At 52.2% G+C, this 119,101-nt stretch overlaps 11 protein-coding genes across 11 annotated transcripts; 4 read left to right on the top strand and 7 right to left on the bottom strand.

Moving 5' to 3' along the window:
- Positions 1 to 7,608: 7,608 nt before the first annotated feature.
- Gmppb (GDP-mannose pyrophosphorylase B) lies at positions 7,609 to 9,219 on the bottom strand. The gene has a single exon (XM_003737698.2). The coding sequence runs from the start codon at positions 9,060 to 9,062 to the stop codon at positions 7,983 to 7,985; it is 1,080 nt and encodes a 359-aa protein (XP_003737746.1). The 5' UTR covers positions 9,063 to 9,219; the 3' UTR covers positions 7,609 to 7,982.
- A 12,707-nt stretch (positions 9,220 to 21,926) lies between these two features.
- Positions 21,927 to 25,260, top strand: LOC100904299 (uncharacterized). The gene is made up of 5 exons (XM_003737697.2): positions 21,927 to 22,595; positions 23,032 to 23,129; positions 24,048 to 24,192; positions 24,323 to 24,451; positions 24,587 to 25,260. The coding sequence occupies exons 1-5, from the start codon at positions 22,335 to 22,337 to the stop codon at positions 24,614 to 24,616; spliced, it is 663 nt and encodes a 220-aa protein (XP_003737745.1). The 5' UTR covers positions 21,927 to 22,334; the 3' UTR covers positions 24,617 to 25,260.
- Positions 25,261 to 26,460: 1,200 nt separating this feature from the next.
- LOC108864435 (putative uncharacterized protein FLJ46204) lies at positions 26,461 to 27,689 on the bottom strand. The gene is made up of 2 exons (XM_018640064.1): positions 27,643 to 27,689; positions 26,461 to 27,235 (listed from the first exon to the last, which is right to left on the bottom strand). Exons 1-2 carry the CDS (start codon positions 27,687 to 27,689, stop codon positions 26,461 to 26,463), a joined length of 822 nt encoding a protein of 273 aa, XP_018495580.1.
- A 5,438-nt stretch (positions 27,690 to 33,127) lies between these two features.
- On the top strand, positions 33,128 to 38,813 carry LOC100904158 (uncharacterized). The gene is made up of 4 exons (XM_003737696.1): positions 33,128 to 33,232; positions 34,927 to 35,091; positions 38,248 to 38,441; positions 38,582 to 38,813. Exons 2-4 carry the CDS (start codon positions 34,933 to 34,935, stop codon positions 38,640 to 38,642), a joined length of 414 nt encoding a protein of 137 aa, XP_003737744.1. The 5' UTR covers positions 33,128 to 33,232; positions 34,927 to 34,932; the 3' UTR covers positions 38,643 to 38,813.
- Positions 35,285 to 36,962, bottom strand: LOC100904013 (farnesyl pyrophosphate synthase). Its single transcript, XM_003737695.2, has one exon. It carries the CDS (start codon positions 36,892 to 36,894, stop codon positions 35,488 to 35,490), a length of 1,407 nt encoding a protein of 468 aa, XP_003737743.1. The 5' UTR covers positions 36,895 to 36,962; the 3' UTR covers positions 35,285 to 35,487.
- Positions 38,814 to 39,431: 618 nt separating the features above from the next.
- On the bottom strand, positions 39,432 to 41,641 carry LOC100903865 (uncharacterized). Its single transcript, XM_003737694.1, has 4 exons — positions 41,432 to 41,641; positions 40,482 to 40,674; positions 40,164 to 40,382; positions 39,432 to 39,787 (listed from the first exon to the last, which is right to left on the bottom strand). Exons 1-4 carry the CDS (start codon positions 41,524 to 41,526, stop codon positions 39,572 to 39,574), a joined length of 723 nt encoding a protein of 240 aa, XP_003737742.1. The 5' UTR covers positions 41,527 to 41,641; the 3' UTR covers positions 39,432 to 39,571.
- A 5,357-nt stretch (positions 41,642 to 46,998) lies between these two features.
- Ttc26 (tetratricopeptide repeat domain 26) lies at positions 46,999 to 48,768 on the top strand. Its single transcript, XM_003737793.2, has one exon. The coding sequence runs from the start codon at positions 47,083 to 47,085 to the stop codon at positions 48,766 to 48,768; it is 1,686 nt and encodes a 561-aa protein (XP_003737841.1). The 5' UTR covers positions 46,999 to 47,082.
- Positions 48,769 to 50,257: 1,489 nt separating this feature from the next.
- Positions 50,258 to 52,083, bottom strand: LOC100903726 (estradiol 17-beta-dehydrogenase 8). The gene is made up of 7 exons (XM_018640254.1): positions 52,036 to 52,083; positions 51,394 to 51,547; positions 51,115 to 51,311; positions 50,916 to 51,003; positions 50,700 to 50,802; positions 50,503 to 50,629; positions 50,258 to 50,392 (listed from the first exon to the last, which is right to left on the bottom strand). The coding sequence occupies exons 2-7, from the start codon at positions 51,545 to 51,547 to the stop codon at positions 50,312 to 50,314; spliced, it is 750 nt and encodes a 249-aa protein (XP_018495770.1). The 5' UTR covers positions 52,036 to 52,083; the 3' UTR covers positions 50,258 to 50,311.
- An 830-nt stretch (positions 52,084 to 52,913) lies between these two features.
- On the bottom strand, positions 52,914 to 53,758 carry LOC100903582 (uncharacterized). The gene has a single exon (XM_003737692.2). It carries the CDS (start codon positions 53,656 to 53,658, stop codon positions 53,047 to 53,049), a length of 612 nt encoding a protein of 203 aa, XP_003737740.1. The 5' UTR covers positions 53,659 to 53,758; the 3' UTR covers positions 52,914 to 53,046.
- An 8,144-nt stretch (positions 53,759 to 61,902) lies between these two features.
- LOC100903438 (minor histocompatibility antigen H13-like) lies at positions 61,903 to 63,632 on the top strand. The gene has a single exon (XM_003737691.2). The coding sequence runs from the start codon at positions 62,048 to 62,050 to the stop codon at positions 63,290 to 63,292; it is 1,245 nt and encodes a 414-aa protein (XP_003737739.2). The 5' UTR covers positions 61,903 to 62,047; the 3' UTR covers positions 63,293 to 63,632.
- A 10,428-nt stretch (positions 63,633 to 74,060) lies between these two features.
- Positions 74,061 to 87,521, bottom strand: LOC100906620 (RNA binding protein fox-1 homolog 3-like). The gene is made up of 7 exons (XM_018640059.1): positions 87,411 to 87,521; positions 78,061 to 78,309; positions 77,793 to 77,885; positions 75,423 to 75,480; positions 74,741 to 75,009; positions 74,391 to 74,648; positions 74,061 to 74,252 (listed from the first exon to the last, which is right to left on the bottom strand). The coding sequence occupies exons 1-7, from the start codon at positions 87,519 to 87,521 to the stop codon at positions 74,061 to 74,063; spliced, it is 1,230 nt and encodes a 409-aa protein (XP_018495575.1).
- Between the last annotated feature and the right edge of the window lie 31,580 nt (positions 87,522 to 119,101).

Below are 119,101 nucleotides of genomic sequence, written 5' to 3'. Positions count from 1 at the left end.
CGACCCGCAGAACAGCTCGACTTGCTATCAAGCTCAATTCTCCCCTTCGCTCGGAGCGTCTCGCTTGAAGTGGAACTCCGTCCGCGGTCTTCAGAGAAAAAGAGACCGGGAAGTTCTGTCGCTGATCATTTTCCAGTTTCTATCCATTCGTATGGATCGACGGACGGAAAATCCCGAACTTCCTGAGCACGTCCATGCAGGGCTCAGGACATACGATAGAGAGTCGACGTCGGTGATTATTTCATGATGCCTTAGCCTTCGAGCCTGAAGTATCGAGGTTCCGGTGAAGACTGATGGATACAATAGTTCTTACGCGGCATCGACTAAGCGGAAATCCCACAGAGTGGACTCGCTCTCAAGCTGTCAATGGTCAGGAGTCAGGACTGAGGGACAACAGGTGTGTAATGAGAATGTGGGTAGGAATCGAAAGCGCCTCCTGGTTGCCTGGGGAGCGTTTTGCCCGGAGAGACAGAGGGGAATGAGAGCGCGCTCTCGCTTCTCATACAGTATCAAAAGAGCGCTGAGACACGGTTTCTATGACCGACAGGAATGAAATAGAGATAATGAGTGACTTGGAGCATATACCATGCCGACGGTGATGACGACAAGAACAACAACACCGACGACACAGGCGGTATCTTTTTGAGCGAGCGGTTGCCACGACGACTGACGCTGTGTCGGACAGCGAAGAGTTCGTCACGCGTGCTCCAGGATTCATCAAACATTCGAAACATTTACCAGCCCCAGCCAGGGGAAACAACCTCCGTCGTGAAACGCATGGATTGCAATCGAAAAAAAAAATCGCTCACAATTGAACGGGAACCTCAGCTGCATCGATGCAGGTGACACGCTAATGGGGGAATTTCATCATTTGCCTGTGAAGTCGTCGCTTCATTTTCCTGAATGAATCGCAGTGCATTCATTTCCTGTATTGTTAGCCGGGATCGACCAACAATCAGAGCTCTGAATCGAAGACGGAGCGGAATTAAAGGCAAAGAGTAATTCGACGAGTTATCGTCGAGGGGGATATTACGTGATTGTACGTCAACTAATGCTTTCACCGTCGAACGGGTCCGGCGAATGCGCAAATAGAATCGTTTCAGTTGAGCGCCCCAACCTCCGCCTCGAGCTCGGCCTCAGCCGGTTGACCACGGACGTGTTTCGATAAATTATATTGCTCACTTCTTCCTCTACGGCTGGGCTATCGCTACCATTGTAGCGTCGCTCGTCATGCGTCCGACATGCTTCCGCCTTTATTATCGGCGAATCTTCTGTTGTTACGTTCCGTTCCTTAGCCATAACCATAATTTTTAGTGCCGGCCTGAGATGGGTCCAGGCTGAGTGAATGCTACACGGAGCCTCTGTGCCTCGTTCCGAATTTTATTCTGGTCATGTTGTCGGAAACTAAGCAATCCTATTCCAATCGAACGGGCAGAAGTCAATGAATTCGGGCAGTCGTTGCGACCGAGTCCGCGCGCTAGCGGTCCACGAAACAAACTACGCTCGCTCGTTGACTGTCCGGGAGCTCGCTTATCAACGGAACGATTCTGTTCTATCTGGAGCTCATGCCGAAGATGGTGTCTCCTCGAGCTTCCTGTAGCGCAGAATAGGCGACCGAATAACATCGGATATCTTTTCCCTAAACTGCGGACATAAAAAATCCTCATTCTTCTCTATGGAGCCGGAGTCTGGAATGATGAAACTGTAATTCCGTGAAGCCCAAGCAGCATCGAGCTGCTAGAATATGAATACGAAGTAAAGACGGAGCGGAACGGAAAATGGAACAGAAACGAACAATGGGAATTGGAGGGGGAATCTTGCGTGAGTCTCATGCAAAATGGGACGAAATTTCGGGGGAAAATCGCGTCTGACATTGTTCCAGGAAACATCCGTTTTTTGATACAATTTGTCTTTCCGTACTCCCGATCCGTGTAACGACCACTCCATGTTACGGTTCCCACATGCGGAAATACGTCTCCGGACGAGGCGTGTCGGATCGGATCTTCAATTTGATCTTGAATCGGAGCATGGCGCCACTCAACACAAAGCAGCCGTCCGTTTGGCTGGTTGACGCTAGTCATTGGAAAACCCTCAATCAAATCGGAGTTCACAGAAGCGGCAGTCTCACTTGGGTCTCTAACCCTCACGCATCGTCGATATTCCGACCGCGCATGCATATATACTCATCGGAACTTAGGAACTCGGTCCAATGAGGCGATTTCTGACTTACGATTAGCTAGGCCTTGGCCTAGGCTTCTCCACAGGCGGTTAGCTCGCAGGGTAGTGGAGAACTGGAAAATCTTGAGCGAGGTTGCGATGCCTCGGCGAAATGCAGTGGACAATAGACACCTAGGAATTTGAGCTGTCAGACCGCGTCATCGGATCAGCTGCCTCAGGAATATCTATTGCCACCTGTACGGATTCGAGTCTGATTTGTGGGCACTAATCGATCAAGCATTCTCTTGAGTACCTCCGGAGAATCGGAAAATCTAAAGAAATACGAAGTGAAAATTGAGATATTCTGGACCTCGACCTTTTTTCGAACTCGAACTCTCTGCCTCGATGTACGCGAGGCCCGAGGAAGCCATATCAAGTCAATATATTGATCCAGGAGAGAGCCCCCATACGTGGTCCTGCTTCATTTATGGCGGACGGATCGGGGCATGAATAATTCAAGGTCGCAATTATGCAATGGGCAAAACGATGTGAAAACGCAAGAGCGAGCAAAAATGGTGTATAGCATAAGGAAGAAGAGACAGACATGAATGTCTTTAGCTCGTTTTTATTAGACGTGCTTGTTGGATTTAAACATGGTGGCTCGCTGAGGTTTTTGTGTAGTGCAACTGGCCTAGTGAATTATTCAAGTTCTCACGGATTCAGGCCTAAGCCGCGAGCTAGCAAGCCGGGCGCGAGCGGTTGAGCGAGCTATATTGTAGAATTATTGTCGTTGGCGGCGGGATGAACATGACGTCGTTGGTGTGGTGCTCACTCACCACTGCCACCGGTAGCATTCGTCGAGTTGTGGAAGTTTCTTGTTCGTTTGAAACAACACTTGACTCGAATTTTATTTACCTCGAGAGGCTTTCTGCCACGTACGCCAGCGCATGACCTTGTCTTCCAGTGTGATTAGCAGTCTTCCGAATCGCCAACGTGCCTAGGCATGGCGCTTCACTAACAGGTCTCATGCAGCTGAATCGCCTGGCGAGGAATTAATTGGAAAAAAATTCTCAGCCCGAGACAAATGATAATAGCGTTTGGTGAGAAGAGCGTGATATGAGACAATGTACAGCGGATTTCGCCGCTCGTAGGCATAAAACCTTGGAGTGTTTGTGGAAGTCCTAATTGAGCATAAGACATCGATGCAGAGATCTGCTCGCAGTCGAGGAAATTCATGATTCTCACCTTGCGGACTGCAGGGTACGAGGGGGTGGGCGTCCGAATACCTGATCTGCAAGATTCGAGCGGGGGAAAAGGGGAGAAAAAGAGGTATACGATGGTGGGATCCATTAGCCAAGGTGTGTTACGCACAGCCGACGTTGTTTACCATATACAGCTTCTTTCTCCATTCTTAATGGTTTTTCCAACAAGCTCCTCCACCTTTCCGCACGCATCCCAGAGCTCACTCCAATTCAACTCAACATATGTAGATTCAAACACATGCAGGCCTCACGCCCCTCCACGGTGTCCCCCACTGAGCCCCGCTGAGATCCGCCTCTCGATGTCAGCGGCGTTTCCCCAAGAGTTCCAATCTCTGAAGTCCTCCGGAATCCTGCTGGCAGCGTTCCTACTACTGCGATCGCGAGGTCGGGAGCTCTTCAATTCCATCGGCGCGATTCATTCTGTTTGCGAGCAATCGACTCCCTGTCTGGATGGACAGCTACGTCGCGGATTGCGGAACATCTCGATATCCCCTGGTTTCCGCAAAGCGCAGCACTACTACTCTCGAGAACCATGGCTTGGAGCACTCCAAACTATCACACAGACGCTTAGATTCACTCGCTGGACCACTAGAGATGGTTTCCTGACCGGCAAGGTAAACTACGAAAGGTTTTTCTCCTCTGCAACGCTACATTAAGCATAATGGGATCGGCGTATGCAGTTTTTTTCCAACCGACTCCATCTTCCCCGCCACACTTTATTTGGCAACTTCACCCCCTGAAGTCTTCGACTGCTTTTTGTAGCTTCGAGCTCCACACCTTCCTCCTCCCCACACTTAAAAGTGATCACTTGAGGGTCGGCGAGACCTTCCATGGAAAATCTATCTTCGCTCGGAGCACATTCATCACATTTTCCCCAGGAATATTTTTCCTATTCTCCGGTATACACAGTGTTTATTAAGGCAATACAGGTGCTGGAGAATCCGATCTGGTTTCCGGACCATAGGTTCGAGAAAGACATTACGGGACTCTCATCCGGCTCGCTTCGGAGCCTACAATGGCTCACGCTTCGTGGATGGACCGTGTGTAACGCCTGAGAGACATACGGATCGCATGCGGCCTGCTGAGCTCTAAGCCACAACAAGTCGAAACGCAATCGTCGAACGTCTATTTATCTCGCCGGAGTCGATCAGGATTGGCTCCGGACGAAAAAGGAAAAAAACAATCTCCACAGTCCCTGCCGTTAGGCCCCACCTACCCCACAGCCCTGCTTCGACGGTCCGGGGGCGCGCTATCTGACAGTCGGAGCCACGGTGGGCAGGCGTCCGCTACAATGAAAGAAAGCCTCACTCTCCTCGTCGTCGCCCCCGCCGCCCTCGTCCATGGCCTAGAGGCTGTTCCGAGAGAAGTTCACGCCGACGACGAAGACCAAGGACCGACCGACCGACGAATCGGCTGGCAGGCAAGCAAGCAGGCAGTACCGACAACGAACGAACCAGGCAGGCAGGCAGCATACCAGCGAGTCGAAGACTATTAGGTGATACAAGATAGATGGCACTCCCTTTGTAGCTTGCTGGCTGGGGCTTTTTATGTTTCACTGTGTTCTGCCAAAGCCGTTCGTCGGTGCCGCTGCAAGACGGTATTGTCCTTATCAAATAAGGCACGGGGCGCTTGCTTGCCGCTCCGACTGCTGGAGATTGCTCCGTGATCAGCTGCGTCCGCCACACATCCCGATGCCACCTCTACTGTTCGTTCCAAACAATCGACCAGCCGGCTGACACGGACGAGCGGACGGACCCGCAGCCAGTGCGTCGACCAGCAATCAGAACAGAATGACCTGGATCTGGCCGTTCCAGATGCTTACCGTACCCTCGGAGAGCAGAACAGAAAGCGGCTTGAGACCGTTGCCTGCTTCGTGCGACCATCAGTCTGTGGCTCGGCAGAAGGGGTGGGTTCGCAGTCCCACCTAGGCACCTTGTTCGGGAGATCATTGAAACAAATTACGGGGATTTGCTCGAGATTTGCAAGAAACTTTTTTGGTTGCCAGTGCAACACTCCGCTTCCTCCCAGCGCAGGGAGACCACGTACAGCTGCCTCGGTCTAGCAATCGACTCTGATAGATCTCACGACCTTTCTTCGTTCTTGTCTTCGTCTCCGCTTCCGTTGCATTTGCTCCTTTCTCTCCTCGGTCGACCTGTCTAGGGACGAACTCCGGTGGGGGAAAAACACGCCCCGCCGCGAGTCTCGATACAGATCTATTTTCTCCGACGGTATTCAGAGCTCGAGAGAGAATCTTGCGTATCTCCAAATATGGGAGCGAGTCTGAACGCCGTCCGCGGCCGACGGAGGCACGTCGTGGAAAGTCTTTGACGTTCCCGGACGCCCCAGGGATTTTTATGGGGTCAGCCAATTCGGAAGTAGCACTCATTTCCAGAAGATCCGTCTTCATTCCACCAGACTGGGATCAACGCGAACAAGCGTGAAAGTCTAGCGATCTACACGGGATAGATCGGTAGAAAAGACGCCCCTGGAAATCCGCGGTACTATTGTCTTCGCAGCCATCTTCGGCCAATTATTTTCGGGAATCTTCTGCCACAGGGGGCTCCAGCGCAATTTCTTAGGAAGAGGAGGAAGGGATCAGAACAATGATGACGATGTGCCCTGCGGCTGAGGCGGAAGTCTCACCACCCCGATTCCTCACTCGGAGTCGGGGTCATTCTTCATCCGCTTCATGATGTCGAGAGCATTTCCAAAATGTGATGGCCGTGAGTCGCAGTCACTCTTCATGAGCGAAGGAGCCATCCTGCTTTCAGCTGGGAGCGGGAAACTTCACGTAGATGTCCGATCAGGCCGGAGGTCGATGCTCAAAATTCGGCGGCCACCTCCAATCTACGGGAACTTCACAGATCGAGGATCGTTCTCCCCACAAAAACTCTGAGGTTTTGATGTTCTTCGAGCAAATGCCCGAATATTGGATGACGGAGCAGAGTCTCCGCGAGTCCCTCCATGGAGAACCGAATGAAAGGGCAAACATGTAGGAAGAGTTATTAGTGGGTTCTTACGACGAGACGAGTGATCTTCCGAGGCGAGATAAACCCCGAATGACACTTGAGTCGGACCGCGATTTCGCTGTCAGCTCCAATCGTAAGCTGCTTAAACCACCCGACGTCAAAGCTTAAACCGGCGTTGTCAGAGCACTAAAACTTGCTCAGATCCCTCCCTGTGGCTCAAGGAATGTCTTCCTTCACTGTGAATGAAACCTTCCATCAGGGATTGAAGAGTACAAAAACCCATCGGCACATCAACAGGGCATCGAACGCCAATCATAATGGAAATTCATGTGTGAGCATCGGATGAAGTCCAATGAGAGATCTGGCGGCGAAGTACGTCATTTCCGTCCACATTGTGTGCACCCTTCCCCGATCCGTTTCCATGCTAGGTATATATTTTCAAAAGTAGGAAGATTCTTCAAGCTCAGGAGTAATCGTGATACTCTGAACGTCGAGCTCCTTGTAACTAATTTCCATTCTCTGGGGGTTCCGTGATTCGGGTAACGCTGATGTTTATTGATAACTATCAATTTGTGGCGAGAACATTAAATTGATTTCCCGCGGAAAGACTTTCTCAATGTCAAGAGCACCGATCGAAGAAACTTCTGACACTCTGCCAGAAACCAAGTTACCAGAGTTTCTGCTAATGGAGTTGATGTTTAGCGACAAGAACAAGAATTTTCACAGGAGTTAGACTTTTTTTTAGAAAAGCAAGAATACACGTTAGTGCTGCACCTCCTCCGCCGCCTGCCCGTGACCTCAGCAACTGACAAACAACGAGAAGGACGACCTGGCTGCTTCAATTAATTATCTGTGTCTGCAAACAAACTGACGATGCCGCAATGATCCCCGAAGATACGACTGTCGTCGACCACTCCGACTCTCTTCGATATTCCTCATTGTCCTGAACTCTGTGAGTTCACCGTCGTCAACTCACGCGATTCCATGCTGCCGGGCGGAGCAATTCTATCGACCACAGGAATCAATTTCTGCGTTTTGTTGCGGCACTTTTTGAATGCTCTCCCTCTTTCGACAATCGATCCAATTACCTTTCGCCAGACAAACGATTTCGACTCATTGTCACTTGAACTGTTGACGGATTTCGTAGCGATAACGCATTCGTGAATGACACATGAAGGTGCCACTCGAAATGAAAATACCATTCAGATCCAGTGTCTCATTTCAATGTATGGTCAGCTGTTTATTTTTTATTCATTCAAAATAAACACTTTAGTCGGGAAAGAGTCACCCCCTGACAATCGACAGTCCGATTCGATATGTTTACAAACGCTTGGCAATGCGAGCCTCACCGATGATGCCGGCGGACGGGCCGGCGGGCGTCGGACTTAAGTCACTTTGGGAGGCGATTACACGCATATATGGTGAAATTGTCTCTATTGGGTTTGAGCGTTGCCGTGAATGATTTTTATCCCTTTCGCTTCTTCGGATATGTCTATAAAAATATATATATAGATATATTTCATATAAATCTCTGTTCCGTGGGAATGCCGAAGAGTCGAACCGAAAGGGCGACCGGTTCGATCAGAGGAACTTCTCACATGATGATCTGCGGCTCCATTATGCTATCGCCGATAGCTTTATGGGGTAGCACCTTGCCTCCGTTGACGTAAATTTCGTCTTTGACGTACACGTCTTCGCCGAGCACGGTGGTATTCTCCATCCGGACCCATTGTCCTACGGTGCTCTTCCAGCCAACAATACAGGAGTCCAGCCAGCAATGCGATTTGATTACGGAGCCCTCGAGCAGAGTTGAGCGCTTGATGCAAACACCGTCTTCGATAATCACGTTCGGACCCACGACGACGTGCGGGCCGATGCGACAATTGGCTCCGATTTTCGCCGTTGGATGAACGAGTACGGTGCCCACAATGCCTTCGCTCTGATACAGCAGCTCGGGCGACTTGCTGCTCAGCCATTTAAGGTATAGACACATTCCGGTGAGGAAATCTTTCGGCTGACCCACATCCATCCAGAAGCCCTCGAGTTCGAACGCGAACAGATCGCTGTCACCGACCATGGCGGGGAAGATCTCCTTCTCGATTGACGTCGGCCTCAGCTCGATTCGGTCGAGAACAGAGGTGTTCAGAATGTACAGGCCAGCGTTGATTCGATTAGAAACAAACTCGACCGGCTTCTCGACAAACCGCTCAATTTTTCCATCCCGCTGGTAGACGACCACACCGTACTTTGAAGGCTCCTCGACACGCGTCACCACAATTGTGCCCTGACGTCCATGCTGTTTGTGAAAGGCGATCATTTGCTCGAACGGGAACTCGCACACGATGTCAGAATTTAGAACGAAAAACGGCTCATTGTCAGCGATGAGATGCTCCCTCGCCAACGCCAGCGGTCCCGCGGTTCCGAGAGGTTCGGTTTCGTGCGACAGAGTGATTTTCACTCCGGCCCGCCTGCCTTCTTCGGCGACGGCTTCTTCGAGCAGTTCCGCCCGGTAGCTCACCGCTAGAATGATGTGTTTCACGCCTGCCTTGACCAGAGCTTCGACTTGGTGCATCATCATGGGTTTGTTGCAGAATTCCACGAGGGGTTTGGGCCGCGACAGCGTGAGAGGCCGGAGCCGGGTACCGTAGCCCCCGACGAGAATCAAAGCTTTCATTATGAGGAGGAAGTATTTTTCCACCGATGGAAACGTTCGCTATCAGCTGACTAGACTTTAAGCACGCGTCTACCACAACCACTCGGAGTCAACACGAACCACATGGAGAGAAGTTATGTGCTGTCAGTATTGCCTCTCAAGCGAAAACCGCCAGCTGATTGCCAACGTGGATGGATGAATGCATTCGTGTTGTAGCGCTCCGAGCTGACCCGGAGTCGGGCGGCTCAGAGATCGGCGGACCTGAAAAACTCGGAGGATCGATTTATCCCTAAGCGGAGCTTAGTCTAGAGTAGGCAGAGCCATGGCATGGCGCCGCTGAGTCGACTGACCGGTTTGAAAACAGGGACGGATGAGGGACAAAGCTTCCGGGTCGAAAATCAGTGAAAGTTTTACGAATTAACTCCGAGCATCTCTTTAGATAATATTCTGTGGGGGCTGTGGCGAGGGAGAAAAATCTCGGCGGAGTCTCCCTTACGGCAACGGCATTGATGTCGATTCTGATCCGAAATTCGGACCTCTCCTTGTCCCGTGGAAATCTCCGACCTCTCGATGTCGCGGCTCCGGTGACCGTACTTCCGCGGGAAAACTGTACAAACGCTGGAATGGAACGCAGACTACAAAGACTGGAATTCCCCTCCATAGCTCAAAGTCGGATATGACTGTGGCCTTCTCATTCCTGAGACGACAATGTCTAAGTGGTTCGCATGCGACGAACTCGTCGCGATTGTGTGGAGGCTGCATGACTGACGAAGATGAATCAGCAGAGTTCGGCTCGTCGGGATCCTCTGGGTAGACCGCAGTGTCGTTCCGCCACGGATGATGTACAAGTACGTAATATTCCAATCACAGCCGAAAATTAACGTAGAGAAAAGAGGATTGATGAGTTGTGTTTTTTCGCCGGGTCTGCTCGACCCCTGGGAGAAATTCGGAGCGATTAATTTCGTTCTGGGGCAAATAATGTCACATGAGCGATTCCATTATCCGGAGAATAGGGTTGGGAGGTCAAGTAGGAGGAACTGCTTTTCGACAATCATTTTGCGGAGGGGTGGAAGATTAGAAAGAAAAGCATCAACTTGCAAACCGGGGGATCGTTCCGCAACCGCAGAATCACATGCGCCGAAATTGGTGGGGAGGAAGAGCCGAAAAAACGGCTCGCGAACGGAGCGCTTGCGCTTTTTGTTCTATAGGGGGGGGGGATGTTACATTATTCGGCTGTGTTCGATTATTCATATTTCACGCTCGGTTCCTGCGAAATAATTAGAGATGATTGATCGGATCTATCCTCATTCCATGAAAACCCCAGCAAGACCCGAGTCGAGATGAAATGTGGCGCTTCCAATCGAAGAATCGATGCAGACCCGAGCACGAAATGGAACGTAGAATTCTCGACGAACTGAATCGAATTCCTTGGTCTCTGGGACAAGAATCGCCGCTGCTGTCAAAACACTGCACCCCGAGGCTGAAACCTCCGAATGAATTATCGTGGGAGCGCGCGCCCCCTCCCTTCAGAAGAAATCCAAGCCCGAGCTATCGAAACCATTTCAACCTCCGCGATCTTCAAGGAGGAATGAGTAAAATGACTTGCTCCATTACAGGGAGGGTTCCTGCCGGCGTATTTGGCCTCCTGGAAACCCATCCCACCTACCTAGCATGGGGACGAGGTTGATTGTTCGCCGGCCGGCACAAAAACGCCTGGGAACGAAAACGCTGGGAAGAGTTTACTTGGAGAAACAAAGTTCAGGACAACAGTATGCAAAGCCTTCCGCCGGCACTGAGCCAGCAATTTTCCGCAAAGACCTCGCAACGCGGACTCAGGCAGTATTCAGAACAGGGGATACTACTACAGCATCGGCAGCGAGCGACGTGCGATTCATACAACTTGATATCAGGTCATATATATGCGCACACAAAATGTGAGCAGAAAATTGTACGCTCAAACTCCGTCAGAGCAGACAGAGTTCGTCGAGGCCCCCGGTGACCGAGGGAATTTACATAGATAATTGCAGAGAAGAGTCACTTGTTTGCTCCGCCTCAGTTGCGAAGTGACCCCACCTGATGGAAGAAGAGGAGGAGGAGGTTGCGGTCGACCTAATAAACGTATGTACACGTCCATGAGTACCGGGGTCATGTATATTTCGATTGGAGCCTTCTTGACGCGTCAGAGATCGGGACGACAAAAAAAAATGCCACAGCTTGAACCCTCCGGGAAGGCGAACGGATTTTTATCAGCGACAATGTCCATGGTTCTGGGGCTTCGTCCACCAGGTGGGTCACTGGGATGAATCTCCCCGGGCGGGATGCCGGGGAATAAAGATCCGCGCCTGCGGTGGTCAGGCCCCTGAAATCGCGGCCATTTGCTTCTTGAGTTTCAATGTATTCCAGTCATGGAGGAGCTTGTATGTTTCGGTTGTGGGTTCCTCCTTCTCGTTGGCCCAAGAGAACGTTGCTAAGGTCGGCGCGCGGTGTGCGGTTGCAGGACCACACCCTGAAACTCCGGACATCCCGCAGAGAAAGCCTAGAGCATTAAGTGAGAAGGTTTCGCTTACATGCTGAGCCTTGGCGTTTCGACCTATCTATCTATCCTCTGCGGGAGTGACTCCCGTCCCCGAGACATCCAGCCGTTGCCTCCCCGCTGAACGCACTCTCCCACAAGCAAAACCTCGAGACGAACAAGCGAAGCGGACGGCTCCGCCAACGCCTCCACAACAACAGCGGAAGTATCTTTCGCTTGATCGGACGGGGGAGGAAATCTATCCTCCCTCCCGGGCTCTGTACACTACAAGGAACTAGAAGCGAGCGCCGCACCTTCCCGCATCCGTGACCGTTGCAGAGGAAGAGACAAAGCAGCGGATCGAAACACTAAAGTATATTGCTCCGTATTTTCTCCGGCGACCAAAAGGAGGCCGGATCCTCGGAAACTTTTCGCCCCGGCTTCAAACGGAAACGGTGTTCGATTCTTTCCAGACGCCGGCCAGTGGGGCTGCGGCTTGCGCGACTTTGTTCGAAATATTCCCGTTCAGGGAAACACTTCTCCCATGTTGGAAGCCTAGAGGTCCGCAACCCGATCCGGAGGTTCGCAATGCCATCGAGAGTCGGAATCACATGTAGGTACTATAGACTGAGCCTAAGCTCATCTTGATTGAATTTCGAACGGAAGGCATAGAGACCTTGATCACGAGGGATCCGGACGGCTGCAGGGGAAATTGAAGTAATAGGAACAGTAATTTTGAACGGAATAATCTGCTTAGCGATCAACACGTAACCCCGTCGAGGACGCACCGTGAGCTGGCGAGAGACGTCGATTCGAATTTGCATGCGTGATTCGATCCGGATACTTTTTTGCTTTTTCGAACTTTGTCGTGGAGCGAGTCACCGAACTCAGCAAATTCCGAGGCTCGAATCGTGGCTGACAAAACGCAAGGCTGCGCTCAGGTAAAATGAGGAACAACCCCCAAAAATTCACGTTTGAATCTCAAGAACATACTGAGGATATTCCTCCCGAAAGATTCGGACCCACACGGAACCTTCAGATTTGGCCTGCGTTGCAGTATTCTTCTTGGCGTCTCAGCGCCCATGAGCTCGAAAATCCCATCGGTCGCCCTGACCCGAATGAATTCTCCGACCCAGCAATCAAATCCTTCCAAAGCCACGCGAGGATTTCTGTCGACCGACGGCTCGAAGCCCAGTTGCTGAAATCGGACGTCGTCATCAGGAAAGTTCCGCTTGGCAGGATGGGAAAACGAAATGACATGTTGTCCCTTCGTATTCGTAGTTCGACCTCATCGGTCATCGGACAATCCATTCCTCCTTCGCGCCCCCCACCCATCCCCCTCCCGCCGACATTCTGCTCGACTGGAAGAGGGGAGGAAGAAGCGAGGAAAATGTCAACTCCCAAAACACGGCCGAACTAAGTGAAAGCAGGCGGGAGAAATCGAAGGAAGCCGCAGGAGGTACGAAACATTGTTCCTCCGCCTCATTCCTGAGCCTCCGGGTGGCGGTCCGACAGGCGATCACTGCTTTCCCAACATCATCTTTGTCTTTCTTGTCCTTTCCATTGCCGACATTCTCGTTTCCCGTTGACATACGAGCTCACCTACTGCCACCGACACCACCATCACCCCGACCGCCACCGTGATCCTCTCACGATGACGTCGACGGCGGCCGCCGGGGAGCCTCTATCGAGCACCTCTCAGTCAGTCAGTCAGCCTGTCATCTTTGCAAGGGCGAGTATGTGAGAGAAATCGTGCTGTTTCCTATTCCTTCCTGTCGATCGCGGCCGGGAGCCACGTCTAGCCGAAGGCTCCTACCCGGCTCCCGCTGCTGTTCCGCTCGTGGTCCAGGTCGTTTCATCTCGTTCAAACTCTTCATTCGAATTTCGCTCGTTCCCCATTTCGGTCGTGTCTTGTCGTTTTCCCCGCGGTGGCGGCGGCGGCGCTCCTTCTAGAGCTCTTTCTGCTCGGGGCGATGGACAGTCAGAGACTAGATACAAACCCCGCAAGCGGAGCTCCCTCCGGCCGCGGTCGGGCTGCGGGGACTGGGCGCGCGCTGCGTGCGTGCATGCATGCATGCAAGCAAGGCTCAACGCAAGCCAGCAACAAAGTCAGCTTCTCTCGAGAATTCTACAAGGAAAACAGCGCTCGGGCCATGGATTGAAAATTGCCAATAGAGTATTGACTCTGCGTCCGGAAGGCGAAACGAGCGACCGCCAGCCGAGAGTGGCGCGCGGACGAAGGCTTCGGGATGAAGGCGAAATTTGAAAACATTTCACTGAGGCGATATTCTGAATCTCGCTCACCCTCCTGGGCTCGTCCATAAATCTTCCAGGCAACGAGAGACGGAATCACGACGAAAGAGATCCATAACGCGAGTACGCCTGTCTCCTTGCGAGATCAAGTGATGAGATTGATTGCTCCAGGAACTATATCAGATCCTCTATTATCAGATGCTCTACGAGCGACATGAGTTTCCGGGTCGGAGTCGAATCAGAGCATGATTATACTTCCGGAGTGAATGTCGAAGCCCCATCGGAGTCTTTTGTAATTTCTGGTGAGCCAGCTCTCGTTGCTTGAGTTTTCGCCTGAAAGTCATCTCTGCGACTTTCGTCAATCCGCAGAGACAGAAGCATTCATTCCAGAGCCTGAAAATTCATCCGAGGTAATCTCGTCCCTCCCATTCTGATGACGATTCAAGCCGGACAGAGGTCGGGTCCCCATAAGTACATCAACCCTGTCGCCCTGATGGTTTTCGAATGCTTCTCTCGGCATTCTGACCCCGGGGACAAACTAGGAGGATCGACGATCTCGACACGATCATCCTCCCTGATGAAAAAAATAAGGAAGGCTGCTCTGTAACTCTCGAGGTTCGAAGCTGCGATTCATAGGATGAGGTCGGTCAGTCTGTCTGTCTGCCTCGATCTACACGCGTATCAGAAACAGCAATATTCATCAGGGAGTGACCTCCGAGCAGCTCGAATAATCTTGACTCTCACTAGCAGCATTCCCGGGTTCTTGTTCAGGATGGTTCCAAAGCCGGAGTCGACCGGGCTGTTGGTCTATTACATGTTGGTCGTCGTCGATCCGAGCTTGGTGAGCGGCTTACGACCAGTCCAACTCGCGCGTAGATTACATCGTCGTATGCAGAGAAAACCTGGTCGTTGTTTTGGCCTTAACGATTTGATGGTGGGCACGTCGCGTCGATCGGCATGTTGCCGAATAGGTGTTGCCTCATCAACACCAGGCCCAATCGCCCGCTCGCTCGCTCCTTCGTCCGTCCGCCAACAAGTCGGCCAAATCAATGCCCAACGTGAGCAAACAAGAAAACGACTCGGAGCATTGAGCGACGGACGGACGGACCGCCACACCGGCCGGCAGGCACAGCGGAAGGCCCGGTGAGCGAGTGGCGGCAGAGGCGGCCGGACGAGCTGTGGATTCACGAGGATTACAATAAATCGGAGTTATTTGTGTTACCCGACCGTCGGTACCGAATTCCCCCGGAATTTCCACCCCTTGTTCTCTATCCATGCCTTATTCCTCGCCCATTCCTCGGATTCCTCGTTCCTGCCGCAGCAATGCAAACACGTCGAACAGACGTGACGCGCACTATCCGAGGCTGTAGATTCGAAGCAGCGTTCGGTAACAGCGACGCTTCCCCCGTACAGCGAGAATATTGCCGTACGTTCTCAATCGTGCGAGAGACCGGCGCATCAATGTTGCAACAGGTTTTCGACTCTTCGACGGAACGAGTCGAACAACGAACTGCGGCTACTGGACTGACTGAGCAACCGGCGGTGCCGGAGGTTTGAGCAACAGCCGCCGCGCCGTCCGCGTGGAAGCAGCCTAGGGGGCGGGCGGCCGCCTGGCTGGCTGGCAAGCGAGCCCTCGAACGGGCAGGCTAATCAAATAAAGCGAAAGTTTTCATACGTCATTTCGATGATTAATACTTCGCGGAAGAACTCACCGTCGTCGTAGAGGCCGTCGTTGTTGCTGTCGGTGGTGTTGCCCCCGTCGCACCTGCAGACTTCGATCCGCGGAAGGTCGATCGAGCCAAAAAAAGCCGATACCATCTTCCGATGTTGCAATCAATCTTCAATGCTTTAAAAACTCGTCTCTGAACTTCTCTCGAGCGGAGGGAGCCTGGAGACCCTCTGAGTTCGTTCCTGCACTCTTCCCGTTCGAACGTTTTCAGAGTCGATTGATGACGCGGTCATACGATTGGGGAATCGCTCCACGCGCTGAATCGACTCGGTCGGCCTCCCGAGATCGACAGCAATTGAAAAACGAGCAATCATTCTCGAGTGGCGATCACTCGCTCGTGGGGAGGAATCTTGCTGTCTATCGCGCATTCGGCACAGATATTCCGATTTGGGACCCAAGAGCGTGAATGAAAATCCGTGGATTCGGACCGGCAGTTCTTCTAAATATCTCCTTCAACACCCCGTATTCCCGTCACGAGGTCAATTTCCCGAGGTTCCAGCCGATGAATGATCGATATCAGAGACTCTCCGAAACAAGTATTCAAGCTTATTACGAACAGATAAGATACGCCTTTGGCCTTGGACAGTCGTACCCATCAAAAGCGAAGTCTAAACTCATTGATTGCCCTTCCTTCGAAACCGCTGATCTCGATCTCAATAGGGTGAGCAATGCATGGAAGGGAGACTGTATCCTACAGGCCTAATACTTCGGTTTGGTCGTCGCCAGATTTGCTGGGTGAGAACGAGAACTTTGAGGCGGGTCCGCTCATCCGATCGTGAGACTGACAGAAGGTTCGATGTGTGAATGCGAAGAGCATCGAGTTTCCATTCCACTCATTCGAAGTTTCAGCGACGAGATCTTATTCGCTGTCGGAGGCGACTGGAGCGATAATCTGAAAACGCGCAAAAGCAAAACCTCGTGGATTTCAGACGCTGCAACAAGCTCCCATCGGAGACGAGTGACTCCCCAACTATACGAGCCCAGGGGAGGAATAGACTGGGGATCAGTGGTTTTCTGATCATTTTATTCCACTTGGTTGAGGGACTCCATCAGTCGGATTCAAGGGACTGGAGCTCAAAACCCGTGGAAAGCTGCCGCTCCGGCGATCCGAACCTTTTCCTCTATTCGCCTCCCGATGAATCCATACTCTGTCTATTCGGGGAATCAAGCTCGGACTCCGTGGTGACGATAATTTCTGATGAACGTCAGAGAATCTCTCGATAGACAAGATTCCTCGACGGGCATCGGAAAGCATGAGCTAGTCCAATCCCTAGGTATACGGGGCTCAATAATCAAGATTCGGAATATTTTCAGACGTTATTCAGTCCTATGGAGCGAGCGAGGCCAGAATCTCTCTTCGGGGAAAAGTCGATCGGTGTCTCTCATGGACAAACAAAAACGATCTGTTCGCCTATCCGTCCAAACGTTTGAGCGAAGGCCCAACCGTCGAGGAGCTGATTTCTCTCCTGGCTCATTCCTCGTCCCGCTGCAGCTGGGTCCAGGTTCCCCCTTATGCAGCGGCCTCTGTTTTCTCGGTAGCTCTCGTGCAGCCGTCGAGAGGAGAATGCTGCATGCCTCCCAGGAGATTCTCCGTGCTGTTGTTGTGCAAAGTGAAGACTGACTACTCGGAACACCGACTGGGGTAATATCGTGTCCAAATGAAGCCTAATTGTTAAAGTGGCCATAAACATGACATTCACTTGCGATTCGGACCCGTCCCCACTACAAGCAGACACAAAGCTGCTCTGTAGTTGTCCCGCCGCCTGGAACCAATCGACCACGACACTCGTTCCCACACGGGAGTATTCCCAGAACTGTGGCCCTTCGCCGATCGAAGTACCGTGAATCCGTGAATAATAATAGATGCCCTCGAAATCAGCCCGATGCCGCGCTCTTCAGGAGCCAGAATGTGCATTGATTAAAGGAGCTTCGTTAGCTCCCCCAAGGGCTCATTTGGATAACTCACGGCTCGTTCTCTTCCTCGAGCATTCGGGCCATGGGGACGAATGAGACTCGGGTGGCTTCTCTCCACGACCTGCCCGGTCCTGAATTTCGGCCAAAGGTCAAAGATTTCGCGACTGCGGGAGGTTTTAGCTCACGTTCCGTTGGAGAGCTCCGAGGGGGTCGCAGGGAAAACGACTCGTGCGCATGCGCTGCCCAAGCAGACGAAGACTCGGAGGAGGGAGTGAAGGAAAGCGATGACTACGGCGCCCACCAACACCAGCTCCACCAGCACCGCGGTGAGGAGGAGGAAGCCCTGCGTGGAACACCGCCAAACAAGTTGAAAAATAAGTTCCGAGGAAGGTTTTCTGGTGCGAGCGAGAAAAAAACTGAGGAGGAGCGAGTCTCTGAGCGCCCTGAGCAGCGGTAAGAGCGGAAGGAAGAGGGAAGAGCGCGACCCGGAGCAAAATAGAAGCACGCTGCCTCCGCAATCAGTTCAACTGAACCAACGATCCGCCGCTCGCCGCCGCTGCCGCATTCGCTGGCGCTTCGGAGGAAAAGCGGCTCGTACAGTCCGTTCGTTCTATCGCCGGGCGAGCCGGTTATTGCAGCCACCGCAGTCGTCACCGACCCTCAAACGCCGAGACTGCGAGTTGCGCGGCTCTAGCCCGCCAAGAGGAAACCCGACAACGAGATCCATCGCTCGACAAGTGGCCTCGAGATACGAGTACTTCAAGCATCAAATCAACCGAAGCGGTCCCTGCCGCTTGAAGCCCCACCGAGACCAATACCAACACTCACAGAAGAAGCAGCAGCAGCAGCAGCAGCAACAACAACAACAACAGAAATAACACTATCACCACTATCGGTGGAAGCAACAACGACAACAACAGCGAGGGAAAATGTCGGGAAAACAACTCAAGATCCAGCTCATGCTGGAAAAATGCACCGAGGGCCATGGAGCTAATGGAGCCGGAGCAGAAGACGATACGTCGAAGCCTCAGAAAAAAGAGGTTTTCTTCAAGGTGGGTGAGAGTGCCTAGAGTAGTGAGTGGGGAGAGAAAGGAAAGAAGAGCGATTCCCTGCATGAGGCCGTTCTCCTCGTCCTCGACGGGGCTCTTCGCGCAGACTCCGTCGGCGTCGCAGGGGAAATGGATGGATCAGATGAAACCATTCGAGCTCTCATCCATTTGCAGCACTTCACCATTGAATAGATTAGGAGACAGTAGCGCCAATTGGGAACGAGGGAGATCTGAGGAAACTGATTGGCTTCCCCGCTGTCTCTGGAATCGGATGCTTGTCTCTTCCTCCAACGGCTCCACAGTTCCGTTCTGGATCCCCTCCGCGTGTTCCGAGTGTGGACCGCTCTCGAGCTGAGCTGTCCCTTGTCAGAATCCCGCAGCCAGAATCTTCTCATGGCGGATCCATACGATAGGGCAGTGAACAAGTCGCGGATGAGTTCCCATTGTAGCTTCTTTCCCGGTTTCTATGCCTCCCCGAGACGCTCAGGTCTGCGCCAGTACTGCGAAGCCCCGATTTCGGATTCTCGTCTAACCTGCGAGCCCTACAGAGAGCACCCATCTTCGGGACTACGCAATTCGATTCGTTGTTCCGACAGCTTCGCTGCTGCTATCTTCAAGACGAACGATCAACGAACGTCGCAAATTCTGCAGCGACGGAGAGATTGATAAATGATCGGATGTTCGTAGAGCTGTCTAGCACGAGGGACGGCGACAGGAGCTATCGTTTGTAGCTGTGTTGCTCTCGAATACGCTGTCTCCATGACGACCGTGACAGTCTCACGCGAGTGTTCCATCCGTCGAAGGTGGAGCTCATGAGAATCGCGAGGCAACAAGTTCGCCGTCTCACGGGGAGGGAAATTCCCCTTGGAGGCGGGAAAGTACTGGAATACTCCAGTACTTTCCCGAACAACTACCGCTCAGAGAGAAGAAATTCACCGACGGTGATCATCCACAATCATGTCCTCAGTGTTGAAATGAAGGAGTGCCTCTCTAAAATAATTCTGAAGGCCGGAGCGTTCGTCCAATCGGAACCTTCGAGGACACCAGGCCCTCTCGGAATTCATGTTAAGTTTTTTTGAAGATATAGATGTAGAGACGCCTTGACAAAAAGTTCAAGCGGCCCCCAGTCATAAGACGTGTCGACTCCGCTCATGACGCAATTATCTGCGGCTCCACGGAGTATGGAGCAGCTACGCCGGGTCATGCACATAATTGATGAGTCTCCTTATCCAGCAGAAGCTGAAAACGTAATAAAATCGCACCACTTTCCGAGAATCGACACTCAAAGGATGGAGAAATCCACGCCTCATTAGTCGTCGGTCGAGCGGATGCAAAATAAGACTCTCTCATGAGCAGCTAGGGCGCTAATTCCCTCAGGGACGTCTCTGACCAGACAGACCTCGTAGAGGTCAAGCAGACTATGGGGAAAGAGGGAGGGGGGACGTCTGCAAATCATCGATCGAGGTCCTTCGGGTGAGGGTAATTCTCAATCAAATTCATAACCACAGCGATACTGGTATCGTTTGACCCGACTGTGGATCGGAGTCCAGAGTTGCAAACCCTGAGTCTGATGTGAGGGGAGTTCGAACTCCGGGAGCTCGCGTGACGGCTCCGAATCCGCGGTAAAACCGATCGTATTTCACGCGTATCATATCGACAAGCTTTATCGTGATTCGTCACTCATCCTACAGAGTCCAGTTACGGCTTGGAGGGTTGTCACTCGTCATTGTGACGAGCGACTCTCATCGAGGCATTATTAACGCTCCGCAGTGCACGCTGTGGACCAGGGTTGATGATGTAGGGTCTGAACCATGTTTCCGAAATCGGCTCTGTCCGATTGTAGGCGGGCTTCCCGAATCCCGGCGATGTTGTTCCCCTCTTACGCTTGACCGGCGGTCGAGGGAAATCGGAGGATGAACGTGTGTTCGTAATATCGGAGGACTTGTCGCGGACGCGCTCATCTTCAATCAAGCAAGAATTAATTTCGACAGAACGAACAAATAAGAGGACTGCAGACGTGACGCGAAATTGCTTCCGCACGACGGAACCTCTGCGGCCTCTGGCTACGGGGGGAAACCAAAGTCGTCGCCGACGTCTTCATCGGAGTGAACATTCGCATTCTATCGCGAACGAGACGACTCGAGCGGGAGGAACAGACACGCGAGCCGAGCTACGGGGACAATGTCAAATACAGAGACAGAGAGACATTCGTTCGCATTCAAGGCATATTGCGAGGGGTACCGGATTGTAAACAGTGTCGGCAACATCTTCGCCAGCGCTTCCCGGGGGCTTGAACGACTCTGCGTTCAACTTCGCCGGGAACGGAGCGAGGATCCGCGAGATCTAATCATCTCCTCAGGGATCCCGATCTATCTAGAATCGAGCAATCGTCTATCAACACACTCCTATCGAGTGTTTCAGTTGCTCTGATCCGAGCACTTCCTGTCGCTCGCTCGCATCGAAAGGAAATGAAAGCTCGTTCCTGATCCGCCTGTGGAGTTGGTTCGCATTCGTTTCGTTCGCTGATTATGCATCGTAATCGTGATTCGTTTGAGCTTTGTGAGCAAGAAAAAATGTTGTAGTGCGTGCCTCCGAATTCGGTGCTGCTCTATGCAGAGCTTCGACGTTTCCCTTCCGTTATCCATGCTGTATGCGCTTCACGTCGGCTCCGGGAGCCGTATCCATGCGATTTGGGCGAGCTTTCCAGAGTCAGGTTCACTCAGTCTGATCACGGGTTCAGAGCTCTTCTTTTCGACGCTCCTCGGATAATCGCGTTGTAGCCGATAATCTCTGACGATCGGAACGCCATCGAAAATTTGCAATGCGGCAGCCTCGACTGTTGAATTCTGAATTTTCCGGTTCCATGAGGGATCTTCTAGCAGAAACTCTCGGGGGCTGGATTCGCCTGTTCGAAGCAGCCCCTTCCCTCAGGCCGAAGGAAGATATTTCCGGACTCCCCTCATGTTGTGATCGAGCGGGGCGAGCGATTCTCACCACAAATGACACCACGGCCTTTGGGAGCCTTCCCGAGCCGAGTACGCGATTACGAGACGATTAGCCAGTGTTTCACGTATTTTTCGGGAATCTCGCGCACATTCCCTTTGTCATTTTTGAGGATGCCTCACCGAAGTTGTCATCATATCGGTATTCCGTGTACTTACCGCAGCTGGAGTCGATTTACATCCGGCCCCTTTAACCCATCTGGGATGAAAGCCTTGCATGGCGGCATCCGCTGTGATGCGGAGGCCTTGCGGTCAGTTAGCGCCATCGGATCCCAATCGATCTAGCCGGATTAACACGCGTCGAAAACTGCCGAAATCCAGCCATGGAACCGGAGCGAGCAATAGTCGACGAGGGATTAAAATTCCTTGAGTCACCATTGAGATTCTGTTATCGTCCTTTTCCGCACCCTATAATCAGCCGGACTTTCGGTGAGCATTACTCCGTGGAAAACAGACGCTGCGGTAGTCACAGTTCATAAACTCTCTGCTTGGTAGCGGGCAGTTGTTTCCTTACGCCCCTAGCGTTGAGGCGTTTTGAATCCGCCGATCAGGAGCCGAGCATTTCTAAGAGTAGTGCCGATAGCGTCGCCTTGCTGCTCTTGGGAAGTCTCACATCGGTCGAGTCCAAGCGAGTACGTTGCCGTCGTCGTTGGAAGTCCATTGGACGGATTGAGCTGTGCGGCGAAAAGCTTGTGAGCGCGACGTCTGTCGGAGCCGGAAGACCCCCTCCGCAGCGAAGTGATCGGGGACCCTGAATCGGAGACGGCCGGTGAATCCGCAGATATAGTTGAAGAAGATAGCAACAAACGCAGGCAACGCCATCCAAGTTTCGACATGTCGACCATGTTCCAAGACTTCGGCGCAGTCGGAGAGACCAGCTTCGGAACTCAGACTCATCACCCGCCCAGCGACAGCGAGACCGAAGGGAGAGAATCTGCAGAAATTCCACGGAGAGCTTCGGAAGCGCACGATACCGTGAAACCGAAGGGCGCTCTGATGTCTTGGCGGAATGAAGAATTCAGAATGAAAGTGCGCTTACAGAAAGTAGTGAACGACTTCGAGTTCGGAACCGATTTCAGACCTGTCGCGTATAAGGTACGGTGACGCAATTCTTTGGTTTTCCCGTGTTTGTCAAGCTTAGAGGTGATTACCGACCGGGATTTGGGAGACTACGGAGGATGTGGATTTCTCTTGGCGAACGTCTAGCGGGGAGACGGAGCTGATCAAATCGAGGTCGAAGCACATCGAGAAGTGCTTCATTCTGATCCCCTTTCGAAAGGGGATATGGAGTCACCGTGGCGCGATTGCATGTGCTCAGAATAGCGCGGGCGGGCGGGAATTGTATGCAATCGATTGACGTCAGATATTCAAACCCTCGGAGGCTCATTCGGAGAGACCGGTGAAGTTCCGTGAACGAACCTATTCGATCCGAAACAATAGAAGTTGGCTTCTCGATTCTCAATTAATTATTTACTGGTAGTTCCAGGCTTAGCGATCGTAGGGCAATTTTTAATGATTTTTTTTGTTGCAGTCCGACGGATCGCGGTTCGATATAGACACGACCATAAAGCTGAACGTGAACGCCTCGTATCAGGTTTCATTCAATTTCCGTCCGATCGTCCGCATCGAGTAAGTATGAGCGATTTGGAGGGTGTTTTTTCAAGCGTTTCTGATTTAATCACAAATTGGGCCGCTTCAACCGGAAAGCGTTCGCGATGCAGTAGACAGCTAGCGAGCGGCAGCGGATGCTTGAAGGAGCTCTCATCTTTCAATTTTCTGGCAGCATTCAAAGCCTTGCCTCGCAACTCCTTCAGAGCTCCGCGCTGATTAAGTCCTCATTCGAATAATTCCAAGTGGATCATCGCGAGCATCCGGTCGATTTCTCTACTTCTGACAAGTGGATCGCGTCCGCGACGCGGTCGAATAAAACGTATACCTCATCCGCCGAAGATGCGTAAAAGAGATTCTCTCCAATCGATGGAGTATATTTTCTGATCCTGGAAAGCTTGGAAAGGAGATCTCTCAATAACCTCGTCTGGTTCTCGGGCTTGCTCATGGGAACATGCTCGCTTCGAACACCGCGATCGGTCGAGTCTCTGTGAGACGCTTCCAACTGATCCTATGTGGCACATGTCATCGGAAGATGACAAGCACCGATAATTAGGGGTTCGTGTCTGATCTAAAAGCCAAATCCTCATCGAACGAGGCCCGTCAGCCATCGCGCAACTCACTCACAGTCGATCCAACAAGCAGTCTTTCATGTACATACATACAGATGTACCGCGGAGGAACAAGGCACAAGAGTCTGCCTTGGAGTCGGTTTTCTCATATCTCCGCAAAAATTTCTGTTCCTCATTCCGGATCTCAGGGCTCCATGCCTCGAAGTCTATTTCGGACTCGCTCGGGCAGCTCTGTGAAAACTCGGATCGATCGCGTTTCCGACCTGGGGCTCGGGGCTGGAGAAAAACTGTATCGAGTGCGTGGGATTTTTTGTCGCAGGTGGAGATAATATTTCCGAGCCTCGAAACGATATTCTATCCTTTACAGACGATTAGAGATTATGGACGATGTCAAGACCCCAACGGAAACCGCCCGGGACATCGAGAGTATCACGTACATTGCGTACTTCGACACGAAGACTAGAGAAAGGTCGAAAAACAAAGAGAGGAGCAAAATCCACTTCACCCTCGACGTGAGTTCTGATTTGCCGTAGAATGGAGAATTTCCGGAGGTTTTTCGGGCTGCAGCCGGGAACTCGTTCCCGAACTCGACTCAGAACAGATACTGCTCCACAGAATATCACCATGATCCATTGATTTCAGTTGGGAGAACACGGCCACCTGAATTTCGATATCCTGGCGAAGTTCTATCCCGACAAGAGCGAGTCCCACGTGTCTTGGGGGAATGTATTGCACGAGATCGAATTAGAAGCCCTCTGCGTCGATGGAGAGGTACGTTCTCCCTCGAGAGGCCATTACGCATCCATTGACACACGTGTCTCATTCCGATGGTCCTGAAAATTGTCGGCTGTCGGAGCACACCGCTCTTCCACGATCGAATGAGTCATGTTTCGGATTCCGTTCCAGGTTAAAGTTTCGAAGACAAAATATCGATAGGATGAGTCCGAGACCGGTCAATCTGTACATCAACGATTCTTGAGCGATCCTCTCACATTGTGAGCCGATTCGGGAGCGTCGCCGAATGTCCCCCGCAGGAATCATCTCAAGGAAGGGGACACGGCATCCCCATTGGGAGAGGTTCTCAATACGTTCCTCGCCATTCACCGCAATCACTGCCAAATCAGTAGTCGACAGTGAAGTACCAGAGAATCGCTCCAGATCCACCGAAAAGAAAATATGTGGAGGCAGAATCTTTGTCAGAGCTCCGCACACTTATCAATGAATTTTCAGAGGCCTGTTGCCTCATAATCTCATTCCTGCAGACTACCGGAAGTTTTGTTAGAGGTGTCTATAGTGAACGCCGCTCAGGGGCGAGTAGAGCCGATTCCCGGATGACAGAAATATTCGGGAAATTCTGGGAAGAAATGTCATGCGTGTTCGGTACAATCCTTTTTCCCTGTATTATACGGAAGATTATAATCAGAGACATTGCCGGAAGAAGAGACGGAGAAGCTCGTTGGTTTCGTCAAAGAGGGGACGATAATAATCGACGACTCCTACAAAGTTGCTGTTAATGTGGGCGTGAAGAGCTCACGTGTCGTCGACGTCGTCAGTCTTGCGGAACGTGAATTGCGCATCTGGAAACGCGCACGATAAAGCATACGTGTAATGAGCTTCCTGGCCGTTGGTTGGGTCGCGGCCCCTGTACAGCCCGAATAGATCCTCCAGGCACCAAGTAGCTACTTAGTTAACCCTTACGCCACCAGCACTTCGGGAGCGAGCTCGTCGACGACGACTCGAGTCTCTGGGGAAGCCGTCGATCCAACACGCTCGAAAAAGAGGGACTACCTTTCTCTGTACGTTAGTTCGTTCGCTCGTCCGTGGGTCGTTCCGTCGGGTCGAACGGCCATTGATTTTGTTTCTCGATACGCTGAATTATTCGCAACCACCAGCACCGTCGGCAGCTAGAGAAGATCGTTTCTCACAAAGCGTCGGGGTTCAAAATGCAGGCTCCGTTCGTTCTCCGCGTTAACTATTGACAACCGACCCCCGGGCTTGCGGGCCTACCAGTCCCGCGTCCTCACATCCTTTGGCGACCCAGAAAATCGTAGCTCCCCTCGCAGAAGTTTCACTCGACTTCGCTCTCCCATTATTTATTTGTCAGGGTCCGTCCAAATCCCTAATTCGAATCGCGCTCGGACTCCGTCATTAGGAATCACATCCCCAGAATTCGTTCGGGGAAATCTCGACTCACAAATGAGCTCGAATATCCCCCCATTCGTAGCTCGATGCATGGAAAAAGTGTCCCTCTCGTCGCTTCTGGAGGCGATCCCAGAGAATCGAGCAACTTCATACACAGTGCATGAACAGCTGGAGATCCTCGACTCGCTTCGCGGATATTTCAAGCCGCGGAACAATGAAATCTGTCAGACAGTGGTTCTACAAGCTCGTAGTTGTTTTTTCATACGTAATTCAATACTATTCAGAAAGTTCAGGTCGATTGCATTGAATATCCGAGCTCCCCGATCGGAGACGGATAGATTGAGAAGTTGGTCGGGCCCCCAGGGATCTTTGAACTCCCCGCGCGTTCCCCTCGATTCTCCGTTCTTCCTCCTTCCTTATAGGCATCCGAATCCGACCATTCCGAATCATATGTACATCATATCAAATGAGCGTCTCGATATCGTTTATTTAGAGGCAACGCGAAGAATGAGTCCATCCAGAGGCATCCGGAAAAAAAAGTGTCAAATCTTCCGTGGGGCGTCAATCCTGAACTTATATAGAATGTGTCGTGTATGACGTTCATTGGAGAACCGATGTAATTCGTCAAGATTAAGTCACTATCCACACTGGAGCGATCGAATAAAATCTAGGAGTCTCCACTGAGGGGAGATAAAATCAATCAAGGCATGTCTTTCCTGAAGAATGAAGCCAGTGCGTGTAGATGTGTAGGTGTAGAAAAGTAGATGTGCAGGTTTAGATGTGTAGGTGTAGAAGTTTAGGTGTAGAAGTGTAGGTGTAAAAGTGTAGGTGTAGAAGAGTAGATGTGCAGGTTTAGAAGTGTAGGTGTAGAAGTGTAGGTGTAGAAGTGTAGGTGTAGAAGTGTATGTGTAGAAGTGTAGGTGTAGGAGTGTAGGTGTGGACGTGTAGGTGTAGAAGTGTAGGTGTAAAAGGGTATGTGCAGGAGTGTAGGTGTAGAAGTGTAGGTATAGAAGTGTGGGTGTAGAAGTGTAGGTGTAGAAGTGTAGGTGTAGAAGTGTAGGTGTAGATGTGTAGGTGTAGATGTGTAGGTGTAGATGTGTAGGTGTAGATGTGTATGTGTAGATGTGTAGGTGTAGATGTGTAGGTGTAGATGTGTAGGTGTAGATGTGTAGGTGTAGATGTGTAGGTGTAGATGTGTAGGTATAGATGTGTAGGTGTGGATGTGTAGGTGTAGATGTGTAGGTGTAGATGTGTAAGTGTAGATGTGTAGGTGTAGATGTGCAGGTGAAGATGTGTAGGTTTAGATGTGTAGGTGTAGATGTGAAGGTGTAGATGTGTTGGTGTAGATGTGTGGGGTAGATATGTAGGTGTAGATGTGTTTGAAATGCACCAGTGTTAGGGGGAAGAACACATCTGGATGCATATTCGGGCTCCTCGTTTCGAGGTGTATCCGAGGCAAGAACCCCGAAAATTGACCCAATCAGTGTTTTTTCTGAATTTGGGTGCCTTCCTCGGGTTTTTCGCTACCGACGCTCGATCTCATCCTTTCGAGAAGCACACCACGTTCCACGATAAGAGCGCATATTGTCCTTTGCGATGGCTCGCGGAACCTGATCGGCTGCTCGACTTGAGACTAATTCAGCCACCAGAGTTCCGAGTGAACACTCCGCACTTGGGGCAGAAAGGTTCCATGGCAATAGATCCGACCAGATTGAGTGAGCGTGAGCTGAGTGAGCCGAGTGAAGCGTCAGAATATAATACTTGAGCCACTTCGACGAAATACCTGGAAATCCGATATGAGTCGAATCAACTCCACGAACTGATCAAAATCGAGTCGATCGAACACGGCCGCGAAACCCTGCAACATGGTGTCCTCGATCTGATCTTCTAGAACCTGGCGGCGGAGCCTTCTGAGTCGTAATCGAACGAAGGCGTTCCCTGCCGTGGCGAACGCTGCTGTTCTTCTGTCTTCGAAGATTGCGCTTATCGCTGTTTCCTTCGAGCGCCTTCAAGGGACAATTCCAGAAGCCTCCCCTAGCCTGTGGTACGGTCCATAAGTTAGCCTCGTCTAGCTGAATTAACGACTTCATCTGTGCGGAAATGAGGTAGATCCAGGAATGCCTGTTTTCGAACGCTTGTATCAGCATCACTGCATAAATCGATTTCCGCTTCGAGCGAAGCCTTCTACGACGGCGGGAGATACCGTAGAACCTCGTAGGGACTCCAAGGGACCAGCCGAAAGTGTCCGTTATAAGCGGAGTCCCTTATAACCGACCCAGGATTTTGGGTAGCCTACGAGCACTCTCACTCTCAGAATTCTCAATGGGTTTGATCATCGCTCTCCGCCGATGATGGACGTAGTAAGTTTCGTGGACTCGAATACAAGAACGCGCCTCACGAAGCGTACAGAATGGTCTCACTCTTTATTGTTGAAGAAAGAGCGAATACTTGCTCGTCGGGTGTGATTGCTTCTATACTCGATCAATTTCTCAATGTCCAAAGGTTTTCGCTGTGATATCTCATTGTCTCTCAGTATATAAAGGTATCGTTGCAGCGTCTCATCAAGGACTTAAATTTTCGTATCGATGCTGAGCGCGTCCCGTTTTCTTTATCGAACACGCTGAGAACTTATCCAACAAGAATCGGCAGATTCGATAAGCGACTGCTCTCACTTTGTGAACAGATTTCGCGTTCCGCTTGTAATTATGCGCCAGCCGATCGTGCACTCGCGAATCTTGTGCCCTTGTCATGATGGGAACGATTCGAGCACTGAAAGACTGCAACGGCTCTCACACTCGAGTACCGGAGGCTCGGTCCGTCGTAACCGTACTAAATATAAGGAGCACTATAGGATGCGGACTCCGGAAAGGGTCCGCAGTAACCGGAAGTCCCTTATATCCGAGTCCGCTCTATCCGGCTCTCTCAACATGGTAAACTAAAGGGACTTGCTCGGGACCGCCAGGAATGTCCGTTATCTCCAGGTCCGTTATAACGAGTATCTACTGTATATGAAATTTCTCCGCATCAGAATGGACATCAAACGTCGTCACTGCCGAGTAATTAATCGCGTTCATGAGTATTCAGCTCGATATGAGGGGGAGACTAAGACCACAATCCATTCGGGAGCGCCGACAATTTCCTCAAGCAATCCGACTTTGCGCACCTCAGCAGTGCCGATCGCAGCTCCGTCCACGAGACTCTGGTGGAGACATGGTCCTTTCAGACCATGTTCGCTGCCTGACGGCTCTCGCGAGTACGTCGAATCGTTTCCTGAGGTCGTGGATATCTTTCGCCATCGGTACGCGCGACATTGATAGAAAACCCTACGCTCCGCGCGCGTTTCGATCCGGTGGAAAACATAAACAGAGAAGCACTCGATCTTGAGCATCTAGTTTGAAATGCCGCGACGAAAACTACGCGAAGCTCAGATCGACGCCAGTCCGATATACTTTTGCGAAAATGACGCAGACTCAAAATGACGCGAGACTCACAACGCCTCGGATCTGAAATGGCGCGGCGAGAATAGCGTAGACCCAAAATGGCCGAGATCTCACAAGAACGGGAAGCCCAGAACGACGCGAGTCCGGAAATGACGCAGACTCAGAGGACGTTGAGCAAGAATACGCCGCCCGCAGCGACGCGAATCACCGCTGAAGCCAGCTAATAACGACGCGATCCCGCAATGAAGCGAGCCAAGAATGAGCGCACTCGTATCGACTCGGACCGAAGATGATTCGCGTTCGGATCGTTCCTAGATTCCTAAGCGAGGCCTGAAAGAGAGCCAGCGCCCTCTAAAAATAAATTCCTTTAATTTTTCAGGTATACACCCCCAGTGGTCCTCTCGGGACGCGGCGCGGTCTTCGAATTCCCGCCGGCCGGATGTTTCGTGAATTTTCCCGGAGACTTTCAAGATTCAGTTGAGCGAGAGAGTGAATGTATTTCATTCAAGCTACAATTTGCTGATTGCTGATCCTATAGCACCGGTGCCAGCAGGCCAATCCGCGTCTGTGTGAATTCCACAGGAAGAAATCAACTACTGCTTTCAAGCAGCCAATCCTCATTGGAGTTGGTTCGTGTTTTTCCTACATCCACAACTCTACGACTCCAGAACGCGCTCCTCTCATGGTTCTTGGAAACTCTGAATCCGCGAGACTGATTGTAAGGCGGCGACTTAGTTGGAGGCCAGGAACATCCGAATTTCTGTGAATGGATTCAGGAGCTGCAAGGATCATAAACATGCATGGGCAGAGTATCTCCTGAAAGACGAAGCTGAGTGCCCTAGGCTCGCACATTCTCCCACATGGTATCGAGTTGTGTCCATCTCTCCACAAAATTTACATACACAACTGACCGGGTTATAGCATCCCTCTTTCATACATATCAAGTCATAAGCAAGCCACGTCAAGCTACATGTAATTTCACTGTTCGTCTGATGGCTCCGTTTCCATTTGTCCGCTCTGAATGCCGGGCCCTTCGAGAAGCTCGCGTCTCCGAACTTTCGATCCTTTTCGTCACAAACTGCGTAGCTTCTCTTTACTGGATCGTCGAACCCGATGCGATCGAGGAACGAGTCTTCCGCGAATCGCCGATCATCTCATGAGTGAACGTAGACGGCGCGTTCCTCGGCAGTCCGATGACTGATTTCACAGATCGGCGCTCCACTCTATGTAAATGGTGTAGATCTGTAGTGGCTCTAGATTTCAAGCCGTACATGACCAGCGGGGGGATCCTAATCATGGAGATGTTCATCGCTTGCTTAATGTCAACGACTGTCATTTTCGCGCAGAGAAGTGAAGTCCCTGAGATGTCTCTCGACCGAAGAGCTTCAAGCTCAGGATCTTCAACCAGAGCCTCCAGAGCCGTGCCATCCGCGCCCTTGGCGTCGATTCTGGCGGCAAACAACTTCAAAGGCTCGGGCGGAGGGCTAGCGAATTGGAAGAACCTTTGACCCAGGTCTAGAATCTCGCGAAGCTCGGAATGCCCGCCTATCCCCATGCGCACCGTTCGCGGAAAAGATTCTCGAATGCTCTGGGTTACCGTTTCCGCAGGCTAGTGAGTGAAATACAGGAATCTTCGCTGGAGGAAGATGATAGCAGTTCGGGATATTTTTCTTTCTAAGGAATGACGCCATAGTAGCAGATCGGGAGTATAATCGGTCATGAATCTCTCGAGGAGACGGAATCGTTCTGTGTTCTATCGTTCCCATCCGGATCATCCAGAGAAGAAAGCTCCGAATCCTCTGAGCTCTCGAGAGGGACGCTGGGCAGGGTGTCCCAGGGAGAGAACTATTTTCCGCGTCCATCGATGGAAATAGTACTAATAGTAACTGCGTGATTGCTCTTGGGATGCGTGGAGCATCACTTCACCACATTAGAGGTGATATTTGGCGTCGTTTGGTTCTCGCGGCGCGCCCAGGAAGGAGACGGCCACGGAAAAAAGAATTCATGAATAAACGCTCGACGGTCTTGGCCAGTGGCAGCATCTGGTCGGAAATAGCTACAAAAATGATCGGCCGACATTTACCGACACCCAAGCGATCGTAGGTAAGAAGATGAAACGCGAGCAGAGAAAAAAATCCTCCTTCTGAAACTTGATGGCCCTCTTCTATAGATAAAAAAAATGGATGGAATCGACGGAGAATTGACCGCGTTCTTCTTCGAGAAGCAACTCAGGCGGATGCTTGTTTCATGGCTTTATTGTGATGCGTCGACGTCTCAGCGAGAACACGAATTGCGAGCTGTAAGAACTCCCCGAATGACAAGGAGATGTTTCTTTCATTTACCGTGTTCTGTCTTGGCAAAGCCAGGACCACCCTCTCAGTCCTCGACAAATCCCTTGCATAATCGAAGCCGCTGGCAGCGAAATCGGGATGCCGTTAAATGCAGAACTCTGATGAAGATAATTTCAACATCACTGCTATCTGCAATCGGTGAACGATGGAGCCCGACGAAGTGGAGTTTCAACACATTCGCCTACCTTGTGGAACCAAAGTTCGTTTCCGAAGCGAAACTCTTCCTGGAATGCGTGCGGCTCTGCGCAGCGATCTCCGACGACCTTAGAAACACTCGCCCTGTTTTTTCCACCTGTTGTGCGCTCTTCATAAGCCTTGGCATCTCCAGAATCCGTGAAATTTCGGCGGTAAGAAATTTCACTAAGATATTCCTCAAAGGAGTCACTAGTTCCTGGAACCATGAAGCTCTGCTGGGGATCGAACGATGGCATGCGGATGATGTTACCACGAGAATTGCCTGTCGTCGTCGTCATTCCAGAAAATGATCTGCTCATAAATACTATCGGGGCGTGCGTTTCCGAAATGAAACCTCACCCATGGGGAGCGTCATCGATTATCATCGAACGCGTACACGAGGCCATACGGCGACATTGAAATTTAGACTGTTGGAACATTTCTCGTTCAAAAGCCAGCTCGGCGACACGATCCTCCGCGCGCCGATATCTCTCCCAGTACACAGCTAGTTCGAAAATTTCGCGCACAGATTCACTCCATTCACCGGAAATTCGTCCCGGCACAAAAATTGGATCCAAAGTCGCTCCGGAGCTTCTTCTCCTCGGTGAGATAGCAGATGCGGGCGGGAGGGTGAGCGAGCTGCGAGAAATTCCAAGACTGCATTCTCCGTCGTTACGGTCACAACAAACTCACCTCGCACAAGGAAACACTCGTGCTGGGTATTCATTTAATCGTTCCAAACATCGAGTGGAAACTTTCAGGAACAAAACAATGAGGTCGAAAAGCTCAATGATTGCGCGAGCGAATCAGTGGATGACAGATAATGAGTCGCGACAACTCTTCCAGAGAGATCAAAGTGTCCGAATAGAGATAGTGTTCACCCGTGATTTGGAAGTTTTGCCACTTCAAGGCTCCGCGCTCCCGGAGCTCCGGCTGTTGATCTGCGAGCTCGTTATCGCAACCACCGTAAGCGTTGTTCGCGACCTCGGAAGTCCTCGGAGTGGAGCGTTGAGGCAGAACAGGATCTGATTGGAGACTCGCGCGCCCGCTCTCGTCTATGCGTCGGACACCTGATCATTGTTTCCCAAGATAAGAGGGATGGATGCTGATCGTGATGGTGGCGGAAGCAATGCTCGAGACCGCGGTGATAGTGTTGGTGTGATCAACTCGATCTCGACGCCTGTGATGCAACAGACGGACCGGTCTGTTTCAGTTTGCTCAGCGTACACACTCACAAGCGGATACTTTCAACAGAATACTGGAGGTCGTCGTGGAAAGAGTTTTCTCTCAGCGGAGAAGTCCACGCAGCGGTACGTCTCGGTCGATGGAGGAAGAAACAGTCGCGGGCAAGGAGGCAATACGAGCATTGCCATTATAAGACCATCGCTGATCGCTGAGAGAGAAACGCACGCGTGAAACCGAAAACGACTTCGTTGCACACCAAGGTATGTTCCAGAATTCTCTCTTAGGGACTACACTTAGCACAGCTAGACTCGACCACATCGATCACCCTTAGGGATCCTCCTTAGATTCGGAATTCTCTCGCTCGGCATTGAAGGTTCGAAAATATCCAGTAATTCGAGCTGCTGCGGGCGCGGTCTCATTTTTTCGGGAGGTCTGTAATTGCGACGGATCGTAGTCGTAGCTCCGTTTTGCTATCAGTCCCCGACTGAGAGCATGAGCCTGGACTCTGACCCCACCTGAAAACTCAACCGGTCGAAGAGTGGTTCGCCAAGCGGTCAATATTAAGCCATGACAAGGGAGAGCAGCTCTCGGGCGGTGTATAGGGATATATGCTTGTTGATGGCTTGAGCCCGGGACTTCGATTTCGTATCGTCGGAAGCTCGTCGCAAAAGGGTTTTCGATTTCTGCGAACCTCGCAGAGAAATCGCTGCCCTGAAAGTGGGTGGTCTTCTGGTCTATCCATGGAAGGAGCGTTCCCCGGATTACCATCAGACTTCATCAGCTCCCGATTCGGATTTTTTTCTCGATACCGAAATCCGTACCCAAAGCGAGAAAGGATCCTAATGGCTCCGGAAGGCGCCATGATGCCCGATCCCTTTTTTCGTTTGGAAATGTAATATCATGGATGAAGCATAGCTCCGAATCAGAGGGGGCCATGAGGCGACTCTGCGACTCTCGGAGGTAGAACCGATCAGACATGAAATCCTGTCCAGAGGCAACTTTCCTTCTTGAATTCTTCCACGGGGAGCCGCGGCCGCCGACTCCGGAGGACGAAGGAGTTTCTCCGCTCCGAACATCATAACCTCAGAACGGGTGCAATCACACGATGTCTTCTGCTCCCTTATTCTCGAAAGCGTCAACCTTCGGCTCCTATCGGCCACTTTTAGGTTCACGGCCAGCTACAGATTACCTCGAAGCGTGCATTGCTTGAGCTTGCACTCGAAAGAGGTCAGAGAGTTGCACTTTTTCCGAGCGGCACGGTACCGGAATCGATCGTATTTTCTCAGAATGCATCGTATCGATCGAGCCGTGGCGCTTCGCTGGGACTTAATGTCTTCTCCCAAGTCACACCTGGCTGTCCAAGCCCTTCGTCGGTGCTCCGTCGGTAAGCTGGACTGAACGGACCAGAAGAGAGCAAGAGTTGGCCTCTATCACTTAACCACGCTTATGTGACCTGGGCCGGGAGAGCTCGTTTTTCTCCTCAACGTTGAGAGAACGATGCGCTCCTCGGACATGTTCCGCGTTTCCCGGGTCGCGTCGCCAGCGAGTTCGATTGATACTGGATGGAGTCAACCCGAAACCGACTCATACACCCTCTAGTGGGACGGCGGCAGCGGTTCCACAATGCAATCATAGGAATCATAGATCCACCGAATAATCTCAACGCACGCGCATGTGTTCGTTCACTGATTCCCGCCTGTATGTTCTTTCATTTCCGCGTGTGTCGCGCAGATTTGGGATCTTTTCACCCCTGCGATGGACAGCGTGATGACCTCGTTTCACAGAATGTCGATCCTTTCATTTCCCGATGGCTTCTCGTGAAGACAGCGGCATGAATAAGGACAGGGGAAATTGGGTGCATTGTTTTTCATTGAAGAGGCTCTACTCTGGACGAGACAGAAGAAATTCACACCTCAGATTAGAAGTCGAGCTGAAATCGATTTTTGCCTTGCAGCTCGGTATGGCCCCCAGTATTCTAACGGCGGTGCATCTGATCACGGGGCTAGCATTGTGCAGCTACGGATTCCCTGTGCTTGACCAACCCATATACGAAGCCATCGGTCTACCGAAAGTCGATATATACTACCAAGGAGGAGTCACGTCGCATTTCGACAAGCAGGTCAGTTTTCCTTCGAAAACTTCCTCTTCCGTCAGGAGCGCGGGTTCAGCGGCTGAGGAGGAAGCGGAGGGAGCATCCGCGAGAGTGTTGCCTTCGGCAGAGTTCTTCAATGAGACTCCGGCTCGATAGAGCTCCAAATGAAAAATGCCAAACAGGGACAAGATCGAACTTCGGTGGTCTCAGACAACTGGGAAGTTTATTGACATAGCCACACGAAAGAACGACAACAATGAGTGTGAGGGTTCTTCTATCTAACGATTCGATCGTCGCTGGTGTTGAAAAAACGCTCGAAATATCAACGACGGCACACAGGCCCCTTGTGAAGATAAATTCCATTTTAAGAAGGCTTAAGCGAGGTTTGTGTGAAGCGTGCCTTCGCACTATGGCATCATCGTATTACTTGTTTCTGCGATAAATTTTGTTAACCAATAATTTAAAAATATCCGATCTCAAGGGAGTATCGGCATGATCGAGTTTCTCGATCTCATCCCTGATCTGCTGGAAAGCTTGCTCTTCAAATTCCCGGAAGATTTTCTCCATACTGAGATGATCGTAGATCTTCTTGACTTCGACCTCTTCCGGTCCCCCAGGACTTCCCTTCCCGTAGAAGCTCAGCAGGCGGCTTTTCTCCGGCGGAGTGGCAACTTGAAGTGCTTTCACCACCAACCAGGAACATTTGGCGTCGGTGATATCGGTGCCAACCTTGCCGATGACTTCAGGATCGCCGAAGCAATCCAGGTAGTCGTCCTGCACTTGGAAAATGTGTCCGATCCGAAGCGCTAAGGATTCGGTTTTGAGGTGACTCTTCTCGTCCGAGATGCCCGCCAAGTACATGCCGAGACGTATGGGCAACGAGAACGAGTAATACGCCGTTTTGTACACAACGATCGAGTCGTACGTTTCTTCGCTGAAGCTTCCTCCTTTTCGCTCGGAGAGCATGTCGAGACACTGTCCAGATGCGGTCTGTAGAGACACTTCGTGGAACAGCTCCATCATGTCGATATAGTTGGGGTGAGATCGGAAATACGATTTCAGGAGATGGTATATGGCACTCTCGCATAGAATCGCGTCGTTTATAGCCATCATGTTGACCCCGTCGACCAAGTACCAGCACTTGCGACCGCGCCGAGTGACACTGTTGTCCATGATATCGTCGCAGATCAGGAAAAATGCCTGGAGCAGTTCCACGCACCAGCCTAGGACGGCGGCTTTTTCTAGTTTCTCCGCCGTGATCTCACCCTTCTCCAAACTCTGGTATGCGAGCATGACAGCAACGAGTCGGTTCCGCTTACCCTGAGGTACATTGTAATCGATAACCTTGCGGATCCACTCCGAGAATTCCTTCAGACGTCCATCGTGCGCTGAGGAGATAGTGTCGAGCAGCTTCTCGAAAGCAGCGTCGACGATCGGGTGCGCACCACTCGTCACCTCGAGGATGTTGAGTCTCTCCACATCGGCGAAGTACTCCGCTACGATCGGCTCCATTGTGCTGTGATTCGAACAGATGAATCCTATCTGGCTGTGCTTTAGGTGACGCAAGACGAGGGGCAGGCTAGAAGTTTTCTTCGCGTACCGAGATCCAATTTCAGTTATTTGAATTGCGCTAAAACATCTCCGAGAGTTGCGGCTCGGATTCACGGCAGCAGCAACACCGACCAGAGATCCCACCGAGGCTTGCCGCTCACCAAGATTCCTCGGTTTCACTGCCGACAACGAGCCGATGTTCCTTCTGGGCCTGGCTCTGCGAGACAAATGTGTCAGAGAGGAAAGTGAGGAGCTCAGACGTCGAATTGCGATGAGCATTCCAACTTCTCCTCGCCCTCAATCCGCAAACCCATTTCTGCTACCCCGAGCGCTCATTGATTTCGCCAGCCGCTGTTTACTCTATCACGTGGCTAGACCGACACCCGGTGGGGAATCGAGCGGATGTCTTGGATTTCCGCGTATACGCCCAGCGGAGCTTCCGCGGGAATTTCCGAGAGCCACTAGACTCTGACGCAGAGACGGGGTTGCTGATGTGAGGAAGCAGCCACGGATGAATCCCCGTCGAGTCTGCAATGATCCGACACCCCTCCATCATAATCATTCATCCGCCGACTGACAATAATGAGGAGGAATCTCGGTACAATCAATGGTCAGGCTTGCTTGGGCACGGAAGGGGTAGAAAGAATTCCGAATTTCTATATCGACTCCATCGTATTGCATATCGGCTCTATCGGATTCTATCGCCATACCATACAGCTTCTCGCTGATCATAATACAGTGAAACCTATGCGATAGGACCAGCCGCGGTGCACTAGAAGAGCGGTCCGATAACTCAGGCGGTGCCATTGAAGAGGTCGTCTAACATCGGAAGGAATCGAATCGGTCCCTTCAATGTGTAGTCTCATTACTCAGGCTTACCTCAGATGGTCCCATTGGTCAGTGGTCTTATCAGACAGGTTTCACTATGATCACGACTCACCGGCAAGCTCTCCGGTTCATTGATCATGAATCATGAGTTCGCCGCCGGAGGACGGGAGGCTCCTAGTGATTTCGCGCGTCCGAGTAGTGCGAGTGACTTCTCCGCGCACCCAAGCCGAAATCGGGCACCGAATGCCCTTCGTCCCGAGAGAAGGATGCGGTTGCGAGAATATGTATTTTCGGTGAGCGGGAGTGTACACGATAGCTAGTCGCATCCGGTGTCTGACCGATGGGTGACACACCACACCAGAGAGACGGATTCCGTGCGGCGCGACTCCTCGGCGGCGGCGGCTTCTGACGCCCTGATAGCCTTCGACGGGGAAAAGGATCGACTCCGAGCTCGACACTGGCACTACGGCCGATACTTTCTTAATGCGGATTCTTGAAAGGCAGCGAAAGAGCACCATTGCTCTCGACGGACTGAATGTACCCGAATGAAACAACGGCATCTAACTCCTTGCGACTACGGTGGTGGCCTCGTTGCGGCAATGCGTGCTTTGCGTAAGGGGCACTGCTCGAAGCTCGACCATTCGTTCCCGGGCGATTAAGACGCAGAACTTCCAATTCTGGGCCGTGGACTTCCTACAGCCGGCTTGAGTCTCCTCCCCCGATAGATGAATATTCTAGGGACTGAGATAGTCAAAGCCGAGGGCGAAGTGAGAAGAAACTCACCCAAACAATTATCTTCTTCAGCTGGCTCCCTTGCCGTTCGTGATCGGCGCTAAAAATAACTTCAAGAAGTCCGCCGATGACTTCCGAACAATGATCAGCAATGAGATCCCGACGGGATCGGAAGACAGCCGCAGCGCCGCCAAGTACGGCGTCAGCTTCGTGAAATCGCGTGAAGGATGGACAGCGCCCGAAATGGACTCCAAAGCAGATTTTAGGTATTTCCGATCATGTCGGTAAATAAATAAATCAATCGAGATTCGGTCTCGGATGCTGTTAGGTAAAGGAAGCTCCCGCGAAGTCGAGCCCCTGCGTAGGATTTCACGCTGATACGTTCTTCTTATTTTTCTATCCGCAGACAAACCCCACGGGCTTTCGAAAACTGGATGTTCAGCGACGAAGATTTCCAAGAGAGTTGAAAATCTCGTGCAGGGCGGAGGCAATTGTGTACATATTGAATTGTCGTCTCAAGACAGGTTTTCAGACTCCGTCTAGAGGGTGCGAAAACTTCACGATTATTTATTCGATACTCACGAGGAATAAAAACGAGCTTCCACGACGAGGAAACGAGCGTCTTTGGGAGCTTATAAGCCTCCGCCGAGGCACGCGCTCACTTCTCTATTTTCTTGTCTTGATTTCCGAGGGATTCTTCATGCACGCCCGAATATGAGCCCTTTTCCGGACAAATTACCATTCCTCATAAATTCCGTAACTTAACATTTATTCTCTTATGTAAGTATTCACATTTCCATGTACAGGCATATATGGGACACTTCCATCCAATTTAGGAGGGGTACGTCGCGGGACTCGCAAAAAAACAATGACCGATCCGCTCCGCGAAGACCCAGCTTCATCTACCGAGCACACGTGCAATCGTTCTCATTCTGACTCGGGCTTTCTGTACACGACTCAAAACTCGGACTACCCTCACGAGGAAAAACATAACTGCTCGTCGGAATGGATCAACATGGAGTGTTGAGTTTTCTAGGTATGTGGCTCATAGCAGAGAGAAGTCAAGTGCTGAGATGCCTACCAAGATATCGCATCGAGGAACTTTCTCCCAGAAGATGGCCCGACAACTCAAAAAAATCCTCAACTCCGCGACTAATGCTGCAGTTTTGGCCACTCGCCTTCAAAGAATTCCGTAGCGAATCGAGTCGCGAGAAAAAGGATAAGCTGTCCGTTCAAAATTATCTGGCTCAACTACTCAGGAGGTCAACGCTCTATCTGCCTAAGATGATTAATGAATGTGGTGAGATGAATGTGGGCGAGCGAGCGAATGAACCCCTGACATCGGCGTCCCAGAGGCATTCGAATTGAGATCTTACAGCCTTCTGAAGTTCATTCCTCAAGTGGTTTTCACCGCAGTGTGGTTTGTCTTCGCTTGTCTCCGCAGAGATACTCGGCGGCCGACCGAGGTGGCCTGTGGTGTGGATCCGTTGCTCGGCGCTGGGAAATTATTATTTGGCGTTGACGACATCTGCGGAGGTGAAAAAGTGTACACGGTCGGGGAAGCTTCGAACGAAACGCTCTTCTGAGTCGAAACGAAGCTCTGATGTGGCGTCTGCAAAATAATCTCCGAATAAGTGCGAGGGAGGCGATTCCCGAATAATCTCCAATCGTCCCGATTGATTTCTCGGAAGGACGATCGAGTCAGTCAAAAGACGTCTCGAGCTGTTCGAGAGGGATAATGACAGAATCGGCATTCGACCTGCGCGTTTCCCGCTCCGAGCGAGAATCTTTGAAAACGCTGTCTTGCATGTTCTGTAATCCGAATGACTCGGGATCTTTTCCAAACGTCTGCTTCCACCGGAGTCCCATCAAGCTTGAGGGTATCTCTATGGAGTTCTTACATGAACCAGAACTAAAATTCCAAATTTCATCTGTGAGTGTCTTCTTGAGTCCACGGGCTCTATTCAGCTTCATGAATCAGAGCTTACCTCCGGCTCCATGTTGCGGTAATTCTCGATCGTGTCTCTCCAGAAGCTCCGCATGCTCGCCACGAAAGAAACCACATGACCACGAACATTCGTTTTCTCACGAATAGCCGCGAAAAGCAGAAACACCGAGAATACGATGCGCTCAATCAACGAAGCGCTCTCGGATGCGCCGGGTGCTCCGTCTCTCAAGTTGCGGTAGTGTCTTAGAGTGTTTTTGAACTGGAAACAAAATAGAAGTCCCGATCAGTCTCGAATCTTGGCGATGATCAGGTGACCCAGGTCGCCTGACTTCTTCAGTGTAAATCATAGCCTACTCACCGCTTTCGTCACTAGAGGTATTATGAGTTGAACTCTGCCACGGAAGAGAATTTGATGGCCCTCGTTCGGAACCGATGCGAGCCAAGTCAGCAACGTCAGGGCCAAGAACACCCAAGGGACGGTGCGGAACCAGGCAGACCACAAAAATATGATAAGCATCAGTATTTCGAACTCACTCCGCCAAATTTGGTATCTGTGGAGGGAAAACATTCTGAGAAATTGTCCAGGGGTCGGCGATTCTTCATCCGTCCAGGGTGTGAATGCGGACTTGAGGACATGGTGGAATATGTTCGCGAAGGAATTTGGGAAACTTCAATTCTTGCACATTGTGCTTCCTGTCGATGTCAATGAGTTAGGTTGGAATTCTCAGGAGGAAATCATCTTGCGAATAACCCCGCCGACCAGAATTTAGACCTCTGCAACCAAACTTCTCGATAGCGGCTCGTATTTCCTCCGATCACAGCTCTGACCTGACGGGCTCACTACGGAGAGAGATCGAGCTCACACAACACACAATGCATCGCTGCGTGGGACCATGCGCTGTTTACGTCACGTCGGGTATCGTCGAGTTGATTCACCAGCGCGATACGCGAAAGGGTACGGATCCCATCTCGTTTCGTCGGGTCTCACGCACTGCTTCGGTCACGAATTCTACGCTTTCGATTCAATGATTATATCGAAGAGTCACTCTCCATACTGTGCAGATTCACTGGTGAAGGGGAAGTCGCGAATGCATCAGGTCGTCGCTCAGCGGGAAACTTTAATACGCGTTCCACAGGCGAGCTCGGTACGAAAGTGCCGGCTCAGGATGGCTCACATGACGCGCGCGCCGTTCTGTCAGGACGGACCTGTCACGACACATTCCCACCCGCCGGTCTTCCTTGCGTTGGTCAAGAGTCTCTTCAAGGAACGTCCGAGTTCACATGTAATCTCTCATAAGTTCTTCTAACCTTTTATCGTAATCTCGATCAACGAAATATTTGCAAATGCGATCTACGACCCAAAACGCGGCGTACTGGCCGCCCATTCGAATCCCGACTTCCATGTCGCCAACAGATGGGCTGTCGAGTCCGATTAGTCGTTGTGTACACCAGCAACTGGATAATTCGGCGAAAACTTCAAGAAATTCAAATGGAACGCCTGCCTTGTCGGAGAGAGACACGGTTGGAGCCACAATTTTTCGATGCGGCTTGACGCAGAGAGGACCGACTCTCCCGGCGCTAAAATTCGAATTTCCCGCCTCTGTCTAATATCTTCGCCTGAATCGCTCTCGGTCACTTTCGCGAGCGTCTGGATCGGCCGCACGGCCGCGGAAGCACGTTTGCGCTTTTCTGTAGACAAACCACTCGTTGCTAAGACCCGTGCGGGAGATGAGACTTTGAATCCGAAGGACTTCGGATCCCCAAATATACTTTCTGCGGTTGTCCCGCGCCCTTGCGCGGAGTTCGCCACCCCGATTTAGGCCGTCGGAGTTGGAGGGAACTCATTCCTTATCGACGGGAGGCGAAATCTCAAGAGTGATGAACGCCGAAATTCCGCGAGCGAGGTCACGACTTGCGACAAGCTTGCCAAAAGAAGGCGGAGAGACTCCGACGAGCCAAGCTTTTCATTGGTTCCGAATCTCCTGCCGTACAGCGAACGCGGACCTCTAGCTATCGTATTATCGAGATGGGAATCGCCGCTGTCCGGTGGCTCTAATTGTTAGACATTAGACGGAGGGCTCCTCCCACAGGGATGAGTTCAACGGTCTCAAGAAAAAGACCGCTCGAAAGTCTCATCGATTTCCACCGCACCTGGTCCTCTAGCGTGATAGCCCAACGAGGCTGTTGACCTCAGCGCATCTGGCTTCTCGGGAGTGCATTCCCGAGAATGAGCCGCTGAGGCGGAAGGGGGTAGCGTACGGGCCTCCAAAAAGCTTCCCGTAAGACTCCCAATGTAGAATGTTCGATCTCGATCGGCGGTCGATCTTATCTCAAACCTTGCTTTCTGAATCAGTCCATGGGGAAGATTCAAGTTTCCACCGACGAAGTCGAACTGCTCCAACCATCAATCATCTAGCCGCGGCTCCGCACCGTCTCCTCCTGCTTTTTTGAAGAGGCTCGAACCTCAATATCACGAGTTCGCGTTCATACATATATACCACGTATGAATGATTCTCATGCGGTCGAGATTGGAGCAGTTTTGTCCCACTGAAATACAGATAGTCCACTCATTAGGGACGCATCGGGACCGAACCATTCTGGTCCGAATGAATGGGTCATTCTGACCGGCCGAACTGATCGGGTCGCCTGTAGAACCTTAGGTATTCGACAGGGTTCCTGAAGATATTTGGATCTGCCGAGCAGCACGGGGAACACAATCCATTATATGTTTATCACGGATTTCACCCTTCCCTTCGAGCAGCGGACTGATTGTATTGTCACGCTTTCACACAGTTTGCGTGCTCTTTTCTGAGGGGGAATCCCCCCATAACAAGATAAGGAAGGGATCAGCATGATTCGATAAAGCGAAAAACGTGAGCTCAACAAAACGGGGATACGAGTCCCGGCCTGAGAAAGCGATTGGTCCATATATCCGGTAGTCTCAATGGGCGCGCTACACTGTCCCACCCTCCCCCCGTAAGATTATTTCAGACCTTCAGATCTATGCCATACTTGCGAGACTCTCCTATGACTTCCGATCGCGGTGATGGTGGTGTGTACGAAAATGAGGCAAGGCGGAAGTCTGGAGCAAACATTCGCGCATCTCGAAGCGCATCATCAAGACTGATCCGCTGCCACCACAATCAACACGGCGTCAGCTTCGGCGCATCGCCGCTGCGAAGCTGATTCAGCCCCTGAACACCGAATTACGCGGCGTGGTGAGCGCGCATTGCAGCGATGTTGCCGCTGCCGTCTGTACCGAAATCGGGATATCATTAGAATGGTGCATTCTCAGAACTCGCGGAAATTCTCCGCTGCCTTTCCGCTCGTATACCTACGTAGCTTCCGGTCAAGACCATCGCTCCATCATGCTCCTCACGTATCATCCGATGGAGGCATCCAAGAGATCCGAAGCATTCATGAAAGGAATGAAACGACGGCCGTCAAACTATCGTGGTTCAGCAGCGACAAGCGCTGAGATTCCGAGAACGATTCTGAGGATTCCACACGCGAGAATGTCTCGTGGGTTTCCACGGTTGCTCGTGATTCTGAAATTCATCTTGTAGGCATCGTTCTAAGTGGGGGCTTCACGACCCGCCGTGGATGACTCAGTCGTGCCGCTAACAAGTCTCGAAAAACACCGCAGCACTTTCCGCCGCTGGTCAGACGAGAGAAAGTCGCGGAGAGATCCGCAACTCCGGCCCTACATCAGCCTGTGGTGCCGAGGGTCGGTTTCGAATCCTGATGGCTCTCGTCTCTGATTCCGATATAGCTCCCAGATCCCTGAAAATCCCTTACGACATTCGCCCGAGACTGGAGACCATAGGGCTTAGCCCAATTTGGAGCAGACCGTGGGACAGCGCGCATGTGATGGTGCGAATCGGAGGGCAACGCTTCGAAGCCAGAGCTACCCCTTGCGCTTCATCGATTTGCCGCTGCAACGGGTGATTCTACTCGGGAAGCTGAGACGGAGAGGGGAAGAAATTCACCATGACTTCAGAGCTGCAATTATGGTGGACCCAGAACCATGCCATCCTCGCCGGCGACGCTGAATTCGCGACCTAAAATATGTTCTGGGTCTCTGGGGTGGGTATCGACACCTACATCGTCGGTAGACTTTGGTCGACGCGAAGGCGCATTGAGCTCAATAGTCGGAGGGTACGATACATTCAAGCGGAAATGAGAAGCTCAAATGATTTCCGAACCATGTTCAAGAGCTCCATGACATCGAGGTCGATCATTTCTAATCTCCATCATCGCTCTTGGCAATTCGCAGCGCCCAAAAGGACCAACCCTTACGCGATGATGGCGGTGGAATAAGGACGCCATGGAGGACCTCGAGGGATCGAGTGGCGGAAGGGACGGACCCGCCGACGAAGGCGAGCAGTCCGGAGCGAAGATGGATGCAATCTGTGAGCGATGCCGACGCATCGAAAACCGACCAAGATACCGGAGAAGGGAGAACGAGGGCAGCTTTGATATAGCGAGCAGCGCCGGAAACGACAGATATTTCGGGGAGGCTTAGAGACTGCGGGTTTGGGTTCCACGGCGCCTGACTCCCATGGTCAAAACACTATATTTACGCCGTCTATTCTCGTACGCATCCCGCGGCCCGCCGCGCATCATTTCCGGAAAGCCCACTCGATCGTTGGACGGTAGCAGACAGAGGTAACAGTCACGCGCTTATCTCGACTGTTCCATTCGTATTGTGAGTGACTTCGAGGATCGAAGTGTCTGTAAACTGAGGGAAGTAGACCAGAGGTGGAGTGAATCGAGTGTCTCATTGAGGTGGAATAAATATGAGCCGCTCGGGGATCAATCACGATACTCAGAGCCGGTCGATTACAGCCGTCGGAAGTCGAGGTCGCACGGTCCCCTAGGATGATCGAGATCTCCGCGATCTGTGGTCATGTACATATGTTCTGCTGACGATCGGCTCGGGAATAGCTCAAGAATCCTGACAAGGGATCTCGAAAATGCGCTTTGTCGATAGGTACACGCATCGTATTCTAATCTCCTCGATCGACATTCGATATATCCCGTTGAGCCGGCTGTTTCCTCATAGGAGCGGTGTGCCACCTCTCCCCTTACACCTCAGTCGGACCGTTTCCTTTAAAATCGAAGGCGGGTGGCTTCGACTACGCTGACGCTTAAAAACGCGTTGTCTGTCGGCGTTCAGTCCGTCGGTGGTTGGGGTTAGATCCAGGAGCGCGCTATCATCGGTCGAACACCCGCATTGAAAACATGTGTTTTCCCGTGAGCGACTGGCAAGGAACGGATGAAAGACTGCAAGCACGCCGCTGCTATTGCAACGATGACGGCAACGACGGCCTCGACTGCATCGTCCTCGGATCCTCCTGAAGTATTGACGAGCTCTGTCCCATTCCCCATGATGTCCCCTGCCCTGTGGAAGACTTTCCGAGAAAACATTGAATGTCATCACCAGTTGTTTTTTTTCTTTGCCTCTCCTTGTTTTACCCACGCTGTGGATGAGCGTGATTTAGTGCGGATGACAGCGAGCAGTGGTATGAGTCCTCCTCGCAGAGCGGGCCATGTCTTGTGCTTCGGTTCCCCGCTGTCGTTAGGAGCTTCGCTCGCTGATCGTTCGTCCCTCTACTACATCTGTTGTCTTCCAAACCTCGTCGGCGCTTTTCTCCTGACTGAGAGGGACGCGGCTGCTCCCTCCAAATTTTTTCCGCGGAAAAAAGCTCGAAGTCTCTTCCCGCCTCGCTCGATTTTTTGAGCCGGGTCTAGCGGCAGCCATGCCCACCCAGGAATACCCATCCCATCAATGATTGGGAACCCCTGACAGATTCTTGTTCAAAAATTGTACGGAATGAGAATGAATTCCAACGATGTGGTGCAATCATCATGAGTCGTCAGTGACGCGGGGAGGATCTATCCATTTCCTCGGAATGATTCGGAGCAGCACATTTTCATTTTGGGATCCATTCATCCGGAATTTCGCGCTGCATCGAACGATGAGAGCAATTGGCCTTAGGAATTACGCAGAGGAACCTCGAACCGCAAGAATGACTGACTGAGCAGGCAATCCTGAATGAGAATGGGTCCTCATTTATACCGCCTACTTTGTACCGCGTCTCCGAAAGGTACGAGTAGGTTCTCACGAGTCGCCCGATGGTGTTCTTCCGATGTCTTCTCTCACCGTGAGGAATAGTGCTCGAGGCACTCGTCCATAGTATCGCGGTCTAATTCGTGATCGTTGAGGCACGTTAAGGTACCTCGCTCGGCCATGAATGCTTCGCCGTCAGTCCGTACCTGATTGATGCCAGACTCTGCTGTAGCGCTCAATCCCCTCGTTGGGAACTGATTTCTCAGACCTCACATTATGACATGAGAGGTTGATTCGGAGCTTCAGAATTTTTTGCGGATCCCACCGAAGGACTGCGCTGTGCGTTTGTGGACACAAATCTGCTGCCGTGTTATACATAAAGAGTACAAGCATCCGAAGAAGCTCGATTTTCGGCGGGCAGCATCTTTTCGTGGGTCAGCCCGATCGCTCCTGAGCCACAGTGCGCGAGAAGCGATAAAGCTCCCGACTGATAAGTTCGGATCCATGCCGTTGTGTTATTGTTGGCCTGTTTCTGGTTTTGTATCGGACGAGTTGTCCTGGGCAACGCGAGTCTCGAGACTAACTTAATGGTGCCGGCAGGTTCGTAATCAAGCTGCAGCTGCTTGCCTTCACTACACGAATTCCTCGGAGTGCCGGGAAACGACGGCGACATTCTCGGCGTCAAGTTCACACAACAACAGCCTGGACGACGTGGAGCGCACCCGGCAATTTTCTTTATCCATCGCAGCGTCTCAGCGTTGTCATAGAGACCCGGGCTCTGTTCCTCGGTGCCCGATCCCGCTCCGAGCCGCGGAGGACACATACAGCACTAGAAGAAAAACCGAAAATCGTCACCTCGATCGCGCAACGGAAACGCGAACTCGAAATGCTTCTCTCCCGCACGAAACCGGATCTTGCAGTGACGCACGCGGGCGGCTCGTCGATAGCCCTCGCGGCCGACGGGAAAGTGCCATCACTCGAGGAATTCCTCGCTCGACGAGATTTCAGCGGGGCTCACGCTTACCTGGAGTTTCAACGCTCATCCGGTAAGAGCACACTTGAATCCGATCTGTGGGTCGCATATTGCGCATTTCACCTGGGCAACTACAAGCAAGCCTCCGAGGAATATCACAAGATCCTGAAGCGTAAAAACGCACCGAAAGAATGTTGGACCTACTTGGCTTGCTGTCAATTCTATCTAGGCCTCTACAAGGAGGCCGAGAAGTCGGTTGGCAAAGGCGTAAGCGGTGATTTGCAGAATCGTATACTCTTTCATCTGGCACACAAGTTCGGGGACGAGCAGAAACTCATGACACACCATCAGCAGCTACAGGATATTCTCCAGGACCAGCTTTCCTTGGCGTCGATTCACTACTTGCGAAGTCATTACCAGGAAGCGATCGATGTATACAAGCGAATTCTTCTCGACAACCGGGAATTCCTCGCGCTGAACGTTTACGTGGCACTCTGTTACTATAAGCTCGACTACTACGACGTGTCGCAGGAGGTCTTGGCCGTCTACCTGCAACACCATCCCGACTCGGCGACAGCCATCAACCTCAAGGCTTGCAATCACTTCCGTCTGTACAACGGCAAAGCGGCTGAAGCCGAACTGGGCCATCTGCAGGAGTTGGCCTCGCCTTCTTTCTCCTACGCCAAGGATCTGATCCGACACAATATGGTGGTTTTCAGGAGCGGCGAGGGCGCACTTCAGGTGTTTCCGCCACTGATAGATATTATCCCCGAAGCACGGCTCAACCTCGTCATCTACTACCTGAAGCAGGACGACATTCAAAGCGCCCACGCGCTGATCAAGGACCTCGAGCCGAGCGTCCCGCACGAATACATCCTGAAGGCGGTCGTCAACGCAGCGGTCGGTCAGGAACAAGGCGCCTATCTTCTGCAGCGGGAGCATCTCAAAGTGGCTCAGCAGTACTTCCAACTGGTCGGCGGATCCGCGACCGAATGCGATACCATTCCCGGCAGACAGTGCATGGCTTCGTGTTTTTTTCTCCTGAAACAATTCGATGACGTCTTGTTGTACCTGAACTCTATCAAGAGTTACTTCTACAACGACGACACGTTCAACTTCAACTACGCTCAGGCGAAAGCGGCCACCGGCGCCTACAAGGAGGCAGAGGATCTATTTCTCCTCGTCCAGAACGAAAAAATCAAAGCCGACTACGTCTACCAGAGCTGGCTGGTGAGATGCTACATCATGAACAAGAAACCCCTCCAGGCCTGGGAGATGTACGAGCGGCTGCAAGACTCCGCCGAATCTTTCAGTCTCTTGCAACTCATAGCGAACGATTGCTACCGGATGGGACAGTTCATGACGTCACTCAAAGCGTTCGAGCAGCTGGACTCCATCGACCCAAACCCCGAATACTGGGAGGGCAAACAGGGCGCTGCTCTCGGCACGCTTCAAAAGGTCATAGCGGGCCACGAGCCCAAAGAATCCCTGTCGGTTGTTTGGCAAATCTTGCGTAAAAGCAACAAACCGCACGCCGAGCCTATTTTGAAAGCTTTGCAGACGTGGGCGAAAGAGAATCGAGTTTCGCTACAGACCTGAATCGACGAGAGCCCTCGACTCGGGGAATTTCGAGTCCGAAGTGTCGCACGGTTACGAGGGATCTAATTCTCGAAATTAAATTCTCGAGTTCTGCTCTCCTCAAACCTCCGCAGAGCTCCCATTCCCCGATCGCAAGATTTGACTTCATTCTCCAAAGTGAAGTGGAGGTAATGAGAGGAAGAAACATTCCAAAGTCAGAATTTCTTGCGCCAAATACTCAGAATGGCGATTGCATTTGCTTAGGCTCTCGTATGTGATGACACTCGGTTCGGATGATTAGCATCACTTAGTTAGCTCCGTAAGCGACTTATCGCAGGAGCTTGCTCACTCATTGATGCGGAGCCGCGAGACATGAATCGAACCCACTGACGCACTCCGGAAAGGGTTTGTCTGACCGAGAAGTACGACTGGAGCCTAAGCGATCGCGCCGGTGGATCTATTCCGATTCTTGGTCTGTCGCAATCAAATTCTTCCGATCCGAGCGGGCAATAAAGCGAATGCCTTCTTGGATATCGATGGCATTCATGTCACCTCGATGAGGAGATCCCTGTATTACTTCACGATTTAATATATATTTATAACATAATTATTATTAATCCGGTGGCTCGTGGAGGCTAGGGCACATCCCGGCCAGTATAACAGCGTGGTCGCTTACAGGTCATTTATGCATCGATTAGCCACAGGAGCGACGAGGAGATTCCAAGGATTCATCATCCACAGAGAATGCCCGCTCGGGCGCGTTTCTGTCGGTCGGGATTCTCAGTGGTCCGCAAGCGGATTTCCTAATTATCGACCAGGATCGGAGGATATCACCGATCACGGGAGAGACGGTGCTTTCGCTGGAACGCGGAGTTAATAATTCGCGGTTGAGAGCAAAACAACTCTACGTGATCAAGTAGAAAAACAAGAAGCGTTTGTGCCGCCTGCAGATGACAGCTGAGGCTGTTCGATGGCGATAAGCGGGTAACAGCTGAATTAGCACCCTTCGATCCAAACAGTTTTGAGCGTGGCCCGAAATAATACTCTGGACTCCGTTCCGAGCTTCGCTGCTATAGCACCTGGATTCTCACAACGAGCCACCCAAAGCGGGTTTGGAACTGAGGGAAGATAAAAACACATGGAAAGAATCCTCCATCCTCCGGGTCGCAATGACCTCGCGAGAGCCGCAACGTAAGCACATGGATGTTCAATTCGTGAAACAAGTGAAACCAGATTCTCCCTCTCCCCCGAAAAAGTCCCGACCTTTGCAATGACATTTTGACTCATGTTTCCCTTGATGAGGTTCTCCTTGTTATTAGAAAAAAGGGGAGCGGGCACCCTCACGGAGACGCCTCTCTTCCATCGGATCCGATTCTCTCCGTCGAGTTTATCGAATGCATTTCCCGAATCGATTCCAAGAGAAGTATTCGGATGAATCTCGTCTCCAGAAGACCGGCGGAAACATCGATAAAAATTGGCGCTAATTGAAAGCCAAAATGTTCTAATTCGATAGAGTTTATTACAAAACTGTTCAGAACGATTCACTGCGCGCGTCGGTAAAGCATTACATGAAGAGTCCTCCTGTGACCTCGATGATGCTTCCAGTCATGTAAGAACTGTTCTCCGACGCCAAGAAGTGCACGACCTGGAATCGTTCGAAAGAAAGTTCCCGATCCTGTCCCCATTACTGCGACGGAAACATAGCAAACCCCCGGGGAGAAATCGCTCATGGCGATCGGTACATATTCTACTGACCTCAGCCACCTCATCCGGAGTACCTCTGCGCCTCAAGGGTATGCTGCCTTCTACCTTCGACATGACTTTTTCGGGCACCGTCGCTATCATCGGCGTGTCAATGAAGCCAGGAAGGACGGAATTACACCTGAAACATTAGGTCCCGCTCTAGAAGCACTCTCCCCCTCCCTCGATCTTCAATGCCTGAGTAAACCTACCGTATATTGAATTTCGCCAGTTCTTGAGCAGCCGATTTTGTAAATCCGACCACGCCCGCTTTGGAAGCGGCGTAGTTCGTCTGACCGATATTGCCGGTTTTGCCTGACGAAATCAAAAATCTATCAGATCGTCTTGGAGACTCCGAATCTGAAAGTCTTTATGGCCCGATTGGAGGGCGAAGACGACCCACGACAAGTCAACATTAATCTCCATACCGATCACCGAGGAAATGGTCACGATCGAACCGGGGATCTGGGCCGCGATCATTTCCTGAGCACCATGTTTTGTGATCAGGAACGTTCCCTGGAAAGTCTCTCACGGTCAGGAAGGGACTCGCAGAATAGAGAAAACTCCGCGAAGATAAATCCTAGCTGCTAAAGGGAAACCCCCACAGAAGAGCCACTTCAGACTTGCCTTCAGATTCACATTCACGACCTGATCGAATTGAGTTTCAGACATGTCCAGCAGGAACCCATCTCGGGTTATTCCGGCACAATTGACGACAACATTCGCTGGCATCGAATGGAATTCTTTGACCTTTGCGAATAGCGAAGCAACCGAGCTCCCGTTCGAGACATCAACTTCGACAGCCGAATGTTTTCCATCGGCAGCTGGAGGTTTCCGATGATCAGAGAGTTAGTATCCTGTGCCATCCACGAATCGCCCGTCCGTTCGTCGACTCCTTGAACCTACTCTTTTCCAGAATGTCGCTCGTCTTCTTGGCATCTTCCAGGTTCAAGTCTGCGACAACGCATCTGAAGCCGTTGCGAGCGAGGGCCTGACAAACCGCTCTCCCGATTCCGGAAGCCCCTCCGGTGACGACAGCAAGTTTCCCAGTTATCGACATCTGCTTGCATAAAATGAGATTTTAGAATCTCATGTCTCCATGCATCGCTAGACAATCGGGGTGATACTCCAAAGAGAGGCATCGAGACAATCCGCGGGGGGAATCCGCGTTCCGGTCGTGGGGAGAAAACAGAAGGAGTCATCCTCACTCGAGAAGAGATCGAACGATCGCCAGGACTCCCGTGCGGGAGTGACCCGCTCAAGTGCTACACTGAACCTCTCGCCTTATCGGAGTGGTTCTAGGTCCGCTGTTCTCAAACAATAATCTCCTTCTTATGAGTAATTCGGGATGAGATCAAGCTCGAGGGTTTGGTGTGTTTCGCGCATTGCGCCGGAAGTCACATTGGGGATGATCGGGAGAGTCTCCACTTATCGTCCCGGAGGTCATCTCGGCATACCTGTGCGGGAGCAACTCTCACAGGAGGACTCACTGAATCTATAAACTCCGCAGAAAATAGAGATTCGGGAGGCGTTTAAAAGAAGACTCACACCGCTCACTTCAGTGGGTGACAGCTGATTCCGAACACTGCAGATTTCCGAGATGTGACCGCTCGGGTTCCGTCGTTTAAGGAATGATTCCGGTTATCAAAGGGGAGATTGCGCCGAGGGGCGGTGGCGTCGGAGTTGCTGGCGGTGATTCTCTGGATCCTCTGGGCATTATCCGGAGAGTGCCATCTCGTATCCATCTGATGCCGTATCGTGAGAGTTTCGAGAGCGCTGCCGCGCGAATCAGCTATCTGGGTATGGTTAGGGGATTTCTGTACTCTCCAAAGGGACGGAATGAGCCCGATCGAGCCCACAAGCTACGGGAATTCTTTGAATCCTGATTGGGCGCGCCATCGTTTCCTGAGCTCGATCTTTCACGCGGAAGGGCTCTACGATACAGGGAGCAACCCAAACCAAAGCACTGACGAACAGGAAAATAACACGATCATGAGTAATAACGAAAAGAGACAGCTCCTCGATCCCGCTTTCCCCGCATTTTCGCGTCGATTTCTCTGAAGAGGGACCAGCGCGATTGGCTTCCCGAAACGGGGGGGTTTGTCGGGGGCTATATCGGAAATCCTGTGACACATGAGGGAGTGCAGAGTTATGGATGTTCATAGACTTGCTGACCGTATATAGATGCATGGATCGTTTATCATCTCACATTGGTGTTCCAAAATGCCTAGAAACTAAGGTGCTCCGAAGATTATAGTTTTGCCCCTTACAGGAATCCAGGCTCAGGATTTTTTTGTTCCGGAACTGAATTTTCAGGGAGCTCTTCTCTCTCACTCAGAAGGAAATCGCATGACATCATCGTTGAGCGTTGAAGAGAAGCATAAATGATAAATTTCCTTAAACTCAATATCATTATCGACACGAATGACTCTTGGAAGCGTCTTCGGTTTATTCATATATGAACAGGGAGCGGGAAACTGAATGTTGCTGAATGCTATAGCACATTGGGACCTGATCCTGACCGCAGGCGACGGGTGTGCTGTATACGCCGAGTCGTGGTCAGGCTCTGTTGATTTTTATAGGAATAGGACCCTGCTGCGGTTTGTTTTCGATAGCGGGCTTTATCAGCGGTGCGGTGAGGACAACTTTCCCGTTGGGACCGATCTCTGCCTGCAGCCCTTCAATGTCCGCTGTTTCCGGGACAGTGAACAGCCGGCGTACTTCTCGGACTGAATAGCTGTTGCGGTCGTCGGAGTTTTCCTCTCGACGCGCTTTGAATTCTACGTCTCGACCCTTGATGTTCACTTCGATGTCCTCCGGTCTGAAGAAATCCCCGCAACCGGTGCTAAGTTGACACTCGACTCGATTCTCTGCGGTGTTTAGACTAAATTGGGGTCGCAGGTTCGAGCTTGTGTCCTCGTCGAAAAGAGCATCAAATAGACGGGATCGTCTTTCGGGATCGAAGGCAACTCTGGCGACTTGTGGAATTCCGAAGAAACGGAGGCTGTGTAGATCCTCTTGAAGTCGATTCATTTGATTGTCGAACCATCCGAGCACAGACGTGGTGTGGGGCAGTCCCATGCTTCGGTCGATCGGCGGCGACCAGAGGGACAATCTCTGATCGAAGCTCGGTCGCTGGCACCGGCACAGTATCCTACGTTCGTCGCACATTCTCACGTTTCCAGAACAAGTTGTAGCGGTCTCGCTTGATTCTCCTCCGAAAGAACCCGCCTCCGATAAGCGTCAGCGCACATAGGCTCTGGTCTGAGAGAATGTCGATGGCTCTCTTATAGCTTACGGCTTCAGAGTCTCTCTAGAAGCCTCGAACCCATGACGTAAGCCCTAGGATAGACGGCGATGCCCATCAGCTGGATGACTCAAAATGAATGACTCATTCGAGATCGGACCCGGGAGACGAACGCAGACGTGAAAGACACTGCGGGAAAGATACTTTCTGAGTGTTGTCGAGCGGAAACACCTACATGTATGCTTGAAGGTAACGCTGTATCCTCGGCTCTGACGAATGATCGGTAGCATGAGAGGGTCCGAGCTCCGTCCCACGAGAGCATCTTGAGAGCATCCAGCTCGACGAAAAGGCCGACAACTCGGATCCGCGGAATTATTCTACACCTTAGAATTACTGAGGAGACATTCCATGGCAACTGTAGTCATATGGCGGTGCCTGCGCCTTCGTTGGGAGCCTTTTCCGTCTCATGAGCTCGAAGACATCATGTGGGAGAGCGTATTCTAATACATTCGGAACACGAGCAAGGGCGCCCCCCGGGTGTATCATGAAAGTTCGACTCCTCAAGCCGGAGAACAAAAAATAAATTCCTCTCGGAGAAAATTTCAGTAAAACGTGTACCTCGATCCGATGCGGGGAGACGCGTGACGTCCATCCGCTTTCTCGAGGCTTTGATCGCAACGGTGGCATTCCGGTCCGAGTCGGCCCGGGTTCCCGGGGGGTGAATCGACTCGATACGCACGGCTTGTCGAGACGATTTCCGAAGAAGCTCAACAGTCAGCTGAGATTTAAACGCACGCTCCTCGCACAGTTTATTCATCAGACGCAGATCCGCGAACCTGGACGACCGGCTCGGCCGGGGATCTAATTTGTTCGAGCTCTTCCAATTACTTGTTGCTTTTAGCGGACATGCGCCATTGGAGTAGGAGGAGTTCTACGGAAGCTATGGGACGAACTAAACTGGTCGATGGTCCGAACCGTAGCGTACGCAGGCAGCTAACCCCAAGAGAGCGAGTCGAAAAGAGATTGGAGGGGATTAGAGCGAGCAAAGCGAACCTACAACTATCGTAACAAAACGTGCCAAAGCGTGGCAGACAATTAGTCCGTCACGCTCAACGCCGTGGGAATCGTTCGCTTGGATTTCTGTTAGACTTTGAAGGAGATCGATTGCGAAACTCGACTCGGGGCGCAAGTTTCAGCATGCTCGATGACTTCCGTTCGAGTTCTCGGATAAGGACCGCTCCACGTCCGTAGATCGAACACTGCGTGAACACACAATGCTCCCTGTTGAATGTATGTGGACCGAATAAAGCGTTTGTCTGGAGAGTCTATTTCCGATGTCCTCCTCGGGTGTGCGTGCTCGCTGAGCTGGAGCCGGTGTCTAAGGATTGCCGTCGAAAGTTTTCCTGCTTGACGCATGAGACAGCCCGATGACTGATCTCTGAGCGAGAGGTAATTGAAAGCGATTTCAGTTCGAGCATCCGTTCGCTCCCTTCGAAACTTTCGGCGTTCGTTTGGATCTTCGGGGAAGTTTCGGCGTTCCTCAGGATTTTCGGGGAAGTTTAGGCGTTCCTCTGGATTTTCGGGAAACTGTCGAGACAGGGACGAAGTTTTGGAGGAGATCGCGACTGAGCGGGTCCGAGCTCCTGGTGCGTACGCTGGAACGGTGCCCCGTAGGAGCGGTGGTCGCCGTCGGGAGCTCTTCACGGAGAACCCTTTCCTCCTGTCCGCCCCTCAGAAAAAACGGGAAAAACTCTGTGTGTGGCGTTCTATCCACCTATGTTGCTCCGCCGCCTGACTTTCCGCTACCGACCGATATATTCGGTGTTCGGTGCGATGTAAATTAGCCAAACGCAGAATCGATGAGTCGATAATTGGAAGCGCTGTCGTCCCTCCTCCCTTCAACTCCGGTGACTCGAAGTCAGGTACCTCGCCCGTGGATGGGGTGAACAACGGGCTTGGCGAAGGGGTACGTTGAGAGTCCGACTCTGTTTTGGCAGTGTGTGAGCGTTATCAGTCGAAGAATAGCGCTACTAATGATGCTTCTATTGGGAAAGTCGTTGGACGACCAGCGTTCTCTGCTCTACTGTGATACTAACAGTGCTCGCTCCGAGCGAAGCAAACATTTCCTTCTTCACTCTCTCCATTTCCCGCTCATTGGCCGCTGGGGACCCGGTAAATTCCTTCTGACAAGACTTCGGCTCCGACCACCTGCTCGAACTTGAGTCTCTCTCTCTATCGGGAAGTCCGCGCCGGAGCGCTTGTCAGCCGTAAAGGGTTCCACGTCCCTTTGCCTGCCCCAGCTCCCGAGTCCTCCCGAGTCCCGAGGGGCTCGGCACTCCACAGATTATGTCGAGGAACATCGAAATAGAATCCTCTGATCGCTCTCCGATCAGCTGTTCATCTTCACGTCGCATCGCATGTGTCAATGGATGGTTGTGCCGTTTTTTCAGGGGGAGTTTTGCGGTGCGGTGTGACCAGGCCGCAAAGCATCGAGCGGTGGGCGGGAAGAGCGAGGATTCTAGGGGCAACCGACGGATCCGCGGCCGGCGGACAGAGAGACGTTGACGGGACGTCGAGGCGACGCTGCGCCGCTTCGTTCCATTACTCATCGTTTCGCATCCAGGCGCTAATTAAAAGTTCGTGGAGTCCGACATCTCCTAAGCGGTCGACCGACGGAACGAACGAACGATGCTTCTCAAACTGTTCTCCGATCCAGCAATCTTACGCGTCCCTTCCGCGGGATTTCCACCAAAACGTTTCCGAGGTACTGGAACTCGCCCTCTCGAGTTTCACTTCCGGACGGAAGTCCCTTCTCGCCCACTTCTGTGCTCGACGGGCAGGCTAGAGGTTCTGGTTGACGAAGTGCGGACAGTTCTCGGGGCTCGGCGCGACTCATCTCCGTAATTGGCTTCGATCTGTGATCGATTGAAGGAACTTCAGTCCCTCCGATCATTATCGAATACGAAAAATTCGTCTCGCATGGCTGCGTTCGACGAAAAAAAAACAACATCGTTTCCGTGAAGCGTTAAATCGGTGGCGACGACTTCGATGGAGTTCTAAATTTATTTGCGGGGGATCCTGAATACATGACCGTAAGCTCATCGGATTCAATTAATTCACCGACTGAGCTCCGCAAGGATGAGACTGGTTCGCTTCTGATGAACGGACGAATCTATTATCGATCCCTGTCCACAATTAGGCTAATCGGACGACGGATGGGCGCAGAATTCCTAGCGACGGCGACGGAGCCTCGAAGGTCGTCGTCGAATTTACGTGGATGAATTGCTCCGTATCGATCTGCTCTGGAGCCGGCCAAAGTAGTGCTCTGGCTCTCGTCGTCGTCGTTGACGTTGGCAATGTTGTTGAAGTCGCCAATATCTCTGCTCGATAGGCGGGGAGAGCGGACTCGCGGAAACGAATTGTTTGTTCCGCTTGATTCCTGCGCCGGCGCGCGTTGTCTAGCAACTGTCTAAGTGATGCTCGCCCAAATTGTGTTGTTGGAGGAGTGAGTGGGTGGGTGGGTGGGTGAGTGTAGGAACGGCGGCTACCCATCATCTTGCCATCGGTCGCCCTTCCTCGGACCGTGACGGATGTTTACCTCTCGATGAGTTCGCAAACTTCACCTTCCGACCCACTTTTGCCGTCAGGTGCGAAAGTCTAGAGGGGGGAACTCCTCGCCAGAGCAACATATGATTGAATTTCCCTTCCTTACCCTCTCCCACGGAGAAGAATATCGATAAATCACGTCCGGAGTATTTGCAAGAAGTCATAGCGGAGTAGATATCGGGCTCGTGGAAACGTCGCCGGATACGGAAAGATTCCGCACAGCGCCACTTTCCCGGTCGAGACTCGGTATTGGAAAGCGCTCGGTGGCCGACCGACATCGCAACGAGCGCCGAAATTCCTCATTTATTGCAGGAAATTGTAAACGCAGCGGAAATCACGAATCGTTCCTCCGGGCCTCGTGTCTTCTCCATATCGCCGTTTCCATGCTCAACCACTTTGAGAGATCCGTTCGACGGCATGAGACCAGCGACCTCGAGGGGTTCGCCCCGGAACAGAAAATGCAACGTGCATCCCTTGTCGTATCCGTTCCCGGGAATCAAGAGAAGAGGATCTTTAGCGGAATAATGGACGGACACCTCCATTCGGGCTTTGGGAGTTCTCGGGAAACTTTCGACTCAGTCAGCTCGTATGATGAGTCTGAGGGATTGCATTGCCTCACTCTCCAGGTTTCCCTGGAGTGGAACAGTTGTGCTCTCCCCGGTATTCAGTCATCACAGCCCCGATCCCGAGAACACTTCATCTGAACGCGTCTCGTTCTTTTAATCCTTTGAGCCTGTTGATCCCCTCCCCTTTTTTTCGGAGCCTCTTCCTCCACGACAACAGCGTTTCGGACACAGGCGAGCTCAAAAATGATTCGTTGACTGGACTTGACGGAATGCCTTGATTTCCCTTATTCTAATCCGGGAATCCGCATCCCAGACGTGCAATTCCGCTGGAATGCGAGAGGGACCTTCGGCCGGTGCTCTACGATTGAGCTTGCGAAGACTTGCGAGATTCTCGAAGGAGAAAAAGAAGAATGACGGGGTCGACCTGTAGGTTCGACCTTGAATGAGCAGAACGCTGCTGCTCAGAACAATTACCCCCAGTCAGATGGAAAACGACGAACAGACATCGACAAACACGACCTCGTGTTCCGTCGTTCTCTCTCTCTGTTGACATATCCATTTGGAAACTAGCTGATCCCTCTGTACACAGGGGTCATCAGTCGAGCGGGTGCAGAAGTCGGCGGCTACATGAGAGCCGGGAAGCGAGAATGAGATTCGAACCGCCCGTGAGGGAAGACGAGTTCGCCCTTAATACTATCGGATGGCGTCCAACAGGAGACCGCTTCCGAGGGAGCTTATCAGGCTTCTCATGTTACCCGCACTTGACCCAGAAGCTCGACGTCTACGAGCATCATTCGGATCTCGCGAGCAAGCAACCAGAAGACAGGCGATGCAGCAAGAATCTAGGATTTGAGATCGGGGACAACACCCAGAACAAAGGATTCACCACGCGAAGGAACTGCGAGGAAAGAGGATAGGAAAGGAGATGGATCAGTCGGTAGGGGGACGAAGGTAGGGGATACGACCGGTGGGATAGAGGATGTGCGGGGAGTGGGGAGCTAAGTCGGAGCTTCTTCTACTCGAGGAGTAAGTAGATTTTAGAAGCTAATGCAATACAGATGTTGCAAATCACACGTTGGGCACAAAACTATGCGGATCACTTCGTCTGCAGCCAGCGTGTATTCCATCCGAAGATGAGCACAGACTAGATGGCTAACCCCGGAGGAGACGGCTGGCGAGCTCTTATACGACTGATTCTTCGATCGCTGTGAATCCGGAGCTCTTGAGTCGGAGCTCGGAATTTAATCCCTTATTCTCGATTCCAACCCCTAGCTCCGAGATCCTCCTGGTCTCTGCTCTTTATTTTACGGTCGACTCATTGCTACCCGAGTTATAACTCGCTCGTCCGTCGACGCGACTCCGAGGCACGTTACCGAAGGACGCTTCCATAACGATCGCACTTGAAAAATTGGAGTGAGCTCGGATAGATAGCTTTTACCAAACATCATTCAACCGAACGATATGGCTTTGGAAGATGATACGTATATATTGAGAATCAGGTCGAAAACGACTTCGCCGTAGATCATCATTTTCAGCGATCGCTTCCTGACCATTCGCAAGCGAGGCACGTTTCGTCGCTGATTGGTGCTTGAATTATTTTGCAGGATCGAACGATGCTTTCGATTAACTTGAGGGAACGATTCGGAACGGGAGAACAAAGCGTCGCCCCATTGAGTGTTACATCGGCTCGTCAATTATTCAAGCGAGTCGGACGTCTTTTGGAGAGCTTCCATTCTCTCTCTCCCCGTCTCATTTCAGAAGAACACACTTTAAGCTTCCATCCCCTCCTCGGATACTCGCTCGCTGGAAAAAAATCCCCAACATCCAACCCGGCGACGTCGACGCCGAGAGGGCTCGCCCTATGACTCGGATTTTACGATGGAGACGAGGTCCATTCCATGAGCTTGACCAAACCCGAATGTCGGCTCGGAGGCAGGAACTGCTCAGCTATACACACATCGGCTCATATTCCTCGGATTCGCGACTTTTTTTCAGGAAAGGAACTCCATACATTCGATGCCTCCCTGAATCAATTTGAGAGAGGAAACCTGTTCGAAGGGAGCAGAATCTCCTTCGTCGTTTCGCTCGGCTCAGAATTTCGACGCGATTCGAGGAACCCCCGAACTCCACGGGCTCGAATAATCACCGAAAATCTCTGCGTTCGAACAAGAGCTCGAGCTCCCGGAGTCTCTGAGAATCGCAGTGGGTTGACTCACGTATGTTTGTACGGTATGGCTCCGTCTGTTCGACAACGCTGCCTGCTCTGGACCGGTCGAGCGAGCGATCGGAACGAATTTGCATCGGTCGTATTGACTCGAAAGTAGAAGTAGATTTCCACACCGTATGTACTACCGCCCGACTCGATTCGAACAGAGCGATGGAATTTGCATTTTGTGAGAGAAGCCCTAGCTTCCGTCTCCGAGCCGCGGAAAACAAGAATGATGAATGCTTTAAGTCCAGAACAAGATATATTCTCTCATCACAGACCGGCCTTCCTTTCATAATCTCGTCCCTCTGTTCTCCAGAATGATTCTGGACTCGAGACCGGTCTCGAGACATCTCTCGGTGCTGGACCTTGCACAAAAGGCCCGCGTGCGACGGGCCGTTCGTCGGTGAGTCTTTTTTAGACAAAAGCCCGCTGTGAATCCCTGGGCTCAAAGCAAGAGGTTACTCAAAGTTGACCGAGATTTCCTCGAGAACTTATTCTAATGTGATCCTTATAGAAAGCGGTCTACTGCCTGACGCGGCGCCGTACGCGAGGTCTGTCCTATTGTCCTCGAGCAGACTATCGGACTGCGGGAGAGCCCTCAGCTGATAAAAGATTCTCTCGAATTTGATGAACGGCTCTATCTTCGTGGAAGCTCGCTTTCAGGAGTCTACGAGAGCGCGAATTTCGGTAACGAGATTCCTAGGCCATTCGAGCCCGCTCCGTTTCCGTGAATTATGGTCTATACGGATATTCTTCGGATTGAGATTCAGTTCCGGGGATTTGATGCATACCCTCGGATACGAATGCATATCATTCCGGTTCCGAATCCTGTCCGTCCCTCGGGAGTCCGTCCGGTCTACGATGAGCAGTCATCGTTCCGTCCGCGGTCTCCGTCGGCTAGAGGATCGAGCCATGGAATCGTCCACGTTTTATCAATGATCAGTCAAGTCGATGAGGGCTCCTACGGAGTTAGAGCCAATGCGCGTCGCATCGCGGCGAACACTGACGCTCCCTTCGGGATTCGGATAGAAGTTCCTCGTCCGCTAAGATTCCCGAGCATCGTGGAACCGTCGGCAGCTTTGCCTAGTGAATTTCGAGCCCGCTGCCGCATTCAAGTCGATCCACACTGGAGATGGACTCGACTCTCCAAGCAGTCGGCTCCCCCCGCCAAAAGCGCCAACATCGCGGTCTTGCTCTGAGGAGTGAGCTCCGTGGACAGCGCGTAGCAGCTGCACGACATAATCAATTCAAAAATCGCTTCTACGTTCCTTCCTGACCTCCACGATCCGGTGCACCGCGATCGATTACGTCCAGAAATATTTCTGGAGCCGCAGGGGGTGTGGGGGACGCGCGACGCGACGTCAAAACATGGATGATGGAATGCAAAAGAGTGAGGGCTTGAGCTCGCTCGGACTGAACATATAATTGTATGGTCCCACTCGCGTTCAATGTCATCGTGTGAGATGCCCCGTTCATAATTTTGGAAAAGAGCCCCGTCGAAGTTCCTCATCTCTCGCGGGATCCCTCGGGAGGGTACAATCATTCTCTCTGAAAAAAATAAATTGGAAATCAGCTCCCCATCTAACCGAGGCCAATCAACAAGTAGATGCTCCATCTCGCAGTCTATGCCGTTTTTTTTTCGTTTATATTTCGTTGTGATCGGCGCCGGCACAGGGCATTCCATCGCGGGTCGACGTGTTTTCCGGGACGTTCATGCTCGCTCGTGCACCTGTGCGCGCTATCGTCCCGACAATACATAGACCACTGTCGCTCGTTCTTCATTTTGGCGCCACCGGTTGCGCACCTGATGTTGTTTTCGCCGATCGTGTCCAATCGTCGGATGTGATTATCCAATTGTGATCCAATCGAACAGGCGAGAGCAGTCAGCGGACGGTGTTCATATTCAAGTGCGACTGAGCTCAACTTTTCGAAATGTGTAGTCTTCTAAGCCCCAGTTGGATAAACTGGGCCGGACTGGTCACGGCTTCGAGCAACTTGTTGATGATGGCGATGATAGCGATTATCTTCGCGAGCTCCAGCTTCCTCGATATGACGAAGAAGCTCAAAGACGAAGAAAAGACCATCAAGAAGTTTTCCTCAAAATATACTATCGTCGCGATGTGTTCCCCCCTGATCCTTTCGTGTTACCTCGTAGGTGTTTACGTGGGGATCAAAACTTCCGGGGAGGAAAACCTCAGCAGGGTTTTCCGATTCGTTGCAGTCTGGATCGGATTGTTCCCGTTGGCGTCGGCAGTGGCTCGAATTTCGCGCTTCATCATTCCGGGATTCATGGTCAAGAATCAGGAGTATCACGCGCTCATGGAGAGCAAGACAGGGAGCCACAAGATTATTGATATGAGTTTCGATCGATTCGAAATCTTCGGCATCATCGTCGCGGGCGCTATCGGGGGCTGGTATCTGATGACCCACCATTGGATCGCCAATAATTTCTTCGGGCTCGCACTCGCTCATGTCGGAATCACAGAGATCCTCGCCTGCGTGTGGAACGTCGAAATCGGAGCGATGCGACTGAACTCCATCGCGATTAACTGCATCGTCCTCTGTGGCCTCCTGGTCTACGACGTGTTCTGGGTTTTCCGGACCGAAGTGCTGAAGACTGTCTCGAGTCTCCAATGTCCGATCACAATTGTTTTCCCTTATGACTCGCTCGAGCATGGCTACTGGATCGAACGCTCCATGAAGCTCGGGTTGGGCGACATAGTCGCACCGGGAACTCTCATAGCTCAAATGCTGCGTTACGATCTCGACAAGAAAAGCGGCTCGAAGCTCCTGTACTTCGGTGTAACGTTCGCTTCTTACGTTTTGGGTTTGATTTTGGCATTCGCCGTGTGTGTAGGGTACCAGAACGGCCAGCCCGCGCTGCTATATATCGTCCCGCTCTGCCTCATCGTCCCGCTATGCGTCGCCCTCATCAGAGGTGAAATCGCCTCATTGTTGCTCAATCGAGACCCAGTGGCCGAGGGCGAGAACGACGCAAATGCTTCCCTCGTGGAGCGAGAGCAGAACTTGCAGAGAGACGACGAAGACCCGCCCAGCTGTTCAGAGGCTCCGGAAAATGAAGATTTCGGAGCTGGTGCCGATGAGCCCTCCGATCCTACCCTGGGCCCGAATTCTCCGATGGTATCCGAAGAAAACTCTATATACATCCAGGGCTGAGATTCATGCCATGTGGAGAATTTAATGTCCGACATATATGTGGATGAGGCTCGTAGGAGTCCGGGTTCTTTGCGTGAAGGAGAGTGGAGGGTTCACTGATGAGAGCGCCAGCGTACTCTGATTCCACGTAATCCTTGTCAAGTATCAGAGAGTTTTACACATTGTTCAATGATGAATTGTAATTATGATGATTGTGAAGCAGATGCATGGAGAGACTTTTAAATGTAATCTACGTTTGTATATGACAACGAGGAATTGAACCTACCCGCGATCGAGCGGCGTATAGATACCGAAATAAATTACCCCCGCAGAGGAGGATGATATCCAGCGCGGAAAAGTTTTTCAATCCCAGGCGGTCGAGTTTTCCTTTGCGTCCGTCTGTAGCCGTTCCGTAGTACGATATCTGGGAATGGAATTCGAGAAAGAGAATAAGTCGTACGGAATGGGAGTGAAGATCAGCTGTTGAACCTTTGTTGATTGCTCGGATTTCGGTTTGACACCGGGTAAGCGGAAACAAGAACTAGCCGATGAGCGCTGTGGCTCCCTCACGGATACTCCGGGCGGAAATTAAAATGCACACCCGACTCGGTCATGGCCTCTTGCGGCTTCCGACTCCGCGTTAAGTGGCCCAGCCCCACAAAGGTGACCTACCAACGTCATCTTCTCTCTGCTGAATGCGCCTTTTCGTTCCTCGAGCCTGAGCTCACGGAAGTTCCGTTCGATCGATGATGCACGTGACGGGAGCGTGGGTTACATATCGCAAAGTTGCTTGATACGATGACGGGGTAGGCAAGGCTCATCTCGAGCAAGGCGACGACTCACACGAAGGTGTGTCGATGGTAGATAGCGGACAGAGAGCATTTGCAATCGCTGCTTCAAGCTCCGTGTTCGAGCTCACACGACATTCGATAAGGGGTTTCCCCCAGAGCAAATCTGCGCGCGGGGCAACGAGGACCGGTTTAATGCACACAGAGGAAAGGAAAAACACGTTCCGCATCGATCTGAGTCGAGATTCACCAAGCCACGGAGAAGCTACTCTCATGGACTTGAGTTACTAGCTCCTCGCGGAACAGCTGTTCAGTGCTCCCAGAATCGATTCAATTCGCAGCGCTGGATCGCATCACGACGAAGATGAAACCGGAAGACTTATCGACGGTCCGACGTCCTGAGGGGGGAAATTCCCAGAACGATGAGGATATCACCGAACATGACCACAGCTCCCATCGAGATTTTTTCGTCCCAAGCGATCCATGCTGCGACAAGCTCTGTCTACTAGGGATTGGCATGTGCCCGAGAGGGGCCCCCGAGAGTCCCTCAATCCGTGATGAATGGCTTTCCTCGTAAGTGATGGATCTTTCCGTAGTATTCATGAGGGAGCACCGGGAAAAAATGTCTCAGGGCATGCTACCGAGTAGAGCTGAGTATCCTGCTGCTGTCCTGAGCATAGAGTCGCTGTCGGAGTGGACACCGTGCGTTCATAGCACGATTTCTACAATAAACTGGAAAAGATTGGCTCTACATGAACGAGAATGAGCCTTATTAGTTAGGCTTCACATAGTGAGAACGTGTCCCCCTTGAGAGTTCTCGAGGAGTCTGCGTCTTGCTCTCTTCCCTGCTCGATATCCGCGCGAACTGCAGGGGGGCGACTAAACGGTGGAAGACTCGTCTCTTTGTTTTGTACCTTCCGCATGCAATGGAGAGCGGATGAAATTGCTGCTCAGGATTCGGAAAGCGAGCAGGGCAAGGATCAAAATGTGTAGCGCTTCGTGTTCATCTGGAACCTTGTGCTCCGGTAGGATGGCTTCTTTAGTCCATTCCCCCTAACAAATCTTTTCCGCCTCTGACCGAGGGAGCAGAAAACGAAACGAAGCAGAAAACTGAATTACGATTCACGCTTACGGAATCGTTGGCTCGGCCATTCGGCAAGCGAAAGAGGATGAGCGTTCCGAGTCGACGTCCCCGTCGTCGGGTGAAAATTGAGTTAGAAGACCGCTCGCGTCTTCTCGCTCCCTCCCATCGTCGGCGACCTCGTTCTTCTTTCCGTTTGTTCCTTCGTACTGCTCGCCGGCGTCGTAGGTCGTTCTGGATCTGCCTCTTCATCTATTTTTTGCGACGCACATACGTTTGTCACCATGGTTTGCAGCGGGAAAGGGGAACAACGCGGCGAAGGACGACGCGTTTCCTCCACGGAAATTCACAAAATGACAGAGGCTCTCCGAAGAAAAGCGCGACCAGCCGAGAGGGAACTCGTCTCTTCTTACCCGCCATCTTATCTTCCATCCTTCTACACGTTGCTCTGCCGCATCTCGAAAAAGTCCTCGACAAGATTTTGAAGGAGTCAGCTATTTTTTCACGACGGCGACAGCGACATGCAATCAAACATTGAATTGCTTTCTGTCCGTCTCATTAGGTGACAGGAGAAACACGGAGTCTCCGACAGAATCCCGAGAGCATCCCGTCGTGTACATATTCATGGGAACGATTGAGGGAAGTGAGCTTGTCGAGAAAGGACCACTCCTTCCTACCTTTTCTGAGCCGACCATTCTAACTATAGGCTTCATTCTTCGAGGCATTGTCCAAATCGAAGAATATGGAACGAAGGATAGATGGACTTCGGGAAATCTTCCCTCGGAATAGCTCAGCTTCCTGGACACAGAACTATGCTCCTCCGGGGAAAGTCCAAAATTCGTAAGCGACCGTCGAGTCCGAGATGAAAGAGCCGTGACAATATCATATGCCTCCGCCGGGCGAGGGGGGAACGACTTACTCGCTCGACATGGCGAGGGTATCGCATAGGGAGCCAGGCGAGAACCATATCTTTACGGGGCTCAGACCTCGTCTGATTTGTCAGGATCAGCTCCGTACAGATATCGATCGAAGCTCTCCTTGCTCATCATCAAGGAATATTCCTCGTCTGCGAGTGAACCTTGCCGTCGCCCAGGAGTCCCGGATGATGTGGATGCGTGATTGAAATCCACTGGGTTTCTCCCACCTGATGCCGTTCCCAGACCGGCCGTTAATACGCCTGGAAACGTCGAGTTCGTTTACGATTTCCTGCTTAAACGTCCTCCGCCATAATCAGCTGGGGAGAGCACTCATCTGTACGCGAATGGCAAGGGTGCGCGCGTTTTGTTCCGTATCTATGAGCTTATGTTCCTCCCTCCATCCTGCAACTTCAGACCTGTAATTCCCAGGAACACGAGTGGGTCACGGAACAGTTCAAAAAGGTGAAGCTCATTTTCCCCATGAGTTGCTCTCCGGACGGTCTCTGTCCAGTGTCGCAGAATCCTGGGTTCCTGGTTCTCAGAGCTGAGAGAACACGAACCCAAACCTCTGAAGTTTCGATTCTCTTCTCGAAGGAGGCGTTGACGAATGGAGTTTTTCCTCGTTTCTAGAATCTTTCAGGGCAGGTGCAATCGAATGCTCTTGGGCTCGCGTTCAGAAGGAGAGGAGCCCTCTTACGGAAGTCCGTATTAGTTCGTGAGAATGTGGGATGCGACTAGGAGCCACGAAGGAGCTGCGTCTCCGAGAATTCCAATCGTCATTTCCAAGTGGAGCCGAGATCAAAAGCGAGCGATGATTGCCTGTTGATAGGAAATATTTTTCGGATGTATTAAAATATCATCCGGGAACAGAGCTCCGACAAAGCTGACCCTTCCAGGAGAGGAAAACTTCCGCTCTTTGATCGCTCTGACAGCGTCGAGGTCCGACGAAGCGACCGATGGGCAAAGCTTCGCGCTTGATAATTTGATTTAGTCGCGCCGCCGTCGGTCAGGTGGCTCTAACCCCTCCGAGACTCCCGCGCCTAGCCCGCATCCCGTCGCTCTTATCCTGCGAGTCGCTGAGTCATCGGTCCCTGGAAAGACCTCGGAAGCTTTGAAAACTTCAATATCCTCGAACTTCGCCAGAAACTTCGAAGAGGAGCCGGGAAGGCTCCGCGTGCAGACTATGCACAAAGAGCTTGTAGCTCGAAGCGCCAAGAGCCAACGACCTCTCGCGGTGTGAAGTCCTGCCGGCGAGGTGGTTGCGGTCTCCGATGACGCCTGACTGACCGACCGACCGATCGGGCGAAGGGTCAGGAAGGTCTGCTCGTGGACGCCTCGCAAGACCGCAGACTCGCTGGGAGCAATACGTGATCCACGGATATGGGGGTACGTGACCGATAGAATGCACTTGTTTGGATCTTGATGAATGTACGTGGCAGTCCGCTCTGCCTGTTCGGTAACCTGCGTGTTGCAAGTCACCGGCGTCGTATGGAAATTTTTGCGAATGAGCTAGCGAGCGATCTCCGTGGGAAATGGGATCCCCGCTCCGACGCAAGGACTTCCCTTACGGGACATCCCCTTCACCTGGAGCAACAGAACGCGAGAAGTCTCGGATTTCCATATATCACTATCAGTCGTTCGATGATCTCCGTTCCGGGGGACGTCAGGAGACGATCTTGCGATCTTCGCCGTCTTCTTTTTCGTCTCCCGACAGGAACATCAGCCTTGCTGTCGAATGGCGTTGTGTTTGCGCGTGGCACCGAGACGAATACATTTGTGTATGTAAGAGCCGAGTGAAAGCGACAGAGAATAGGAAACAAGATTGCGATGAAAGCTCCTCGATCCTTGACCCGAGTGGTCGGCTGTGTTTGACGACGAGCGGCGATCGAAGCGGCGGATGTGAGTTCATATCGACACAACAACGTATGTCGGATCAGCGCCGAAAACCTCTTCCCGCTCCAGCCCCGAATCCAGGAACAGAACGGGACATTTCTCTCCGTGGCTGTGGATTCTCCATTTCAAGATCCGGGTATGAAGAAAAGCGCCTCAGCCGGGGTCCCTCCGCTCTGATTTCAGGCGTGGATTTCACGAGGAAGACCCGATAGCAATGGCAGAATTAAATGACACGTTCGCTACAGCACTTAAAAGCGTCTCCTAACGGGATTACTACCCCATAGTATGGCTCCATCGGTCGCTAAAAGAATTTCCAAGGATTTCTCTCAAGATGAAAATTGAGTCTTCGATGGAGAAAAACTCCCATCAGCTCGGAGTGGAAGCCGAGTGACAGCCTGACACAAATGGCTAGTCAGACCAATTGGTTCCGCCTGTCACCAAGCTGCAGAAGTCTTGCGAGGGGAGAGGATCTTGTCACTGAACCAGTTGGCTGATGAACGGGGAATCTAGGACGGTCTCCGAAGGACCGATCGTCCCGATTCATGCAATCGCCCACCCCGACACTGCCCGGTCTGAGTGTCGGTGCGAAAAGACCTAACCGAACGAGACGACAAAGTGCTCGTATTCGGTCGGAGGCGAGAGCTGTCGACGTTTGACGTGATATTTTGTGATTGTCACGCCCATGAAGGAATGAATAGTCCGAACGGCCAGACGTCGCGGCGTGTGCAGTTGTGAATCCATGAACAACAGCTTGGGTGTTCCTCTGATGCTTGGTGTATGGTGGTCGTCGTCGCTCGCTCGGTAGGTAGGTTGTATGTACGGAGTGCACTTTTTTCCAGGGAGGAGTCCGCTCAACAAATCCAACTCCACTCTCGTGATGCACCATCAGCTATTACCCGCTCGTCCGCCAGCTCGACCGTCCGTCCGACGTAATTTGTGTATCGTGTTCATCAGAGATCGTCATTTCTCTGTCGTATGTTTTTTTTCTTTGACGGCAGCGAATGGTCCCGGGTGGATATTCCTTCCGCCAATCTTCCAAACGAGAAGAGAGTCCCAACTCAGCGACGGCTGAGTTGGGAGAGCTGTCAGCTTTCTCCGCAGGCGTTCCTCTGACTCTCTGTTCCTCGCTCTTGAAGACGCAGTTTTCGCTACATGCGCGGTTTCGTCGCCCCAAAAATGCACAAGTCAAACGCAGCGTATTCGTTCCCTTATCTGCTGTGCTCACTCGAATTGTGTCGAGAGAGTTCTTTTCATGCACACGGACTTGACCGAGACGCTCGAGTGTTCGACGACGTGACTCCAGAACTCGCTCGACCTGTTTCCAATCGACAGCTGTCTTCCCGGACCGGCTCATTGTGATCCCCGGCGGTCGCCCGGAGGAAAGAATCTTGTCGGTGTCGACGTCTTACCCGGTCGGTTAGCTTGCTCCTAGGGACATCGATCACCGCAGCGTCGCTTCCCAAGTGAAGGGGCAAACAATGCACTTCTTCTTCTTTTTTCTTCATTCGCAGCTGAAACGCAACCCCATCGAGGAACGGCCGCGACTCCATCTGTTCGACATCGGGACGATTCCCTCGTTCGAGATTCGGTTGAGAGCGGAGTTGTGGATCGCTGAAGAGTTCTTTGTGAGCCTGGAAAGGATCTGAACGAGTTCTCGAGCTACAGCTGGGGTTCCGCTCTTGACGTTTTTTATTCCTGGAGAATCGAATGACCGATCCTGTTCCCCATTCAGGTGATCCGCGCTTCTCTTTGAGTCGTCGTCGGTTCGCGGTACGGCGAGAGCTTAGGGGCATCCGATACTCTGACGCGTCGCCCGCGGCCAGCATTCTGTATTCAGAATTCGTTCCGTGGCTCTATCTGCGTTTTTCCCCAACCACAAAACGCACGGCAGTAGGACTACAGCGCCGGCGCGGTGCTGGGGAACTGGCGGAGTCTCAGGGGAACGGAGTCCTGCTCCCAGTGCGCGTTATCATCTGAATGCATCGACGTCATGGCTTGATGTCCTGACTACACGAGAACGCACGTCTTCGAGAATTCGACTGCGACCTGCTTCTCTTCCCGAGGCTGCTTCGTGTTGCATTCGATAGACGATTCCCGCAGCGACCGATGATTCCGGAGCCAAGGTACGGAAAACAGCATCAGAAAAATCGAGGAGAACGTCGCGTCGTCGGTTCACGTGTACACCCCGAACACTAGCCGTGTCGATTCGTCATTGCTTCCCGTAGTGCGACAGAGCGGCCGACACCTCGCGAAAGCGCGGGGTCTGGCCTTGAAAAGTCGCCGATGGTACGAAATCGATGCATCGATCCCTCGATAGTCTATAATAATCCCGTCTGGGATGAGAATCGGGTCGATGGATTCCAGGATATCGGGACGTTTCGGGGACCGCTTCGCGATAGTGGATTGGGTCGAGAGTGATCCGCCGAGTCTTCCGGAGAATCCGGAGCTGTGCTGTGACCCTTTCCGTTCTTTTCTGCGAGATTGTCGCGAACATCGTGCTCGACCAATAAACATTGTATCTAACGGCTCGATGATGTCTCTCGATCGCTGGATATCAGATACGAATGATCAATAGCACGATATCCGCCTAGTCGAGAGAGCCACACCTCGGGCACATCGAACGCTATGTTGATGGAGTCAAGATCGCGCTCAAGGTGCTCCTAATAGTCCCTAGCGCTCGGTGGATAACTAACCGCAGGATACGGACCGACTAGGAGTGGCAGCACAAGGACCAAGGATAACGGGTAGAGCACTTCATAAACCACACCCTGGTCGGTCGGTCGGTTGCCCGCTCGGCCAGGGCTTCCTCCATGGCTGGCTGGCTGGCTGGCTGGCTGGCTGGCTGGCTGGCTGGCTGGCTGGCTGGCTGGCTGGCTGGCTGGCTGGCTGGCTGGCTGGCAAGCGAGCAAGCAGATGGATGGAGGTAGGTTTAGACCGAGCGGCGAACGAATGGACGACTTGTCGAGGGAGGAGCACATCAAGTAATCGTCCCATCTACGCGACACTGGGACCGAGCAGAGGCGATCCAAACATCAACTCCCACGAATATCCACCGCTTCCTTGCACGACGCTGCCTTCAGTTCAGCGGTTTTTGAGTTTGTCAGAGCGATGTCCGACTTGCAGGACGACGACCGCAGCCGCCACCACCGGACACGGATTCCAGGTATTCTCCTCGGGAGGAGCATAGAGCTGATAGAAAGACTGAGAGATCCGACGCTGATACGCTCAGCGTTTCGTGCAGAACATCCGCAATCTCATGACCGGGAGCGGTCGGGATCGATTGTTGAGCCACAACTGTGGTCCGAGGCAACTGTTCGACGTGTCGAATAGGATTACGGACTCAACAGCTCCTTTGTCCACGAGGCGTATTAGTTCCCACAGGTTTATTAACCTCACTCTGCGAATTTCTCCGGAGCTCCGCGTGTTGAAGTGCTCGAACGTTCTATCCGGATGTTCTCTGAGGGAGCAGGGAGTGATTACGAATAGCTTCGACCTCTCGAATAGACGCCTCCCCCCCTTCCCGGATGATAGCTGGGATCGATATGAGTTTCTGAGCGACGAGCGATTCTAGACAGACTCTCGGATTCCTAGTGCGACATTTGGCATGAATCGACCTCTGACGCGAAGAACTTGCGGTTGGAGGACCTTCCTGGAACTGTGGCCTTAGCGGAGCGTTGCGGGTTTCGCAATCGGAGCAGTTGCGTTGCGTAAGTCGGGACCGAGTCCTCTGCGAATTCGGATGTCTGCTTATTAGCTCAGCAGTTTTTAAGTAGCTCCTACCGCAGGCGAATCGCGTGGCTGTTCATCCTTGTCTCTGTCGAGTTAATCGGGTGGCGCAAATTCGCGGGACTTTCACGCTGCTTGTTGATTTTGAGTCTGCGCGTGGCATTAATGCACAAAGTTCTTAGGCATATCTCTTGAAAGAAGAGCTCACGACGGCAGCACCATGAAGCCGGCCTCTATACAGCGAATGTGAAAGTTGTATCTTCTCTTTTCCAGGTAATGGAAGAGGATGAGATACATCTCCGAAACAGGGGATCTCCATGGGACTGCCCGGCGGATTCTCGAGTTCGTTGAATCTTCCTGATAGCCCTGTGACGTTATAAATGTTCCCCCCACCCCGAAAATTCTCGCTCTGACGATTCAACATGCTTGAAGCACGGGATCCCGCTTCCAGTCAGTCAGATAATGTCAATTAGACGGGGTCTCGACAATCTCTCTGATTTCTAAATCGGGCAGTCTCGATTTCCGATGTCAGTCGCGGATTGGGAGCGAAGACGCAAACTCTTTAATCTATTTGAATAACAAATATATTTATTTACATTTTTCTGTCTGTTGCTTGGTTTGATTTCGCTGTCCAACTTCGTACCTCCTTTATATGGCTTGCTCCATTTCATGATGAGTCGTTAATAGTCCCAACATTCGAACGAGGTAATTGACGAGTGAAAACGTGAACTCGTAATTCACCCACCAAGCATCCATTGACTGAACAAGCAAGCTCCGAAGCAAGAGGTTCATTGTACCGTAAAATAAACTCACGCTCGATTTGTACAGAAGGTGGCGATACAGTATTCAGGTTCCCGATTAAATTTTGGAGAAAGTCCTCAAGGAACAGCACTCGTACATCGGCGATGAAATTAGGAGGACTGCGGTACTAGGGAGAAAGTTTTCCTGAGCCGAAGAGGAGATATGTGATCGCCTCACGCGCATTCGGAACAGATACAAAACTATTATTAACAGGTGAGGGTGATGTAGCTGACTTTCCTTCATTACGAAGGAATCTGTCAGATTTCGGTGCTCTCTCCGGAGCAATTAAGCCGGGAATGCCCGATGCGAGAATGGTGGAGTGCTAGAGAATCTTCAGCTTTGAGAAGTATGACCGGACCTGCTTGCTGACGGAATTCCGAGAAAGTACCAAAGAAGCACCCCCGAAGTAGCCTCGGCATTCGTCTTTCTCAGAAGAAGCATGATTGGCAATAAAATATATACGTAGCTTGAAAAGAAGAAACGCTACTTTGGTTGACAGCAGGCCACAGAAATGCCAGACTCGAATCAATGATACGAGGTTCCTCGATTCGATTATCGAAGCCCTGAGGATCGAAAAACTCATTGTCTCCCTCCTACTTTCTATCGCGCTCTCTGTTTCGCCAACGCTATCGAAGTTTGTGTCTCGCTCTCGAATACTTTCGTTCGTTTGTCATCTTCACGGGGATATGTGGCAGATTAGGGAGCTCTATCTCGTCGTCTCGCAGAGGGATCTGGATCCCCAAGAGGAAGTTTGTAGCCGATTAGAGGGCTCCATTCTTTAGTTTGGATTTTCTCGACGCGACGTCGACTCGTTTGGAGGCTTATATTGTTCTACGGTTCTACGAAACCGCTAGTTCCGTAAACGGGCTCTCGTCATATTCTTCTGATGTGTGTTCTCGATACGAGTTCCCTGATGGTTGCCCTCGCAGCGCTCAGTTTCTCAATTGATTATTCTTTCGCGCTCTCTGCCCTTCGCGCGATTTCCTATAAATAAATTACGATATGACTCAGCAGGTCGATGTGAATAGCGTCGAAGCTGTCAGATCTGCCTGCCCCACGGTTCCGCGCATACTTGTAAAATTCACGCTCCCTTATTTACACGCTCTGTGCATTCATCAGATACAGTGAGCCAATGAGCCGGTGCCGACTTCGTTCGCTGGTCAAAGATGCAGCGGATGATCGGTCACCCATCCGTTCTTTCCGGACAATCGCCGATGTAGCTCTGAGTCAATTTCGCTACCTGACACCTGCGGCCTGCATCTCAGAAGAACCGCGGAGACGGAAAAAATTGAAAGTCCTCCTTGGGATATCGAGTGTGGCCAAAGGCTGGTCCATTGCTTCGAATATCTCACGCAAACGAGGAACACAGGTGGGGATCCTCCGAGCTCAAGGACGCTCTGGAAACGGTTTACTTTGCGTCAAGTAACAACGTGATGCCGCTCGCACCTTGCCCGGAAGATTCGACGGCACACGAAGGACGTGATGCTGCTACGGAACAGCTGACTAGTGAAGGTGATGGTGGCGGCGGCGGCAGCGGCGGCGGCAGCGACTGCTAGGTAGGTATGTAGGTACGTATTTACTCCTCAGTAGGGCATGAAGCGCACAGAATTTTTGTAGAGTGCGCTCTGCTGCAGCGTGCGCGATTGTTGAATACGTCGGATAATTTCCGCCTGCTGAGAAAGACTTTCTGAAGGTCCGGCCGCACATGACGCCGACGAAGAAGCTGCGACGCCCGCGGAGGCTCCATTTGCGGCGGCGTTTCCCGCAACGAGTTGCTGCAACGAGTTCAAAAGAAAAGCTTTCGTGAGCGAGTGAATGAATGACTTCCATACACCAGCCATGCACGGAGCGCGGCGGGCTTCCTTCATCTAGCGGCGGCTAATCTCGAGGAAGCAGCACAGAAATGAACTCACCGAATAGCCCGGCGACAATGCGGACAATCCATTGGCACTTGCTGTGGTGAGATATGGGTCAAGACCTCCGTAGACCGCCGGAGCTTGAGCCGTGGCCTGAGCCACAGCCGCATAATACATTGCGGCGGGATTTCCCGCCATTGGGCCCTGCGTATAAGCTCCCAACTGCGCGGCAGGCTGAGCGGCGCACGCCAATTGCGCCGCCGCGTATTGGCGCGCGGCTGAAACCCCGTAGGCGGCCGAGGCTGCATACGATGCCTGGAGGGACAAAGCGAATTGAGCGGGATAATTTCTCACAGGAAAAAATACGTGAACCTGCTGCACGGTTTTCCCCCACGATCGCAACTCACCGGCAGAGCGCCTTGTGCGACGAGGGCAGCGTTGGCCGCGTACGTCGCGAGCAACGGGTCTTGGTACACGGCAGACAACGCAGCCAGTGGCGAAGCCGCGAGGCGGTTGGCCGCTGAAGCCAACGCTAAGGAAGACGGAGTTCCTTGTCCCGCGATGGACACCACCGGTGACAACCTCCGTCCCGTCAACACGGCGGCGTTTCCCGTCGCCGCGAGGTTCGTTCCGCCTTGCGCTGCGGCTGCAGCTGCCGCAGCTACTGCGGCCGCCGCTGTAAAGACATTTCCGTTGTTTCAATTCAGTCGACGAAGAAAGCGAACACGATCAGGAGGGATCTTGTTTACGACCGGAAGGAACGAATAGATGCGGAGGAACGAAGATACGAGTTCGGATGCGAGAAATTCAGAGGAAACGATAGGAGTGGAGTAGGCGACAGGCGGAGGGTCCTACGATATCTGTGAGCGGGGCAAGGATTTTCGCGAACTTTCTAGATACATATTTGAAAACACGCCGACTCCATCGGGAGCCTCTGCTTAAATCGAAGGGCCATCGGTTTGAGGGGTCGAGTGGTTCGAGTGGGTTTCGGGAAGGAAGCACTCGCGAGCTCGACAAGATGCGAGACAACGTAGGAGAACGACGGGGAATATTTTCATTCAGGGTGATGCCATTTCGTTGGATACTAACTGGAGGCAGCGAGTGAGGCGGCTCGTTTCGTGTGCACTCGTGCAGTTGCGTTGTTCACCTGAGGGATTTTGAAACAAACTGATTAGAAGTCAATTAGTCGTCGGACTCGTCTCGACGATTCCCAATGCCTACTAGGTTCACGGTGCTTCAATCGATGGAGTCGGTCATGGAGAATGAACGAGATCTTCTAGTCTCTGATGTTTTCATTATGCTTATTTATGCCGTTGCATATTTTCGAGAATTTCCGAGGCGGACAGACAATCAAAGGGAGCTGGGGCACCCTCCGATTGCGCAACTCGACTCAATTCGACTTCTGCCGACTAAATAATATATGACATGGGCACGGTAAGGGCACCGAGGAATAGCTTCATATCACTCATATTTTATGCTCAAGGTACGGAGAAGGGAATACTCGGAATATTCCTCTCGGCTCGATTCCCGGGAACGAGAGCCAAGCTCTCGGGGAAGCATTCAGAGTACGGTGATAGCTAGGACCATGCAGAACAGCATCCGATACGGAACGCTGCGAACGGTCATGTTCGATCTCTAAAGTTCAAATTTCGAAGGGCACCAAAACTATCAGATCAAGTCACACTAGAACGGAAACCACTCGTCTCCCTCCAGGGGAGCGTGCAGAACATCAGCCGGAAACGGAGGACTTCAGTCTCAAAGAGTCCTAATTACGACGACAGTGCGTTGTGGTTAATTATTCGCAATGTATCAATAATGACAAAAACAGCGGCGAGCTCCGGAGGAATACTGACTGTCAAAAATTAACGAGCTTGTTCGAGGGAAACGCTAATTCCTGCGGGTCTGGTTCGCGTCCGGTTCCGATCGACATCGATACATTGTTCTAATTGAAATTATTCGATTCAGAACTCTCGGAGAATCCGAGGACAAGTCATCGATGCCGAACGGGATGAGACCGAGACAGACGGCTGGATTGGAGGTCGTTGACAGTTCGGAGGCTTTTGTTCTTCTACTGGTTAGAGACAGGTTCTCGACGGGGAGAGGCAGAAATGTTTGGCGGGTCTATTCCTGGTTTTGATTGGCACTCCTTCGTCTCGTTTTTGACATGATCTTTTTGGACAAAACTCCCTTCTTGCTGATTCAATCTTGTCGGATATGTCCCGTTTCCTCCCGAGGCCACAGGTCAAACTGTGACGAGAAGTGACTGTGAGTTAGGGTCCAGCGGGTGTTCAGGTTCGGATGGTGTCGGGCCGTGATCTTGGTAAAATTGAGTTTTCCCTCCGATTATCCTGCCCGCTTCTTCCAGGAGTTTGTCAAGCCGACGTTTTTCCCTTCCGGAAGCAGAGCGAACCAAACTTTTGTTGATTGAACAAGCGATCTATCGAGAGGGCGACACGCTTTAGGAGTCTCTGGAGTCGACCATGGCGACGATTACGGAACACTTGCCGGTGGAGCTCTCGAGACCTTTGACGTGCTGTGCACTTAAATCTTCACGACGTATTTATCCTTCGTTGCATCATACGTACGCAACGACGCGACGTCGACAACGATCTGGGCTCCCATGATCATCCTTCATAGAGAAATTTATTGTGTAAACGGCAACATCAACGACGACCACATACCACATATGATAGATAGCGACAACGCCTTGCTGGCCGTCCTCAGTCAGTGAGACGATGCAATGCTTACACAAGATTCAAATTTCATTCTGCTGTCTTGCGCAACAACTACTTCCTCTCGGTCCAGATGAATCGTGGATGTATCGTTTCAGCTAGGAAGGGTCCTCCAGGACAAGAGATTGACAGTAGAAAAGAGAGAGGGGGAGCGAAAACCTCAAATGTCCGCCAAGACGATCTAGAGCAGCAGCAGAAGCAGCGGTATGAGAATAGCCGCACCAGCAACACGACCAGCTTTTGCATGATCATTGAACTTACGCTCGCAAGATTGCTTGTCATTTCTCAGCGATTTCATTGGATTCGTCGATTCGTCGAGTCCTTTTTGATCAAAAGAAATTCGCTGGCCTGTAAGTTGAGCATCTCGCGAATTTGAGCCGTAGTGATATAAATTCGAGTTTCGCAGATCTCCTCCTCGCGGTAATCGTAGACTGGTCACGTCGTTTTTCATGGCAATAAGTTCTTTCCCTGCTCATAATTTTCCCTGTCGTCCCCGAGCCGACAGATTCATCGAACCGATGATTGATTCTTCCGACAAGCCTTCCCGGCCGCAAGACAGTCACTTCGTCCGGCCGTCTGTCTTCCTTATTTTTTCTTCGTCCCTCCAGTCATTTCCGACTGATTGTGAGATTAGCACACGGAAGGAAAGGTTCGTTCGGTGCGGACGTCGCAGTACAAAACTAATGAGCCAAAAAAAAGGTCTATCGGCATACCGAGCTCAACTCACCTCGATCGTGCGGCCCTCGACGACGACTCCGTTGAGGTTGTCGCGAGCGTTGTCAGCATCCGATCCGACTGCGAAAGTGACGAAGCCGAATCCCTGCAAGTGATTCGATCGAGGAATTCTTATATTTGCCCTCGGATGGAGGAAAAGCGATCGTTCCTTGTGCGCGGAACAATCGATTGACTCCATTCCGGAGATGAACGTGCGGAGGCCGCAACGATGCGTATGGCAGACGTGCGGAGCAGAAGCGAGGCTCATATCCGGAACTCACCTTCGATCCTCGCTCATTGAATATGATCTCGACGTCAAGGATACACCCATAATCGCCGAAGAGATGGCGGAGGTCGGGTTCTCGGAAACGGAATGGTATGTTTGACACATGTAGACGTTTCGGCCCGTTGAGAGCTTCCAACGTGGCTTCGGTTAGCTGTTGGTTGACTTTGATTTCCTCTTCGGTGGGACCTTCGTCCGCCGAATTGCTTTTCGTGATGGGAGGTGGCGAGTGGTCGTCTGACGTTGCCTGCAAGGGGGTGGATGATAATTACGTCCCGAGAATCATGCTCACTCGGCAGCATTTCACTTCTAAGCTCATGGCCTAGCTATCAGAGAGTTCCGCTCACCGAGCGCAGAACGCTTTTCCGCGCCGCTCTAAGGGAGCGCAGCCCTCCCCAGAGAGGGAGAAGGGGGGGCGGAGGGGTTTCGCGAGGTTTTCGGGCAAGTGTCCCTTGAGAGAGGTTCAATAACTGCACTCGCAGGCATTCGCTCTCACGAATCGTCCACGGCAGCGAAACCACTTTGATTCTCGTGCGTCACCTCAGGCCTATCAGATTCTGACAAAAAAATAATAATTCGGATTCTTGGCTCATCCGCCGAGTTCCCAAACCTCGTGGGATCCTTTCAATCATCTCGGTCCCGCTAACATCCTTTTAGCGATGTATGTACCCACATTCTCGGCGGAATATATTCGAGCAAACCTTATTAGAAGACTCTACAAGCCAAAGACGGGGAGGCCCCGGAGCAGTTTACTACCAATGAGCCCTACGTCGAGAACGAAACACGGAGGGATTCTGGCCGGGGTCAAATAATTTCCGAGGAATCCGCCGCTATCGTACTCGAAGCTTGAGGAACTCCGACATATTCCATTCGCGAGAGTCATCAGGCAGCGTTGCCGGCCGATGCCAACGTCGGCAAAGGCTCACTGACTCATTATTGGACATCCGTGTCGGAGAACAAATAATAGTACCAAAGAGTAGGCTCCGGCATTAAACACCGGATAACGTTCGTCAATTAGGGCGCGAAAACTTCGTCGCTGTCAATTGGGAGCTCGCTCTATCGGCCGGTCGGTCGGTCTGCCCGTCCGACCGTAACTCGCTCGCGGACACATTGGAGGCCATTAAAATTATCACCACTACCGCCTAGTGCTGATCAGTCGATTCTAACATGTCAGATCCAACGTATCATCCTCCGTCACTCGACCGGAATCCTCATGTCCCCGACTCCCATCATGAGTGCGAATATCCCGGAACTTCCTGATCAGCCTGATTTATTCTGTCAGGAAACTCAGGAGGAAATGCCTCCGTCTTTTTCCCTTTGAGATAGGGACAGCTCATTAGACTGTGTTGGTCGACCTTGCCACCGCAAAAGGGGAACCACCCGACGCCGACGGGATATCGAAGTGAACTTTCTGGGAGCGACGTACTATGGAAATGAGTCGATCGTCTGAATGCAGCACGCGATGTTAAAAAAGCATCTACGGCATCCAGACGACGTGGGCGATTCTCGTCAGAATTCCTCGCGAACTCGTCTACCTGAAGCTCAAGCATCGGTTGGATCAGTGAATGGCAGCAGTAGGAGGCATTGGAAAATTCGTGGAAAGAATCGCCATGCTAGAGCCCGTATAACACACAGGCAAGTTCTTTCGCCGGGTGATATGCAAATTCCGTGGGATCGCCGAACATTTCTTGCCGCTTTCCGAACCTGATATCGCTCCCTCTCGGTTCCCATGGTTGCGGTTTGTGGAACTACCGGAATCCGCTGTTCGAATGAGTCCGAGACGGTGGGCAGCGGGTGAATGAAGACTACGCGCTTCTTCGGCATTGTTTCCAATCGAGTTATCCATCATTTCCGGCCGATTCTTGCCACGCCAGTGGACCCTGCGAAGATGGAGGGTGTCCGCCGAACGGAGTCCTTAACTCATTCGGCAGAGCGTGTTCACTGGGACGCTCCGGAAATTTTCACTTTCCTCTTCATATGATTTCCTCCGCGATATCAGTTTCAGATCAGAAACAGCAAACGAGCCAAACAGGATGATGGCTTGGGGACAACATCGAGCGCTGCCGCTCGAGATGGATAGATAGAGAGCAGCGGATAAGAAAGGAGGCAACAGGTAAGCACACCACCAGACCTGACTCGCGGCCCGCCAGGAGGCTCACGGCGGCGAGGCAAAACCACTAACAGAGGGCCTGAGAAGAAGCCGCATCGGTCGCCAGACAATAGAAGACAGTGGCCTCCCTCTTTTTCCCGCGGACCATCTCACACTCATGGACACGCACAGCGATGTTGCTCTCTTGGTCGCTCGCTTCCTCGGCCGACCGAGCGGCTGCTTGCTTGCTGGTTTGCTGCTTGCTTTGCTGGTTAAGCTTAATGGTCGGGTAAGCGACTGGACCGCTGGGAACAAGGTCGATCGACGGACAACTCCTCGGCTAACCGCGGGAGAATCGGAGGATTCCTCAACCGAGCTCTCGAGGACCTCACCCCGCGAGGCTCCGTCGGGAGCGGTGTGTGGAACCTATCCCATGTCTGGAACAAAACGTGCGAGGTATTGCTAAGACCGATCCATTTCGATCGGTTGATGCGAGATTACCGAACACTGGGGTGTCATTCGAGCTACTCCGGAGCGGGCCACGGGCGGGGAAATCAATTCAAACGCGTTGAATAGCGTTGCTGATCCAAGCGGGACTGACGTTGCGTGTAACAACTCGCACGCGCTTTCCATGCGCACTCGCATGCTCCACACAGGCCCGCTGTACCCTCCGTTCGTTGTACGGGACGTGGCGCATCACGCTATTCAGTTTTCCCGCCGCGCGTCACAGGCAGCCTAAATATGTATGTAGTGAGCGTTCATCGCAACTTCAGAAACGAGGAGCTCCCCACAACCATCACGCTAATGGGATTTGTGATAGGCGGAGCCACGGGACAGCGGAGCTCATCCATCTACCTAGCTCGGATCCGCCAGGCTCTCAATTGTTGCGTTTCTCCAAATGATGCTCGGTAGAGAGATATATTATTTTAGATACGCGGGAAGAGAGTGGAGCAGTCGTGCGGCGAGGAGATTAGTCTTTGTTTTTAAGAATCCATTCTGAGCCCCGAGAGCATGCGACCTCCAGTGATTGTGCGAGGAGCATGACGCGGAGCAACCAATCAGCCTCAAGTTGTCCATAAATAATCCTAAATCCTGACCAATCAACGTATTATTTGGCCGTAGCGGAATATGGATGGATGCTAGCCGTAATTGATCCTTCCTCGGGATCCTTTGCCAGAGTCGACCATTTGCACGTCGAAAAAAAATTTGTCCGCGATCCGCTTTTCCAATGGTTCTTCAATCACAGGGTACGTGCTGGTCTCGGCTCGAGCCGCGAAGAGAATTCGATGAAATGCCTCCCGCTCTCATTCGAAATCAAAGACTCGCTCCGAAATTCTTCCGAACGGCGCGTCGCGTCGGCCGCATTTCATCGAGTGTATCATCAAGCCCGGATGTCTCTTCTTCAGATCCCGACCCTTCCCGTAGCACGGTGATTTCCCGACGATTTATCTCGCCAGATTCAGGCGGGGTTCAAACTCGAAATCGTCGTTTTTCTAACCCCTTTTTAAAGCAGAGTGTGTAAGCGAGATTTTCGACTGTGAGAGCGCATCACTCGACAGGCTCTTTTAACGAGGTCAGTCAGAGTGTCCTCGAACGTGACGACAGGTGCAATCAGGCGAACACGCATGTATTCGGTTTCATTTCAAGGACCATTTAGCCTCACGACTCGAAGAGCTCACGATTTGTGGCCTTGACCCCTAAACGATGGTCTCTGGAAAAGTAGAGAAGATTTTCCACAAGAATCTCCCCAGAGGGTTTGTGGGGTTGACAGTAGAGATTCCCTCAGCGAATGGAGGGAATGCTTCTCTCCGCAATCGGGCCGCCCAGCGAGGAAAGTGAAACACTCTACTCGCGAGCACAATAAATGGAAAGAGTGAGTCGTGTCGGGCGAATTTAGGCGGCACGCTGTTAATACAGTGCGGAATGTCGCTGGCTGCTCGGTGACACGCAACGTCTCATTCATCGTGACATTTCGCGGATTTAATGTCGTCGTTTGCCGTCGCGACGACGATCTCGGTCGCGGTCGCGAAATGCAGTTCCGTAATAAATTAATTCCTGTCAAGAGAACGGCGTGGAGTTCGGCCGAAGAGAAACGCGCCAAGGGACAGTTCCCTTTTACTTCTCCGTCTGTCGTCGTCCGTCTCTTCGCGAGATTGAAGTCCCGCAGTCAGTTGGTCGACGTGTGAGCGGATAGATCTCCGATCCCCGAAAGACTCGGTGGCTGGGACGGGTGGATGGCTTTGGGAAGTCGGGCCTCACTCCGTGTCCCGCATACAAATGGCTTCACTAACAACCAACTTTTTGATAATACAGAAACACTCCGTACTTTGAGGCTTCCGCGCTCCTCTCCACGAAGCCCTACAACGAGAACCTCGAAGACTCGAGCGGGAGTCGTCGATGACGTTTCGAATAATACGAGGCCCCCGGAGCGGAGATGGGCGAGCCGGAATCATTGCTCCCCATGCTCTCGATCGGAGGATAGACGTTCTCGAGACGAGAACCGAGTCGTTCGTGACCGAGGAAGGTGCTCGAACGAAAACAAAGGAACCATTCGATACACATCATGTTTTCCTAGGATAGCGGAAACGACAATCCGCGCAGGAAACAAGATAGACCGAGGCTTTCGATGGGGAAAGCGACGACTTCCGGGCTTGAAGCCGTGCGCCATCCACGTCGTGTTGAAGGGGGTTGGGGGGCGGGGGACCGGGGCCCAGCAAGGTAATTAGAGGAAGCAATAGAGGAGACAGAATCTACTAACCGATGGCACGATAGAAAGCGAACGGAGAGGAACCCATGAAGAGACGGACGGACGGAACGGCCCGAAGCGTCCTCCGGCTCGCCGGAATCAACTTCCGCCGTCGCGCGGCCGAACAAGCGAAGCAGGGAAGACATCATTTGTCATTGCGCCAACCACCGAATACGCAAATGAAGATGTCGTTGTGCAAAGTTCCAAGGACAGGCAGGGAAACCGCGGTGGATCGTCCGACTTTCTGCTTCCTTTGTGTGTTCGACCGGAGCTCTTTCCATTTGCATCGTAATTGGAGCACGTAGTGATTAATTTGCGCTCGTTAAACGCGGTTCGAGACTCAGATCGAGCCCGAGTCGGACTGGATTAAGACTCTCTTAGTCACTGTAGGAGAATGGTCCTTCTTGACTCGGCTGCTCCGACGCGTGAGCTTTTCATCTTTAGCTACCCACCCTATTTTTGTTGTCGACTAGTTCAGAGTGTCTCAATCGTCTCTTTTTTTCTCTTTCGATGGCTGCATCGCCCACGTGGGCCGCGAAAATGTTTAATGTCCGTTTGGGACCCATGAAGAGAAGATACATCTTGATGGATTGAGGCACTTTCGCGGAACGACATTTTTCATGTTCTGTCGCAGCTGCCTGACAACTCAGAGCTGCGCTCGGTCCGCTTCTCTCACAACCGATCTGAAGCCTCGTGGAGAATGTCGCGGCTCCCGTAAGGGCAGATCACACGAGCGCTTTGTCGAATTTTGTTGTTAAATTCTGATTGAGATAACTTTTGCGAACTCCATACTTGCCTCCGACTGAAAAATTCACCGCCTGTCCACTGGTGGGCGAGCACCGCTGGGTGGCCGATGGTCGCCGACCCTCCAAGCACTCCAGGGAGATGAGCTCCAGAGATGAAGAGCACTCCGAGAGCGTCATCGGTTCCGCGAGTGAACAATGGCGGAGCGTTGTCCTCGGTAGTCCGCATAAGCGTAAACGGGAGGAATGCGAACGAACTAAACGGTTGGCTCGCTGTGCCGGCAGTTCGCCGCGTCGAAACTTGATTAGACTTTTAATGACGACGGATATGGCGGCGACGACGACGACGACAACGGAGAGAAGGAGGCGAGTTCCTTGTGCTCTTTAATGAAGTGCTGCTTCACATACTTTCCTCCCTCAATCCCATTCCCTCGCGGCTCGTTTTCCCGAAAGCAACGAGAGTGACTCCTCTCACAGCACGTCCGTGTCCGTACGATTCGTTTATATCTTGCCAAGTTTCCCGAGAAGGAAAAACTTTCCCAAGTCGGCCTGCATAAAGATGGAGAAAACTCATTATCTGCCATCAGCGAGCGAGGCGTCTCTCATAACTCGAGCGAACATGAGATATACCCGTAACCTCAAGCCACTACGAACCACAACAACAGCAGCAACAAGAGCTGAGTGACCGAGCGCTGCGATCGTTGCTCATAATCTGTCAGATGGGCTCACTCGCCACAAAGGGTTGAAGGTTTCCCCCGGATGTAACCGAAACCATAATATCCGACGAGCGTCTTGAGTTGACGCGTTTCGAAGAGATGGTAGTCAATTGAGTCGTCCGTAGACTTCGAATCCCCTCCTGGAGGGACGACTCGCGTCGGAACTCTGACGTAAGTAATTGCTTCTCTTCTTCCCGTCACCGAACTCGGCAGCGCGAACTACCATGCTTTTCCGCAGGAAAAATCTCACGACGTGACGTAATTTTCGGTGTGCGCCTAATAAGTCCAAGATTAGCCGGCTGACGAGAAAAGTGGGCCAAGTCCACTACAACTCCGCCGGTCGTTCTACGCTCCCACTACTCAGGGCGGGAATACCCACTCGAGCCGCTTTCTGAGACGCGCCATGTGATGGAATCCGATGGAATTGAATTTGACACCGTGAAGTCCGGATGGCGAAGTCGATGCGGGCCGAACTCCCGAAACTTCCGGGAAAGTCGCTCGAAATCCGAGCAGCACAATGAACGAGGTGTTGGGGGAAGCGAGGGACCAGATAATGACTTGTTGCTGTTGTTGTTGTTGTTCTGATGTTCGTCTGGAGCACGGCCCCCGAACAGCTGGGGAATTTTTCAACGCTCCTCGAGTCGAAGTAAAACGACGAACTCCTTCTGCGAAATGTCCGAAGGCCGGCGCCCTGCCCGACTTTCGTCCTCCGAGCTCGTCGCGGCCACTTGCGCGGTATCTCTATGATAGGACAGCTTGAGATGCATGCCTCCAGAGTAAGCTTGTACGCAAATGGGAACACATTTTCGTAGATGCGTGCCGTATTACAGGAGTTGGGCGGATGACAGCCAACAACGCGGGTTAGCCAAAATCAGCTAACAGCAACGGAGCGTAAAAGGAATCGGGATGGGATCTTCGTTTGCTTCCCTTGATCGAGTGAGGCGAGCCATAGGGACCAGGACTTTCAATCGGAAGTTTCCGGCCGATTTCTTCCAGTGAGCACTGTGTACGATGTTGGCCTGGTTTCGGCGTGAAACTGCTCGACTAGCGGTGGCTGACCGACGCCAGTTTCCCGAACATTACCTCCGAGCGTCGTCGTTGGCAATGTGATCTCAACCCGGTTGCATTGAGCTCGCCTCTCAAACGTCTCGTCTTCTTCAAATGACCGCGTCCATGTTCCCGCACCGCGTCGGCTGAAGACGGGAGCGAACGTGTGATAAATGTATGTAATTAGCTGATCGAAAATTCGACACGTGAAACCCCAGCCGTCACCCGAACGAACGCATCTGGATCGGCAACAGGAACGCCGGAGTACGCGATCGAGGGAGGATCCGAACCGGTGACGCTTGAACGCACATGATCAGGAATGCGTGTTGTTGAGTCACAGGTTTGACGATGGAGCGAAGAGAGCAAACAAGAGACCAGACGATCCGTCCAAGATGAACAAAAACGGCCCACACGAAGATTAAGTGTAAACCTCCCGGGAGACCTGCTCGGGGAGGATAAGGAGATCTCGTTTGCCTTTGCGACTCACTCAGTTCCAGACTAGGGAAAAAGCGAGTTTGATTCTCTCAACGAACCAAACAGTAGCCTCAGGCGCAAGAGCTGCGTCCCGTCATGTGACCATGGATGCTTTTAGAACCAAGATGCCAGATCCCCGATAGGGCCTCGTCCCCCGCACGCTTCCGAGCAAGGAGAATTTCAACGAAATCGTCTTCCAGAGTCTACGCTACTGAGACGAGTCGTGCGAAAAATCCCGACGAACATTGCTGCACATTTCTCTCGGGGGACTCCAGGAGATCCCGCAGGGGACAGGGTCAGTAAGTCAGGCCCTCTGGTAACACCTTCGCAGCGCGCTCCGGCACCCAAGTCTTCCAATACCCGGCCTTATCGCGTTATTTACTTGGCTCGGCGGGAGACGCTGGTCTGTCGAACAGTGTGATCATCAATTTATTAATAACGAGATTTCTTGGCACCGCCTCCGATGGGGCGACGCGACGTTGCGGAGAGCCCCCGCCGCCTCTGGAATACTGGTCGTGGCTCTCCCCATCGTCGTCGTTGGAGCTGTCATCGCAGGAACGGAAGACGCTGCAGCACGCGGATTCAGGGGGGCTTTGGAGTTCGTGCTCGTGAATTCTGATGGAGTTGTGCAAGCCGCTCGCCTCGCAATCCCGAGCTGCGTCTGGTCGGGATAATACGAGCGATGGAACGCACAGTCAGCGGCTCGCAGGAGGGTTTTCCACCGGAGTAATCCTTGCTTATGCTCTTGCCCACCGCCTGTCAACCCGCCGGGACACAGGTGAGCAGCCGGACGTCCTGCAGCGAGACCAGCCGGCCAAGCACGCGAGCGAGCGCGCTGGCGGACGACCGTCGAATGGACAGAGCGAGTCAAGTTCGCATTCCTCCCTGTTTATTAGGAAGGCGAACGACTGATTGGAGTTTCCCACGGCATGCCGCCGCCGCCGGAAAATGCGGGAAATGCCTTGCGTCGTACGCGATTGTTCTATTTGCGAGATGAAGCAACCGGGTCTGTCCGGCTTTCCCAGAGCGCGCGGGCACCGCCGGCACGGAGGGAATTCCGACCGATGTCGACCGGGTCTTTAGCGTTCCCCATCACGGAGAGAATTCTATCCCCGCAACGCAACAAAGAATTCTATATCCGCAACGCCCGCGAGAGTTCCGATTGATGAATATGTATTCCAGAAGTCCCGTGTTGATTCAACAACCGAATTCAGACAATGAGAGCTCTCTTTGAGTTGCTGATTACGACGAGTTGAGTCCGTTGCAGGACTTCCGCACTATTCGAAACGACCGGCCGCGACAAGTTTCCCAGCTTATGGGGACGGTCTCACGTTTCCGGCGGGGGTGATGTTTTCCGCCGCGTCCCGGCTGCGAACATATGTTTCCCTTCCGTCGCCATATGGGAAAGTTCCCCGGCAGAGATCCCGATTGTTCCCCGAGGAGGAAAAAGTCGGTTCATTGATATGACGGTATCTCGGTGAATCGCCGCGACCGGAGGGTTTTTCCCATTTTCCCGACGAAGATGATGCCTACCTTGATGCGCGGGGGATCCGGAGGGAAGACCTGATCAGCTGAGGCGGCCGATGGCAGGCCCTGATACAGCGCTGGCGGGGTTGGCATGTTCAGATTTGCCATGACCAGCATGCTGACACGGTCGCCGATTTTCACAAGGGCCTATCTGACGATTCACTCTCGGGGGAAAACTCCCACTAGCACCGCCGCGCGAATACACGAGAGCCACCAGCTGTTTCACTGTAGCACCTCAGGTATAGCTGGCGCTCTGTAGAATTTCACTTCAAGCCACACTTGTTGATCACCGGAATTTCTTTTCGTGTCACTGAGTGATGGGCATACGGAATGAGATGCTTCCGTATGCGCGCTTTAGGGTTAGGAGGAGGTGGAGGACAACGAGGTTAGAGTCGACGACTTCGAGCACTCCACATGGCGCTACGGGAACCGACAGGCCACGTGTGAGCTCAGAGCTCGAAGCGAGCTATTCTCTGCACTGCCGCTGTCGAACCAGGAGGGTAAGGGTAGGAAGCGGCCGTCCTGAGAGAAAGGGCGCAACGCAACCGGCGACTGAAGGAAGGAAGGAAAAAGAAAGGAAAGAAGCCACGCTCACCCATCGAACTCCAATCGGAGCATCCAGTGTCATCCGACTCCTCAACGAGGATTGTCATCCGTACGTGATTCGGAGAGCGCGGCTCGTCGACCGATCCAGTCCCCCAATCAGACTATCTCGCATCGAAGTCCGAGGCGATATTCCTCTCTCGGAACTCGACTAATCGAACACTTCCGAACACCGAACATCGAACACCCTCTAAAAATAGGAGCCGTATCCGAAAAGAATTCACGGATGCAGCGAGCTGATCGATACCGAAACGGATAATCGTTTGCGGAATGAGGTTCCGCGATGATGTATTATGCTTACGGGAATATATTTTTCGCGATTGGCCGATGTTTGCACGCTCTGAAAACATTGCCTCGGCTGAGTCTCCTAGTTTCTATCAGTTGTCTGTGCGAGGGACGTCACCAGGCCTCAGCCGATCGATAGTACACACTTCAGGCTGTGCAATATCACTCAGCTCTCGCTGATGGCATCGTTTGACGCAGGCTTGGTAGAGATAAGGTTTAATGACTAGGTATATTCTTTCGGGATGCGGTGAATGGGACGGGGACTTACTCTCGATTTCACCATGTTGGTTAGGAAGCCGAAATAAGTGGAGTCCTTGCGTAACTCGAGCAGGAGAGTTTGCTCGCTTACTACGCTTATTCAAACTGAAATCCGATCCATTTCCCGTCGAATCCAATTATTCGCCATCGATTCAGAAAGAAAGAGGTCTGGAGATATAGTGCGGTTGGAAATGAGCCCTTGCTGGGCGTACTGCAAACCCGACTTGAGCCTCGCGAGACGTTCAGCGCGAGCCACATTTCTGCGCAGCAATGTCCCGAATTCCGCGAAGGACTAGATTCAGACCTCAGAGCATGCGTCGTCAAAAACTACGCCCTAACGGTAATTGATCCCGCGCTCAGATACGGTCTTGGTCACACCTGAGCTCAAATAGTTCCCAGGACTCAGACGCCCCTTGACCCAGAATGAGCGACTTTCAATTTTTTTCCTGAGCCTTCCGGGTCGAGAATTCGAGAGGTCCGACGTTAATTTCCCGCTTGTCCGATGACCGATCGCAGGTATGTATGACGGGAGCCATGCAGAGAGCCATCCAAGAAGCTGATCCTGAGCGCGGACGGGCGACTCGGTGACGGTCCGAGTTGAGTCTTCCGACCGCCCGATTGAGCGGCCTGAACAGCGCGGCCTAGACCACCGAGACGGAAATCTTAGCTAGTAATACAAACATGGAGGCTGAGTGTGTGACTCCCATGCTCATTCCAACTCTAAGCAGAACCAAACGAGGATCTGTATAAACAAGTTCCACGCGGGGAGTCGCTCCCATTTCCTCTCCTTGTCAGATCAGAGCGACAACGCGCTGAATGGACGCGATCCCTCCCGAGCTTCTCAGCTCTCGGAATCAAGGAATCCGAAGCTATGTACAGATCTGAGACGTTCATGAGATCCACCGTTCCCCGCTATGCACTGACAATGAAAAATCCGCGGGAATTCCCTCAGCGCCGACAGATTCCTTCTCAAAGCGCATTTCGAACCGAAGATTTCCGATTCCCCGGCACAGATCTTCTGGATAGCTCTTTTCGAATCGAAATCGGAAACCTTACAGGTTTTCTCCCAGAGACAGGGCTCGTTCCCGAGCCGCGGTTGAAAGCAATGGCTCGTCGAGCTCTCGTATTCAGTCATAATTCTCCCGGGCTGTTCCGCTTAGCGAAATGATGGAAAGCTGAAGGCTCTCGGGGTTTGAGCCTTAATGCACGCTCCGCTCGCGCGAGCTCTTCTTGGCTATCAGTCCGGAGAGAATAGTGTCCCGAAATTGCATCCATCCCTCACCGTTGGAAGAGAGTCTGCGAACTTATTCGCCGCGGCTTCTGGTGTGTCTCGAGGAGAAGAGAGATTCCTGAATTCCGAAAGAAGACCAGATTCTCCATCGGATTTGATCTCTTTTCCCTCCTCGCCGCGGAACGAACATGAGACATCTGCGATGGCTGCGTGGGCGAACGACATCCCCACTCGGTACTCGAGTCGAGGGCCGAGATATCGACCGGAGCAAAAAACACAGAAACAATAGATGTCTGGAGGACTCGCGCGAACAATAGCACATGTTCGGACAAGTTCAAACAGCCTACAGCGCGCAATGAACTTGCACGGCTCTCGTTCCGGATTATTGTCTCTTCTGCCCAAGTAGAATCGGGGACTGGGAGTTTCCCATCGATGATGCGGAATGCAGCGACTCGACGGCCATCGCATTCTTACATCGAGCCACAAAGAAGTTTAGTAACAAGAGCGACCGATTGAACGCGGGACCGGCCGAGCAGCTTGACCGAGCGGCTCGCGAGATCGGCTCTCGGCTTGGCGAAGAATCTTGTCCATCGTTTCTTCCGAGAAGCGAGCATCGCTTCTGAATAATGTTCTTTTGTTTTGCGCTTTCCCTAGTGAACCAGCACAGGCGACAGACTCGAGCGTTTCGCTCGTTGTCCACCACTCGATGAATGACTTCTTGTACTCAGAGTCTCGCACGCGTGCCGGGATAAACTTGCCGCCGATTCGAAAGAGAATACCTCTCCGTCATTCTCTCCCTTTCCTGAATAAGCGCAACGGGATGATCGCCGCATGGCACTTCGGGATAAAAATGTCAACGCTCGCTGTTGTCCGCCGAGCAGCCATCACGATCGGAAGAGACCGCGGAGCGTCGGGAGAGCTCGGTCATCCGTGCCCGAAACAATGGGTTTTATGTTCCCAGGACTCGAATGCCCAAGATGTTGTTTGTTCCATTGATTGGTGGGCATCCTGTATGGGTTTCCCGAAAATTAAACGCATCGTCTCATTGTCATCTCTCTACCGCTACAGTTGTTGGTCCACAACGTGAATGTCTGAGTCCGTAAGAAGCCAAAGACTTCATTCATTCGTTCGCTCACTCACTCAGAGCGCTTACGTCGAGCGTGAGAATGTCTCGGACCAGGCTATTCGCATACCGCTCCTTAAATCTCCGCCTCCCTATATATAATTATAAATATCTCATGGGCGTCGCTGAAAGCAAATCTCGGGCGCGGCCGTCTCAACAGAGGTCGTCACTGAGAACAACAAACGTCGGAAACAGGCGACGTTTTCCTTCTCGGTCCCGACTCATCGCTCCCTCGGATCGGTAGTCGGATGAATCAAGAGCAGAACAACTTTCGTTCCTTTCTGATCTGTCGTCGGACCTGCGCTGCGCAACGTCGACTCGCAGCGTCCGGGGGGAACTCGGTGACGCCTACTTTCAGAGGAAAAAAAACCTTCGCCGCTGTCTGATCAGAGCTGTCGAGCAACAAGACTCGCTTGAGGCCTAGCTGCCCGCCGAGTTGTCTTTGTGTGTGAAGTTTGAAAGCCTCGCTGCAGGTCGGTATCGATAGACGACATCGCCTCGACTAGCCGGTGCTTGGCGAAGCCATTGTTGGCGAGAAATGTCCGACGGTCCTGTCACGGCTCGAATAGGCGACGGCGGCAAAACGACAAACAACGGTTGACCAGTACTCGACAACGACGGCCACGACACTGCAGAATGTGCGAATCAGCAAAGTGTCGATTACCAGCCTTCGTTAGGCGAGCGTTGCGCGGCGTCGTCCTCCTCCTCCGGAGGAGGAACGAAACTCGCCAGGGGAACAACGGTGGCGACAATACTAATCCTTCACAGATTTGCTCCAGTCGGTCGTACCTGGTCCAATAATTAATGAAGCCGAGGCTGTGCTCCGACGCGGGATCGCGCGAGCTGTCATTCGGCGGCATATTTGTAATGAAACATTGTGACTGTGCCCATTCGAACGGTCATCTCTCACTTGCCATTCCTCGCCGACTCGGTCGGGCTGTGGCTTGTCTGTCGTCTGGATCAGGCCGCCAGTGGATGCGGACACACTCACGGAGAGCTCCGGAACGGAGACATATTCTCCTCACGCGGACGTCGGTCGCTCCGGCTGCGCGACGACTAAGGCACGCGTTCACATCACTGGTGAGTGCATCTACGTGAGCGTCATGCCGATTCGGTGGCGTTCGTGGCGGTCAAGCCGGTGAGTCGCAGTTGTGGACGCCCCAATCAAATCATATCGCAGCTCAGTGATTTTGATCCTAGAGCAACACCGAGCGACTGGACCGTTGAGCCCCTTGAGATTTACGGCGTTGGGACACTTGGGACGGAACCGAATACGAGTTTGGGATCGTTCAACCCACCTGGAACGCTCCTCTGCTGATGAACGGGGTCAAACGGGACCGGAAGTCAACTCTCGTCCGTCAGAGATTCCGGGATTTCTGCGAGTAGTTCTCCAACACCGATTATCCGTAAGGGGAGGGCTCATTCCTTTGAGTGAAGCGAGTCTTCTGAAAGATACGCCGGCCACCGAAAGTCGCGGAGTGCGCCCTGCGAGCGTGGGTGCACGCCGCCGAGTCGGTATCAGCACGATGTTTATCCAGAAGGGCGTACTTAGCGTGTAATGTTTCAGCGTGTCGCATTCTGTCGAGTGGCGGAAATCGGGTCACGCTCTGAAATACGGTCAAAGTGCTTCTCGTGTTACCGTCAGGGGCGTCCGATCCACAACGAGAGGTTGACCCAACAATGTCTACAATGTCTCGAAACTTTGACGCCGCGCCGACGGAAACCCGCTGCCGTCCAGGTCGCAATCATCGGGCCTGGGTCACCTCGAGGAACTCCGTTGTAGAGTGTCTCTCACAACAAAATGCGAAGGGAAACACTTGACCAAGGGAAATGATGTTTCCTCAGCCTCTCGTTGAGAAATTTTTTGATCACCGCTCTGCTAAATTCCGTATTCGCTCGACATTCCACAAATACGGCGTCATGAAAATATATATCGGGAAAAAAAAAAAGATCGATCCAGACGATAATAATAAATAGGGCCCGGATATGTATTCTGCATATATTCCGCGTAGACGCGGATATATGTATGCAGTATGCGAATATATGAAAACGCATAAAAATAATAAACATCCGAAACCGAGGTCATCCGGCCGGTATTACGAACGAAGGAGGAGAAGGGTTGAATTCTTCTTCGCCTCGACCTGCCATTTTTAAAGGGAAAACATCCTAACTTGTTGAGCGCGAACGAAACACACCATCAAAGTCTCAGGCTTCCAGCCGCAGAACACGCTACCGAGTCATCAATCACTGCGGTGTCTCAGACATTGTAGGTAGGTACGAATCTTTTCATCTTTTCCGATCGGACTCGCATGGGCTGGGAAGTTTCAAAACGCACAACGCACCAGGAAGCCGGAACATTCAGTTTGCGTTGGACGCTCCCAGAGCATACGACTGCCCGTTTTGAGTTCGATCATATCGTCAAAAGTCTTCCCGGGGAGGAGCGGGAATGTAATCCCAAAACACTCTGAAGACTTCTCTGTGGACTGACGGCCATATCGATGCCAACGAGGGCCCGGGTTTCCTCCTGCGAAACAGTGCGGCGACTCGAGGCTTGAGCGCGTCCGAGGAGAGAATCCAATCGATGTATATGGAAAAGAGAATCCACTCGATGTCGATGGAAAAGAGAGCAGAACCCTATGCTGCATTGATTCCGATCGGAAAGCGAAATAGACCGGAACGGTCATGTGAATTTTGAAGGAAAGCTCCGTAGCTCGGTGTCGACACCGCAGAGGTTTTGCCCAGCTATTCTCGACCGACTCCCTCGACTGGGCTCTGTCACCTATCCGCGAGGACGGATGGAAACTTCATAAACTCGAGAGAAACGTCCACCACGGCGGGAAGCCCCGGCGGTCGAGAGCAGTCTCGCAAGAAAGTATTCCCGAAGTCTCCGAGTCCTAAGCCGGCGCGGTTGCGAACTGTGATCGGCCTCGAGGCATCGAACTTTGGGCATGCATGGCCTTCGGCTACAAGCCACCGAATTCCGCTACTAATTGAGAAGAACGCAGCTTGGCATGTCGATCTCGATTCCACCGAATTCGAATTTCCGCACTGAGAGGACGTTCCGAATGAACATTTCGTTCGAAGGTCCCCTCCAGCTCAGGCGAGATGGGCGGGTCAGTTATTGCGATCTGATTGCTCGAGCTCGATTTACCTCACGAAGTGATTCCACCTCGCGGCCTCAGAGTTCCGTTCGTCGGTCCCGAGAGACGATGCTGGTGATTGCGGACATTCCCACTTCGACTTAGTGGGCCGATCGTGAGAGGGGGCGGGGGGCAAAAGCGTCGCCTATCGGTATCGAATTTTTTCTCGTACGGACTTACGCTTTCACGAGGAGAACGTCGTCACAGAAATACCGCGAGTCTCATGTCGAGTGTCTCCCACGGCGAACGTGGGGCTCGATACGAGCTACGATACGGAGGCGAGTATGAGGGAATTCTGTCGAAATCGGAGGCGGATACATGATTTGTGCACAGACTTGTGTCTTGCCGACTCCGTCCAAAGATTGTGTTCCCATCGAGAGTCGGGAAATTCTAGGGACCCCTACCCATTTCTCGGCGGATGAGGAGCGCTTTTCCCCCGCGGGATATCAGGGTGTGGGCGTGACCGATCCGCAGATTTTCCCGAGTGCAAGCCGAATTCGGACCATCGGCGTGCGACCCGTCTGGTGCATGTTTCCTTGGGGACCGAAAACTCGTGATGGAAACGCGTCTTATCTGGCGGGGGGAAATCCGAGGAACCGAGGAAATCCATTCAGAGCCAGAGCTCCGATGAATTCCGGGGGCCAGAGTGCCTCCTAGCGGAAAAGTGGGAGGTTGTCTCTAAGACGCGAGCGCTGATCGACGTAAGAGATCATTCTCAGGTGACTGCGGTCGATTTGCGATGCTCCTCTACGCTTGAGACATTAATCGACAGCTGATGCTTCACGTCGACCTGCGCATCTTGCTCGACATCAGAGCCTGCGGCAGAAGCTTAGCCTGGCGGGAGTCGCAACGTGGCGGCGGGGGAAGCGGCTTCAAAATGTTCAATAAAAGTTTGTTTGCCTTGATGGAGCAAAGCCCGCGTGAGCGTCAACAGAGTAGCCCCGGTCCATTAGCATACGGTAGACAGAAAAACGTCGGATGACAGCAAAAATCCTTGTGTGCTCGGATCCGGCTCAGAGTGGGAGAGGGGAATATACAGAACCGAATAAATAATGAGTCGCCGTTCGAGTCGGTTCTATTCGGCCGGGGAGTACAGGAGAATTCATTGGCTGACGGGCACGGGTTCACGTGGCCTTTTAGCGTAAATGTGTCCGAACACCGACGTATGTCGCGGCCATTTTCCCGATTCCCGATCGAAGTCAACTGGTCGACGATCGTCATGTCTCTTGCTTCTCGCGGAGCTTTCTTGCGCCTGGCGTTTTGTCGTCTGACTCGGATGGACTCGGCAATCGGGCGGCGAAAACTGTTCCCCGAGGGCTACTCACCACGTCTGCTACGGCGTAGCGATCGGGAAAAGAAGCTCCGGGTTACCGCCGAACGTTCATGTGTCCTTTCGTTTCGGGACCAATGTGAAGTATGTGGCATCGTTTCCAACACTTCTTGCTAGGCGTAAGCACCGATTGGCTGGCGGTCAGATACCGGAGGCACAGATTGACTCCCGGCGGAAACGCTCATGAGAACAGAGTTGCTTATCTCTGGCGAACGGAAGCTCGCACGACTTCGTTTTCGTATCCGGGATGCGACCTCGAACGTGGACCAAACCACGACGTTTTTTTGGTAGAGTACAGCTCGTTCCGATATCCTATTTATAGTGGTCCCCAGTCCGTCCGCATCGTCACACTATTCCTTGGCGAGGAGTTCGGGGTTAATGAGATAGTACTCCGAGGGGAGGACGAGAGAAGCTCGCGTGGTGTTTGTGCCGGGGTAAACGCAACTTCCCGTCCTCATAATTGGATGTTCTCCGAGACGGATTTCTGCCGCAAACTATTTACACCGGGACTGCAAGCGCATCGACGGCGGATTTCCCGCAGCTGTAAAGCAACTTCCTCATCAGAGATTGCTTCACGGCACCACTCGCTAACGTAAACCTACTCGCCTCCTCGGGAAACGGGAGAGCGGCTCCATTTATGGGAAAAGTCACGTTGGTTGGAGATCGATCGACCGATCGATCGTCGAGCCGACCTAGCTGGATGAATTGGTGCACGGCGGCCGGGCTGAAAAGAGGGAAAATGGGAGCGGGTCGAGGTGAACCTAGGAGAAGCGCTCCCGAATCACGGGTCCACCTGGTGAGATTCGAGAAAAAATCTCAGAGCCGGAACACGTCCAGCAGAGTCGTAGCGGCAATAAAACGTTTCGAAGCTCCTCACCTCTCCGCTCGGCTTCGGAAGATCCAGGAGAACTACCCAGCAAAAAAAACCTCCGGCCGATGGCTCACGGCTGGCTCGCTGGGTCCTCGGTGTTTTCGCTGGTGAGACGAAGTCTATTTACGCAGCCTATGGAGTTGTGAATTATTTAAGAACACTTCAGACTTTCGGACGTCGAACGAGAATGTGGGAGAACTTGTATGAGGAGCTACCGCTCCTGAGGCCTCTATAGATGCTCTCGAACGACTTCAGACAGCACTTCAGCTTGAAAAGAAGTCGTCAGAGGATCAACTGAAGCTTTGGCTCCGGTCGCTGGACCGGAGGTGTTGGAACGCGGGAGAACCGTTCCCCGCTTCGCACTCGACCACGCGCGCGGATATCCTCACGCCAGAGATGGTATTACATGTTGAGTCACTCCTCGATGACAAAGTTTTCTGCGGCAGTGTTGGTACGCGTCGAAGAAGAGGATTCGGTGGTCTTTCTTCCTCTCAATTGTAGTCTCTAGAGGTCAAACGACTCGATTCTTTGCTTCTCCGAACAATTTCTTCTGTAGCGTTCTGACCTGGAAATCTTGTCTGCTCCTCGGAAATTGGGCTAAATATTCGGATAGACTTCCGTTCCGCCGACTCTCGACTGAGTTGATCCTACTCGCGCCGCCGACCAGATCGAATCTCCCAAAAAATCGTTCTCGATTGAAAAATCAGCGATTCGCTTGACACGGGGTGAGGAACCGCAACGCAGGCCCACGGGAATATCATAACAATATGACCTCCGCATTGCCATATCCGGAAAGACATTTCGAGATTCTCTCCACCCCAGCCGTCCATTTCTTCATCGTAGGATCCGCTCTTCCAGAAATATTCCCGATTGATCGCGAACAATCCACCGGCCATGGTGGGAGATTTCACTCTGCGGTCACTTGTGCTGAAAGGATTCTCGTCAGATCGGTTCTTGATTTCTTGGTTCAAAACCTCCCATGAGGAATGTGGTTCGGGACGAGGGAGTCGAATCGGAAGGCTTTTGGCTCCTACATATAATATGATAAAGGACAAGAAACAGAGCCACCCGCAAAGAGCCTTCGTATCGTTTCAGTGCTATTCCTGAAGCAGACCCTACACACTCCTGGTTTGATGTCGAATTGTTTACGGGCGTTCTGGCACGATCGTATTACATGCCTGCTCCAGAGGGTTCAGAAGAGGGGCGGGACTAGCTGAACACCGAGCAACTTATGGCTTCCCGATTCTCAGAAATAGGACGCTGAGAGATAATTTTTCGCCTTCCTCCTATCCGTCTGCTTTCATATTCGAGTCGAGCCGTCCTCGAATCGGGTTCCATTCCGTGTGATTGTGATTCAGCAGAAAATATGCTGATGAGCTGTGGCTTCCGAGTCACTCTGAAGCGGGAGCATCCTCAGCAAGTTCCACGTATACTCCTCGATGATGGGTTGACCCGAGCGAAGCAGTAGCGTGCCCGTCCAAAGTATTGATGCGCTCCATGGAACCACGAGACGTCGGGACCTTCCCCTCCAGAGGAAGGAGTTCTCAATGCACGAGAAGAGTCACACGCTCCGAAGGAATGCCATGTATCCTTTCGAGTCGATGACTTCCCCTCATCGGGACATAAGTGCCTCTCTGGGCTTCGTTAGTGACCAGTGAGGTGACTGACTGAGTGAGTGAGCGAACATTCTAGGGCTCCGGGCTAAGGGTCCAGCTGGGTAGAGCTTCCCCATGGAGCCGCAAAACCACGTTCCGTCCAGCAAGGCCCCTCGAAAGGCCGAGCAGCTTAAGGCAGCAGCGAAGTTTGAGGTTCATAGTCCATACTGGAACTGTCGCGCGATGTCTCGTAGAAAAGAAGGGGGGATCGATGACGAAATGAATCTTTGAGCTACTCGTTAGGTAGTTCACAAGAATAGAGGGCCTATATGCTTTCGCCGGTCCCTGTCTGAAGAAAAAATTCCATTCGACGGCACTCCCGTCGCCGGAACGCTACACTCAGCGTGTTCGGTCCTCAAAAACGTGAAGTCGATTCGGCCCACTGTCTTAAGGGAGTGTCTCTGCCCTTCGAGCTGGTTCCCGGAGACGTCGGCGAATATAATTAGTGAATCCAACCCGGCGCCGCCACAGCTTCTAACCTCGATCCGAGGCATGCCTATCCCTATCCCGCTTGTGCCGACACCCGGCGGAGCCGTATGCAAATGTGTACCGGGTCTAAATAAGGCTGTATATGAACGCCGTTGCTGACAGGACACTTTTAGGCCACGGCCGTCGCCATCATCATCGCGCGCCCCCGAGTCCGCCTTGCCGTTTAGTGGCGAGATCAATTTAAGCGTTGCAGCAGGCGATGGGGGTGCGAGTGGGGACTGCGAGCGACCCGGACAAACTACCGGAAAGCTTCCGTACATTGGTCGATCCTCGACGCCGTGACTTGGTATGCTCTACGCCAACACAGCTGTTCAGCATCTGCTCTCACTCCACCTGTCTGTCTGCATGCATGCATGCCCTCGGGCAGCACTTGCCTCCTCGCTTCCTTGGAACGGAAATGACCGAAAGTATCGCACGTATCTCGTCGAACGGGAAGCTCTTCCTCGAGACTGCGGCGTCACGAGGAGAAGATCTCCGAGGGAATTTCTTTCAGATGTTCGAGCCCTGATAGCCTGCTCGACCTCCTCGGCATCGCTCAACTTATTTTCGAGAGCGCTTGGATATAGGTGAATTTATTACTACATATATATTTCGGCATGAAGCTTCTGTCGGTCGTCGGACAAAACTATCCGATGCAGGAGGAGCTAACCGAAACGAATGTTTTTCAAAGCCAGGCGCGGCTGATGAATTCCTCCGGCATCCGAGGATCCGAAACAAGCGCCTGTCGGAGTCAGAACCCCGCCTTGCGACAGACGAGCGGAATGATATGGAATACGTCGGCGGAGACGGTGAGTGCTATTCTCTGACTTCTGTGCTCCTAGACTTTGCCCGAGTCTGTCGGCAACGAGGGGTTCGGCATGCAAATTGCATGCGAATGCATAATTTCCTGATTACATCCCTATTATCTTCAATCTCGGACGTTTCAAGATGTCACATGCACTCCTGCGACGTTCGATGCCTGAATACCTCCGTGAGATGGAGATCGTCGTTCCTTGATGCGATCCTTCTTCTTTGGTCTAACCTTCCGGACTCTGCTGCCGAGCCGTAGGTCTCCTGAATGATGAGGAATCCTTTGAGTTTCCGCGGGCACTTGAGAGAATAATCTGGATCTTGTGGGCATTTTTCCGCGAATTATCTCCCACCTAATTACGCTAAGCTCGTCTGCCGATCTGTGAATAGGATCAGAGGAGTCTCGGGCACTCGTTAACTAGCCGTCATCGATTCCGATCTTCTCGCAGAACCGCGGTCGACCGGTGGCTGGCTCGCTCTGAGGCCGAGAGACGAAGCAGGGATTTATTGTGGAGTTGGAAAATTAATTCTTGGGATCAGTTTTGGATTAAGGTCGGGAATACGATTCGAAGATTTCCTCAAAGACTCGGCCGCTGATTTCGCTCCGACGTCCCAATCATTCTCGGGGCGGTGTTGAGTGTGGGAGTAAATCGATTCCTCATCAGATGAGCCTCGTTGGAATTTTCGGGGGTTTTAGAAGCAAATAAAAAAGTCAGTAATGAAAGCGCGGCGTGTATCCAATGAAGCCGTCATCATCGTTCGTGGGCTCTTTCGTCCAGAGAATGTTCGCTGGAGGAAGGTTCCTGCTCCCTCCGAACAAAAACGGTGCCATGTTGCTAAACTATCCGATGTTCGTTCTGCAGGCGTCCCATTTCCCCGTTGGTTCGTGGGCCGAGCGAGCGAGGCTGCTCTGCCGTCGTTGTCTCCGTCGGATATCTCGCGGTTTCCTCCAATCCGCGCTCCCCGATCCGCGGTTTGTCCCGAGCCGTGTCGGCCGTCGGCTCGGTGGGCGGCAGCAAGGATCGCTCCGCGCTTCCAGTTCAACGCGCGCATTCAGGCTCGGGTGAAGTCTGAAAAGAACCGACCGCCGAGCGAAGCTCAGCGCTGAAAAGAAAAATAAGAAAAATCACTCCGCGCCGAAACTCCGAGTCTCAATCGATGTTCGGCTGGAGCGGTGGGAATCGGCATCGCGGCTCCGCGCGGCGTCGATTGGCGCCAAACAGGAGCGCGTGGAACATTGACCACCGGTCTTGTTCAAAAGCGAAAAGGATGCAGGACCTGTACGGAAATGTCTCCCCTAGGGCACCACTACCACCAGCGTGAGACTTCTGTTGCACGCTTTACTCTCCTCTCGCGGCATACGTTGACCTTTATACCCGAAGGCGGCTCTGAGCGTCGGGTTGAAATTCAGAGTAAGTTCCCCCGGAGCACCATGATGGGATGCTCATCACGCGATGCGAATCCATGAATTGAACGCTTTCTCTCGATCCCAAATTCACAAACGAAATTCGTCTTCGTAAGAGGGAGCATTCGCAGCACTCGTTCGTCTGAAGTTCAAAGCTGCCAGGAGTTCATCTCGAGGCTGATTTCAGTTCGTTTTTGAATCTTGAATGCACTCCACGAAGTGAATTTCCTGTCGCAGCCTTCGTCGTGTTGGGCGCGCAGATGTGATTCGATGTAGCGAGTCACGGAGCACTCTGAACAAGTTTCTCTCAGCTCCGGAAGGAAAAACGCATATGGAGAATCTTCAATCTTGCAGACATGGTGAGTCGAGCGGATTCGCGGCTCTCTTTCATGTATACACTGTATGCTTGCTGGTTTGTTGCATTGAAGAGCTCTATGGGAGAATGTATCGGGCCCGTTTGAGTCGCCAAGTTCCTCCGTCCGATGACTCCACGCTCCACGACTGAAACCCCGACCGTCACAAAGTCAAAGCTAATGGAAAACCCCGGAATTCCACAAGCGCGAGGGCATGGGAGCTCGCGAAATCCTCCTCGGATTATCAGGTGGTCGTGAAACCGAGAAGGGCGGCACTTAGACCGAGTACAGAGAAACTCCACCTGCTCCCCTTGGAATAGATTGCAGTGTCTTTTGAAGCACTTGGGGGCTGCAACGTGTCGACGACGAGCACAAGGAGGACTCGTCTAGCTGATGTCGTGACTAGAGGAGGAAACTTCATGTGGCAAACTGAGCAACTTTCCTCGACGACTCCTCCCACTCCTCGTCGACTGTGTTGGATGAACGAAACGGAAAAACCCCTAATCACTCTCCCTCTTCCTCTCCGCTGTCACAAGAGTGGAGGTGGTAGTTTTATTACAGCGAAGAGGAGACTGATTTTTTATTCATCAGCACACCCAATACTCGGATCCGAAGGGTTGGACCTCGTGCTGAACAGCTTTCGGCAACCCTCATACATTCAAATCATTCCCTTCCAGTGAGAGCAGTTGTTCTGCGGTTCATCCCAGGTCCGATCCCTTGATTGCTTCGATTCCATCGTCAGAATGTCCATCCGCGGATTCGATGTCCAACCCGGACATATCAGAACTTCGAATTTGCTGCTCGTCTGGGCACCTTCACGATTACTGCTGAACTCACCTCAGAGGTTCCTTCTCGACGGTTCTGACTGCCTATATCTCCCACATTAAAGCCAAATTCAGGCATCGATCTTTCCCTCCCCTGATGCGTTGACCCTGCGGAAGGTACATTGAGCGTCCAGGAACTCAACGCAGGATGAGGACGTTTCGAATGAGGACAGGGGCGATGAAGTGAATGACGACGCACGGGATAAAATCCTCGCGGGAGCAGTAACGGCGAGGCGCACTGGAATCCAAACGAAGAAGAATTCCCTTTTCTGATTGCCCACTTTGCGGGAAAAGAATGTCCCACTTCGCAAACGACACGCCGAACAATTGTCCGAGAAACAGACTCATATAGGAACTTTCCCTCCGATGCTCCCGGTGGATACTGTGGCTGCGAGCGAATGGGGTAGGTTTCGAATCTCGAATTACGTCGTCGATCGGTGTTCGTCGACTGCAAACTATCGACGTTTGAAAGTGCTCGCCATTAGCAAATGAATTCTCGAGAAGCCGACCGCTTCATATCATCGCGGCTCGCTGACTCCGTAGCTCTGGAAACTGAGGAATCCGAAGCACGTCGACGGTTCGCGGCTCGCCTCTTTCATCAGCAAATCGCGACGGTAGCGGAACAACGACGGTGGTCCTCTCTGAATATACACCGGCGGCGAACTTTCCTGTGGTGACACCTGGGAGCTTCATAACATATTTAGACCTTTGCGCAGAGCACGAAACACGAAGACAAGGACAGCGAAGGTGGCGTCAGGGAAGCGCTGTATGGAATTGCGAAATCTTTCCGCATCCTCGAGGAAACATTGACGGCTTCTCCGATGCAGAACATTGGAGAGCCGAAGGATCCCGGATAAATTATACCTAATTCCGAGACGTGGAAGTTGGACTGTCCCCATTCAAGCTCCGGATCAATCCGCAGAGCGCGAGCGTCGTTCGGAGCGGATGTTCACACGGATCGCTGAAAGCGATGGAGCTTCTTTTTGATCGATCCGATTTGATTCATGGGGGAACTCTCATTCGACCCTTGTTATTCTCAATGATATAGAGGTCCGATCACGCCGAGACGCAGAGCTAGACGCTTCTCGATCTCCATTCGGCAGAAGCTCAGATTCGAATGGAAGCAAGGGCATGTTCCGATCGATACGATCGCTGTTATTCCGAGTTGTTCATCATCTGCATTCAGGATCAGTCGGAACTCATTCCTTTCCGCGACGAATGCGCTTGTTTCGGACCGCTCTAGGAACGACGGAGTCCGATCAATCTCTAATTTTGTCTTGCTCTTGTGTCACTCTCGATCTTGGTCTTTTTGAGGTTTTGAGCTGAATGTGTCGGCTGACGAGCTCATGGAGACTCGAATCCGTGACGTCGTGTCGATCCTGCGCGGAAACGAGTGCGGGGAATTAATATCTGCAGACGGATGGGCGAGTGATAACTTTGAAGAATCACGTGAACCAAAATACAGTTTGTCGTAGTCCTTTCGCGCCGTCAGGTAGCTCGATGCTCTCGACGTGTCCGTCGAGCTCATCCACAGAGTTTTCTCATCCTGCAATCAGAGTCGATAAGGAAAGAAGGACATTCGAGAGTGTGGATTTCCAATGTCGAGTAACATTGGCTGATTCTCCCTCACGGAGCTCGGTCGTTGCGTACTTCCGGAAGATACCCCTGCCCGAAAAATTCTCGTCGCCAGAAAGGTCGCGTTTCATCAAACTCCGACGAGTTGCTCCGCGCGTAAAAATGACGGAATCGATCACTGATGACCGATGAACCTTATCGGGAAAGGCGGGAGCGCCAGCGGAATATGCTCGGCGCGGCCCGGTGGGGCGCGCTCGGAATACGGCCAGATCTTCAGCGAGACATCTTCCGCCGTAACAACTCACTCGGCCACCCGGGTGCTATAAACAACCCATACCGAGCTTCTCGCTTACGTCAGGTCGCCGCCGAGCAGCCTGGCAACGAAACTCGGAACCTCTTGGCCAACTCTGAGGTGGTGTAAGAAAGTGAACTCACCTCGCAGTCGAAGTCTGGGGCGACCTCTGAGGGAAAATCCGCAGGAAATTCGCGTGGAAACGGAAAAACGCATTGACGCAACTCGCATTCGACCGGATTCCTGTTCGGGACGGGCTCTGATTCGTTCGAGACTGGATCATTTTCTCCTATTGTCATAGTCCTGTTTAGGAAGATTCGATGCGCCGGCGCACCGACGTGCTTGACAGCTGATTAGCAACTTTGTCGTCGACGATTTTTGAAAACTTTCGTTGCAGAACTTTCGATGCCTCCATCGAAGCTTTCGTCGTACCTAGCGAGTCGCGATTGGGGGAAGCTCAAATTCCTTCGATCTATACCTTAGAGCGGATACCAAAGTGGAAATTATCTCGAGCTACATGAGGATGCCATCAACGCTGCAGAGAGCTGCGAAAACTCCCACCGTTTATCTCCCCAGAATCCTAGAATTCCCAAACGGTGCAAACTCGGGGTCCGAGCGCCAACGCGGTATGTCCATCGGAGGAGAATGGACCAACATTCGAGAACAAGGGGCGCTGCGGGGATGGAAACCCTGCGGGGCCTCTAAGTACGTCCACCTTTTGCTCCGAAGGCTCCGGCTTGCTAGATTCCCTCTCCTTATCGGCAATATGCATAGAATACCGGGCAAGGACCCGCTCGATCTACGTCTCACAGAGCTGAAGGACTGGTGTGTAGTGTGTATAAGGGTCTCTCTGAGGGGCTGATCTCAATCCATATGACACGTTGTCTGACAGCTGGAGCGCAACCAGTGAAGACGAAAAACGTGACGATGATGTCGGGAAAAAGAGCTCCCGCCCAGAGACGTCCCGCCTTATTTGATGATCTTTACTCCTATTGATACGCCTTTTACACTCGGAGCACAGTCACGCGCAAGCTCAATCGACGGAGGAAAACGAAGATAATGGGGGAGAGAATTTGGGGACGGCGCGGTGTCTCGGAGGGAAGTTGATTCCGAATTCCGAGAAGGTCTCGCGCGTCCTCGATGGGGCGGACGCCACGAATGGGAAGAGGGACTTTGAGCAGGTGGGACGTGGGACTTCCTCCAGCCGGCTCGGGAGCAACACCAGATCGCCGCGGCAATTCCAAAGGAGCGGATTGCGAATATAATCAGCTTAGGGAGAGATTTCAGAATCGTTTGCCGAGAGCTATGGGAATGAACAGGGGCGTCTACGCTTCGGAAAGATGCTGCGAAGATTGGATCTAGCCGACCTGGAGGCCCGTGTTGCGATTTCAAAGCAAGTCTCCCACAATGAGCCGAACTGTCATTCCGTGTCGATCGAGAAAGAGGGGAGGTCAATTCGATCTGGAGTTCCAAGAGGCCAATATCTTATTTTCCCTCACAGTTCTCCCGACGTTTCCGTTGTTTTCGCTCTCATCCCGGTTCCCTCAAGCGAGCTAGTTGAGAGACGGAACAGGTAAATCGGAATTGAAACTGCCTGGGGCGTGCGGAAAAAAGATCCCCTCTCCTTCCGGCCAATTTGCCACTGGCGGGATTTCACAAGATCGAATAGCTCGCCGCTGTGCGGACGGATTTTCACCTTTTGCACCCTTCATTGATCACATTCGAGAGAGAATCCTCGCACAGATAGCTCCCCTAATCCGCCCTACCAAACTTGTACAGAGCAAGAGATTCCGCTCAACCGGGGCTCTTTAGGTGCTTAATCTGAAGGAGAATTTCACGCTTTTTTCCAATAATTTGTGAGCGCAAATCCCCGCAGGAACGAAATGTCGGTGCACCAGCGGAACTCCTGGATTCTCAGCGGCGCGATCAGGCTAGAGCGGTTACCGCGATGTCTGAACTCTCAGTCGTCAAAATTTTTGGCAGATCCGGCCGTTCCGAATCGCTTTATTCTGACGGCATTAGGCTGACGGCAGTTTCAGAATGACTGTGGGAAGCTATTTGCAGCTGAGGTTCATTACGTCTCTCCAATTTTCCGAGTTTTCTTCTGGATGGGTTCCGAGTTGCGAGTCTGTTGTTCTGAATTCACTCGAGAAGCAGTTCCTGAATGCGGCTACCTTCACGTACCGAGATCTCACGGGATGACTCCGAAATCCGAGGGAGCGGAAGCCCTTCGAAGTGTGGAATAAATTGTACGGAATGGTGTAGAATTCGGTCAGAGACGTGACGGGGTCGAGGAAGGAAAAAGCAGCAGTCGGGGTTAGGGGTTTCTGATTCTGAACGGGAGGGCGCGAAACGAGAATGTATCGAGTTTTTCAATCACGCCGATCGGATTGTACTAGCGTCGCGTCTCTGGGACCAGAGCGAGACAATGCCAAACATTTTCCCCGCGGATGCCGATCCGGGTCGAACAGCCTTCTCAACCTTGTCTTTCTCCATGCTCCGTGTGTTAAATGTATCGGCCACCTTAGCGACGAGGAGTTCCTGAACCTCTCCTTCAAATCTTATGCGACCGCTGGCGAGTCGGGAGACTGTTCCGACAGGGCATGGATACCGACTCGATATCGGACCCGGGTTGTTGTTCTCGCGTGAACGACCCCTATTTGAATTGTAGTAAAGAGAACGACTGGCTTTTGTCATTAGAACAGCTGTCCGGACCCTCTTTCCCGCAGTCACGAGTTTACGACACACCCTGGGTGAAGGCCTCGCTTATTGCCTCTGGGAGAAGACAAATAACATGGCCTCCGGCGTTCGGAGGTCTCCCGGGGAAACAATTGAGTCTAAAAAGCGCTGGAAACACGGAAGGAACTCTCGGTTAGAAACAACGGCAACTCCAACGGTATCGCTCAGTTTTCGGGAACATTCGACGACTTTCCTTGTGCGAGCTGTCGGCTTGCCCCCGAAGCGGAGCAAGGCCGGTAAGGCCAGAGGATCCAATCCCAGAGAGGTCCGCGAGCTTAGCCGTTTCTTCCGAAGAACAGCTATTCTCCTATTCCAGCTATTTTCTCGTGAGCTTCTACCATCGGGCATTCCTAGTCCCTGAACTTTCTCAAGACCCCGGCAGAATGTGGATTCGGACTCGGGCTCAGCGACTTTCTGGCGAACTCAGATATTCTCATTCCGGGCATGCCCTCAGCAAATCAATTTAGCGAATCCCCTACTTAGAATTTCTAGACAGAGCTGTCGCAGGCACTGTCCCTAGATGGCTAAGCTCCTAGATATTCTCTTGGGCCGGGGACGGCCAGCGAGGAGCTCGCTGAAAGAAAGGCGAAGGATTTCCTCCTAATCAATGAGTGCAGCACAGCTTGTCGTTTTGTTATGACAGAGGCATCGTCAAAATAAATAAACGCCGCTGTCCGCCATTATCAAAGCCTCGAAGTGGGAGCTCTGTTTTTTCTGACCAAAAGATAATGATTCGGGAGGCAGAGAATCGTCTTCGGTGCTCCTGAGCTGAAGACGCACATCGTGTGACCATCGCTGCTCCCTTCAAAGTCGGCAGTGAAGCGAAGCTCCAACTATCGTCTAATGAATGTTTCGGAGATTTACCGCAAAAATCTCCAAACGTGACCCGCAGAGAATTATTGTTCGCGAATTGTTGCGCTCTGGGAAGGGACTGCGTCGTAGGAGCACCGTGCGTTGTTTATAATCGGAAGCGATTAGATTTGTGCTTACAACTAGCGTTCCTCGAAAGTGTTCTCGTCGAGCTGGAAGCGATTGAACGAACAAAGAGCCCACGATACAAAAGGATCTAGGAGCTTCAGCTGCTCACGGATATCCCCGAAAACATGCTTTGGAATGGAAAGCACGCTTCTTCCCGGAGTTATCATACGTCTCGAGTCACACATAACGCGTACGCTCTGGTTTCAGTTCCGCACTCGGTTGAAGGTCCGTTGAACGACCGGGCATACTGGTCGCTGGTCAGAGCCGTCATCCGTGGATTGGATGCGCGACCCACGCTCAGCTACCCTGAGTCAGGGGAGTACACTTTGCGGCTTCGGCACGTTCCATTAATTATTAAAGGTATCGTATTGAATTGGCTCGCGGACGCGAGGACGGTCGAGCTCGCTGAATTGTGGATTGATGGACACTGCCTGTGCCGTATCTAACCCTATCCTCCGCTTTTGTTAGCAAGCGTTTCCCCCATTAATCCCAAGGATGATTTCAATCAGTCTGAGCTTCGCTTCCCACAGGTCGCGTTTGAATTTTTTTCGCGAGCGATTGTAGAGATGTCACGAGGGGAGCGCAGTCAATACGAGTCGCTTGCGTCGCCGCCGGGGCCAGTTCTCTCCGCGTGGAAGAAATATCGGGAAATACCTGGGACAACTCCCGCTCCCAACTGGCGCTTTCTATCCGCACCGCAATCGATCTTCGCGCACTGATGGGATGGCGTGTTCCCCGACCGACCGACGCACCGTCATGAATGAACGAACAAAGCTTGATTATCGCGGTAGCAGCCAACGGAAGCGAACAACCGAGCAAATCAATGGACCGAGAAGGAATTCCACATCCCGGGATTATTCGAGATCCCAGATCGGAGAATCGAGCGTATTTACTTTAAAAATGTCTAACTTTGTGTGTGCTGGAAATCGAGCCATCCTCGTTCTTTGTTGACGTGTCAAAGATATCGTTTCCAGTTATCGCCCGCTGTCCCTCCGGCGAGAGAAGATCTGAAATCGATATTGGTATTCGAGGGAAATAACACGCTACGGTGGATGGAAGTTCCTTTTCTTCTTTTTCCTCCTTCGCTCTTGATGGGCTATCTCGGTGTGAGTGGAACGATGACGACGACGGGGGACGAGCGACCAGGATGAGCGGGGTGAGAGAATCAGGAGTCGAAGAAGGGGGAGCCGGCCGCGAGTAAGAAGAATGGAGCGACGAGAAAGTCGATCCCGATGTGTGTTTAGTTGAAGTCTAGACGGCGATCATTTCTCGCGTCTTGAGCTCTCACTTTTCTTGTCCATCCACGTTCTATTTTTCTTCTTCGTCCCTTCCCCCGGACACGCCTCGCTTGAGTCCGACCAAGCTTCCCGAAGACCTAGGGTCCAGAGAGGAATCGAGAATCCGTTGAGGAACATCGCGATCATCTTGCGGGGCTAGGACCGGAGTTCGGCGCCTGCATGCGTTGTGGATGTTTGGACACCTCCCTCGTTAGACGCTGGGTGGCGTCCAACGCTTAGCAAATTAGCTCTTACCCCGCCATGGACAGAATAACGGTCGTTCCGAGACGGAATACAATGCCCCCATCCGCCGGTAAGGGCCTTGTTAGGTACATTCGCGAATGTACGCGGATGATAGCTACACTTGTTCATCACGCAGAGTGGCCAATCCTCCAAACGGTCGGGGCTCAGTGATCGCATGTTCCGTGTAGCACGCAATAATTCAAACGGTATCTCAGGAGCGATCACATGTTCTCCGTGTTGGGCGTCGTACAAGTTATTCACACAAACAAATTCAGTGGACGATGACTCGCGAGTCCTTCGATTATTCGGTTAGCTGTGGCTTGCTCGAGGAGTGCGCTTGACGTTTTCGAGTTCCCGCCACATTTGGTCGATGGAGGCTTACTCGGAGATAACACGAAACTCGACTCACACCCCAAATGAAACCCATGGAATCCCGTGTTCCATTGCCATGAAATCCCATGAATAAACGGTGCATCTATCTACAGGAGGAGAATAATTTTTTCGCAGCCTTTTCGTACCACTCGCAACTGCCGGGCACGGAGCACTTCTTTTGATCACGCGTGTAATGGGGTTTCTGAGGTCGCTAGTTCTCCCAGTTCATCAGAGAGATAGGTTAGACTGAATCTTCCGGAGTGGCTGCGCTAGTGAGCTCCTCGCTCATTTTTGTCTACGAGAGTATTTTTTCGATGAGATCGGTCTTGGCAACGTCATTGTGCCGGTCATCCATGGACCACGTAAGCGCTTTCGCCTAATGTCACCGTGAGGTTCTTTTTCCACGAGGAGCACGATTCGCTTGAAGGGCCTAGATGCTAGATATCGTGTCCTGATGAGAGATTCATTTGGGCGATTTCGAAACGATTCTTTCGAACGTAGAACCCCTTGTGTGTATTCGTTTGATATAACAGACGTATCTGCACGGAATCGATTCCATCGATTTGCTCGATTTTGAATAGGAGCCTAGACGGTCAAGAAGTTGAGAACAATCAGCGTGAGGTTCAAGCCGATTGTAAAATTGCGGACGCTCAAGGATGACACATCCGATAATTGAGTTGACTAGCGATCAAGCAGCAAGAACAATATCATCAATGTGTTCCTAGGAATTAATTTGCGACGCGACGACTCCCGAGTCTCGAATTCGTCCAACCGTCGAGAGTGCAAAGCCTCCGATCGGGTCGCATCGCTGCCAAGGCTTGAGGCAGTCCATCTGAGGCAACACCGTCGATGCCCGCCTGTATGATGGAAATGGCGTGATAATTGAACTTGCTTTGAGGAAGTTGGACAAGTCTGGCGGTCCGAAAATCCTAGAGTCATTGACGGGAATAAATTCGCCGAAGGACGAGGGGACATTTTTGTAAATGTCCAATGTGTGCAAGGATCACCTGAGAGTTCGGTGGGAGGGATCCCCTTGGAGCAAAAGGCGGGAGAAGGGACACGGAAAGTGCTCATCTTCCCTCCATGTCTTTGGTTGGAATGGAGGTCCATCCGTAAGCTATCCATCATCATAGGTCTCAATGCTCTCGCTCCGAGTAGGTGCAATCTCGGATATCATCCGCAGTCTAGACAGGCAGACGCTGGATCCGCTTCGGCACAGCTCACGTGGGTCACGCAGTCTGGAGGAACGATTTTTGGTCTCGCTTGAATTCAATGGGAAGCGTGCTTCCGTCGGACCGTAAGTCGCATATCGGGAGGATTTGAGTTGTAGACGTGAATAAGCCGCGAAATCGTCTCGGAAATACCTGCGAGCTTAATGCTCCTTCCACGGATCTTTTTTCCCGATCCCAGAGGTGTACCGTCGTTTTCTTCTCTCGATATCCGATTCCACACGGAAGCCGTCGAGACGTAACGCAGGCTCGATGGCCCTGCGTATGGCGCAGTCCATCCAGGAAGTCCAGGAAACGAGCCCGAACTCGGCACTTGTTGCCCGGCGGACGATCGCTTCGCTCGGTCCTGATCTGCCCGTAAAAAAGTTTCAGCCCGAGAAACCCGAATTCAGATCGATATGCTCATAACATCGACCGCCTAAGACGTCTCATATCGAGTTTACAATCCTCTCCTTCAACGAATTTCATCCCCATCTGCCGACCGTATGGAATGATATCCGAAGTAAACTTTCCATGTGGGACTCCTGGGGATGAGCGCCTGAGCGTGTTCGAAACGAGCTTGAATGGAGTCACTCCCCTTCCTCCGTCAGATGAAGCAGTCTAATGGCCCCACGCTCCCCATGACTAAAAGCCTCACCTTGGTGAATGCGTCCTCTGGCCGCAAAGCCGCTCCATCCCGAAGAGTTCAACAGTCCCGTGCTCTAGCGCCGAACGTCTGAAGGATATCTGCTACTGTCCGCCTGACGGAGCGTACTCAACTCGTTCAACAAGCGTGAAATCATTTACGCTCCTCACCTATTCATGGGGATATCGGTATAGAGCTCAAGAAGTAGAGTGAATAACTGAACGCGTCCGGAATCCGGTACCGAAATTCCCCCAGACATGATTCCCTGATTCGGATCCATTGCTCTAGCTCCGGGAGTTCTGGGAATCTTCGATGGCTCGGCCTGCGCAAAGCGTGACACGATCCGGACCTGCACCGGATCACGCCGCCGAGGTCGATGACGCGACATCGGGAGCGTTCGACCTTCTGCTTGCATTCCGCACAGATGAGTCCATCGAAGAGACGGAAGAGAGCGCGCTATTAGAGCCGACTAATCGTCGAGACGGAGGAATCTTCTCCGAAGTTCATAGCCCAATCACTCAGATTATTTTCCTGTCGTCAAGAAATCGAACGATATCCCGGCAACGTGAGCCCAGCGGAGGTCGTGAGCAAAATTTATCGTACCACTCGAGAGCCGACAGATGTTGAAACTATTTTTGACAATGCCGAGGTAAAATGATGAGCGGATGCATCTCGCATGTAGCTACTGCAGATCACGCATCGCCGACGCTCTGACTCTCGAGTTCGGGACGTGATCCTGAGCGTCTCCATTCGATTTTCAATCGAATTCTCTGAGGCCACACATTGCCTGTGCCTTTTTGTGATTTCGACATCGATGCGGAAAATCCTCCGGAGTCGAAGTGCGTAACTCAATCCTGCGGGAAACCTCGGCTCATGATCTCGCTCTGAGACGCAAGACTCCGGTACCGAAGGGAGCGAATTGAATTCGAAGGGATCACATCCCCTAATGATTTGTTGTCATGCGAACGAACGGAGCCGCCGAAAGCGTCGAGTGGCGCAGATGGTTTTTGTTTCGGATTCCGCTCCCTTTACTCGTCGACTCAATCCTCAAACTCTTGGTGTCACAGATGGCGGCTTTCGCTAAGAAAACTGAAGTAGCGTTCGGAGAGCAAAGGGTTCCTTACTCGGAAGTTCGCTCCGAAGGCAAAGAAAAGCCTCGCCGCACCGTGTGGTGGGTTGGCTGCAGATGCGGCGGCAAATCGCTCGTTTGCTGCCTGCTATGTTTCCGCACGATACTGCATGGTTTCCACCGAACTGCGTTTCGTGAGTTTCTATCGGGCAGCGAGGAAAATCCTATGGGAACTTTTTCCCAATCGACTCGCAAGCCAGCGTCGTCGCGAAGAATTCCTCCCGGATTCTTACTTACTTAGCCACCGAATTCCGACTCGGTTCTAGCAGGCCTTGGGAGCTACAGGGGCTTCTAACTGCGCGAGTTAAAGAACTCTCAGAGACCTACGTACATACATAAGTCTCTCTAAGACGGAATTGGATACGATGGAGGCGACTCTTCGGAGTTCGGGATCGACAAGCCCGCACACAGAGTTGATATCTGCAGGCGACGCGTGAGACAAACGCCGAGATACGAGATAGGCATGCAGTCGACAGTCGAGCTGGCTGGAGGGGACTACATTCAAATGACCGCCCGGCCATTCGTAGTCTCCGATTCCTCCCATTCCGGGTCCTTCCTGACGAGCCACCCCTCCTCTAGGTCGGGGAACTCAATCGAAATGCGTCGATTGCGCCCGTTCTCGGAATCGAGAGTTGGAGGGGTTGACGTTTAGTTTTGTGCGGAGGTTGAAGGCAGAGCTTTTCCGATATTCCCGATCGATTGAAATACGAGTTGCAGAACAAAAAGGAGAGACTCGCGCTCCCAAACGAAGTCTTCTGACATTTTCAGCAGCATCTCTTCCCGGAGAGCTCCGAGGATGCGAAGTATTTCGGCTCATACGTACGTCTACGTCTCATTCCCTCGACTGACTATGTGCCTTCCTTCACGTGTATTCGAAATATTTCTACTATTTGAGGCCTCGGGCGGAACACGCCACCCACGGCTCCTCCCTGAAAGTTCTCTGGCGTGACCATCCAGTGCATTTTACTGCACCTGTCTGATATTCCTCGCCGCCGCCGCCGTCTTCTCCTTCTTCTTGGTTTTTCCTTCTCCTTTGATATGAGATGTGGCTGCATGGCCGCAGACGTGGCGGGCATTGGGACGAAAGTGAGAGGAGAACTTTGATAAGGACCGATAAGGATGTCAGCCCGTTGGTCGATCGGTTCGTCTGTCGGCCGGCCGGCTGGCTTGATGGCTGGCTGGCTGGCTCTTTCGCTTTGTGGCCCGGTTTTGTTCGAGCCCCGAGGGCGCCAGACCTCAGATGTAAAGGACACGGAGAAACCAAAAACCTCTACTCCCTCCACCACGCAGCGTCACCGCACCAATCACTGGTTCCATCAGGAAGGCAAGAACGACAACGTCGACGACTGCAACGAATACCTTTTTTCTTCTCCGAGCTCCTATTCCGGTGTTCTGATATACGTCTCCTGTCCCTACCCGCAGGATGACATTCAACCCAGAGAGCGATTTTCGAAGCGTTCCATTTAGGTAGGTACTCCCCATCCAGCGGGGTGAGCACCCCCGTTACCCGCAGAATTCACGTCCCGGCGGCGCAATGACGGGATTGACCCAGGTTTTGGCGGGGCGGAAGGGGGGAAGGGGGAGGGGGTGAATGATCGAATTGCAGATGGGAGAGAAGAGGTGAAATGGCAGCGCCCATCATGCGACGGGAAGACCCTCGACCAAGAAACTTCTATCAACGCCTGCTCTCCTTATCGCTGGCCGCATACGAAACCGTATCGACGGACGCATGGATGTCGCTTTGGCTCTGATCCTGTGAATGACAAGAGGGCTAATTGCGAGCGCCGGCCATGCTGTCGCCGAATCGCAGGAGCAAGTTCCAAGGACAGACAAGGCTCGACGTGCAGAACACATTCTTCGCCGGTCGAAGATAATTGCTTCCTCCGCTGAGTGAAAATTTTCTGAAAAAATTTCTTACTCTCGCACGCTCGTGAACGCATGTGCCTGGAGGGTCGCTTCGTCTTCGGAGCGTCCGACACGCAGCCTCGGCCAGGAATCCTGCGCAGACCATGCACCCATGAGTACGTACATCTAGACGTTTTCGGTTTCAATGTCACTTCTCTTCGCTTCTTATCCTCCGCGGTCGCGGATCTACGGGTTAAGTTCTCGTCAACACAGCGGTGGGCGTAAGGTCCTGTGATGTTTACTTTGCTAACAAGCAAGGCCTGAGGCCCGGAGAACAGCCAAAAGCCGGAAGGCTGTCAGCGCCAAATCAATCACGTTATCTCTGCGGTGGCGCCGGAGAGCCGTCCGGTGAAAACGTGCTCACCGCCCTGCTCGGCGAAGCGGGCTGATTCGCAGTGGCTTATCTTGATATCCTCCCTAGGGCAAAATTGAAACATCCCTCAGAAAAGAATCCCCGCCGTTCCTCTCACGCTTCCACGCCACTTCACTTTTCACTGATTACGCCTTTTATCTCGTGCTAAGCGATGTCTTTTTCAGGACACAGCGAGAACAAGTCAGCGCCCCGCGGCTCCGCCGAGACTGGTTCGCTTTCCGTTCTTATCATCTGTGAACTGTGTTTTCTCCACATTTGTTTCCTCAGCTGGAATGAAAGAGATCTGAATCAAAAAATTGAATTTCGACCACCCCCTCCCCTCCCCCATCCCCGACAGCGTCACAAGCAGACGAACCCATCCCAGACAAACCCATTTAGCTCCTAAGTTCTGTGGGAAGCCGGGGACGAGCTTTTTCCTGAAAAATATCTTTGTCGTTGGCTACAAAAGAGGAGCACATGTCCTCGGTGCGGATCGATTGATGGTCTGCATTCTCTTTCTGCTTTGCCTTCTTCGGTCGGTGCACAACTCGAGCTGAAATTGACTCGACGTCGGTTGCGATGGCAGACGCCCTATTTCCATAATACCGAGTCCTGTTCCCGAGTGTTCCCCGGAAGCGATCATCACCGACCAACAACTGTCCGGGCCGACGGATGGTACAATTAAAGACCGACTCTGTTCTCGAATACCCGGTCGTTCTCGGGGACCCGGAGGCATGCAAGCTTGAGTCTGTTCGTTCAAACGCAACCCCGAACGAGGGACCGGTGGTCCCCCTTTTCGGGTGGGATCCTGGATCGGGAGAAAGATGGCGGCTTAAATCGTCTTGTTGTTTTCTTTTGTGATTTCCACGGGCGACTCCACCGTTTCGTCCTGCTCGCAGCGTCGGCCATAAACCGAGGAACTAGTCACGCAGTCCCCCGGAAAATACGTACAGGGCGGCGAGATGCAACAGAGAATCAAGCTCGCTGATGTCCCATGTTCGTGCTTGCGCGGAGCATTCGTTCGGACGCCCGACCGGCGACAGCGACAAAGTGGGAAGAGAGTCAGCGTGTCCCGCAATGCGTATATGTCACGCGATCCCTGCATGTGAGTAAACTGCGAAGACAGACGACTCGATCGGGCCAGTGTCGCAAAGTCTCAACCACTAAGAACAGCAGGATGGTTTCAGATATATTGACCACGACATGCGACTGCGACAACAAGCGGATAGCGCAGACGGCTGTCCTGGACTCACAAGGCATACCGTCGGGATGACTTTCGCGTCGCACGGACGGCTCGAGCTCTGCGTCGTGATCCGATCGAGCACGCTCAAGCCCTATACCGCGGCGAATAGGATTTCGTATCTTTCCCCGAAGACTCAAATCGAACACTGATGGTTTAACTATTCCATATAAATTAATTTCTCGGATCCTTGAGCCATAGGTTTAGGTTTCCTCCTGTGTCGGGCCCTGCTCGGGCAGTCGTGCTCCCCATTACTAGTTCAAGGCATAACCCACTTAACTTGCGCCACCTTCCAGAAGTAGCACAGAGAGTTTTTCTCCACGGGCTCTCTCGGGAGGTCTGTCGGTAGCATTACTTGGCGAACTTTTTGCCCGCTCCTCGAACCCGAAGTTTCTATGAGCACTAAGTCGAGTACCGGGACTTTATCCGGAACTCCAAGGACCTCTCAACCGATCCCTCGGCCGGGAGGTCAGCGAATATAACCGATGCCTCCGAGCAGCTGACTCTGCAATAGCCACGGATATTTGACCTGGTCGCGAAAGGCATTTCCCAAAGATTTCGAGAGAGTTAGATAGACACGGCTTGGAGGAAGTTCTAGGAAGGATAATTTTTCTCGGGGAATTCCTCAAGAAAACTGAGCTCCGCATTCGTGATCACGGCGGGACTTTACGTTCAGAATGAACGTGTTCCTTACGTCGATGGAAATAGAATTTTTCGACAAAATAGCGACCGACCAATTCCATTGGCTGACATAAAAGACAAAAGCATCATGTCTGAAGGATCTCTTTTACTCAGAGGACCGACTCCTGGTCCGTCTTCCCGGACTGGTGACACGGAGGGTGACACTTCCAAGTACTCTCTAGAGACAATCCATCTTAATTCGAAGCAGCGCTTGCCGACTCCCATGGCAAATTTAGCTTCGATGCCGCGGATTGGTGTTGCTATGTTTCCGTGTTCATCCGAAGGTGGGGGAGCTGTCCTTCCTGTAGAGGTCTCTCTGTAGAGATGGGAGACGGCTAGATCGGAGGCGGAAATGAAAATTTTCATCCCGAACTGTTGAAGACAGAAACGAGCGCCGGAGAAGTTCAGGATCAAGTATCATGCAAATCCGGAGAAGTAGCTGAGAGACTTAGACATCGACACCTCCGTACTTTGCTCTGGAGACGGCACAGGGGCCTCAAAACGGGAACGAAGGGGCAGATGCGTCGAATCCTTTTTTTTTACTCGGATTCGATCATTGATTGTCTTTTCCCTCTCCGTAACCACGGAATCTTTAGGAAGCTATTGCGCCGCGATTCCCTGACAGGCTATTGCCCGAGAGTGGGAGGAAGCGACATAGAAGAGGAGGAGCTCGGCAGACTTCTCATCAATTCTCTGCGAGGCTCCCGGCTGCTGAGCTCGCCCATTGAGACCACCATCACTAAAACCTACCTTCGCTGTCGGCATGCTCCCGAACTCGTTCCCCCCAGGGCCCGTTCTGTGCTCAACGCGTGCTGGTTGCGATCGCTCGTGCCATTGTCGCCCGCGAGTGTTTTGGAATTTATTTCCATTCCGTGTTCCGGCGATCGGTTTCCCCCGACGGGTGGACATTGATTTTCGTTGACGCCGCAGAGCTTCCCTTCGAGCCGCAAACCATTAACCCCTAATCTCGCGCATTGATCTCTCTCTCCCAGAACTCCGATAGATCACCCCGGAGCTTTGTCGACGCGTAGACCTGCACGAGGATGCCGGGGGAGGGGGCTTCTGCGGTTCATTGAATATTTTGCGATGCATCGAACGAATGACCATCGCTTCGGCTCCCCTCGGGCATGGGATGCTCGACTAACATAAGAGTGTTTGAATATACCACCATAAAAACCAGAGCTCCGGAAGCGCTCGTCGATGCAAGGAATCCCTCGGATTCACGAGAGTTGGATAACTTTGCATGCGGACGACCGCGCTGCCTCAGCAAGGATCAGGGAACGCTCGTATCGGACTGATACTTTTCCCCGGATAGAGAAGAGACAGGACACCGAAAGCCACCCACCCATCAGGCTGCAGAGCCGATGATGATGCGATCCGTTATCATCCATCCTGATCTACCCGAGCCTGAGTTGCGGGACTCGCCGCGAGTCTTTCTCTCTTTAATGACGATGATAATGTGATATCTGTGAAAGCTAACGAGAACTAATCCATCGGAATCGTCCGTCGTACAATCGGTCCGTCGCTATACTACGGGATCGTTTTATTCTTGTGGCGCCTCCCTACAATTTTTGACTCGTCATCCAGTCCGCGAATCGATTCGTTGGCGTCCTCGATTTGGACATACCGTCCCCGGAATTTTGGAATTTCTCGCCGGAGAATTTCCGGATTCCGCGCGGGAAGGGGATCTGGCGGAAAATCTCGGAGAAATACGTCATTGGAGATCAGCCATAGATCCGGCAATTCCGCATCGTCTTTCGGAAGCTACGAAGCTCTCCAGTACGGATCTCTTCCGAACATCGGCGCAATGGTTCCGACGCTCGTACGAGTCTACGGGAGAGGTTCCGTACGTACATGTATTTATCTACTCGTGAGGGCAGACATCGATGCCCTTCTCTTAATATCTCAGTCGGCGATACTCAATCTCTGCCATCCACAGACCCCGGGAGCGAATGTACACGAGAGCTGCATGAGTATACACGTAATCACGTACAGACGGCGGATCTGGGGAACGGGGCTGACGGCGATTGCCCATCTCCGGAGTTCCGAAGAGCTTATGCTGCCCAAGTTGAGGGTGAACTCATGCATCGATACGCTTCCCTCTCCGAGCATTGACGGTCGAACCCGAATACCTAATTGCCACAGTTTTTCCCCTCGGAGGAAGGTTCTGTCGAGTCCTTTAGAGGCGGGATACTCCTGACAACAATTGTCTTTGTCCATGAGCGATATCACACACGCGAAAGCTTCGTGAGCGAGCTGTTCTCATTCATCGAATGCGTCTGTCATTGAGCATTCTCCCACAAGGAACAGGGAGCATCGTATTCTGCTATTGTTTTTTTTCTCATGGCGAGTTGCGGGGCACCGAACTGCGCGGTGCTCGATACCGTGTGTGAATCTTGTGGCACGGTGCCGACATGGGCGTAGTAATCTTCCATCGAGCTCGAGTGTCGTTTCGGAGAATGGGTCAGCTATATGTACTTCGCGAAGTCTTACTGAGAGAAGGAGCTCCCGCTCTGATAAGCGATTCCGGCTGCATAGAAAAACGGAGAAGGCTCGCAATATTCCGGAGTGCCCGAATGGGTCATCGTTGCAGGATGGCGCGGATCGATGGAATCGCCCGGGAAAGCCTTTCCCTCCGGGTAGGATCCCCTCTCAGCCCGTGCATTCTCCTCCGGAAGATATTCTTCTTTTTGTGATTCTCTTG

The sequence above is a fragment of the Galendromus occidentalis genome, unplaced genomic scaffold (assembly GCF_000255335.2).
Source record: "Galendromus occidentalis unplaced genomic scaffold, Mocc_1.1 scf7180000075612, whole genome shotgun sequence".
Classification (NCBI taxonomy): Eukaryota; Metazoa; Arthropoda; class Arachnida; order Mesostigmata; family Phytoseiidae; genus Galendromus; species Galendromus occidentalis.
This window is presented reverse-complemented; position numbering and strand designations above follow the sequence as displayed.

What these genes read in the sequence shown, in the direction of transcription:
- LOC100903438 (XM_003737691.2), top strand. Translation starts at nt 62,048, where the DNA reads ATGTGTAGTCTTCTAAGCCCCAGTTGGATAAACTGGGCCGGACTGGTC.
- LOC100903582 (XM_003737692.2), bottom strand. Translation starts at nt 53,658, where the DNA reads ATGTGCGACGAACGTAGGATACTGTGCCGGTGCCAGCGACCGAGCTTC.
- Ttc26 (XM_003737793.2), top strand. Translation starts at nt 47,083, where the DNA reads ATGCTTCTCTCCCGCACGAAACCGGATCTTGCAGTGACGCACGCGGGC.
- LOC100903726 (XM_018640254.1), bottom strand. Translation starts at nt 51,547, where the DNA reads ATGTCGATAACTGGGAAACTTGCTGTCGTCACCGGAGGGGCTTCCGGA. An exon ending in GAGCGACATTCTGGAAAAGA is followed by an intron (nt 51,312 to 51,393) that starts GTAGGTTCAAGG and finishes GGAAACCTCCAG; the next exon opens with CTGCCGATGGAAAACATTCG. An exon ending in TCGTGAATGTGAATCTGAAG is followed by an intron (nt 51,004 to 51,114) that starts GCAAGTCTGAAG and finishes GAGACTTTCCAG; the next exon opens with GGAACGTTCCTGATCACAAA.
- LOC100904299 (XM_003737697.2), top strand. Translation starts at nt 22,335, where the DNA reads ATGTCGACCATGTTCCAAGACTTCGGCGCAGTCGGAGAGACCAGCTTC. An exon ending in CGTCCGATCGTCCGCATCGA is followed by an intron (nt 23,130 to 24,047) that starts GTAAGTATGAGC and finishes TATCCTTTACAG; the next exon opens with ACGATTAGAGATTATGGACG. An exon ending in AAATCCACTTCACCCTCGAC is followed by an intron (nt 24,193 to 24,322) that starts GTGAGTTCTGAT and finishes CATTGATTTCAG; the next exon opens with TTGGGAGAACACGGCCACCT.
- Gmppb (XM_003737698.2), bottom strand. Translation starts at nt 9,062, where the DNA reads ATGAAAGCTTTGATTCTCGTCGGGGGCTACGGTACCCGGCTCCGGCCT.
- LOC100904013 (XM_003737695.2), bottom strand. Translation starts at nt 36,894, where the DNA reads ATGCTCATCGCAATTCGACGTCTGAGCTCCTCACTTTCCTCTCTGACA.
- LOC100903865 (XM_003737694.1), bottom strand. Translation starts at nt 41,526, where the DNA reads ATGGAAGTCGGGATTCGAATGGGCGGCCAGTACGCCGCGTTTTGGGTC. An exon ending in GATCGAGATTACGATAAAAG is followed by an intron (nt 40,675 to 41,431) that starts GTTAGAAGAACT and finishes TTCCCTCCACAG; the next exon opens with ATACCAAATTTGGCGGAGTG. An exon ending in TACCTCTAGTGACGAAAGCG is followed by an intron (nt 40,383 to 40,481) that starts GTGAGTAGGCTA and finishes TTTTGTTTCCAG; the next exon opens with TTCAAAAACACTCTAAGACA.
- LOC108864435 (XM_018640064.1), bottom strand. Translation starts at nt 27,689, where the DNA reads ATGTTGCAGGGTTTCGCGGCCGTGTTCGATCGACTCGATTTTGATCA. An exon ending in GATCGACTCGATTTTGATCA is followed by an intron (nt 27,236 to 27,642) that starts GTTCGTGGAGTT and finishes ATATGCATCCAG; the next exon opens with ATGTGTTCTTCCCCCTAACA.
- LOC100906620 (XM_018640059.1), bottom strand. Translation starts at nt 87,521, where the DNA reads ATGCTGGTCATGGCAAATCTGAACATGCCAACCCCGCCAGCGCTGTAT. An exon ending in TCAATGAGCGAGGATCGAAG is followed by an intron (nt 77,886 to 78,060) that starts GTGAGTTCCGGA and finishes AATCACTTGCAG; the next exon opens with GGATTCGGCTTCGTCACTTT. An exon ending in CGCCTCACTCGCTGCCTCCA is followed by an intron (nt 75,010 to 75,422) that starts GTTAGTATCCAA and finishes ATGTCTTTACAG; the next exon opens with CGGCGGCCGCAGTAGCTGCG.
- LOC100904158 (XM_003737696.1), top strand. Translation starts at nt 34,933, where the DNA reads ATGGCCCCCAGTATTCTAACGGCGGTGCATCTGATCACGGGGCTAGCA. An exon ending in CGTCGCATTTCGACAAGCAG is followed by an intron (nt 35,092 to 38,247) that starts GTCAGTTTTCCT and finishes TATCTTCTTCAG; the next exon opens with CTGGCTCCCTTGCCGTTCGT. An exon ending in GACTCCAAAGCAGATTTTAG is followed by an intron (nt 38,442 to 38,581) that starts GTATTTCCGATC and finishes TTCTATCCGCAG; the next exon opens with ACAAACCCCACGGGCTTTCG.